General features: G+C 33.1%; 3 protein-coding genes across 3 annotated transcripts; 2 read left to right on the forward strand and 1 right to left on the reverse strand.

Annotated features, from left to right (window-relative positions):
• The first annotated feature begins 19,310 nt into the window (after positions 1-19,310).
• LOC124357179 (hexamerin-like) lies at positions 19,311-29,359 on the forward strand. Its single transcript, XM_046808700.1, has 9 exons — positions 19,311-19,426; positions 21,570-21,703; positions 23,705-23,860; positions 25,130-25,696; positions 25,891-26,049; positions 26,815-26,997; positions 27,635-28,079; positions 28,247-28,383; positions 28,881-29,359. Exons 1-9 carry the CDS (start codon positions 19,342-19,344, stop codon positions 29,157-29,159), a joined length of 2,145 nt encoding a protein of 714 aa, XP_046664656.1. The 5' UTR covers positions 19,311-19,341; the 3' UTR covers positions 29,160-29,359.
• Positions 29,360-29,748: 389 nt separating this feature from the next.
• On the reverse strand, positions 29,749-62,107 carry LOC124357181 (ATP-dependent RNA helicase HAS1-like). Its single transcript, XM_046808701.1, has 12 exons — positions 61,883-62,107; positions 58,191-58,304; positions 54,828-54,968; positions 49,595-49,846; positions 46,546-46,695; positions 44,942-45,106; positions 41,276-41,425; positions 38,073-38,233; positions 36,476-36,628; positions 34,820-34,993; positions 31,949-32,126; positions 29,749-29,927 (listed from the first exon to the last, which is right to left on the reverse strand). Exons 1-12 carry the CDS (start codon positions 61,980-61,982, stop codon positions 29,881-29,883), a joined length of 1,785 nt encoding a protein of 594 aa, XP_046664657.1. The 5' UTR covers positions 61,983-62,107; the 3' UTR covers positions 29,749-29,880.
• A 5,839-nt stretch (positions 62,108-67,946) lies between these two features.
• LOC124357182 (tetratricopeptide repeat protein 27) lies at positions 67,947-119,917 on the forward strand. Its single transcript, XM_046808702.1, has 17 exons — positions 67,947-68,315; positions 72,797-72,965; positions 74,221-74,310; positions 79,578-79,758; positions 80,896-81,157; positions 82,235-82,365; positions 86,199-86,311; positions 89,427-89,493; positions 90,435-90,548; positions 92,658-92,876; positions 100,224-100,397; positions 104,136-104,288; positions 105,432-105,593; positions 116,001-116,171; positions 117,697-117,886; positions 118,911-119,011; positions 119,767-119,917. Exons 1-17 carry the CDS (start codon positions 68,252-68,254, stop codon positions 119,884-119,886), a joined length of 2,481 nt encoding a protein of 826 aa, XP_046664658.1. The 5' UTR covers positions 67,947-68,251; the 3' UTR covers positions 119,887-119,917.
• The last annotated feature ends 24,262 nt before the right edge of the window (positions 119,918-144,179 follow it).

Here is a 144,179-nt window from a genome sequence, read left to right on the forward strand (position 1 = left end):
ACTCCTTTCAAGAATTAAATAATTGAAAACAAAAGACTACAGACAATATATGAGTCACAATGTATATTAATTATGCATATCGCTGTTAAGCACTCTATTTCAGATTATTAAAATCAATACTCAAGAAGGAAAGTTTTTTTTGAAATATGAATATCTGTTACACTAAAATTAATAATGGAATATGCAGCTTTTAGAGTTTATTAAATACAATCTTGCTAGGTAGGTTGCAATTAGAAAAAATATGGTAAAAATCGTGTGCACTTCTAATCCGATATATTATACCATACTTCATAAAACGTGTTATGACCGCAATGTTCAACCTAACGACGTATTGGAAACAAAGGTCGTTTGTTGTAAACGCCCAGAGCTTTATATAATCGTTTTCAGATTTGATCTACGACATGGAAGTCTATGAAGAAACTAAACCTTTTCAAAACTAAAAACCTTACGATCTTGAAACCTAAAGAACTATCAAAACTTCTTTAATAACAAAATGTTATATATGCATATTTTTAAATAGCATACTGTCCATCTAAGTAAAAATGTGTGGATAACATTTTTAAATATTTTTAACTTCTGAAATTATAAAAAATTACAAATTATTGAAACACTTTTTTAGGACTAGTCCTTAGTACATGATATTCTAACAGGCTGCTTTAAAATGCGTTTCCTTGTGTAAAGTCTGTTGACGTAAACTACTAAAGTCTGTTAAATTGGAGGGTTCATCAGGAGCGGGTACTTGATGAGTCAAGACAGTCCGAAGCTTCTAACACCCCTACAACACCCCTCCCACCACCCTCTGGCGTGGGAACTGCAGTGTTGCTGTACGGCCTCACCCTCGCGGTGTATATATTAGGTAATTAAGCGTCAACAATTTATCAACCGAAAACAAACCATGCAACTCACGACGAGCTCCAAAGGGTTAGGGGTGGGGATTTGTTATTGTATCTAATAATAATATTTATACCCATACCCTACTCACTCCAGTGATCTACTGGATCAATTCTTTAATCCGATTCTTCATTTTTCTTTGTTTTAGAACTTGGGCCTCCTGTTTCGTTTTATTTGTAATGTTTGTTCTTTTTCAATATAAAGAATTCCACCATTTATATTTCACTCTACATTGAATCATGTCGTGCAACCAATTTCTCATAAAATATTGCACATCACTTCACTGAGCATCGATCATATGTTTACTTAAAAATAGATAGCATAATATATTTTGGTTTTAGTTTGAAACTTTTAGTATTAAAAACTATGGTTGTTATTTTGATTCCAAGTTTTATAAACATGTCCATATTTACAAACCTTTTTACAAAGCCCATACAGATTAGAAAAAATGTTTTTTAATATGAAAAAAGTAAACTAAAATATTGTTTCTACTATGAAGCAAATATGTCAATCTGATAAACGTAGAAACGCGTGGATATGCTCATCCTTATGTGGTTCTGCTTCTTATTTTGTTTTAAAATGTTTTTTCTAGGCGTTTTGTTATAATTTGCGTCTCTCTTTCATAAACTTTTGACTTAAACCTTTTATAACTAGTGGGGTTTCTCATTTTTACTTAATGCCAATTTAACCAATAAGTTAAAATAATTTTTCGAAATTTTGAAAAGTGTTTTTGTTAATTTTGGATCAAAAAACAGGTGAAAGGCGATGAACAAACTCGAATTAAAAATTGTACATACATTTAATTACGCTTAGGTTTTTAACCTAGGTGGGCGTTCGCAAACTTCAACACAGCGAAAATGCTGCGAAATTCTAGAAAATTTTTAATTTGTGCGTTATTATATTACAACTTACTGTACGTTTTGTGGAAATGGCTGTTATTTTCTAAAGTGTGTAAAAATACATGTACGTACTAAAAAAACAAATAAAAGTTTTAGATTAATAAACTTGGCGGTTGAAACTATTACAAACCCAACACTACGAACTATGAATCTTTTCAACTTTTGCGTGTAGCGCAAAACATACGATTTTACGAAGAAATGCAAAATGCAAACTTAGGTATCTACATTACTTAAACCTTTTACAAACAAGTACATAAAGTCTTTCAAAATCAAACAAAATTTCACCAAATTTCTCATACAGATATTAACATTATAGTGGAGTTAGGAATTGAATTTCGAGAGGCCTCTAGAGCAAAGTAGGACGGTGTTTGAAGTGGCAGGCGAGATAGAGGTCGCTGATTTATCGAGTGGGCCATGGTCTAAAGCAGGGCGATTCGTTGTCATCGATTTTGTTTGCCCTCGTTGTGGATATTGTTTCGAGGGCCTTGCCTCTGTCGGCATTAAGAGCTGACTGAAGTTAAACTACTTTTATTTTCACCCTACAAGAACACTGATGATCCCCTAACACGTGTACGCAAACTTTCCTATATCTTATCGTAAATCCATCGGAAATGTACCGTTGTACTATTTATAGACCATCAACCAGCAGCTAGTGACGCTTTCAAGTTTCTATTTGAAAATACTGTATGTTCTTTGTAAATATTTGTATTTGGTAGAATATTTAGAGGTTTTCTTGTTCAATATACACAATATAAAAACTCGTGAGAATGCATATTACTGTGGAAGCTTAAAGAACCAATAAAATTATTACCAATAATTGAATTAGACAATAATTCGAATTATGCGAACATTTTTTTCAAGTGATCGGCAGAAAGTATCCAACCTTTTATAATTTAAAATATTTGAATTATATCAGTTTGGCTGTAATTGCACTGAAAATTATACACTTAGTCTATGACCAAGAATCTGCACATAAAAAAAACATGCTGGCCATAGGGTTAAATTACAGAACTAAAAGAAGAGGAGCTCTGGATAGAAGGACTTCCAGATTGCCATACCCCGTACAGCCTTGAAGTGAACTCTGTGTGACTTAGCTATTAATTTTAAAATATGGTATATTCAAAACTTAGGACTTTTCTATTATATAACGTATAATAACTTATTATTAAAATTTATTCATGTTTAAAAAGTAATAATTATAAATTATCCCCAAAAACGCATAAATAAACATTTTAAACTTACACAATATTTAAGATTTTTGTCAATGTTTGAATGACGATATTTGTTTAATTGTTCTGCACTTAAATTACAATAAGTTGATTTCTCTTTAAGAAAGTATATGATCTCTACTCGTAAAGTTATTCTGTATTATTTGTACAGTTATAGCACATAACGCAAATATCAAAAAAGTATCTACCATATTTTACAATATTTACTCTGTGGACTATTATGCGGTAACCCACGGAGATCGAAAACCTCTCCGTGTGTTAAACAATCTGCTCTATCCTAAACAAGCATAAAAGTTTACCAGCATTTGTAAGAAAAAAGTATGTGATTGACCGAATCAATACATTTGTGATTGGTTTATCCCAAATGCGTTGTGTTGTGAGAGCCGAAGGCCGAGTGGTGTAAGGCGTCGCATCTAAGGAGTCGGAGTTAGAAAACCCTGTCTGTGACAGTTGCACTTTTTATCAGTACTTTATTGACCTTGCTTTGTATCGAATCTTTTCCTTATTCTGTTTAATAACATCTTCGCAAAGGCTCTTGAGTTGGGCAGAGTAAAAGTAAAACAAAGATGTAATAAAAATAAATTAGGCCTACACATTTGTGTTATTCCGATTTATTTTGATTAATGAAAATAATTGTTTGTGTTTACATGTTGTATGTGTTTTAAATAATGTTTTTTTTCCAATTTTCTTTAAGTGCCTTCAATATTATTTGCACCTTACTCAACTTTTATCTTTTCACCTCACTACTCTAAACGCAAAGAAAATAATTTCATTTCTTTGCGCAGTCTGGGTCCTTTCAGCTTTTCAACTTAACCAAGTTTTCAACCACCACAGACATTTTCTAACCAATTACGTTAACCCCTCTTTGATGAAGTTAATAAGTTGCGGAAATCTCCAACTACCAGAGAACTCCGGGGGGAAATTAGGACTAACTTTTCAAAGGGGCGTAAACGTTATGGAAAGAGTTTTTAATGAGATAAGCCTTTCTTTTAATTTTTCCTTTCAACCTTCGTTAACGTCTTTGTTACAAAGCGTCGGATCTCACCCTTCAAGCACCATTCAGGCCAAACGCTTTCTGCTCCGTGCTTGACGAGTTTCCTTCGAAACAGGAATTACAAGATACGTACAGTTCTTTATGGAAGTGTCTTGTTTTGTGAATACAGTGACTGTACAATAAAGTTATTGTAGGTTTATAAAAACAACGAACAATGTAGGCTGGCAATAACAAGTGTTTGTAAAGTTATTATTTTAATATATAAATTACTGTAACAAACTACCTATTTATAGGATACAGCACAGTATTTTGAGTTTACTGGGTGTACAAAAAGACAATTTGTTTCTAAACTGTAATAGGTTTCTGGTAAATTATTACTAATTAAATGTATCATACATTTATCATAATATTGGAACAGTCTTTGACAATAACTTCCCTTGAAATATTTAAGATCAAAATTAGAAAATAAATCATTCTTTGGTAAAAATAAGCTACACTAAATAACTTTATTAGTAATTTTAAACGTAAGGGACTATACGTGTAAGAAGCATTAAATATTTGAAAATTAAGGTACAAAAGTATTTCTAATAAAACTGTATAGCCATTTTTTATTTACAAATTTGTAAAAAATGTGAATGGATTGATTTATTTAATTACGTTTATTGTTTCCAAATAAAAGGGGTTTAGAATACTAGTATGTCAAACAAGTAATTATTTTCACTTGTTCATATTTGTGATTCTTTAAATAATATCGTGTAAAATTATACCTAAGATATGGTGGTGGGATATGGTGGATAATATTTGGTAGTATTCCATTGGAATATCTTTGAAAAGTGGAACATAGTATGTTATTATTTTATAACCAGTATTTTAGAACGATTTCAACACGTATCAATCCTTATCTTAAAACTCTGAGGATCTAGAAAATTAATACTATAGAAACTCATAACAGATTGATGTAAAATAAGCAAAACTTAAACTACTAAGAAATAAATTTTAGCTCAACAATCATAGTACTCGTGCTACTTAATCAAGCTCTAAATATTTAAAGCATTGGAGGGAATCAAATAAACAAAACACAAAGCTTCTGTTCCAAACCCAGGACATTTGACTATAAATAATATATATAGTTATTTCTATTACAATAGTTGCATATACACGCACAATTATAATAAAATGGTAAAAACGGAATAGAGCATGGATTGAAAAGAAAACCGAATATAAAGCCGTTGTAAACGAAGGCTACAGAAAGGCGTTTTAATGAGATAAGCCTTTTCATTCGTCCTTTTACCTCTTTGAGATAACTTTCATTCACTATCTTTGATTATCAAGCGTCAGACCGCTCCTTTGAGCTTCATTCGGATCCATCATTTGCAGTATTTAAAGAGGCGCCTGTCCAATCAAAACGGAATTCTGGCATGACACAAAGCTTTATTGTTATTTTTTCCTTTATGTTATTGTTGCCTCCTCGCAGTTGGAAACACTGTAACTGCGTATTTCTAAACAAAGTTACATAGTAATGTATAGACTAGGAAGTTATACCAACAAGAAGTACGCCACATCACGTGTCACGTAACAGGCTTCACTGGGGTTGCATGCAAAATTTAAATTTCTCTATAGCTCATTTCACTATTGAGATGACCTGCAGACAAATAGACAAAAGAAATTTTTACATCCTCTTGGCAGATAAAAGAGAAATTGTCTCAGCCTACTGAGTGACATCAATGACACTCATCCTAGTGAGTGACCTCAATAGCACTCATCCTACTGAGGGACCTCCTCAATTGCACTCATCCTAGTGAGTGACCTAAATGGTACTCATCCTAGTGAGTGACCTAAATGGTACTCATCCTAGTGAGTGACCTATATGGTACTCATCCTAGTGAGTGACCTAAATGGTACTCATCCTACTGAGTGACCTCAATGGCACTCATCCTAGTGAGTGACCTAAATGAAACTCATCCTACTGAGTGACCTCAATAGCATTCATCCTACTGAGTGACTTCAATGGCACTCATCCTAGTGAGTGACCTAAATAGCACTCATCCTACTGAGTTACCTCAATGGCACTCATCCTAATTCCATGGCTGGACATACACCATCAATGAGATTCATTCTTGTCTATGTAGAAGAGAAGTGTCATGGACAATTTAAAATCTATAGATGAACAATTTCTTGACGTATTTTCACCGCATGATACATTCACAATGTTGTTCATTAAGTTGTGTTTCATAGCAATGTTTTAATAATAAACGTTTACAGATGAAGTCGTAAAAAGATTATGTGCATGCACTGGTTAAGATATGGTACATGTGTTAATATCTCACATGTTTAAATTTCGTAAGTTTGTAAACCTATTCATCTCTATTCATAAGAAAGTTAATAGGGGAGGGGGTGGGACTTTTGAGGCACGGTATAGAAATTCTATATGTCAGTACTTTTTTGAGATGTCGTGTAGACAGACAGACAAAAATGACTTTTTCAAGCTCCTCGATTGATATTCTGAGCGTTAGCGAATTATAATATAAATAAATTATAATACAGGATAATAATTCAAAGATTATCATGCTGGTCTCTCCTGTTTTTTATACGTGGATGAGTATTATTTACAAGGAAGTGTTATATGTGGAAAATTAATGGAGAAGTTTGCGATGTCTGGAAGAAAGTATTCAGGATTATGAAATTGGTTAAACCCACACAAACGTGAGCTAATAATTATTGTATTCAAATTTATATCTTACAAAAGTTTTCACTTGATATGAAATAATTACAATTCTGTAACTATGCATGTTATGTTAACTTTTTATGAAATTTAAACAAGTTGATAGTTGTAGATGCAATGTTGTAATAACCGCACATTTTATTAACTGTAAGTAATCAATTTCATAAGGTCAAGCTTTTATTTTGAAAACTAATGCTAAATATCTGTTATAACTGGTTGTTTTACTAATTAAATTTAATGTCAATAACACAAATATATACTAACGGCCGGCACATTCTAATCCTTTTTGGCTTGTTATTCACGGGAAACACTTCTCCGGATATTTTTATACTGTTTCTTTCCATTTTATGTTCGTATATTTTAACATAGATAAGTAATAAAATGTCTTCTGTGAGTGCCTTTTGGCCAAATATACGGATTTTATGTGTATTTTATTTGGTGCTTTGTTATATTGCTGAATAACGGTTTCTAGTTTTGCTATATACTTATGCTATTTAGATATATTGTAGAACCAACGTATCAAGTTACATACTATACTTCCATATATTTACCTGGACGAGGAAGAATTTACGAGCCTCGGGCGGAGCGAAGTTAATTTTGCCCAGTTATATGCAGGGCTTTATCGTTCTTATCTTTGATTCTGATCTTCCCTCTGCGGCCAGAGGATCCTGTGCTAGAATGTTTCCTCTGTCATCAAAAAGGTTTGTTTCAATCAATGTTTTGATTGATATACAATTGTTCTGCATTAGTGATTAATTGATCATGGAGTGAACACATGTTTCTCCAATTATTAATTGGCATAACCAGGCTGTAAATGTTTTATAGCTCAGAAACTGAAGAAGACCTATCAATTCTCGAACGAAACGTCAAGTGTGAATGTTCCGTCGTTAACTAACGATAGGGAATGCCCGTAAACGTACAACCGCCAGTAAACCAGTAACTGAGTGTTGGGTTGTTACTTAGTTTAAGGTTAAGACATCAAAATATTACGACCAAGAAAAGATCATACGTTTTACATCGAAAAGCTTTCAACCCTCAGTATAAGATAGGATCTGGGTTTTGTTTGTTACTACGGTTAGTTTCAGCGATAAAGTGGTGACTTTATATGGCGGTACGTTGAACATCACTCTGATAAACTGAATATATCATCTCAGTAAACATTTTAAAGTAGTTTATTTCCGAATTCCAAGTATAAAAATAGGTCTGTTTATTAGCCTCTTACATAACTATATGATTGTACCTTAATTTCTAATGTAGGCTAGGGTGTTGCTCTTTTTGTATTCTCTTTATACCGAATGTAAGAGCTTTACTGGTATCTCCTAAACATGGTGAAAGTATATTAAAAACTAGTTTAAAAAAATCAAAGTATATTTGATTTCAAAACATTTGTTTTCATTCATAAATAAGTAAAATATATAACAAAATCATTTCATAAAGATTAATAAAATTCTTTCATATACAACAATAAAATACTACAAATTGTTATAACCAATATAACAATCATCAATCGTGTCTGATCAAACTTGGATCAACTCTGATCAAACCTCCATGTTACACATTCAGTCCTGATCAATTGGTGTGATCAAACTTGCTCTACTATTTTATAACCCAAACTGAAAATACAACCCTTGGCCGATCCGGAAACGATCCTACTCCGTATAGATTTTTCAACCGTCTAGTGGAATAGTTGGAAAGTTTACGGATTTCGTGGTGTATTGAGTTAAGGTCAAGACTTCTAAAATATTTCACTGTCATGTCATTGTTAACGAGATTTGCTCAAAAGTCGTTTACTTATTCATCTGAACCATTTTTACAGTAGCCTCAGTTAACAGTTGAGCTAAGTTAACGAAGTAATTCCCACCCTTATTTTGAGTTTGTATCACTTTCATCTACCCGAGTTACATCTATCCTGTTAATTAGTATAAAGGCTATTTTTGTATCCAGAAATATCGATTAATTGTATTCGTGAGGTATTGGTATTATTTGTCTACCTTACTTAAAGATTCGCATTTGATAAAAAGTGATGGATTAGGACTAAATATAAATAATAAATAAAATCAGATAACGGTCTCTTTTGGATGTAATTTCAAGGTGAACCTAAGAATCTAGAACCTTATACCACGTCACTTCAGACTACGCTCAGATAACAATGCCTTAGTGCGTGTAAGTACGTTGACCAACCGAGATTCGAATCCGATACCAAGGATAATTAGTTGATGTGATTAAGTTCAGATGCTAACCATTTCCTGCCCTGAATAAATTAAATTTTTCAACATTATCTGGAATAATTATATGCATTGAACAATTTTGAAATCTGTTTTTGCTTCCAAATCCTACTGTAAATCTATCACTAAACGAATCATGTTAAGTGAAAGAAGTAACTTTAAAAAAGGATTTCTCAAATACATTAAAAACCTTTGATCTCATTTCGCAAATAAACATATTTATTGCATGAATTTAAACAGTTCAATAAAGTCTTTTTAATATTGAAAATACATTAAAATATTCAAATTATCTAAGAATATTAATGAAAGGTATGTTTTATTAACTCACATAAGCTATATTCATTTCTGTTTGTATAAATTTCTGTTTGCCTCCAATTTGGCTTTATCTTGACAGAAGTCAGAAGTTAATTTGTTTTATCGGAATCCATTTGTAATGCGGAAAATTTGTGAGGCTTCTCAGTCACTGAAACACAGTGTAGCTACGTGACTTTTGTTCTAGAATGATGGATAAGTTCAAACTAATCTTGCTGAAACTCATTTATTTGTAAAATAATTTAACAATTCTAGTTGTTTATACATATCGATAACATACTTCTGCGGTGGGCATGTTTAATTTAAATATGTAGATAGGTGTTGAGCTATGAGTGTATCAAGCTCGTAGTATAATAACATAATAGGCTTGTATGAGTGACTAAATTATTTATATTATATGAACCATCACAGTGGTTCCAAATGTTAAGGTTTGTCAAATTCTCACGTCCTGAATAAAAAAAACTTCAAAAGGAAACAGTATTTAACTTGTAAAATTCAATCTTTTTTTTAATTTGTGATGATTTAAACATATCCTTGTGCAAAGCGTATTAGAGCAGAAATTATTCAAAATTTAGTGAAATATTGTAGATTAATATTACAGATACCAAGTTTCTCTAAAACGATATTGTTAGATACGTGTATATCGTGTATATATATATATATATATATATATATATATATATATATATATATATATATATAATTTCAATAAACATTGAATCAGAAAAAGTACTTGCTCCGCCGGGACTCGAACCCGGATCTCTCACTTACCAGGTAAATGTGCTACCATTACATCACAGATTCCTTACTTTTACCTTACTTTTTACGATTCAATTATTTTGTATTTGGCTGTATTTGTCACATATGTGTTTAAATAACCAAACTAACATATGACCGAAAGTCTAAACATCTATCAAATGACTTTTATTTACATTAATTAAATTTGTATAAATGGCAATAGCCAAATTTAATTTCAATAAACATTGAATTACAAAAACTACTTGCTCTGCCGGGACTCGAACTATACAAATATATATAAGCTATGATGTAGTACTACTTTAAATGCTTGTACGACCACCAACACTTCTAGTAGTATCTACAAATATAACAGGTAAATTAGAAATACAGTTTAGAGTTTTATGATGGTTAATTAATTTAATTGTATAATGCATAAAATTTAAACTATACTCATCAACATAGAACATAAGTAACCACAATATTTATAATTCTTTATACCATCGATAGCATACTACTTATCAAAGATATGCCCTATTAGTAGCTCGCGAAAAATCTTCCTAATTGGAACATAAAATAATATAACTGCTCTTTCAAATGTTTTGGTAAACCACAATTAGGTTAAAAATTAAATTTCTAGAGGCCTTAATGTAAGTGTTATAGTTGTTGGATTCTAAATGGGCTCCGTATAATTTTAAACATACGTTTTTCTAATGAAAGGAATAAAAATTAATTTCGAATAATAGAGCTAAGGCATCGCATGCCAAAATTGTTTTTACATAAAAGTAACTTTAAAGTTAAAATAATCTTCGTGCCATTAACCTCTCACAAACTATTTAAAGCGCTTTAAGAGATGTATTGCTTATGATAAAGTGTAATAAAATTACTTTTTTAAATATTATTTAATACTCTGAAGATCATTTAGAGACTTGATAAAACCTTTGCAATAGATAGTTCTGAAGACCTTCATGAGATGTCTTTTGGAAAATATCATGAGATATTACCCTAGGAGATTTATGGTATGGGTATTATGGGTATGGGACGTTTCCCAAAGAGCTTCACGGGATTTTCCCAAAGTAGCTTCATCGGATGTCCTTTGAGATTTGTCACGGTATGCCTCCCTTACAAGCGTATTGGATATCCTCCGAATACCATCATGAGCTTCCCTTTAAGGGATGTCCGTCTGAGAATGGAATGTCATCCTGATGCGTTGAAAAGTTATCTTTGAATGGTTGAGCATTAGCTACTCAAATGGCTGTAAATACTTCATGCCTGCCTGTCTGTTCACATGATATCTCGAGAAAAAATGACCCATACACTCAAAATTATTGTACATACAGCTTCATTTATGTATATGATGAAAATATAATTCTATGACGATGCATATCACTTCATGAGATCTGGTTGAGCGTTACTGAACATTTTTACATTGGGCTTATGGGTAACCATGATGGCAAAGAGAAAATCAGAGAATGGACAGATTTGTAAACAAACTGAGTACAATGACCTGGCATTTAAATGTGTGACATAATAGCCCTTGTAGCCAGGGTCTTAATATGTTGCATGTAACGTCAGAAAATTAAATTCTGTTCGGGACACGTGGTGTGACGTACTCCTACCTCGTACTACAAAAAAATAGCATTTTATAATATGACTTTATTTGAATTATTTAAAAATATATATATATATATCTGTAGCAATTTTTATCAAGTATAATTCTACTCTTATCATAAATGTTAGTTGCAAAAGCTACGGCTACAAAGTTTAGTTCAATGCCCATTTATTCTTGGTATGAACTCACACCAAACGTTATCAATGGTTACAAAAAAGAGTATTTGATTGTGCTCTATCGCTTATTTGAGGTTATCCTTATCCAATATTATTATAGACTTCTAATTTATTCTATACAGATAAAACTTTTGTCATACTGTTATCTAAAACTATCATGACTCTCTTGTTCTTCAATACATGCTATAAATGTTTAGTTGACTATCTGTCCTGAAGATCTATCGCAAAGATTAAACACGTGACATTTGCTAAAGTTACTCAATTATATGACGAAATGAAATAAAATCTACAATTAAAATTAACACAAACCTATATTATATGAATAAATAATTTATCTTATGTGCCAAGTATAAGACAATTGGCGAAAAATTAACAAACTACAAAAACCTTTTACATATTTTGTACATAACATTATTAACATGACATTTATTATTTGTATCAACACATTACTTATTTCAATATTATAATTTTCTTATGCCGTAAAATAAAACATACATACATAAAAAACGGAGGCTATAATATCTTTCAGTGACTTTCACACATCTCAGGAGAGTTAAAAATGGCCACGATGTCCTTGTTTTAGAAGAAAATTCCGTGCAAAGCCGCGGGTAATTGCTAGTGTAATTACAATTGTATGGATGTTCTGTTGATAAAGTAATAAGTATAAGTATAAAGGATAACTATAATAAGTTTACTTACTTCAATAAGTTACCATGCTCTTGGTCGCCCTCTTCCTTATTCATATACATGTGCCTCCACATTTTAAATTATTTCACGTTAGCATGTTCAAGAGTACGAACGAAACCATTGTTGAATTATCCTGAGTATAAAAATCAAACATCAAGATTTTATATTACTGGCTTCAAAACTCTCAAGAATTCTGGAATTTATTTCATCTAAGTGTGTTTATTTGGATAGTCTCTCGTTTAGCTTTAGTATAAAATACTTTTAAAACCATTTGACTGAACTCCAAATCTTTTAATTTTTAAAACCGTACTTTTTATCCGCTGGAGAAACATTAAAATTATCTAGGTATCTCAAATATTCTCTACTCACATAAGGCAAAATATTAAGTGAGACATGACATCGTGATCTATATTTTCTTCTTTTTGTAGATTTTTTTAAATACAAAATCAGCCTATTACTTTCGCCCTCGAGAAGAATTTCTACATGACTTCATCGAACATGACCCCCAGAGCCCAAAACTACATCAGTTGAAAATGTTATACTATATAACGCGGCTTAAGGAAAGGATAACTGTCCCCAAAAAGTTCAAACTTGGTCCAAAAATTTATCTCATCATTCTGTCGGCTATGTTCGTTGGTCAGCTTCGTGCGCTATTTCGTTTCAATATGATAGACGTTTAAACTTTTAAAATGTCATAACTCCGTCATGTATGAGCCTAAAGAAAGAGAAAAAAGTTCTGAAATGCTTATAAGATTTACTAATACTTTTGTAATAAGCAGTTTGGTTGTATTTTGAACGGTTTTCGAGATATCCGTTACATGTAAATCTCATAAGAACTTTTCTATCACCAGGAACCAGTAATAAGAATGCTGAAACAAGTTCAAACTTCGTACAAACATTTACATTTTAAATACCTTGACTACGTTCGTTGGCCACCTTGGTATTCGTTTCAATATGGCGGTTGTTAAAACTGTTTACATGTACAAATCTATTATTTATGAACCTAATTAAAAATCCATAGCATTTCTGGAGTGCGTATAATATTTACTAAACATTTTATAATAAACAATATTTTGGCATTTTGAAATGTTTTCTAGAAGAAATTTATTAATCATAAGAAATTTGCTATCGATAAGAAATAGGAATGCTGAAATGAGTTCAAACTTGGTACAAAAATTGATATTTTAAGTATCTCGACTAATCGTTAACCAGCTTGGTAGGCTATTTCTTTCCGTTATAGCGGTCGTTAAAACTAGTAAGAACTCACAACTCTCTGAGAAAAATCTAAAACTGCTCTGTAATGTTCATAACATTTCCTAAGCTTTTTGTTATAAGCCTTTTTTGTGTATCTCGAGTGGTTTTGAGATACACAATGTAAATGTGAATCCCATGAGAATAAATTAATAATATTTCTGTTGTCACAAAGGCCACCTACTTCTTCCGACTAAGACTAAACGGGAAGGACTATTATATTATCTTATCTATCTTAGCATTATTTAATAATAATTACACAGCTTTCCCCCATTGAACTATAAAACCCAACATTATAAAACATTCTGAAAATTTCCATTGGTTAAGAGTATTTATTGTACCAGATCATATTGTTACGTTTTTTAATAACATACTATGCATTAATTCAACTTTAACATGCAATATGTCTACTCAATTATTAACATAAATTAGGTTATTTTATCAAGGTAAATAGTTAAAATAAGTTATTATCCTTAACTAACAAAGACAACGAAAACAAACTTATATTATTTTAAAGGATAAACTTACATAAAAAATATAATTTACATACAGTAGACAATACGACATATCTGCATAAATCAATTAAATGAGTACAATGACAGAAACCCAATGTTGAATACAGATGCAACTGTGATCTAGAGGATTAATTGGATCCACCGCCTCCTCTCCAGTTACCACTATCCGCCAGACGGTACACACACCTGACTGCTAAGCCTCTCACTGTGGGGATTACCTCGTGTCTATCATGGAGGGATTAATTTGTGATTTGGGACATTTTTAATGGATGTTGCCAAAATGTGACAAAATATCTGTAACTCCTACACATAGTGTGTCGTCACTATCACATTATTCAGAATTTTAGGATAAGATTATATTAAATTAATTTTACTATTTAACTATTGTACTATGCTAACGGACTAAAAATTGCCATAAATACCACAATAGCCTTTATCTAACAAAATCTGATCCATAATATAAGTCTGGATGATTTAGCCAATAATGACATAATATGGATTTGTTATAATAAGTCTAGAATTTATCTGATTCGCTTTTGTTACTATGGTTATATTGTTTGTTTTATATAAATAACAAAAAATAATAAAAACAACTGTAACATGCTTATAAAAATTCCATATTACATAATTATTGGCTAGACCACACAAAGAGTTTCACTATTATTAAGAAAAAAAGTTTTTTTTAGTAAAATCTTTTATGACATTAGAGCATTTTTACAATGTGTAGCCTGTTATTACAGTATATTTGCATAGTAATATTAATATAACATCTTAAATTATCATTGTTTTTATAGTTGGGTTAAATCAAAATCATTGTATTTTCGGTGTAAATCTCCTGTTTGACTTAAAAAAGTAATTCAATTTATTTCATTATTCACAAATTGGGCTTACATTAAAAATGTAATTACATCGAACCAATTTCTGGTGTACATCAATCACGATTTTAATTTAATTTTACTCCAGATAAAAATTAAATCTTTAATTCTTTTTCAATGATAATGTTTTGAAAGCTATTCTATGTGTCAAAATGTTAAACATCTAATAAAATAAAAATAGCAAAAATACAATTAAAGTCATTAGAGCCATTAAAAAATATTGCTATCAAACTTTTGGTATTCAACGTTGGTTGTATTATACGAGTAATTTTGAAATTATAAACAATTATTTAAAAATGTAATTATTCTAATCACAAATGTGAATTATTTGATCAAAAAATCTGGTTGAGATGAGAAGCTTTGATTTAATTAAAACCTTTATAACATATTCAACACACTGGCACAGCATTTTCAGATTTTTGGACCTGGGCCCCACACCAGAATTTTGAAGTAGCTGGTCTTTCTAGTAGTTTAAAAAATAATAATCAGTTATTGACATATAATTTTTTATCTTAATATTGAGGGAATTTATATAAATTAAACGTAACTTGGTTTTTAAATTTATAAATTACAAACTATCAAACACTATGAATCCTTTTGTAAAAGTTTAATTAACCTAACTATAAAAACCTTTGAATAAATTGGTAACTTGTCTGTTATATATAACAGATAAGTTACCAATTTATACAATGATCCAAATATTTTTATTGATTTAGACTGATTACAGCAGATTGATCAAATAAACCACATTGTGATAAAACTAATATTATGCAGAATGTGAAATAAGATTATTTAAACAACAATGAGATATTTTATATAGTTTATATACAAAGATTTTATGATACTCGTACAATAAAATTTATAGATTATTCTATGATTTACAAGTACGTTCAGCCACACTCAGTAATTCATTCATTCTGAGATATTGTTTTTTTAAGAATGATTTATTTTGGAAATTATTAAGGCAAGGTAGGAGTATGCCACACCCTGTTGTGTTGCATAACAGGCTTCACTTGAACATTTCAAATCTATAGCTACCCATAAGACCAATGTAAAAATATTAGCTAACGCTCAGCCAAATCCCATAGAGTGACATGCACCATCAATGAAATCAGTGTTGTCATTTAGGAATGAAGCTTCATGCACCTTCAAGTCTATAGGTCACTTTGTTTTGGAGATATTGTATGAATAGACAGACAGACATAAATGGAATTTTTCCAGCCTCCTAGGGTGATAGGCTTTGCTAAAGCTCAGCCTATCAGTTGCTATATACTTTTGAGTACAATTAAATACATATAAATCATGATGATGTACAGTTTTATCATTATAATTAGAATAAAAAGATTCCAGGGTGAGATATAATTATTTAAATGTGTCTGTATTAGTAGTTAGACAATCTAATAATAATTGAATTTTTTACAGTTAGTATTTTGAGGGTTCTGTTAAATTGGGGGAGATTTATTTCATCTGAAACAATAGAGCTAGAGTCATGCTGAACAAAGGGATTCAATTTCAATGGGATATTTTTAATGGTTGTATGGATAGTTTTATAAGAAGAGTTTGCCATCTTACCTCATTAAATTAGCATTAGTATCTTTGTGGGAAGATCAACTGGAACAAACCACCAATTGATTATAGCAGTGGCTGGTTCAACGACTGAATAACAAAATCCGATTACTAATACCTACCTTTACTTCCAAAAGGCGTTTAACAAGATTCCCTAACCTTTTTTTGGGAGGAGGAAGCTTCTATCTTTTGGATTTTCTCATGTTATTTTTCACTGGATCAGGCCCTATATTTCAGAAAGAACTGTAAGAGGAAATTGTAGTGAGGGTTATTCTGAGAGTTTCATTGTACACATATAGTAATGATAATAACATTTAGTATGTTTGGGAGAGAAGTTCTTCCCTGTTACACACACTAAAATGAGCTAAGACTGTCATGTGATCATTAAGGGAAATAGGAATCAAATTTTTCTTAAACGAGGACAAAATATAATGAGACTAAATCAATGAGTGGCCGTTTTAAAGGTCTCTACGTGCATTTCATAAGCCACTCTTTCAATTTGGTTCTTTGTCATTCTTTTAATATATCTTTTCAGAGGAACTATCTTGGAACCTTGAAAGAAGTCAAATTTATTCTGAATTGTATCATTATTCAAGACCTAAATCCTACTGAGGCAAAAACCAAAAAGCCAAATTTTGTGACACAAGGTGGGTGGAAGTTTAGATGAAATCATATTCTTTACGGATATGTCTGTCGTCATCATTAAGACCTTAAAACAAATTCCAAATCATCCTAATTCAGATTTTTACACTTCAGGCAACTTTTCTCTTTGTTATATTCTACTCTAAAATGCTGTTTTGTTATAGCAATTATACAAGATTTTAGGGCTTTCACACCATTTATCAATATTACTGAAATTAAACTATTGATCTTGTGTATTTTCTCAACCATGTTAACGATCTCAAAAGAAAATTTACATATACGAGGGCAACAAATGTTAAATTCATTGTGGAACTGTTGAGTGTTTTATTTGTCAAGCGGCTTTACTAATGTAAATGAGCTTAGTGAAGTTGTTAGAATCAGTGTTAATGGTCCAAGGGAAGTTTCAAAGCAGACTCATATGAATATATACTTGTCAGATGATCCAGCAACTACATATCGTTCTTCAGTTGTTATTCGCTTATTAGACTGCTATAAGTTGATAGAATCTTTTCAACCTCCACTCTTATTGAACATGAGATACAAGAAGTAAGTGTAACACTAGAACAGCTTTGGTTTGCTGATACATAAGCTTAAAGTACAAGTTTTTAATCTGAATTATCTTGTGTAGGATAAACTGGATAGTATGCAGGAACAGGCAACCAACATATTTTATTTCATGCCTAATAAATGTGACAAGTAGACTTTTTCAGTAAATGAATGAAATGTATATTTTCAAAATCTTTGAAAACACAATAGAAGAGATCCGCTTCTTGAGATTTACTTTAAACTAGTTTTTACATGTCATAAATTCATATTGATTACGTTTGCTCCAAATTAGCATCAGGTATTTATGTTTTAGAGGTCTCTAGCCACTTCAGAGAATTGGTCCTATTCAGATTCTAGTGACAACTTACTATGCTTTGATTTATCCTCATCTCATCTGCAGACTGTTCCTATGGAGGAATGTGCAAGCAACCGGTTCTTAAGAGCGATCTGAATCACTGCAAAATTAAAATTCAAAGAAGCGTGCAGGCTAGCTTTCTAAAGGTTGCAAACTAACCTTGGCTCTGCCACATTGTGTGTTTGAATGTACCTTGACCAACGGATGAGACATTCACTCGCATGATCAAGAGGTAGAGAAAACTACCAGACTGAGAGACGTCAAACTGTATCTCATGCAAGCTTGCCTTCACAGACTTGTGTTCACCTCATCAACACTTTGGCAAATAAAATTTCAATGCACATACCCTCAAAGTTTTTAAAACTACTGCCTTGTTTGAAGTTTGTTTTTAATGATGATAGGATTGTGAAGGAAACAGGATTTTTGTGGACATTTGCCATTGTTCTGTGATACAAAAAAAACAGTAACCCTACATTTTGTGATCTGCAATCTAATCTCTTCCTCAGGTGAATAACACGTAACTAGATTATAGTTATTATAGTTAACTCGCTTGAAACATTATTTAGTGTTAAATACATATTATAATGTGAACTAAATTATGGTATAAGAGCAGCACAATCAGAAGAATTACATTATGAAAGATGCATAATGAGTGTCAAAATTGATGTCTTAATGAGAGTTTAATGTGATATGTGTTTGTTAGAAACTTGACGTTTGCTATACAAAGGTATATCCGCAATAAATATTTCACAATAATTAACATTCATCTTGTAATTTTGCAACACAAAAGCTTCACTTTCGAGAGAGTTTGAACTGTAAAGGCTGGTATGATTTAGGATATTATATAGGGACAGTTAAATAGTACAATTTAAGTGCATCTATATGAATGCAAACGAAGGTTGCTTTGCCAACATTACTGATAATTAAAAACATACTGTACCTAAAAACAAAGGTGGCAAAACACTGCAAGACATCGCTAAGTTAATCCATAAAAATACAACGGTCAAAGTTACTTTGATAACACCGATTTGACAATAACACTTTTAGGAGTTTATCGAGGTTAAAAGAAGGTTATCGAGGCAGTGAACAATAAATACCGTAACAGACAGATGGTCAACACACACTTCACCATGAAGGCTGTGGCACTGCTTCTCTGTGGCCTGGCATTCGCTGCCGCCAAACCCTACAAGCAAGGTGAGTTGCCTCCCTTGTTAGAACTCTAGAAGAAATCTCTGTCACCTTCTTTTCATTTCAGTGTTATTATTTAGTTTCAATCCCAAATAACAAGAAACAATAGTAACAAATGTTAGTTCTGGATTAATTTCTTGATATTCTTGTTCAAGCACAAAAACTATTGTTTACATTTATTCAAAGGGTGTACATTAAGTTTTTACTTACAACCTTTTTATATCTTCTATTAACCCACACCAGTGTTTCCTTCATTTTGTAACTGATTGCTTCTATGTATACAATGTTTTTAAATTTTAGAATGTATATACATGTTTCCTTAAGTATAAATTAAATCAATACTAAAACACTACAAAGAAAAGAATCACATTTTGTAGTATATATCGTACTTCATCCTGTACGCATTTTGAGAAATTCAATTTTTTGTCTCTTGTAGAATAAATATTCTTTTTAATGTTTAATCGTGATATTCACATATTTTCTAAAGCTCAACAATTGTATGTAATATAAATGTCAATCTGTTATGTTTTGAGCTAAAATTTCCTTGAAGTACATATCATGACATCATATTCCATTATATTTCTTATAAAGTAATTATTTTCTTTAATTTTGCATAATCAATCAAACATATTCAATAACAATACAAATAAAAGAATACAATTTGTATAGTGTGGCGGTCTACTTCCGTGTTTGTATGAGGATAAACTAAATAACTGTTTTTTATTGTTTTTTTTTATTGTTTATTATACAAACTGAACATGACAGCATTACATAACTTACTGACAAGAAGCAAGCTTCTAAATCTATGTTTTCAGTACAAAGAAATGTAATTATGTACACCTGTAGTGCATTTCATCAAAGGTTTAGTGTACAAGTTTTAAAAGCGTAACTTTAAAACAGAATATAAATCTTACAACTAACATTTATACAGGATTTTTACAAACTCTCCTGCAACTGTTTGAGAATTAGTTCTACTGCCAAGACAAGCAAAATATGTAATATAAACAAGGGGCAGAAATGCTTAGTTTACCGTCTGTCTGTATTTATGTGGTTTTTAGTTTTTGTATTTTATATACTTCAGATTTCAGTAAAGATATAAAACTTAATTTTGGCACAATCATTTTTATTTCAGCATCAAACCAAGAAAAAGGATAAATTATACTATCATATTACGTTTCAAGATGGCATACTGTTGAAATTTTAAAGCTTAATACTATGAAAACTAATAACATTATGAAATGTTTAAAGAATAATAAAAGTTTCTAACTCTAATTACAAACATTTTACAACCTAAACCATAAAAACCGATTGGTAAATAATGTAGATGTAGGCTTTTAATTGTCGTTTGTGGTAATACATTGCAAAATTGTCATTGTTTACGTGTTTCTGGCATCATTAACAGTGCATTACAGCCGTTAAAAGCTTATATCTACATTATTTACTGCCCAACTTTTATGATCTTAACATTTTTCTACTGAATTTAACTTTTATTATTCTTGGAAACTTTTTATAATCTTATTAATTTTTACAGTATTAACCTTCAAAAAGTTTAAACTAACCATCTTGAAAATGTGATATGATAATGGTTTTATCAAATTTTGTGTTCAGTCTTCTTAGTTTAATTTGTGTTGATCTTGTATGCACAATTGAAGTTATAATCAAAGATTTCTGGCCTATAGTAATATCTAGACTTGGTGATCAGTCGGTACACAGTTGCTCTGGTAAGTTAGATGTGAATACATCTGGTCAAAAGAAGATGGTTTTCCTGAATTGGTGTTTAAATATAGTAACAACTCAGGCGTTAATACATATAGCTACTGGGGTCTGTTGGGACACAATGTGCTAACGCAATGCTCTTATTCAAATGGAAGCTACTCATTGACTCATCACCTACTTCATACAAAACTCAACAATACATAGCGTATTTAGGATAGATATCAGAGTTCAATATTGCCAGAGTTACTTACTTATATAATTCATTTTTCTATTTTAAATATAAAATCCCTTCATATAATGTAGTTATACGAGTTATGGAAAATGTTGAACCAATTTGAATGTTTCAACTTTTGTACTGACCAAAATATTTAGGCGAGACTACGCCAACTCAAGGTCTCTCCAAGTAACTGAGTTTGCTTCTCTATGTTGACAGCTGACAAGGAATTCCTGCAGAGGCAGCAGGACTTACTGAGGCTGCTTGTGAATATACAACCAAACACCTACAGCCAGGAGGAGCAGCAACAAGCCACCTCCTTCAACTTTGAACAACAACAGCAAAACTCTAACGTAAGCTTTCTCCGCAGTTTTAAGTGATTGTTTACCGCATTTTCAAACAAGAAATTGTAACATTCAGCAAATACTGGGGATGGGAAATATTTCAAAGTGACCTAATGAGAAATCACTTATATTGTTTTGTAGTTCATATTATTGTTAAAAAAAATTGATAAAGAAATCTAAAATATAATTTTTATACAGGAAAAATAAAGGGTGAGAAACTGCAAGATAATAGTAAAACTAACCTCATTTATTTTTAAATTTGTATTTTTTCATGTTTAGGATTATTATCTTTTAACTATTTGAGATTGTTCATATGTTTTATTGCAATTTTTAACAGATAATCACTTTGATCTAAGACCATATTCATCATAAATATATCTTAAAACTGTTCCAAACATTTTGTACCAAGTGCATATATGAATAACAGTGTTGTATTTTTCCAATTGATAATATATACACTTTTAATAAAAACAGAGGATAGATATCGATTTTTTTAATGTTAACCAAATTTTATTTGCTTTAAAACAATATAATCATAACTTCAAACAGTTCATATTTCTTAGAAAGGTCACCTATGTTTTTTTTAATTCTTTTTAATGATGGGTTACCAAAAAATCAAACTAGAGTGCTCCTACGACATTTCTATTTATCAAAAAATGTATTTTAAATTAGGATTTTATAAACTGATTCTCTTTCAAACCAAAATAGCAAAATTAAAAAAAAAAAAAAACACTTTTTTCTGCATTAATTTGATTGAGTGTTTCATTTTGCTAAGTGCTAATCTTGAGACCGGCTGGACCAATTTAACTAACTCTTTTTGTAAAATATTCATTAAAACCCTAGGAAGGTTTATAGGAAAGGAAAGATTGGAAAAGTTACCTGAAATATTTTGGAATCTGGAAAAACAGTAATATTTATGTTTCACAATCCAAATTTAACTGATACTAGACCGCTGTTAACACTGTCAACTGAAGTTTGACAAAGTGGCTGAAACATCTGTTTACTTTAAAATTTTATAAAATATTAAGTACATAATGCTTGATCAGTAGTTATTAAGATAGCAAAGACAAACTTAATATCCAACTTTGACTATTGTGCCAGTGACGAATTAAAATCATCTAATTCATTGTAAATAATATTTAAACACTGTTATAAAACCAACCTTTAGTGAACAAAGATATGAATGTTTTCACACAAGGTTTTCCACACTGTATGCGTACGTATATAGTTTTTTTTTTTTTGATCGGGGAAATAAGGCACCGACCAAAACTAAGTTTTTGTAGACTCTTTTAAAAAAATATAAACATCTGCAAATGTGTTAATCTTTGTGATTTTTTAATAAGAAATCATCAAAGTGTAAGTATATCTTTCTCAACTATTTATGTATATCCACTGTAGGTTTATCTTCTATATTGCCTATGAATAAGAATTAAACAGAATATTTACTGGAATTTTCTTGATTATTTTTATAGAATACATTCAAATGTCTCCATTAACTTTTATCACATTCAATCATATTCATTTCTCATTATTAGTTTTCTCTTAAAAACGTTTACTGCAGCATTTGAATTGCTGTAATGTTTTTCTACATTTATTTCTTTTAATATAACACTACAACTTTGTCTTTTGAAGTGTATGTTGCTGTATGCTTAAGTTTTATGTTGCTTGTGTTTATGTCGTTATGTTTAGAGTAAAATTAGAAAAATACATAATTTATTGTAATTTATTCTTGGATTGCCTCTTATTATCAAGATTCTTGTTTAACAATTTTTTTCTACTATTCAGATTATTGATTAGCGAGAATATGTAATTCAAATAGTGAATTATTAATACATTTTTTTTAATTCGAGAACTGATTAACACAAAATCCACTCTAAACATTTAATGTCATTATAAGCATTACACCTGGCTTGTGCGAAGTGTTCAGCTACTACAGTCCTAACCATTTACATCCATCTGTCCATCTGTTCAATCTCTATCCATGTCTAATACCACTTCAATGTCCCACAGAATCCAGATGCTGTGAAGCAGTTCCAGTACGCATACGAGCAGGGCTACCTGCCTCGTGGCGAAGTGTTCAACTACTACAATCCCACCCACTTACAGCTAGCTATCAAGCTGTTCGACCTCTTCTACTTTGCCAAGGACTATGCCACCTTCTACCAGGTAAGCATTCCAAAAGATATAAATCATTACAAGAGACACAAATAACTATGACAATGCTAACACTTCTAATCACATTTATGCTTCATAATATAAATGGTAATTGTAACTCATTGTATGTATAATATTTTTTGGTAAAACATTTCTTATGAAACTCTATTGTGATCTCCTAATATTTAAAATTTACTTCAAAACATTCAATAATTGCATTCATAATGGGAAAAAAATAATTAACTTACACCGTTCTTAATTTTTGAGCAATGAAAGTAAAATTAATATTATTTTAGGATGTTTATTACACTACTTGACATAAGTTTTTAAAGTAATTTGATTTTTACTCTTGTTCTTGTTGTCTGATATGAGACAACTCAGAATTTTTTTAATATCAAGCCAAAAAAGACAAAATAAAAAGTTATTAAATCAAACTGGCTGAAAATTATATCCAAAAGTTTTTGTTTTATTTTTCATTGGTCTGACACTTAATGTATAAAATAAATAGGTTATATGACTTTTGAATTGGTTTTCAGCGCTTCTTCGTCATTTTTGGAAAAAAATATGTAAAATAAAAAATGGTTCAAAACAAGTTCTTTGTTTAATTTCCATTATTTAAATGATGTCAGTGAAGGGAGACATTTAATTTACTTTCTGTGTTCTAGATATACCTAAAGAGAAACTCACTTTTGCGTATCTGTAAAACAGACAGATGGTTTCATTCATTGAAGTACCATGAAGTTTTAGCAAATATTTAGAAAAGAAAATATAATTGAGATATGAATAACATAAAATGAAATGAAAAATGATAAAAGTAAAGTATAATTGAGATATGAATAACATAAAATGAAATGAAAAATTATTTATTTCAACTGGCAATGGTAAGACCAGATGGCCCTTTCTTACAAAACCTGTATTTCAAAAATAAAGTAGCTATAATTCATTAAAACTAGCTACCAAAATTATTTTTAATTAAGAACTTAATTTGATTTATTTTACAAATGTATGTAATTTTAAATGGGAGGCATATTTATAGTGGTCCTATTATGAAAAAACATTTTCTTATAGTACTTACCAATTACCACTAGTAAATTACTTTAACAAAACAGTAATTTATATAATTATAGTTACAAAATCGTTTTGTTTGTATTTTTAGTGTAATTTAGTATTTACAAATTTAATCTTCCAAGTCTACATAATAATTTTACTTAAAATTTTACTCCTCAATCAAACTTTAGCGTATTAAATTACTAATTCACCATGCCTACTGTTTTGTTTCAGGCTGCCTGCTGGGCCCGCGCTCATGTCAATGAGAAGATGTCCGTGTACTCCACTATCGTGGCTATTATGAACAGGCCCGATACTAAAGGCATGGAAATCCCACCCTTAGCAGAAGTCCTCCCTTTCCTGTATGTCAACACTCGTGCCGTCCAGCAAGCCCAGAACTTGAAGCAGCAAGGTCAGAAGCAGGCGTACGTACAGTCCAACAACACCTACTACTACAATTACAACCCGGAACAACAACACCCAGAAGAGTACCCCTACACCAACCAGTACCAGCACTACGAGACAGAACAGTACGCTAACCAGTACCAACAACAGTACCGAGAGGGTCAAGTCAGCTACTACAACGAGGACGTCTATCTGAACCAGCAGTTCGCCTACGAGCTGATCAAGAACCCCGCTTGGTTCAACAGCCAGAAGTACCATCAGGAGAAGCAACAGTACCAGAACAATGGAGAGAACTTCTACTACTTCCTGCAGCAGCTTTTGGCTCGCTACAACCTGGAGAGGTACTCCAACAACATGCCCAGTGTGCAGCCCTTCCAGTTCAACCAGTACATCAAGGTGTGCCTATTACACATCTCATTACTAAATGTCTTGTGGAAAACTCAGACTTAACCTTTTTTTAACATATGCAATAGAGTGGATATACCTAGCTGTCTTACCTATATTTGTAACTGATTTTTATTTTATTTATTGTTTAAATTTTTATACAAATGATCATGGAAATATTTATTGTATAATTTGTTTTGTTCCAGTATGGCTACAACCCTCAACTGCAGTTTGCTAACGGAGAAGCTGTTCCTGCTCGCCCACACAACTACCACATCAACAACGCCAACTCTTATCTTCTGGAGGAACTGGAAATCCTGGACGGGCGCATTGCTGATGCTGTTGACAGCCATCAGGCTCAGGCTGTAAGTGGATCTTCAGACTTGTACTTTATCCAAACGAGTTGAAAACTTACACTTTTAAGATTGTAACTATATAAGTAACAATCTCTGACACAATTGAAGCACAAGTTTTCTCTTTACACATCATACAATGTTCAGCACAATAAAGGAATTAACTATATGTTAAAACTTCCATACATCACATATCACTACCGAAATGCCTCTTACAAGCTGTACAATACCTGTTATCAAGAAGGCTCTTACACTGTGCTTGAAATTGTAAAGATTAATGTTCAAGAAAAGCCTCAAAGTTACCTTTGGAGCAGAAAATTTATTTGTAAAATGTTGTTCATTTAATCTCAGGAATGCATGAGGAATAATTCAGTTGATTTCTCAATTTTAAAATGTGGATCTTCCAATTAGGATTGGAATTGAATACCTAACTGAGAACTAAGTTAATGACACTTTGTTGGTTCACTGTTTGCCTTAAGTTTACAGATAAATTTTTACGATACTCTGTGTAAAATTTAATTGACATGTTGCAAAACAGCTAAATGACAGAAAACCAAGCTGCAAGCTTACTATTAGTTATGAAAAACATGGTTGTGATTTAATGACTAACGACGAAAACAGAATGGGTAAATAGAAATTGTTCTAACATTTTAGACTTTCAGGAAGAACATTTATAAAAAGAATAAAAATTGTGCTTAGTACTGAACCCTAAGGTAAACCAATAATTATAATGAACAATAGTTTCTCAGATTTAATAGTCGATAAATGCAATTTTAGGTTGATGGAACCCACATTAAGTTTACCCCAGAGGACGGAGTGGCTGTGTTGGGTAACTTAGTCCAAAACAATGGGGATTCAGTCAACAATCAATACTACGCTGCCTACAATGGCACCTACGGTTATCTCGACCAATGCAGGAAAGTGATCAGCAGCACCGTCAACTCTAAATTTGACTACCATGTAAGTTCTGCCAGTTTTACTCTATTTTCTTTCATATTGTCTTTCTGTGACAGTTATAAAATTCAAATGTTAGAAATGGAAAATTTACTTTGGACATTTCCTTTTCCATTAATATATTTCTTAGTTTGTGTCTCCATATGTAACAATCACTAATAACAAAATAAATCGACTATTTAAAATCACACTTGGCATGCATAATCCTCCCTGGATGATGCACTTTTTATTATCCACATGATTTAGACTATCACCATGAATTTGGGATATATCGTACAATGAATCTTGTTCTAAAAGTCACAATTAATTGATGAACGACTTTATCTGAACTAATATATCCTAATCATTGTCAATAATGTGTATAGAAATAACAACTATCTTTGTGCTAGATATTATATAAAAAGTATTATATCTTAATTTAATGTAAATCTTCTTTCTTTATGAACATAGTTTCAAAATAAGTATTTAAAAGTAAGATAAAGTTGTCATAAAAATGAAGTAGGTATCAATAATATTTTATGATACATAGGACAGTAATCATTATTTTTACTTCAAACATAATATTTCATTTTCATAAATCATCGTGTTTCGCATGTCAAATTTGTAGTTGTATGCAAATACATACTATCAAACATTGCTGCAGAATGCACCTGCTGCCATTGAGGTCGACGAAGCCGCCAACAGAGACCCTGCCTTTTACCAATGCGTCTCCCGTATCGTCAACTACTTCCAGCAGTACAAGAACCAACAAAAGCCATACAACCAGGAGCAGCTCAACTTCCCAGGAGTGAAGGTCCAATCCGTGTCTGTCGATAAGCTCGTTACTTACTTCGACGACTCTGAGATCGACCTGTACAACGTCATCAATTACGGGCAAGGAGAGCAGCCACAGAACTACCAGTATGTGGCTCGCCAACCACAACTCAACCATAAGAGATTCAACATTGAGGCTAAAGTGGACAGTGACAAGGAAGCTGAAGCCATTGTACGAGTCTTCATTGGTCCCAAGTATAACTTGCAAGGCCAGCAGATCAGTCTAGAGTACGCCAGGCAATACTTTGTTGAGATAGACCGCTTTATCACCAAATGTGAGTAATGATTTGTATTCACTTTAATTTTGAAGGCATTACCGGTAATTAATATTGGTGATTAGCGAAACTTAGGGTCTATGACATAACTAGATATTTATATAATTTGATTCTTGTTTGACAAGAGCAACTTGAACTACATTGTCAAAAGTGGTATCTGTTTCCAGTGAAGAGTGGCCAGAACAATCTCGTTATCAACTCTATGCAGTCTAAATGGTTCGTTCCACAACAACCCACAACTCGTCAGATGTTCAAACGTGTAGAGGAAGCTCTGCAAGAAGGCAAACCTTACTATTACGATGAGGTCAGTATAGTACAAAAATATGTACAGGCAGTATTTGAACCACCGTAACACCTCTACAGTATATTTGTGACATCCTTTTTTTCAAAACTTATTAGTTTTGTAAAATTAGTTATGCTAATTAGACACATGGCAGGTTTATAAGTCTCATAATTAAAGCTATAATCTCACAGCAATATTAGTCTCAGTGCAACCATTCTGCTTGGACAATTATACTTCTCCTTTATTTATAGTTTTCCAAAGTAGTTCAACATGGCTAAATATTATTTTATTACATCTATTTTTATAATCATACTATTACATGCTCAATTTGTAATAAAAATCATTAGCAAATATAATATTGTTTAGAATTTAGTGGTTTTAATTTTTAATAACAACTCAAAATAAAAATATTTTCAAAGTCTTGCTTTAGGCTTTTGCATTGTATATTGCGATGCAGTATACTGTATTTACAGCAAGGAAAACTATTCAGTCTAAGGCATGTATGTCATAATTTCCAGACCCAGAGCAAGAAACCCGTTGTCTTCCCCCAGAACCTTGTTTTGCCCAAGGGCTCTAGGGCCGGCCAGGAGTATGTTCTTGCTGTATCTGTCCACCCCTACCAGGGCAGCCAGCCAGAACAGCAGGAAGAGAACAGACCCTATGACAACAGACCCCAGGGCTTCCCCTTCGACCGTGTCGTTCGTGACGTTAACTTCCAGCAAGCCCAGAACATCCACTTCCAGACCGTCAAGGTCTTCAACAAGGACCAGAATGAGATTAACAAAGTTGAACAATAGAGATCAAGTTTCTGACACTTCAAACCATCTCAAACAACAACATCTCATACTTTCTTTAATACTCTCTACTCAAAACCAATAGACAGTTCAGGGTTACACTAGAGCACTTAGTTGTACACCTTAGCTGTGGTCTTTACCTTGAACTGTCTGTTGACTTTGAGTTAAGTATTACGACAAAAATAAAAAGTACTGACTTGGAACTTTTACTGTTTTTATTTTCCTTAACTTTAACCTTTGAATTAACAAGGTACTTTGGTACTACACTGGTACTTTGCAAGGGAAAACTAGCTGGTATTCTCTATTGGCTTTAATATGTTATCTGAGTTTCTTAAATGAATACGTACAATCAAACATTGAAGCTATAATGAACATTTATCTACACTAGCTTAAAACTCTTTGTAATCATCACTTTCTTGATATTAAAACTGTACTTCCTACACATTACATAGCTATGGTGGGAAGAATTGATTCAATATGAATGTTGATTTGATACACGATTCAATATCTGAACTAAAACTGGAAACACACACACAATTCTCCTTATAACAAGATTTAAAGATTGGGAGTGATTCATTCACAAAAGGCACAGTAAAAATCAATACATATATTTTTAACATAGGTATTCAATGTACATATTAACAATTTAAAACAATTATATCATAAACTCACAGTATGATTGTTTAAATGAAATAACACTAAACTTATCTACTCTGGCAATCACTTAAAATCTTCTCTTGTATGGAACCATGTTCTGCTTCGGGTCCGTATCTGTAATATCTGTTAAGGAAAATTCTTATAAAACCAAAAAAATAGTTACCACCATACAGTATAGATGGTATGTCATTGTTAAAAAAGTGATTGCTTTACCAATTTCATTTTAGTTCAATGATTTATATTTATTTTTCCCTCGTTTTAGTAATTATAAAATAAACTAGGAAGCATCTTTAGAGTTCAGAATAGGAAACAGTTAGATAGAAAGTGTGAAACAATTTGGTGATGGTCATTATTGTTTGTTGACATAACGTAACCATTTTTGTTCACCAACTTTCGAAATTATATCCAGCTTTTGGGAATTTCACCAACTAAAATTTCCTGTAGATCCTACTACATGACACTATAATTTGAACAGATAGTTGCAAGTAAGTTAATTACAGCTTTTTATGAGAATAAAACAAATTTTTAAGATAGTTGTGGACAATGTTGAAACTGATTTAAACTAGCATAAACATTATAATATAAAGCATTGAAATATTAAAAGGTACAATTATTTGGTTACAGTACATCAATTACATAAACACACTTATTAGTTAATATGAATATTAATTCTTAATGAGTATTCTAGATGAACATTCAGATGTTACTGAGGTTATTTACTTACTATCACAAAATCTGCTGTAATACATTTCAATAGATTGTAGCTTAATAATTGTATCTTTTAATTAACATCGCCTTATATCATTATGGTAGATCAGTATCAGTTTTTTTTGGCCTACATCAACTAAAATAAACTTGTACCTCAATTGTAACTCAAATTATGTTCCATTTGTATCAATTTGTTGAGAATATGAAGTGGCCTTTCACTTGTGTGCAATAGCCAGCTCAGTTTATTTTATTCTGTTATTATACTAGGAATGGATCAGTGAATGGAATTCCCAAGGATTGAGTCGAAGTTCTTGAGCTGGCAATAACTATAGTATTAACAATTACGGATTGCGGCTGGGCCCAGGTAGGTTCACACTTACACACACCACAACTGAGTGTGGAGGTGCATGCATGTGAGATTACCTGCCTCTTCAACTGAAATATCTAATTACTAATACTGTATGAAACTATTTCCAACACTGTATAACTGTTAAAAACTGCCCCAAATATCTGGTTTTCAATCTCAGAAATTAGTCAAGCTCACTTCTTATCAGTGACACAAAAAATTCTAGGTTTACTGTATTTGAACCGACTTATCCATACAATGCATTTGCTTCTTTCTGGTAACATATGAGGGGATTAAAGGAATTTAACACCTTGAGAACAATTACTGTTAACTATTAATTAGTTATTATTGAAACTGACAAAATCATTGCTTACATTATTTTTTATAGGCATGCTTCATTTGAACACATCCTCTACTATGTATTGCTACTTTATCTTGTTGGCTAGTTATTAGAAAAAAATATTCTATTATATATGTTAACAAACTATTACTATCTTTTATATATATGACACTTGATTTTGCTGTGGGGGAATAAGAATGAAACATTTTGTGTGAGTGTATAAACATCAGTACAACATTAAGATGTACCCTTTCCAATTGTTTCAAGGTCTAATGTCAAATTATAATTTTAAAAGGTAATCCATTACTATTCCAATGACCACAACAACCAAGCTTCTTTAATTTAAGGTATTATAAAGCACCAGTTACAAAAATATTGGTCTGATTTTTCTGATAATTTTATTTATTATCAATACTTGCATTAATTCATAATCTCATGTCAGCAGAAAGTTAATAAAACTTACTTTTACCACTTTTACTTTTACTTTTTAAGACAAATTGTGTATGCTCACAAGGTCGGCATACTAAGAAGCCAATCTAAAATATAACAGAACAGAAAATGTTCGAATCTCGTAAATGTATGAACTTTAAGTAGGTCTATGGCATATTGTACAAGTCCTGGCTATTTATACATTAATACTAATTCAATACATTTTGTAACAACATTATTAAGTTTTATTTTTAAAATGAGACTTAAAAATCATACAAGGGTAATATATCACATTGGTTTACAAAAGGATACGCAGATCGACAGGGGGAGGCCTGATCAATCCGAAGGACTGGGCAACTTTTTTCAAATCCAGCTTATCAGCATCAAATACGTGCTTGAGACGGTGAGATCTGTAAGCTCGGACATAAGCTTGGAATGCTTCTTGCGCCAACTTTCTCAGATGAAAGTTTCTACCTATCAGCCACTCCATCTGCAATCAGAGCAAACAATTACTATAAATAAACTATTCTACACATTAAACAAGTGATAAACGCAAGAAGCTATTCCTCACACTCACCATGGATCAAATAGCAAGAGGGTAAAAGGACTCTGCAGTAGTCAAGCAAATTATCAGCAGAGTCTACAGATCTGTGGCTTATGAGAATAATAGTACCTGTTCACTGTATTTAACCGTTTTGTTGTTGTGTTTTTTTTTTTTTTTTTTTTTTTTTTTTTTTCTTATGACAAGAAGCTTAGGAATTGCACCTAGTCCTAAAAGGACCTTTGCACTGCTTCCGAAGTGGCAGGATATTCTGTATGGCTAAGATTGGAGGTAGGGGCCACCTCTTGTTGTAACCCATGAGGAAGGATTTTGAGCATTAATCTCAGTCATGTCTCCTTGAAAGAAGAGAAGGCCAGCTCTGTACCGTCTCTCCAGTAAAAGCAGGCAGGGGTGGCACTGCCTACCACCTCTGTCTGCTTTTACTGCTTATGTCTAGGTTAGCAACTGCCTTAGCACTTAGGGACACACCAACTCCAACAATCATCCCCCGCATTAGACTAGACAAATTCATCAACTCTTACCCCAATATCTAGACATTTCCAGTTAGTGATATGCCACTCCTGGATATCCATAGGGTTGCACAGATTTAAGTGACACATCAGTTTTTGCTGCACCCAGTGTACGTTCAACTGGAAGGTATAAACTAGCCAGCCCTTCTTGGACTTATTTAACCGTTTGTCTATTCTTAGTTTCATCATCTGCATTACTCAATCCTCCATCCAACATCATCTTGTCACCCATTTTTTTGCTAGGTTGTCACAAAATAAATAAGAAATTGATCAATAATGAAAAATTCATTTAAATGAAATTATGATGATGTATTTTGAATTTCAAGTACTCCTGGATTCACTATTTCTGGAACTAATGTTGAATGGCACTTTATTAAACACCTGCTATGAAAATATTAATCATTTATTGATATCATCAACTTTCCTTATAAATTCAGATTGCGCTATTCATGTGTTCAAAAATTTACTAGTAGTAGAATATTCATTCCATCTTCTTCTAATAATGGAAAAACTAAGAAGCATATATATATATATATATATATATATATATATATCAAATACTATATTCTGTATTACTTCCCAGGCAGTATTATTAAGTATTTGACAACAGTTGGCAGCAACGATCACCTCGCCAAGCAGAGAGAACAGAGAGAGGGCAAGCTGCTGGTGAAAAATGCAACAGTGAATCCCCACTGCTATTAATAATAATAAAAATTATTATTATTAGTAAATTTGACAAAATGTAAATGAGACTGACAATTCCAACATCCATATATAACGACAAAAAACATATCTGTATAAAATGCTAGTGTCAAATTAAATAGACATTTAGAAATTAATTCTTTCCAAATATAACAAAACTTACACTTATGTTGTGCAATACTAAATTTTTAAAATGCATCGTTCTTTCTAATAAAGATGTGCAATTAACTAAACTACAGTTTTCTGCTAATTATATGGAATGTAAGATTGGTGGCATTGCATCTTGCTATATAAATCAGCTGTACTTAACGACTAAATGCAGTTTATTATTGAATGAGTATTACCTTGTTACTAATAACTTGCAGTTGTTAGTCATTTTTGTACTATTCTTTACTTTTTTATACATATTTCACATAAGTTTTTTGTAAGTTAAACATTTATTTCGAATTTTACTAGTAATGCTGAATAAACTTATAAGTTTGAAAAACATCAATTTGTAACGAATCTCATATTTTTTATTTATTAAGTGAAATAAATTAATAGTGTTTAGTGTTGTGCTGTTTATTTTTAACTGCACTTTAATATAAAATAATTTGATAACAACTTACTAATATTTTTACACGTCTCTCATGAAAACAAAGTCAATCAGCTTTTGTAAAATTTTGTATACAAGTTATTCTTTGCCTTGTGTATAATTTATTTCACAAATTAGTATTTTTTACAATTATTATAATTTACTATATTTTATGAATAAACTAGATTTTTTTATAAGGAGGTGTCATCCCCTTTTAAACCTCATTCTTCTCATCCTCATGGGCCACTGATTGATGCAAGGATCTTATCAAACAGTTTAAGAGGGAGAGTCAATACAGTTCAAGATACTTATAAAAAGTGCTTCAGTCACAGACAGGTTTTGAACCTGCACTATCTCTTAATTCAGATCCAAAGTCCGACGCCTTAAGACTGCTTGGCCATTAGCTCTCCTAAAATATTTTTAATTGGTTGAACTATGATTAAAAGATAATTTTGAAAAAAATCTGATAAACAGGTGAAATAGTGCTGTTATTCTTAGCAAACACTTTACACGCCTTAAGACTGCTTGGCCATTGGCTCTTCTAAAATATTTTTAATTGGTTGAACTATGATTAAAAAGATAATTTTGAAAAAAATCTGATAAACAGGTGAAATAGTGCTGTTATTCTTAGCAAACACTTTACAATATATTGATGTGATTAGGTAGAATGTTTTTTAATAGTGGGGATCAAAAAGGTTAATTCTTGACAATAACATTGCATAGTCCATTGATGCAAACTCTGGATTTTGTTGTACTGCAGAGCAAAACTAGAAATGTGGAGATTAACTATTTCTGCCTGTTCCACACCAATAAAACTGTATACAAATCGTACTCACCGGTCCCTGATTGTCAACAACTGGTGTCTTAGGATTGATATCCAACTCGTTGAGAGAAATGCCAGCTTTCTTGAGATAACGCACATACTTGATCTCCTCCGGCCTCAGCATGAGGACAGCTCGACCAGTGCCACCAACTCCTCTCGCGGTTCTTCCCACTTTGTGGATATATTCCTAACCAGCAGGAGACAAGATCAACTAATTAATTAATTGTATTAATTAATACACTAAACTTTGTCTACTCCGTAAGCAGTGAGGTATCCACAAACTTGTAACTTATAATATCACTTAGTAAGTTCTGACCAGTTAGTTATACACTTCAACATATCTACAATATTGATGTCAATTACATTCAAGTTACTAATTATTAAAGAGCTTGATTCCAAAGATTGATAAGTCCAAACAGTAATGTTTTCAGGAAAACTAACTTTGTGACTTTCAATAAAACTTAAACATTTTGGTCAAGTAAATCTTTGAATATTTAAATAATGGATTGATTCATTAAGAGGGGGAAAAAATAGTATTCCACCAATTTAACTGACTTCTCTGAACAGATTTGCACTGAAATACGCCACTTTTCTTACAAACCAAGTGCTTTTCTTACAAACCAAGTGTTCACAAACAGACTAATTTGAATTTTGAGAAGATAAAAATAATTGTGCATCAAATATAAACAATGTTATATGGAATTTTTTGAGTATTACATTACAACAAATTATAACCATTTACTTGCTTATTAATGTTACAATACCACAAATAAAGTCATTAATAAAAGAGATTCATTGAAAAATTTATTGTATAGTTTGAAAAACTAAATTATTTTTCATATCAAACTAAATTTAGTTGAATTAAGTTGTGTTTGGTAAAACAGCAACATGATTTCCAAAATATTAACCATGTTAGTTGGAATAAAATAGGGTCACCCATATTTGATTTCTCTCAAATGTGTGTGTGTGTGTGTGTGTGTGTGTGTGTGTTTCGGTCCTATCAAGATCTAATATTTGACTATGAACACTATCGCCATATTTAAATTTTTCATGGACAGGCATCCTCCTTGAAGTACTAAAAATCACCAGTCGCTGTAAGCCACATTACAGACTTCAATAACTGTTTTAAATTCACAATATAAAATCATTACCAAAAGACTACAATTCCTCACAGTTAAGAAGATGGGAACTAGCATACTAATGGGTAACAAAATCAAGAAATGATCCCAAACCTATGCCTGAGATAAATCCCTCTGTCCACTCTCTTCAGCAAACTTACAGTTTCCGTAAATATATTATATAATACTCAATACATTATCAACAGTTATACAGTGATAACAGTTTCTAAAAAAGTGAATTGGTAAACCCTGCTTTCCACAACGACTCTGAAACCCAAAGTTAACAGACAACTAGAATGCTCTCTACTGGTTAAGAAAGATTACAGTGAAATCAAAGATGTCCATACATGTACATTAAATTTATGTCTTTTTCAAATCTGTGGACCCTAGAAGAAAGTTTTCAAGGTAAGCCTGCTAATTTCCCTATCAACTAGCAACAATCCTTGGCTTTCAGCTCCATTAATTCAAACCATTACTAAAAATCACAAATAGGTTTCAAAAATGAACTGTACTGAGCAGTTGTCTAGATAATGGACACTGTGTTGTATTACCGCGATATCATCCGGAGGGTCATACTGCAGGATCCAGCCGACGTCTGGGATATCGATTCCTCTTGCTGCCAAGGTAGTTGCCAGCAGGATTCCTTCAGTTGCGTTACTGAACTGGAAGAATGTTTTTGTTCGCTTTTCTTGCTTTTGCTTGCCCTAAAATAGACAACATGATTTGTCACTCTACACAATAACATACAGCATTTTACAGAATGAGATCTACAGTAACACGTTCCCTGCTGACTGCATATTATCAGGGCCTATTTCAAGTGCTTAACTTTTTTGTCAAATCCAAGTGAGCAAAACTTTACAAGCATGTTTGTTCTTACTGTGTACCATTTTTACATTCAAACAAATAACATTGGAACTGAGAAACAACAAGAAGCCAACCTCCAAAAAGTGACTGCCATACATTTAATCTTATGTTTTTAATCCAAAAAAAGTGCATTGTCATTAAACTATATTAAATTAAATACTAAAGCTTTGAAGAGAAATTTCTGCTATTCAAATAATAAGGACATAAGGAGTTTTTATTTATTCGGCAAGATATTTTTATCAAATGTTTTTGTGGAAAACAATCAATCAATAGTAAAAAAAACTGTTACTACAATGAATTTTTGTCATACTCCATGTATGAAAATATTAAGATATGGTCCAGGAGCTGAGAGCCAACTTTTATTGTGTAAGCACACAACCTGGCTTTTCTAGAAATAGACTGGAAATTGATTCATAGAAAAATCATCAATCATGAGCCATGCCAGTTTTGGTGGTGGTCAAAATTAGAGAATATCACCAAAAGTGTAAAAAATATGATGCAATAATTTGTTGTCTGATCATTTTTTCTCAATTTAACACACTCATAACCGATCATCAGACACATAAATAATAGTTATATCACCATCAGACTACTAGATAAAGAGACAAAGCAGTCACTTTTGGCCAATTAGTTGGTCTGTAAGTAGTTAGCCAATGCTGATTTATAATTTATTTATATAGCTGACATTTAGTTTTTAGTGCACCAATATAAGAAAGATATAGCAAAAAAATTAAGCTAAGAAAAATAAGATCGAAAAATGGTCTTTTCATACCTTTAACTCTTTGGATAGACTCCCATTTCCACCTACACCAAAACTAATGCAGATAACAATTAATTTATTTCTTTCTTTAAAGAAATTCCTCGATTGATTAAAAAACCAGGTAGTGTCTCTTACAATGCTCCTGTACCAATAACCAAATTAACTAAATACTGTTGTCTCATTTAAGCTCTTGTCACAATATTTATTATCAAAACTTTGATATATTAGTACTTAGATATGTTTTTATGTAGAAAAAGCTTCGCATTATAAGTAAATAATATGCATGAGCTGATACTTTTTACAGTTTTATTTTATCAACAGAAAAAAGTACTTAAAATGGGAAAATACCTCATTCATCCATCCTGCCGAGTTATACTAATGTATATGTGGCTCGCAATTCATTAGTTAAACACTTTCATCCAACTAAGGTGCATTATGTAAAGTGAAAACAATTATATACCATGATAAAACCATAAACGATCATAACAAATAATATCAGTTTGAATAAAATGAACTCTACTCACATGAATACACAAACACCTGACATCGATATAGTTGAGCAGGTCATGGTAGAACTGAACAGCCTGGCAGGAGTTAAAAAATACCATCACTTTGTTCTTCTTGTACTTCCTGAGGAAGGCAAGAAGCACATGGAATCTCCTCTCCGAGGGGACAACCAAGTATCCTGAAACAATAATTATGCATGAATTAATATCTTTGCAGTTTAATAATATGCCAAAAGAAGATACAGTACATCTACTACATGAAATAATAAAAATACTTAACAAACACCAGCCTTCTGCTGAAAAATTTTTCACTTTTTTCTATAAAAATATGGTTTATACACCGGTTTATATAGATAAAACTTAGTTTCAGGTATGTACGGTGTTTAGGCATTCAAAATAAATAACAGAGAACGTTTGATCACTTAACACCTTCACTTCGACACAAGTCAAGTACCAACTTTAAGAGAGCCGGAATGGTAGTAAGAGGTGTCCACCGCAGTCAATGTGTTAAATGAAATTTTAAGTCAATTTCCACAGAACATTTCTAAAGTAAAATATATTACATCTATGTGAATGATTAGTTTAGCTCCAGTCTACTTTCCTCTTAGTCCAATGTCTGAGATCTGATGCTTACACAGACTTTACTCCATGAATCTGGAGTCAAGTTCATCTGAAGAGATCTGCAACAACAAATCAGCGACAAAAAAGCTCAAAACAAACTCTTTTCAACATCAGAAATATGTTTTGACATCAGAACGATTATTCAACTGATGAGATAATGAGGATAATCTAGGAAAGAGGCACTCTCATTATCTCATCAGTTGAACAACCGTTGTGATGTCGAAACATGTTCTTTTTTCAAAACATGTTTCTGATGTTGAAAAGAGTTCGTTTTGAGCTTTTTTGTCGCCGATTTGTTGTTGTTGATCTCTTCAGATGAACATGACTCCAGATTCCAAGAGTCTAGTCTGTAACAGCGTCAGATTCCTGACGCTGCACAAGAGGAAGGTGAACTGAAGCTAAACTCAACATTCACATTGAATTAATCTTTCCCATCATAACTACATTGTATTACATCTAGTTCCAAGACTTGCATAAATCTTTTAAAGTAGTATAACAGATCAGTAATTTTGGAGGACAAAATTTGAATTAAAGGATTGCAGCTTTTTAAAGCTACATTGGTTTATTTTTTTAATTAAAACTTAAAGTAAATGAAAATTTTGGGAAAGAAATATTGGGATTCAATTTTAAATTAGATTGTGAGAAGTTAGGATAACAACGAATATATAATCCTTTGACAAGTTAGTGCTGGTCATTTTAAATTATTAGGAAGGCAGTTCACTGCCTTGAATTGATCAGAACTTGTCTTGTTGTGCAGTTACGTTAGATCTGAGAAGGCTATTGTTCTCCAGTTGAATACGGCTGGGCCAATGAGAGAACACTGCGAATGTCCATCAGAATTGGTGGGAAGGGGAAGTATAAAAACCGCCAGCTCATAATTTTCACCCTTCTTTTGGTTATTATCGTGAATTAAGTTTATTACAGTCCGCCGTGTTACTAAATTTGTTTCCGCGAGGGATTTTGAGGTAAGCATCAAATTTATCGTAAGTTATATTGAAATAGTCTTTCAGATCTGATATTAAATTAATTTTGTTGTCTTTTTTATAGGAAAAATTAAATTCATAGAAACTACAGAGCAATCTGAATAAATGATTCTCGATGAACAATAGAGCACAATAGAATCATACACGTTTACATTTGGTTCAAACTTGCAAGAAAGGTGAATTAAAATTTAACTTTCTTAATAACTTTAATTGAGATTTGGAAATTTAGTAATTTATTAATATTTAATTGGAACTGTTTTATTGTGAATTATTAATTGAACATTAATTATTGTTTGAGAGAGTTGTATCTGATTAGCAAAAACTTGAAAGTTAAGGTACAACTAATGGAAAGAGAAGTTTGATTTTGAATTTTGAGTGAACTAAGAAGTGAACATTTTTATTTTAGTTATTTCCAAGTGGTATTTGATTTTTATTTGAAAACTTTATTATTTTATTTCAGTAGAGAGCTCTGATTTTTTAATTTGATATATTTAATTAATATTTTTATTTCTTGCCAAAGGACCATTTACAATTACTAAACGGTTTGTCATTCTTTGCGGAAAATAGAGTGATGAAAATTCTGAAACATTGAACTTATTAATTTGCCAGTTTAAAATAAATCCATTGTTTTTTATTTAGAACTGTGATTTTTATTTAAGACAAACCAGATAATATTTAATAGTTAAAAATCTAGTAATAAAGTTTACTGAATATTCACTCGGAGCTTACTAATCAAAAAATATTTTATATCATCTTGGATGTCTGAATATTAATATCTACAATCCAAGTCGTTATAAGGATGTTCGTGGCAAATCATCTAGGTGGATCCAGAGCGCATCATGTGACCTAGTCTTATCCCCAAAAGCTAAAATAACTACCTAGTGAACATATTAAATTAAATTTAAAACTAACTAAAATTAAAAACAATTAATTAAAAGAAACTGAAGATATTAAATTAAAGCCATTATAACCTAAATTTGTATTATATAATGACATATATTTGATGTCTAATAGATTGACACAAGTGTTTGGGTACAGGGATGAAACAGCCATAGACATTCTCTTTGGTTTTAGACATGTGAGGAACATGTGTTTCCACTCGCATTATAATACGTGTTTTTGAAATTACAAGTGATTCATTGAAGTTTATTACTTATGATGTTTATTTACTGCAAATTTGATGATATATTGATTAATATACAGATGGAGTTTTCATTTAATGTGTAATAACAGATAGAACTTTAATTGCTAAACGTGTGTTTCTGAATGCATTTTAATCAACAGGTGTGATATGTGATATTTTATACATAAAATTTTAATGTGAGATAAGTATGTAAACAAAATCTGGATTATTATTCTTACTAATACAAATTCTACAACAATTAAAGGGTTAAGTGGTAGTTATATCTATATCAATAGTGAAATCATCTCAAGGACTATTTGAGCATAACACACATTTTGAGCAAGTGACCTACATATTTGACTTTAAAAATTTGGTATATATAACCTTGAGTCAATTATTTAAAATAAACAGACGTTCCACATATTGTGTTATCAAAATCTGCATATTGCACAACCACCTCTAATTGCAGCTTTGATAGAAAAAGATTGAAGTACCTTGGGTGACACCAGTAGCTGGCGTAGTTTCCGACTTGACATCAGCTCCCACACTGTGAGGCTGAAATCTCATGCCAGTTATCAGAGTGGTCAGTGCATGACACTTGAATGAAGCAGTAGCACTGAACATCACAGACTGCCGTTTCCTGTCTGAAAAAAACATCAATTCAATATTTTATTTGCTGAGCTTTAACGAAGCTCATAACTTGTTAGGTTGGGGAAAGTTCAATTCTATATGTCTGTCTGTCTGTCTGTCCACATAACTTGAAAACGGACTGACCTGTAGACTTGAAATTTTATATAAAGCTTAATTTATCCATGAGGGAACACTGAGGAGTTAAATGATGGTGCGCGTCCCTCCATGGGATGTGGCTGAGTATTAGCGAATATTTTTACATTGGTCTTATGGGTAACTGTGATGGAAACAAGAAATAACTGAATAAGTAAATTTGTAAACAAACTTTGTACAATCGTATGAGATTTTAACATGCAATTTTTATTCATAGAGTAAAGAAAAAATATAATAGACTGGAGACAATGTTGAATATTGGTGACAATATCTGACTTCAGCGCACTTTTAAGTTGTAGTCCTCCTCGCTAGCTTACCAGAACTTTAATTTAGACACTACTACTATAAAGCTTTACTTACTGAACAAATACGTAAATGTATCATAAGGGATGATATCTCGAGAAAGATTTTATTTATACTTTGAATTTTGCATGAAACTTCATTCTACATAGACAAGAATGAGTTCTATAGTGGCATATTTCCAACCATTGAATTTGGCTGAGCTTCATTGTTGCCTATCACTCAGCAGGCTAACACAATTTATCTTTCGTCTGCTGACAGGATGTCATTTCTTTTTTGTGTGATTATATATATGTATGTTTATATATATGTGTATATATATGTATATGTGTATATATATATATGTATATATGTATATATATATATATATAGATTTGAAATTTTGCATGCTACTTTAGCAAAGCCTGCTATGTGACACGTGGTGTGTGGCGTACTTTTATCTTGTTTATTTTACAAAACAAGAAAAAGTCTATAAAAATTTCTTAACATATTCAAAAATGTTGAACACCCTTAACATTGGCTAGAAACTAATCAAATACCAAAATTATCTTTACTATTTTTACATCTAAAAGGATGCACATAAATGATACATCACGCTAACCTTGTGATTTGTTTACTGTTATTTTTTAAGCGTGTTGCTTATTTCTTTATGATTTTACCATTAAAACTCATGGAGACTTTTAACATATTTTCATCAACTATAATCCATATTACTAAAACAGATATGGATATTACTTTTACGTCTGAAATGTTTTTGATTTGCATTGGAGATCTTACATTATAAATATTTTTTATAAACTACTTCAGGTATTCATGCTCCAAATATGTTACAAACCATTTGCGATTATTACAATTCCAAGAGATATTAGTTTTTCTTACATCCAACCTATTAGATTTTTTTTTGGAATTTTCGTATATTGTACCACAACAAACAGAAATCTAGATTAATTATTTTTAATTAAAAAGCAAAAAGGTTAAATTGAAGACAAACTAGACATCTTAGTAAAAGAACATTTTAAATCATTATGCATAATGACAATGTATAGCATGTAGATCTATGACTGAGTACGAACCTGTGTAACTCAACACGATAGTTTGTTATTTTTATGTTTTTTGTGTATTTATGTGTTTTGCATTAAACACATCTTAATGCAGTTTAAAATATGACACCAGGCATGATACATTCATTTATCTTGAGATATCAAAAAATTAACCCTCTCCCTCTCTCCCCTCTCCTCCCCCCTTCTCCCTATCCCCCCTCACTCCTCATCATTAACCCAAGAGTTATCACTGCATAGAAGTAAGAACACTAAACAACATGTCACTCGCACAAGGGTAAATAGAAGACTCATGAAAAATCAGTTTGGTCCATTATTGCATTATTTAGTTTTTTGCACATGTTTAAGTATGAAGGTTTTTTAGACACCTAAAGAAAAGGAAGGGGATAGATTTCAATCCTTGATACGAGGGCTGTTTTTTAAGTAAGGGCCGTTCTCCCGTACACGGTAGTAGTTCGCGTTCCTGCCGTAACGAGCGTGCGCCCCGCCTCCCAGCATTCCTAGCGAACAACTTCATGTCAGTTGCAGCTCTGTAGCTAACCTGTATGCATTACTGTGGATCTTTAAAATGTTTAAGATTATCGAATCACCCGCCGCGTGTGAAATTCGGTCAGTGATACGATTTTTGATTGCAAGAAACATGTCGGCTGCTGACATTCACCGTCAGCTTTGTGAGGTGTATGGTGCCAAGGCAATGAGTGAAGGAAATGGGTCCGAGAATTTAAAGATGGTCGCGAAAATGTCCACGATGAAGATCGCTCAGGCCGCCCATCTGTGATCACGGGAGATTTGGTTACTGCAGTTGACGCAAAAATTCATGAGGACCGATGGTTCACAATAACCACTCTCTCTATGGAATTTCCTCAAGTGTCCAGGTCAGTACTGTACAAAATTGTGTCAGAAAACCTAAACTTTAAAAAATTGTGCTCAAGATGGGTACCCAAACTCCTCACTGAGGATCACAAAAAAAAAGAGATTAAGCAGTTCTTTGACTTTCTTGACCCGCTACGACGAGGAAGGAGACGACATGTTGAGTCGAATTGTCACAGGAGATGAAACATGGGTATCCCATATCACTCCTGAATCAAAGCAACAGTCCATGGAATGGCGGCACACAACTTCTCCAGTCAAAGTCAAAGCCAAGCAAACGCTGTCGCGGCGCAAAGTTATGGTACTGTGTTCTGGGACAGGCGCGGTGTTTTGCTAGTGGACTTTATGCCGCGAGGAATGACGATTAACTCAGAAGCCTACTGCGCAACCCTGGCCAGTCTCCGACGTGCCATTCAGAACAAAAGACGTGGCATGCTGACAAAGGGAATTCTGCTCCTCCACAACAATGCAAGGCCTCACACCGCTGCTCGGACACAGGAAATGATCGAATCTTTTGGTTGGGAAATTTTAAATCATCCGCCGTACAGCCCCGACCTTGCTCCGAGCGATTTCCACCTTTTTCGGTACTTGAAAAATCATCTTGGCGGGAAGCGCTACAATGACGAGGAAGAAGTCAAGACGGTCGTGAACTCCTGGTTGTCAGAGCAGGCGACAAATTTCTTTGAAGAGGGATTTCAAAACTTAGTTTTAAGATATGATAAGTGCCTTAACAAACAAGGCAACTATGTAGAAAAATAAAAAAAGTATGTAGATTCTGAAAATAAATGTATTTTGAAAAAAAAAAATTGTTTATTTAAAAAAAAACGGCCCTTACTTAAAAAAACAGCCCTCGTACATTGTGTTATACTCTTTGTAACATACAACAATGGCAAATTAAATGTCCGAAATTGTATTATCCTTAGAAATGATCCATCATCAATAACAAACTTTAAACAAAGAAGTACAGAAAGGCAAATCAAACATTTTAATGTAGGTCCACTTGATTTTGTGAACTAGCTCTAAGCTAATAAATCTATATGATGTTTAATCATGAATTGATATTACATAAACAGAATTAATTAAAATGACAACAGATTAAATCACAAAAACCACACCCACACCTTACAGTAACTTACTAGTACAACATACCAGGTAGTAAACTGATGATTTTTCTGATGTCCTCCTCGAATCCGACCTGGAGTATCTCATCAACCTCATCAATAATAAGACTCCACAGGTTTTTGACCATAAAGCCTTCAGTGTTCTGGAGATGGTCCAACAGGCGACCAGGAGTTGCAACTATGATGTTCAATCCTGTTTGTAACACCAAAATAAGTTTTAAACCAAATAACTAGCACAAAACCTTTTTTACATCCTTATGTACTAACACAAAACATACATTTTGTGTATGGGATTTTTTACAGTCAAATATTCTCTCTGGATCAGAATCCATTACTATCAACCTTATACGATAAACCATCGATTTACCTGCTGAATTGACCAGCAGATGATCAAATGAGACACAGAATTTCACTATATACAAAATTCATAGTAGATTAAAAATAGCAAATGAACTTATTTTGGCCAACTGTTTATTCTTCTATTCTTTCTGATCACTTTTAAAGTTACAGTATTTATAAAACTTAACCAATTGCTCTAACACTTCCAAGGTATCTTTTAAAGTTTTGAAACTTACTTTAGTGTATTTTTAAATTTACAGTTATTTATCACAGATGTTAAGAATAAGAAAAAGCAGATAAAATGTCTGTAGGTAATCCAGAGCCTACCTTAGTCTATTGAATCTTCCTGAACTAACAGACAGTCATCTTTTATCAACATAAATACTTTTTTTAATTTTTCATGGATGTGTTTTTATAATAAGTGTAATACAGTTACATTTGACTGCATTATACATTAAACTTGCTTAGTTTCTAAACAAATAAAAATTGTGAAAAGTCAATTTAAACTACCCTGTTTATTCAAATAAAATAATGAAATATTTGATCCAATAGGCAACATAATAACAAAATAGTCGTTTTTATCACTAGTGGCAAAGGTGGTTGTTTTCTGTGTACAATCATGTTTTTGAGGCGAAGCCAAGGTCTGATATATGATTAAGGACCTACAGACTCTTTAGCCCTATGTGGTGAATAATAAGTGTTTTTTTTTTTTTTTTTCAAACAAGAAACAAAATTAAAATGTACATGTTTTATTTAATTTTTATTATACAATAACTCAACATAGTAATACTTTCAATTTTGCATATCAAAAACAGCTGTGTTCTTTTCATTTACTTCTATTGCAACAATACCAAAGTTTGAGGTTATCAAGAATATTTTATTATCATCCCACATAACAAATGTATTTACAAAAACGCTTATTAAAATATGCAGAAAGATACATACATTAAAACAAAAATATTAACAATGGCCTACAAGAAAATGGCTTATAAAATTATCTAGTACATAAGAAGCCACAGAAAACAGAGCACAAATTACATACTGTAAAAACTAGAATTGTGCGCTAGCTTATTTTTAGATCTTTTTTATAAGGCAACATAAAACAATCACTTTATGGACCAATTTTCTTATAAAAAAAAACCGCTGTTAATTATGCAGTCTGATACAAAAAAACTAGTTTAAGATCTCAAACATTCCTTAATTTCTTGCACCTCTCAAACTGTTGAGGTGCAGGGCTATTGTGCAGGGTCTATTGTGCATGCAGCAAGCGCTAATAATGTTTAATTGATGTACCCCAGTATAGCTTGTCCGCTTCTGTTGCTCTGTTCGCACCTCCCATGAGCATGCCAAATGTTAAAGCGTGATACTTCAGCAACTCCTTCAACACTCCATAAGTTTGTATACACAGCTCCCTGGTAGGGGTGATTATAATACATCCAGTCCCTGAAATATTGCAATATCAGATAAATTCAATTCAAAGAGAAATAATAATCACATTAAAAAACATTTAATTTCAGTATATAAACAAATGTTTGTGTACATGAACAAATAATAGGTTAACTCACACAAATTTTAAATATAATAGTTTCCGAAGACAAGAAAAAGTACTTTAAAAACCTCTAATTTAACTGTATACATTTTTAGATAATTCTGCATAGATTCTGCATCAAGCGAAGAAACCTTTATCTTATCATTGACAAGATACCTCATCACATAGTCCTTTACATAACACTGTGACAAGTGTACAACTCCACTGCTCAGATGCTAGACAACAATCCAGGTGAAGAGGTATTCTCATTGTCTGATCAGGTGCAAAATTCATTCCACTACGATGTTTCAGACACAATCTATCAGCATGGTTGAGCAACTGAGTTTTCTAATCAAATCAAATCAAATCTTTATTCACATATACATTGAGTACAGCGATTGTGTTATTTGAATTACAATTGTTAAGTTCGAATTAGGTAAAAAGTATGTACAGTAAGAGTTACAGAATTTGTCATTATTCATCTTCATTGCTGAGTTCTCCAAAACTCCTGGACTGTATATATTATTCATTCCAGCAGCCAGTCTATGAGTCTTCTCTTCAGATTCTTCTCAGGGATTCTCTTCATTTCTTCTGGCAGACAGTTGTAGAAGGCAGCTCCTCGATAAGATGGTTTCTTCTCGAATAGACAGAGATGATGAGTGTCGAGTGTGAAGTTGTGCCTATGCCTTGTGTTGTATGTGTGGTGGTCTCCTAATCTGGCTCGGCCTATTTTTACTGCATGCATTACTGTTTCAAGAATATAGAGTGCAGTGACTGTCAAGATCCTGAGCTCCTTGAAGGCTTCTCTACATGTCTCTTGCGGTCTTAGTCCTTTCAGTGTTCTTATGGCTCTTTTCTGAATTACCAATACTCTTTGGAGGTTTGAAGCGCTTGTCCCACCCCAGGCCACTAAACCATATCTTAGGTGGATTTCAAATAAAGAGTAGTAGGCTATGATGGCTGTTCTGTTATCACTGACCTGCTTTAGCCTTCGTATAGCATAGAGACCCATGTTCAGTTTTTTACAAAGTTGGGTCACATGAGGTGTCCATGAGAGATTGTTGTCAAGGACTATGCCTAGATGTTTATTCGAGTTTAGTGTTTTTAGTTCTGGAAGGCCTTGGTAGTCATTGGGAAGTGATGTGTATATCAGTTGATAGGTTTTACTTTCATTCAGGACCAGATCATTTTGAAGGCAGTACTGTTTTGCCATGTTGTATGCCACATAGGAGTTTATTTCAAGCTCTTGTCGATTTTTGGTGGCAACAAGTAGTGCTGTGTCATCAGCAAACATCACTGTCTCACAAAACTCTGAAAGGTAACTTGGAAAATCATTGGTGAGGAGTATATAATGTACAGGGCCAAGGACAGATCCTTGTGGCACTCATCTTTTCATTGGGAGGGTTTCAGATTTTACTGTGAGAAGGGTGTTGTTATCCTTGTAGCTGAACTCAACCAATTGTTTCCTATCGCTGAGATAACTTGTGAACCAGCTGGCTTCTTTTCCAATTATCCCAAGTGCCTTGAGCTTTCCAATTAATAGGTTGTGGTCCAGGCAGTCGAATGCCTTGCTGAAATCGAGCATGACACTTGTTGCAACACATCCCTGGTCTAGTTTATCAATAATGTATTCAATTAGTTGTACTACTGCAGTTGTTGTTGATCTGTTCTACACTTAGGTTACATTATATTTTCTAGTCCAGGTGTCTCTGATGTTGAAACCATGTAGAGTTCATTTTGAGCTTCTTCATCGCCAACTTCTTCTGAATCTTTTCAGATGAACATGACTCTAGAATCCAGAAGTCAAGTCTGTGACAGTGTCAGATTCCAGATGCTACACTAAGAGGAAGGTGGTGTGGAGCTCAACTTAACATTCAAATTGAATCAACCCTTCCCACCATAGCTACAATATTTATATCAAATTTATTTAATTTAAGAACCCAGACAGTTTAGAGGGTTGATAACAGCCATCACTATGGACTAAATAAACTGTAACTTCCAAATTATAATCTCCTACCTCTCCTCTGGTTACTGATAAACTATTTATAAATAACTTTAAAATTTTTGAGGAATAAAACTTGATATGACTTCTAATTTTATAAGTACAATGTTATTTTAACACTAAGTTATTTTTCTGCTATATTTATATAATTCTGTTTAGTTGAAAATTCATTAATCCGAAGATAGATCAGTTCCAATCAGATCAGTTCCAATCAGATCAGAATAATGATACTTTATTATACTTGTAAGCTGTGTTACTACCAGTACAGGCTTTGATGATTCAGTGTTTTGGATAATTTGTTTACTTGCTTATATACATAAGGTGTTCTAATACATTTGGCCTACAATAATCATACCGATACACTGGAAAATGTACTTAGCATTATACTCGTATATGTTATTTCTATATTAATAAAATATTGCATCTGGATACAAAATGACAAAATACATATAAGTTTTTCTGTTTCAGCTATATATAGATATAAGGAATATTTGAAATTCCAAATCCAGTTCACTGTAAAGGTTATTGACAGTGGGTGATATAGAGTGACGCACCTTTACCATTCAGACACTACACTATTTTGTACTGCTGGAGCAATCAAAGTAATTCAAAATTGGTTAACAAAGGATTATAAATCATGTAGGAATTGGTTGGATTATAATGGCTGATTGATTCAAAAGGAATCAACTGTCACCTCTCAGATCTGAAGACTGAGTAATCATTGACTAGAATGGCACAATAATGAGTCTGTAATATGAAATTTTTAAAAATGCATACCACAATTTTACTCTTTATTTTGTACATACACTTACCATTCCTCTGCTTGAATTTGAGCGTGTGCATGAGCTCAACAGCAGGTATGAGAAAAGCTAGAGTTTTCCCAGAACCGGCTTTAGCAGAAGCCACAACGTCGTACCCTGCCAGTTGTAGTGGTATCGTCTTAGCCTGAACGTCAGTCATGTTAGTAAAACCCATCTCCTCTATAGCTCTCAGTGTTTTCTTACATACATGACCATCTAAGGCTGAAAATGGTGCTCCTGTTTCTAATTTTATAGGAACGGGTCCTGAAAAAAATAATCAACTCTTTTCAAATCATGATATTATATATTACAATTTCTGAGATAAAATGTAGCCAATCTTTAAGTTAATAATATGTATGTCTTATGTTAGAATAACTAACGAAAAATCTTCTTATTTATTCATTACAGAACTAAATGTATTATATATTCAAATGTACACTAACAATTAAACATATATTAATTTAGCCATCTAATCATAAAAAAATTGAGGCTCAATAAATTTTTATCTTCTGTTGTTATTTTATGTCATTATTACTTATTATTTTATTTTCATTTGTCATTATTACTTTAAATCAATTGTAAACATTGGTACACAAACTATTGGTACACATCATCATGTAAACATGTTAAAATGTAATAAAACATGTTTAACCTTCGCAGTTCCCATTTCCCAAAGTCACATCCATAGCCTATCACAGCCCATACTAGTAAATTTACAAGTAAAATATTTAAGTATTTGGGGTACAAGATATTGTAGAAAAACTACCCAACAGTTTTATATATATATATATATATATATATATATATATATATATATATATTGCTGTTTTTCATTTACTTCATTTTATTTACTTAACAAGAAGACTACAACGCAAATTACTTTTGAAACAAAAATAAAAATTCTCAAAGAGGTATTTCAGTTAACAATTTTTGTGTAATTTAAATATAAAAGTTGTTTGAAATTTTTTTTAATATCTAATATATTTTCTGGATTTATTTGCAATACCATACGAAAAACCACAAAAGAGATACCAAATATCATACATTTAACAGTTTTCTAGATCAAAATAAAACATAATATGATAATGCGACCAAAAGTTAAATTGTACTCATAATAGAAGAGCTTGGAAAATACGAGGGTCGTCCAGAAAGTAAAGAACGATTGCGCATCACGGGCGGCGCAGTTCACCCACCACCGCGGTAGATAGCTTGTTCGTTAGCCACACCTTCTGCCTCAGTGTGAGCTGAGTAGCGGTACCGTGAGGTCACGTTTGCGTCTCCTGTGAAAGTTTAAAATGGCGGCGTTAATTGAAAATCCCGCCAAGTGTGAACTGCGTAGTGTGATACGGTTTCTGAATGCACAGAATGTTCGACCTATTGAAATTTATAGGCAAATTAAGGCAGTTTACGGTGACAAAGCTCCAGTCAATGGAATGGCATCACTCGAATTCACCAACAAAAAACAGGAAAGAAAAACCAAATTTGAACACCAGGAAATTGATGGCAACAGTTTTTTTGGGACCGAAAAGGCCTAATCCATGTGGAGTTCATGCCGAGAGGCGAAACAATCAACTCAGAGGCCTACATCGAGACCTTGCATCGGCTTCGCCGCGCTATTCAGAACAAACGACGCGGAATGCTGTCGTCGAAAGTGGTGCTGATCCACGACAATGCTCGGCCTCATTGCAGTGCACGAACCAAAGCAGAACTCAATTCTTTCAAATGGCAAATCTTCGGACACCCTTCTTATAGTCCAGATCTGGCTCCGAGTGACTATCACTTGTTTCCAAAGTTGAAAGTGTTTTTTAGGCGGAAAAAACTTTTTGGGTGACGAAGACCTCAAAGAAGGAGTAAAAACGTGGCTTCATTCCTTGGCGGCAGAACAGTATAACGTCGGTATAGAAAAACTGGTGCCACGCTACAACAAGTGCCTTGACAGTTCCGGCGATTTTGTAGAAAAATAGAGTAAGTTTATAAGTATTTATAAATAAATTTTCATGCTCTTATCTTTTGTTTTTATTGACTTATAACAAAACGTTCTTTACTTTCTGGACGACCCTCGTAGTTTACTATAAAATGATTATAAGATTATTTTGTATATTTTTCTTATCATTTTATTGAGTATACTTTGTAGAATAAAATACATACATTGATAATACAATTAGTGACCTGAAAATACAATATTAAATATTATCAAAATACAAACCGTTCTTATTAGTCAAAATTGGCGCTAACTATGCAACTCATTCAAGAATTGCTTAACCCTACAGGGGTCGCGTCACTGTCTTTTCCACCTTGACTTACGTTTTTTATCTGCAACTAATAAGCCTAGTATTGGTATGCGTCCTCCCCTTCTATACCTTCACATAGACTCGCCCGCTAGTGCCGCACGCCCTCCCCCCCACCACTGAGCCCCTCAGTCAGTCGCTGTGAATTGTTTACTCACCTACTGGTGTTTTCCACTGTGCGCGACTCCTGACGTTAGTTAAATTTCGATCTGCTTGTTTTGTGTTATTTTTTATTTCAAAATGGATAAACAAGAAGAGGAAAGACTCGAAAATCTTCTATGAAGTGTTGAACGTGAAGAAAGGCATGAAGAAGAAAGAATTGAAAATCCAGGAGCTATACGGAGACAATTATTTTTAGATGAACCGCCTGTTGTGCCAATTGGTGAATTAGACTCAGATGATGATGATGATGATCACCTATCTGTGCAGGAAGAAAACACTGATTCAGAGCAGTCTGGTGAAGAGGGGGAAGTTCCTGCGTTAGACTTGCAATTTCCAGAGTACAATGGTAAGGACCGTGTAACTAAATGGAAAGTTCATTGCCCGAGACTAAATGTGTGAACTCCTGCTGCCAATTTGGATCGGGGCTTACCTGGAGTAAGACAAAATTATTAAATCCAGTCAGCTATTTCTGCTTGGAAATTGTACTTCACAAATGAAATTATAGACAACATCGTTACTCATACTAATCAACGTATTAGTAAAGTTTGTCCAAATTACACTCGTGAACGAGACGCTTGTGATACAACTAGAGATGAAATGGAAGCTATTATCGGAGTTCTTTACATGGCAGATATACTGCGAGCCTCTCACCTGAATCTTTACGATTTATGGTCAAATGATGGTACAGATGTGGAATTTTTCCGAAACTGCAATAACTTACATAGGTTTAAGTTTCTCATAAGGGTTCTGAGATTTGAAGACGGAGGCACTAAGAGGCAGAGAAAAAGACTTGACAAGCTTGCACCAATTGAGAGGTGTTTGAGGCCTTGGTTGAAAAATGCAAAACGCTTTTTGCAGTGTCAGAATATTTGACTGTTGATGAGATGCTTGAATCTTTCCGAGGTCGGTGTGGATTTAAACAATTTATAAAAAGCAAGCCTGCCAATTATGGCATTAAAATTCATGCTTTGAGTTGTGCGAAAACGTTGTACACAATGAACATGGAAATTTATCCTGGGAAGCAGCCACCAGGGCCATTCACATTACACAATTCTGGACTTGCAGTAGTTTTAAGGCTTGTGCAACCTGTAAGTGGCACGAGAAGAAATATAACTACGGATAACTGGTACACTTCCATCCCCCTTGCAGAAGCCCTCAAGTGCGACCACATTTCCACTCTAGTGGACACTTTGCGTAAAAATAAAAGAGAGATCCCTCCTCAACTGGTCAACACTACAAATCGAAAAGAATTCAATACTATGTTCGCATTCAAAGAAGATAAAACTCTTCTATCCTACTGCCCAAAAAAGGGGAAATTAGTTTTACTACTTTCTACCATGCATCATAGTGATGAAATTGACCCAGAGTCTGGGAATGCTCAAAAACCTTTTATGTTGAAATTCTACAATTCTACAAAAGGAGGTGTAGACGTTGTAGATGAGTACAAGGCGCGGTACTCTGTAGCCAGAACTAGCAACTGGTGGCCACTCACTGTATTTTTTTAGTCTCCTTAACATTATTGGACTGAACAGTTGAATTATTTACAAGCATAAGAAAGGAGATTTCGACATTGTCAGGAGAGACTTTCTCAAAAATTTGGCCAGGGATCTATGCTATAACCATTTGATAGCTCGTCAAGCAGAAGATGGAATCCCGAGACAGTTGAAGAGGAATATACAACACATCAACACATGTTAGGAATCCAAGAGGGAAATCCAAAGCCAGCAGCAAACATAGAGGGTCGTTGTGGAATCTGGTGTTGGAAAAAGAATCGTAAAAGTAAGACCACATGTCACATTTGCAACAAATACATCTGCAGGGAACATACCGTCTTCTCTTGTTCCAGTGTATTGAAGACAGACATCAAACATCTTCAAGTAGCTAGTGACAGTGTTAGAGCTTATAGGTAGAGAGATGTTTTTATTACAGTAAGTTGTCTTTAGCATTTTTATTTTGTGTATTGTACATTTTTTGTTTACATACAATACACCAGATTATTTAAAAGTTTTATTTAAATAACGATTCTGGTAACAGTTTTACATACCATTCAATTCATTTATCATTATCACATAAATACACACATATCACATATTATACTAATAAAATGTACAGAAATGTATTTCCATGTTTAGAAATAGTTTTATTAAAATAAATACCTGATTTATATGTTTTTGTGTGCTTTTTTTTGAAATGAAATGAAATGATATATCTTTATTACATCTGCATTATATATATATATAATTATTCTTATAACAGATTTTATTATTTAAATAACGATTCTGATAACAGTTTTACATGACCATTCAATTCATTTATCATTATCACATAAATACACACATATCACATATTATACTAATAAAATGTACAAAAATGTTGTATTTCCATGTTTAGAAATAGTTTTATTAAAATAAATACCTGATTTATATGTTTTTGTGTGCTTTTCAATAACCTGGTGGAATACACGGTACGCGACCCATGACGTAACTTTTCCGACGCGACCTCTGCAGGGTTAAATCAAGTGATAAGTTTTATTAAAAATTCTAATACTATCTAAGATAGTTTAAAATGGGAACATATAGACTTCATTTCTGTCAGGGTTAAAGCCTCATTTGATAGTTAAATATGTTATAGAAGCGAAGACGGTACAGTGACTTGAAATTAGTTCTGGCCAGTAGGAGGATTAAAACATTGTTATAACAGTACAAAAAATTTATATCAGTCCAAATTTGGGCATAATTACTTTAAAACCTCTTAATTCAAACAAAATTTAAATAATGGACTTTTAACCAACTTACTATCACTATCAACAGCTTCAACTGGGTCTTTTATTTCATTACTTTCATTATTGTTTGTACTATTTGAAGTTCCACCGTCAGTATTCTCACTTGGTTCCGACTGTGATTTCTTCTTCTTTTTTGTCCTTTTCACGTCTAGACCTGAAACAAATTATTTATACAATCATATGTTACAGTAATCCAACAACAACATAAGACAATACTAATCCTTCTACTTACTTTTATCAGTTATTGTAGGGTTATTCATATTTCCCAGTATTATGTAAAGCCCATTTTCATAAAAAGAAAGAAATGACCCTCAAATTGCAAAAAGCCAGCCCCAGGGAACCTCACAGCTCTGGTTGTAATTTTATTCCATAATACCAAATTTGTAAGTGTAAAAGCAGATATTATAGGTTAGTACTGATTTGACATAACCCCATATCACCTCTCTCCCTTATATCACCAAAAAGAAAGTAAAATTAATCAGTTTTTTATTTACTACATATTTTTTTTACTTGCATTGACAGTCAGAAGTTGTTAATATTCTTCTGCAAAACTAATGGCTATTGCCTAGCTATAATTCTTAAAAATTATACAACAAAGTTGTAATTTTGACCAAAAATAATGTAACCCGAAATTAACATGATTCATGTCACATGATGCTTATTTCCCATAGCATTTTAATATAAAATAGATTTCTAGTGTGAGATAAGAGAAGTCCAATTTCTTCTAAATAAAATGTTATCAGGGAAAAGTACTAAACTTACAATACAAATAATTTATTACAAGCGTGGTAAATATTAGTTAAAACTGAATATACTGTAATAAAAAATTAATTCAATTTATTTATTCCGGATTGATAACAAGCGGGCAATAGAGAATTTTGTCATCATATGTGTGTAACAGCCGTCTATACCACGTGGGATTTACCGTAATATGTGTGGGAAGGGTTAATTAATGACAGTTAATATTAAATAAATGAGTTTCTTAATTGTTTGTATTCTTAGTATTAAATTTTAAATAACTTAGTAAAAGGTTAATGTAATGAATACTAAACAGATTAAACGTGGAAAGAACTTTTGGCCGGCAATGATGGTTTGAACAGACCAAGGAGGTTCAATCAAAGAACGACAATGTCTGATAGTTGAAGTTCAGACGAAGTCCAATTGATCTGCCAGAAAGAAAATATTAAAACATTTATTTGTCAACTTTTAAAGTTTGTTTGGACTGTTTTGGCCTTTTCTTTAAGATAATATAAGGCTGCCTGTAAACAAATTTCATGTTGGTAGTGCCGATTACATTACCCGAACAGTTTGTTTTTAATTAACAAAACTGTTCTGCAGAGGAGTGTGTACAGTGTACAGCCTTAGGTGGAAAAAGGAAAAGAAACAAGGTTTTTTTTAAATTGGAAGAAAATTCTCCCTATTTATGGATTTGTAAACATAGATAAATAAATACTAATATAGTATATTAGTATATTGTATATTATACACACATTTTATGAACAAAATATATGATTATATTTCTCCGTAACATTAAAAAAATTACTTATTGCATTTTCCTGCTTTTTTAAAGAAAAAACATAAATATAATTATTGGTAGTGAATAAACAGTCATATTTGTTATTGAACAATGATATACGAGCTATGTTCAAAAAATATAGCAATTTTTGTTTATTTTTTCAAAAATTATTTATTTTACTCATCAATCTCAATTTTGTCTCCTTGAAAGTAATCCCCATTAGATATTATACACTTGTGTAAACGTTTCTTCCAATCCTCAAAGCATTTCAAAAAGTTGTTTTTTGTGATCTTATTCAGCTCTTTCTTCAATGCCATCTTTATCTTGTCAATCGTAGCGTAGCGTAGTCATTTCTTGAATCTCTTCAGTTTTAGGAACAAGAAAAAGTCACAGGGAGCCAAATCTGGAGAATATGGTAGCTGCGGCATCATTAATATGTTTGTTTTGGCCAAAAAACTGTGCATAACTTGTAGATAATAGTCCTTATTGACAGTAATACCCTGTGGCAAGAACTCATGATGCACCACACCCCTGCATTCGAAAAAAAAAACTGTAGGCAAAACTTTCACATTCAACCTTTTTTGCTTGTGTGGCAGCTTCCATTGGGATGATTGAGCTTTGGTATTTATGTTATAACCATAAACCTATGATTCATCACCGGTTATGATCCTCTGGAGCAAATTTAGGTCATCGCGGACAGAGTCTAACAGCTTATTAGCAATGGTAATGCGCTGCTGTTTTTGGTCGAAATTGAGCAATTTTTCTATTAATTTCACGGTGACCCATAGATACACAAATTATTAATAAAAATCTATTGGCACGAGCAAATCGATATGTTCAGGCCCTCGGCACCAAAGACCTGACGGTGATTAGACGATTGGCCAATTCTATTTTCTTCACTTCATCAATGTTTTCATCCGTTCTTCACGTGTTCGGGCGTCCAGCATGCTGCTCGCCGTTCACATCTTCTCGGCCGTCTGAAAATGTTTTTTACCATCGATAAGCGTTGCTTCGATCCAAGGTACCTTCTTCATAAGCCACAGTCAATATTCGGAGTCATGCATCCACTCACTTAATTTCGTTTTTTAACACAATTTGATACAGATTCATTGATCTAATTCTTCAAAACCGAAGATGAGCCGTGACACGTAAAAGCAAATCAGCTGCCAACAATTACTGAACATTCAAAATAGCCGAACTTGTTGGCATACGTCCGACACATGTGTACCAACATAATGCCAAAAATTAAAGAAACGAATATATATAACCCGAGGAAATTAAAACGTCACAATATTTTTTTTAACAGACCTCATATACTATCACGTAATAGCATATCAGTATTAACACACATATGTGCTACGGAAAAAGTAGATTTTATTAAGACACTTTTCTAATGTCGTCCAAAAATATTGTCCAACTATTTTTCTAAACAGAGCTCTAAATATTGTGAAGAGTATTAAATGTATCAACAAATATCATATGTTTAAGGCATAAACAAATCTTTTAGTACGAATTTGTCATCTCATGTGAATTTTTATGTAAAAAGACTCTATTTGGTATTATAATGTAACAAAATTTAATGTTTTTCAATTTTACAATAAAATATTTTTAATAGTGCATACAAAACGTAATAAATTATAAAAAGTTTAAAATAGGCTTTTGCGGTAACAATTACTTCAGCTATTCAGGTGCTGGCAGTAACAGGTCTGGGTACCGGTGTCCAAAGAGTTTAAGTAACTGTTGTTCAACAAAAGTTTATTAAATTATTTTGTTAAATAGCCTACAAAATCCATTCTTTTAAATACAAGAAGTAAAGAATTATGTATGAAAGCTCTTTTTATCTCAAAGAAAATAACTTACATTTCTCATCCGTTTCTTCTGGTTTTTCTTTTCTTTTACTTCCATTGACATTACTAGATGTAATCTGTTTTGAACAGACACTAGGAGATTCAATGACACCAGGGTCTGAGGAATCTGAATGGACAAAAAAAGACAATACAAAATAAATGCAAATCTATTACATCTAATACACAGCCTACATTCAAACATACGTATCTTTAGATAATTTTTTTACATTCACATTTCTTTTAATTATTTTTCCTCTGTTTCAGCGAAAAATTGTTATGAGAACAATTCATTAAGCCCAGCTGTTACTGAAACAACAGTATCCCGGTAAAAGGTTATCATTGAATTAACTGTTACTGACACTAATACTGCAGATCTGTACTGGAAGCAGTATAAGTGGCCACCAACACAATCAAATCATGATTATTGCTTATAAATATCGATAGTATGGAATAACATGTTTGACCTATAGATATTCATAATTAATCATTACCAGCTGTTTTTATTTCATTTGCGTACAGAGTAGGCTAGTGACATCATTTCCAACTGTTTTTATTTAATTTATGTTCCAAGTAGACTATATAGACGTCATTGCCAACTGTTTTTATTTCATTTATGTACTAAGTAGGCTAAAGATGTCTTTGCTAGCTGTTTTTATTTCATCGCGATAAACATGCAGTTTATGTCTTAAAATGTATTTTTTAACATTGAACAATGTTTTAAATGGTTACAAGGTAAAGGACCTTGCTCCTTTCAATCCGGAATGTTCAGTTTGTAGTGAGGAGATGAAAACTAGAATAAAAGTTGGAACTCAAATAGTGGTACTTTGGGATTATACCAACCACACCACACATGAAGAACACAAAAATATAAATTTATAGAAACAAACATGATAGAACGAAAAAACAACTCTTTAATTACAAAATTACAAACTTACAACGATTATCAATTGTTAATGGGGTCAGATTCCGTTATATGCCCCCAACGATTAACCTTTTTTCAATGAACTTAGAATGTTATAAAACGATGTTGTTGAGTAATAGAACTAACATTCGATCAATCAACAAGCATTTCCAGGTATTGTGATCGGTATTGTTGTCGCTGTTATCTTATTTTTCTCGAGAATCCCATCACATGATTATTTCAGTTTTTTGCACAGTACATAATTGCCTTTCCATTACAATTCAATTTATATTTCTGATCAGCCCCTCTAGAATTTGATATTTTACTGATAGGTACTATCTCGAGGGATGTTTTTCTTTCGTTGGCATCAGCACGCGGGCTTCGGCAGCACCTGGGTGCTGCCCCGAGCTGATGGCCGGAGGCACTCGCATTTTGGGTGGCGGAGTGTGATCAAGAATAAAAACAAGTTTTTTGTGTTTTTTTCAATAATGAGTTTAGTTTTTGTTGAATTTTTGTGTTTGGAGAAATGTAGGGGTAAAACACAAAAGTACAACAAAGTGACACACCAGCTGAACGGGCGACGAGACTCTGCAATCACGTTATCTACTAGACCGCTCAACTTTGACCTCTGTCTGAGGATGGGGAGGGGTTTGCGATAAGACAATTCCTGTTTTATATTGACGAAATATTGTTCTACGCTAATCTAGTAATCAGTAGAAGCAAAATGTCAAATAACGATTCATGTCTGGGTGTGGTCGGTATAATCCCAAAGTACCCAAATAGTATTTCACTGCAAGAAAAGTTTAAAAAAAAACAAAGTATCAAAAAACAAACTTGAGAAGATTTTTTAACATTCTAAATTTGGTATTACGAATATATTGAAAAACGTGTCCTATTTTAGTTGGAACCAAACAAAATAAAACTTGGTACTTTGGGATTATACCGACCACACCAGTATGAAGAACACAAAAATAGAAATTTATAGAAACAAACATGATAGAACGAAAAAACAACTCTTCAATTACAAAATTACAAACTTACAAGCATTTCCAGGTATTGTGATCGGTATTGTTGTCGCTGTTATCTTATCTTTCTCGAGAATCCTGATTACGGCAGGCCGCGCGGCATCACGTGATTTGCACGGTACATCATTGCCTTTCCATTACAATTCAATTTATATTTCTGATTAGCCCCTCTAGAATTTGATATTTTACTGATAGGTACTATCTCGAGGGATGTTTTTCTTTCGTCGACATCAGCGCGGGCTTCGGCAGCACCGAAGGTGCTGCCGAAGCCCGCGCTGATGGCCGGAGGCACTCGCATTTTGGGTGGCGGAATGTGATCAAGAATAAAAACAAGTTTTGAGTGTTTTTTTAATAAAAAGTTTAGTTTGGTAAATGTTTGTTTTTTTTTAATTTTTGTGTTTGGAGAAATGTAGAGGTAAAACACGGAAGTACAACAAAGCGATGCACCAGCTGAACGGGCGGCGAGACTCTGCAATCACGTTATCTACTAGACGCTCGACTTTGACCTCTGTCTGAGGATGGGGAGGTGTTTGCGATAAGACAATTCCTGTTTTATATTGACGAAATATTGTTCTACGCTAATCTAGTAATCAGTAGAAACGAAATGTGAAATAACGATTCATGTCTGGGTGTGGTCGGTATAATCCCAAAGTACCTAAAACTTTGTAATAATTGAATATAGTTTTGAAGGCATTGGTACTTGCAGAAATACCATTTCATATTGGTTAAAGTAATCGTAAGTACTACACTGCTCAAACATAGCTTAAATCAAGTTTAGTTATTTTATATAATCTGAAACAAATACAATTCTTTTACATATAAAAGTATAGCTTCACTATAATACGATTTTAAAAGCATAGAACGTAATTCAGTTCATCATTATTGACCTAAAGTAATTCAAAGTAGGCTAAAATTGTATTTGACATGTGACTAATAATGGCAACAAGTAGGACGACAATGTAAGGGTGTCCTTGTTTCACAAGGAGTCGGGCACGTTTATCCTTGAAAATAGTAAAGGGTAGCCCTAAGTAAATTTTATTGTTTTGTTTGAAAAATTTATAAGTAGCCTAGATAGCATTGTTTGTTATTTATCGTTAATATTTTAATTTTTAAATTAAAACCAGCAGAACTATATTGTTATTTGAAATACCTATTATGTAATTTGGCCTGAAATTTTGTTTTCGGGATTTTTAAATGGTCATGAATATCGAAGATTCGATAATCGTGGTTTGATTGTGTTCGTAGCTGCTTATTATACTGCGGCCAGCAAATGCTGTATCAGTTATGCACACTGTAACGAGGATTCTTTACTCATGAATATTGATGATTCGATATTATTGATCACTCGAGTGTTAAATGCTTATTAGGCTATACTTCAGCCAATTCCATTTGAGTATTGGGCCATTATCATATAGGCCTACTCCTGCTCAAATAATAAATGACTTCAATCTTTAGAATGATTTATTCTGTTAAATGGTGTTTGTTTTGGAATCAAAACTCAACACAACCTATTAACGTCTACTTTCTACCATATATATGTAAAGATTAGTAAAGGAGCTCTCTGCTATGACAGTTGCTATAGGTTAAAAAGTACCATTTAATGTTTGAAAATGGCAAACGTTAAAGTGATTTAATTCAAATTTGGAGGGTTAATGCAAGTGCATTCAATGAGATTTCAGTATTATCCTAAATACTAAACACTTTCACCTTCTGACAAAACAAATTACTAGCCTATCCAAATGCGCTAGATATGGTAAACATAACCTTACTAATACTCACGTGCATCTTCAGCTAATTCCTGTTTTAACTTCAGTAGTTTCAATTTCTTCTTTTCTCTACTTCTGATTTTTCTCATTAAAATTCTTTCCTGGAGCAACATTGTTTTAAAACTACGATAACTTTCTTCTACCACAAACAATAGAATTTCCACTTATTAACCAACCTCAAATCAACTAACAACTAGAGGCCTACTTGAATTGAATTGATACTATCTTGCACTTGCAGACGAGTGGCGACTGACGAACCATAATGGGTTTTTTTTTCTTCTGGTTTTGCTCTAAAGTGCCTCGAAATAACATGCAGCTTCGTGTTCTCCGTATTGTGTTTCAATTAAAATTTTTACCTATTGCAAATGGAATAGATTTAAATTAATTCTTAATATTTGTTAATTTGATAAAAGGATTATGATGACCAAGGAAGTGAATATAAGGGCAAGGCTTCTGTTTATGGCCAGGTGTCCATCAGGTCAACTTTCTAATCCGAAAATATATGTACCTTGTTTTTTTTATTATATTGCAACACCTAGGAGAGGTAGAATTGTGTGCCAGTGTGAAAGGAATCATTTCTATGTTTAAATATCTTTTTTATTTAAAAAATAAATTATGCAAGTACCTTATACATGTTCAAACCATTGGTTTTAAGAACATAATTTATGTCATAGTTCGGATCTTTAAACTTACCTGATATTAGTTGAAAACATTCTTTTGTGGCATATTCTTAATTTGGGCATTGTATGACTACATGGTTAATTGTGTATTCTACATCCAAATTACAGTTAAACGTAATGGTATTTAAAAAAATGCATTGCATACAACTTACTGTTTATTATAATAGGCATGTTAATTTATTTATTTTGTTTGTGTGCACTCTTTTCAAGCGAGAAATTTTGATGATTTCTTTCCTTGACAGTTTACTATTTTTAAACCAAGGAACACGACTTACCTTTTTACAAACTGTTTGTATCCGTGCGCATCCTTAGTTGATTCAAATTACGTAATAATCTTCTATACCCTTTCTTTCATTTTTTTTATACTTTTAAGTCCTTAAAAGGAACAGTAATTTCTACAACTTTCACACCTGCCGTTATTGCTTCTTAAGCTTAGTAATAATAATAAAATGTATTTATATCTTAAAGAGGATTTACAACAAATACATATGATAAAGATATTTTACAATGTGTAACACATATTGCATTTAACAAAGAATATGAACGACTCATAGTTAACAGAACACTATCCTGTATTAAAAGGGACAAACAATGTAGGATTCCTCCAAGACAAGCCTATTCGGAGGATTCTTACATCATAATATAAGTAATTTTGAGCAGGAAAAGTAAATTTAGTTAAAACACATGGCAATTTTAATATAAAGTATACACGTGAAATGAAAATGTTGTAATAGTTTGATTAAGCTGCATCAAATGAATAGCTTATGGTATTTATAACATATAAACTTACTTACCAAAAAAAACAAAAAAGAAGAGTGGTTCAGAGTCTAATAGAAAAAAATCAAGAGGTCAAGAAATACCCTAAAATTCTTACCAGTAAGAATACAAACAAACAACGACAAACTAAAGACAGAAACTCCCAATACTGATACAGAACGCTAAGAGAATGTAAATATTATTTTTTTAAGTGAGTATATAGTATAAAGGACATAAATTATTACTGAGAACAATTTTTAAACCTTTATATTATTAACATTAAATCTTCAATATTATCGACCGCAAACAGCCATCTTTTTAAAGCTTTAGCGAATGAACTGTTGTGTAATTAGCTTTTAAATAACCAATGGAATACGGTTAAACACTCGTGGTCCTAGAAAAGTTATTGTTTTATTGAAATAAATGTTTACCGGTTTCGGAACAAAAATCACAACTGTAAGTCCTGTCTGCTACGTATGAATTACCTCGTACATAAAATGTTTTTAAAATTTTGTATACGTCATATATCTTAGAGGTGAACATCGAAGAAGGCAAAAATGAGATAAAAAGATTCATGTTTGTGTTATGTATGCCCCACCCCAACAAGTAATTCCATAATCAAGCCTGCTGTGCAAAAATAATAGATACAGCATCCACATTATTTTATTTCATTGTTGCACATTTTCCTTAAAAGAAATATAAAAAACAGTCTAAGAACGCGAAAAACTTTTTAGTTTTAGTTCAGATAAATGTATTCTTCAGGTTAAACCGTTAACTAGCATTGTAGAGTACCTAAATACATCATTGAATCTACAGTTTTAATTGCACTTTTCGAAGCAAGGCCTGTTATTATCAATGCAATTAAAACATTTATAAGTAAATAATGTTTGCAAACTTAATTTGCCCCTAAGATTAAATTTTATACATTTTGTTTTGCTTGAGTTCAATACCATATCATTTTAGCAAACCACATTTTGAGCATCTCCAAATCAGAATTAACCTGCAACGTTGTGCCATCTACTTCCTTAGCAATATAGCAAAATGCCATATCATCAGAAAAACTAGTTACATGCCCGTAAAATTTTCCATTGCAAAGATCATTAATACATATCAAGAAAAGCACCGCTCCCAGAACTGAGCCTTTTGTGGGAATCCATTTACTGTATCTCCACATTCCCCTACTACACCATTAACCTTTCCGCACTGACTTTTCCCAATCAAATACTGTAAGTACTGAACCAGTTATGAACGACACTCCTGATACCACATTTATATAATTGATTCAATTGAATTCCTTGGTTAAATGTGTCAAAAGCATTAGCAATATTAAATAAAAGCCCACTTACAGAACATCCGTTATTTATACCAGATGATGCCTTTTCCATAAAATGAAGTAAATTTGTCTGTGTGTTCAAACCCTCTCAGTTACCAAATTACTAAAAAAATAAAATGCTGTTTAAAAAAATTAATAGTTAGTGTCAAAATGACTTTCTAAAGTTTTTTGAAAATGACGACAAGAGTGAAATTGGTTTATAATTATTACACAGCGACTTTTGGTATTTCAAATACCGGAATTACAAGAGCTGATTTCATACTACCCGAAAAAACATCCTGAAAGCTAAAATTGATTAAATGCCAAAGAACGTTATTGATTTTAGGATAAATAAACTTTACTATTTTAGAACTAATTCCACTTTTACCAAGGGACATGTCATTTTTCAATGGCCCAACAGCCCAAGATAGCTCATTTTCTAATGCTGGTTGAAGAAACATGGAATTACACGTGGAATACTCAACAAGGCAATTATTACAATTTAAAATGTTGCTTGGCTTGGAACTGATGATTCAGAAAATATTTATTAAATTTTTTAGCAATCTGTAAGGGTTCATAAACAACTATTCTATCTATTTCTAGACTACCAGTATCAGTCTTATTTATTTTCTGTTCTGTTATTTCTTTTAAAATATCCCATGTTTTTAGGATTGTTTTGGTGTTCCTCAAATACTTTAGTATAATTATCATTCTTTAACTTTCGAGTGTCATAGTTTAGTTTGTCTCTATAATAACTAAAAACGATCTGAAAATAATATTATTTTGTTTTTTTTACTTCTCTAATGGACTATCTCTAATTGTATGCGCTTACAGTGATAGAATCGCTTATCCAAGGCTTCAGCTTAACAATTCGTTTTTCTAGCTGGTAATACTATTTTACAGTTAGTAATTATATTACTTAACAGTTTAAGAAATATATCAAAATCACTCGAAGCATCAGTCCGTAGAAAACTTCATCCCAATCTGTTATATCTAGAATCTCGTTAAGCCTGGTAAAGTTAATACGGTAGGGCTTATGATTAGCATCAACTTGACCTTACTAGATGACCCTCCCACAATCTTGACTGACAAAGCTGTAAATCAATGGTCGATGATGTCACAATCGATAATCGAAGCTTTTAAAAATAACACAATACGTATTTGTAATTTTAGCAAGAATGTGGTCAATACATGTTTGAGATGCCTCAGTCTTATGAATAGGAACATTAATTAAAGATTGTAATCCAAAGGAAGATAATAATAATTTGTCCTCGTCAATTAATTTATTATCTATCGTCTGATGGATTAATATTTATATCTCCTAGGATAAGCAGATTATCCACTTTTTAATTAAATTCCAGTGAAACATGTCCTGGAACTAAAACGAACACTATATTTTTACGATTTTCAACTCATAAACTTTGCTTATAATTAATTGCTTTTTACTTTTACCTCTGCTATAATTGGATATTGCTGTAACAGCAGCTTGAGAGTCCAAACATAAAACTATGTTATCATATGGAGTATTATTGGGAAATTGTACTGTTTTATATATTATTAATTCGGCACTACAACTAGACATATATTTAATGTAAGAGAATATAACGCAGTGGTATTGGGCTGAGGATTCAGAAAGGCAGCGCGACATCCATCTCAGTTTGAACCCCTTAGTATAAATATAACCTAAATAAGAGTGCGACATTTGTTCTAAGCACAATTGTTTAAGTTTCTTTAATCTTACTCTTTTTTTGTTACTTCTAAATTTGTTAATCTGGTATCGCCTTCTACCATATTTTCTTCAATAAATAAGGGTAATAAAAAATTCCAGGCAATTTAAAATCCTTTCATTTCCATGATGTTAGGCATCATTTCAATTACAACACTGTATGAACAATGGAACCGTAACACTTTCTCTTGCTAGTAAACACTATTTTGACTTAACATATTTAAGTAACACTTATGCTGGATTTTAAGTTAAATACTGGATGACTTATTTTCTAAGAGTATCTTATAAAATGAGTTATGTGTAAAAATACATGAGTAAAGTCGAGGGCGATGACGGTCGAGCATGGCCAGTAGCAAGACTATAATACGGTGCGGAATCCTGATACTATGACGCCACAAGACCCGTCAGACCGCCCACTTCATTCAATCGGAAAGAGCGTGCACTCGGCCTCATAACTGTTAATATTTTATAGTTTTATTGTCATTGCCTGTTATATTTTATCTTGGTTCCCACTCTTTGCTTCAGTTAAAATTTTAAGTTCACTTATATCAGTGCACACACTGTAAAGTCCAAGTAAGTACTATTCGAGGTCTGTGTTAAGAATTATAACCTAACATCAGAATATGAATATTTATTTTAAAAATTTATTTAACCTACTCGTACTTCTTACTTTTTGTCTTAGTTATTGAGAGTGAATTCACTTCACTTATTTGCATTTCTAAAAATTTTGGAAAAATGCTTACCTTTATTTTAAGGAAACTTTCTCTGCTTTTCATCCACTCAGTCGACAAGTCTAGCAAACCCAGTGGTAAACTCTTAATAATTAATTTTTCTTACCACTGTGGGAGCATACTTTCCGTAAGACATCCACTTTCATATTTATTTCAGACAACCGTATGCCTCTTGCACTTCTCATCTCAGTGGTGCATACGCGAAAGTTTCTTAGTTGTTCTTGCAAATTATACGATAAATATTTTACGAACACTCATATATAGTAGGCTAACCGCACACGCACAATCACGGACACGAACCACGAGGTGTCGTGCGGGACATACATAGAATAGTGTCTTGATTCTATATATGTTTCATTTATTGACTTGTATGTTTTGCTATCTGTTTTAACTTTTTTTTAAAGAGAAGCCGATCCCTTTTATGCCTTATTCTGCCCGTCTTCATGGACCACTGGCCTGTGCGAGGATCTTATAAAACAGAATAAGGGGGAGAGTCGATACAGTACAACGTAACGATGGTACTGATAAAAAGTGCAAGAGTCACAGACAGGATTCGAACCTGAGTTATCTCTAACTCAGACTCAAAGCCCAACGTCTTAGACCGTCCGTCTATCAACACTCCTATAAAACTTATCTGACTTCTGCGTTTTTATACACTTGATGATGGGACTTTCGTACCAACACATGTGGTGAGAAATTTACCAACTCGAATTTTTAAACTTCACGAGGTAAAGTACCATATTATAATTTTCTAGAAAATAATGGAGGGATGAGTCTTAAAAGACAATTGACGTCATTTAGTTTCTCCATTTGCTCCTGAAATGTCTTCCATGTGCACCACTCCGCATAGCAGAATATAATCTAGCAATATTGTTTACGTCTGTCGTCTGTCTTTCACCATTACTGAACTGTTTCCTCTAGGTTATAGTTTCTCGTCGTCAGTGGTTGTGTTTATTTGAATGTGTTTATTATCAACGCAAGGAAAAAGTTATATAAACTATCAAATAAAAAAAAATCATACGTAAGTTGTGATTTATCCAACAGTAATATATTGATGCTGTGGTTCTACTACAAACAACTTTAATTCAATTAATGTGGTAGAGTAGTATGAATAGTAGAGGTTAACCAACTTTGAAAAGCACATGATTTATCTGCATTATAGCTGAAATAGACTACCATGCAGTCTTGGCCAGAATTAGACATGTGTTTGATCACATATCCCTGCAATACAAACTTTGAAGGTAAATATTTTCTGTATTAGTTAACCTAATTGTCAATTTTAAGTTTCCTAAATTATTAAGGGAGACCTTAATAAGTGCCTGCACTCATTATTCGATTGTTATTATCAAACTTTTCGATATATTATACAAATCCAATATTATATATGAATTGTATGAAACAATTATTATAAATACATTAACAACAAGAATAATACATTACAATTTTTAATAATATAAATATAATAATAACATTACAAAACAGCAGATCCAACTATGGCCTACACCTACACATTAGAAATATGTTTCAATATTTATGGAATACGTGAATAGCAGTGAGCAACTGCTTTTGTGAAGGCAGTAGCCAAACCCACGTGTATATCTAGACATTTATCACATAATTTCCTCATATTTATTGTCGTTTTCAAATTCTCAACAAATTAGTTATGTCTTGCTGTGAATTGTTTACATGACAAATGACTGTAACTAATAAGTAGGAATCATATGTTTCGTTAACCCTTTTAACCCCGACGTCCGTACTATACGTAAAAATGGCGTCAACTCCCGACGTCCATATAGTGCGGACGTGCACTTTTTATTACTTTACTGGCCACCTATTTCACCAAATGCTTTGAAATTTCACAGACTTATGCACAAAGATATTTTGCATCGAAATATATTAGTTTGTAATGGTTTGACTTCGTATTTTGTCAGTCTGTGACTGAGCAATTACAGTTCGTCTCGACTGACTGCTCACGCTTGTTGCAGACAGCTGTATATCACGTGGTTGTGAATATTCCGTTTTCTTCACAGTTTTAGGTTAAAGCAGTGTAAAGTACGGCAGTTAAAGTTTAGTTTATTATTTGTTTGATTTCAAAATGAGTAAAAGACATGTTCAAAGTCTCCCGCAAGTGAAAATACACTAATTAGTAACCTAGTTGCAAATGCTGTGGATATGATTAATGACAACGATTTGAGTGATAGATATCTTGAAAACATATTGTTTTGTCTTGAAAATATTGTTTTAAAACTTTTTTTTAAATTTAGATTATGAACAGTTTTAGTTATTTTGTCAGAAATAACTTTGGTTTTATGTTTATTTTAAGTACTGTGAATTTCAAAGGTCTTGTTACATTGCCTTGCCCAGAAATGGCAAAAAGAAAAATTTACACGGCTTTACAAAAAATGATGTTACTCCACTTGTAAATAAGGTAGGCCTATAATTTTTGTTTCCTTTTATTAAGGATTAAATATACCATAAAGTAAATGGGTATTTTTGTGTCAAATATTTTTTTATCTATACTTATGGTTTCCATGATCAAACTTGAAATGTTTTCATTTTTATTTATTTTTATATATGTATATGTATGTAAAAAAAATTACTTTCAAAATAATAATTTTATTTGTATATTTCTGTTAGCTACATGTATAAAGAAGTAAAACAAAAAAATAATTACCTAAATATCTTAAAAAATAACTGAGTTATGAATTTTTTACAAAACCCTTACATTTTGTCTGAAAATGGCTTGGGATTTCTGGCACATCACTTGATTTAATGGCCGGGGTTAAAAGGGTTAAATAAAATGTAATATCAAATTATTCATTTGAATAAAAACAATCAAACCATTAGATGAAAACAACTGAACAACGAGTGTACTGTAGGTTGTTTATTAAAGTTTACCCGCCACATAGGCGTACATGAAGTTTGAAACAAACTTAAAATCCAAAACAATCATTGATGATTTACAAATTTGCATAAAAATAACACTGGAAAATAAAAATAACAAAACGAAAATAAAAATCGAGGCTAAACATGAATACATGAAAAACATGATATACACTACAAAAATTTAACAAATAAAAATTAGGCTGTTGAATACTAATAGCTCTCTGTTTAATTACAGGCTTTTTAAATCTGGATGAGTCGCATTATATGAAATTGATACAAACAGGACAATTAATGCAACAAATTTTAATTCATCATGAATAAAACCTTCTCCTCAGCTGTAATTTCTCTTGTCTGTCCTAGATGATGATTATGCATTTAAATTAGCACATGGGTTTTTTATGAGTTTTATCATAAATCACTTAAACACAATAAAGGCCTGTCGCATTGAACACCTACTCGAAAAGTAAAAATACCGATCCAAATGGTATGAGAAATATTTATGTTATTTAACAAATTAACTTACCATGGCGCCATCACTGAAGCTGTAAACCCAAGCGCTATTCTCGAAATGGTCTCCGACACAATGAGAACGGAGTTCGTATTCAATAAGCCATTCTCTGTTGACTTCTACTCCAGAGATGAGTGGAAATCGCAAGATAACATCCCAACAATAAGAAAGAGCTTTGTCTGGTACACGGATGGCTCGCTTATTAAGGGTAGAACTGGATATGGAGTGTTTAGTCAATCCCCTAGAACTGCCCTTAGCGGCAGTTTGAGTCGGAACTGCTCCATATTTCAAGCCGAAATCTATGGTATCCTAGCCTGTGCCAACCTAGGCCTCACCAGAAGGTACCAGGAAATGAACATCTGTATAATGTCAGACAGTCAGGCAGCTCTTAAAGCTCTTGACTCCAACAGCATTTCATCCAAGCTTGTGTGGGAGTGCTTTAACACTCTCTGCAAGCTTGGATCACGCAACTGTGTGCGTCTTGGTTGGGTACCGGGCCACACAGGCATAGGTGGCAACGAATGCGCCGACAGGCTTGCCAAAAGCGGAGCAAGCATGCCATACACCGGTCCAGAACCGAGTTGTGGTATAAGCAAGTCAGCCGCTTATCAAAGTATAAACAAATGGTCCAGGAAGACACACCGCTTGCGGTGGCAGAGTCACCAAGGACAAGCACTCGGCAAAAGACTGCTTGCCGATTCTAGCTCCGGATTCACCAGATGGCTGATGGGGCTGGGGAGGGATCGGGTTAAGCAAGTGATTGCCTTGATCACTGGACACGGCCACTTCAGGAAACACCTAAACACTCTAGGTTTACGAAATGAGGACTCGGAGTGTAGACTCTGCAATAAGTCTGAAGAGACTGCAAAACACATAATACTGGACTGTGAGAGACTGGGAGCAAGGAGAAGGGCTCTTTTCGGTGATAAACAACCAGGCGACGAACCAGATGCTAGTATCGGGGAAAAGCTTCTTAGCCTAATTAAGGGCACGAAGATAGGCTTACCCCTCTAACATCAAAGGGGCACACAATAAGCTCAGGTTGACGTGTGAGGATCTAGGAATCCACCCCAATATCCCAAAGGAAAAAAAAAAAAAAAAAAAAAAAAAAAAAAAAAAAAAATAATATCACAACTATCAAATAGCATTTTGCCCTCACAGTCCTAAGTTTTGTCAAAAACAAACAACTATCAAATACTTAATAATAATAAAATAAAAATGTAAAATATGCATTTACAGTATATCTTTGATGTTCCATTAAAAGATCTACTTAAATATTTAATTTTATATATCAAGATGGTTGGAGAAAAAATGAGCTTTCAGCGAGTAAATATGTTATATAACAATTTTAATAATTGGTATATAACATTTTAAATAAGTTAGCATTAGTTTTTGTGAAAAAAAGTTTTATTCCTAACATATACATTGATATATGACCAAACATGTGAGTCTTTAGTTGGGACAGTAAATTACTATTATTGGATCCTAATAAAAGTTGTGAAAAACAAATTTGGAAATGTGTATTGACAAGCACTTGAAAACAGGTGCCAGGGTACATAATAATAATAATAATAATAATAATAGATACTGTTTATGTAATGTTGTAAGGAGAACAAAATGCTTTTTATTTTTGAATACTTTTCTTTACTGGTCATATAATCTGTAGCAACTCATATTTGAAATAGCTCATAAGTGATTTGCGTTATTAACAAACCACAAAACAAAGACACTTAAAATTATACATAATTGTATGTTACTGTTAACAGGTTAACTGATGTGTTTTAAAAATACTTTATTCAACAGTCTAACTTTTATTTTAAGTTTTATTGCTTTAGTATAGTTTTTAACTAAAGTAACTCTCCCAACTTAAAATCTCTCTCTCTTTAAATTTGTTATTGTCTTACTGTCTTTGAGGACTATTCAATGAGTAATGGTTACTAAGACTTTTGAAAGATAGACCACCTAATAAATCTTGAGAAAACTTTTTGAATGATCAGGTTTTTAGTACCTGATACCACTGTAGATGGTGTATTAAATGATGATCTTTATCATGTACTATGACCTATATGAATGATGACATCACTCCAAGTTGCTTGAGAGATTTCTTTGTTGTCCAATGGTTTCAACTAGACCTATCTTTAAAAGTTCCAATGAAAATGAGATGTATTGGACAACTCTTCCTATATTTCAATGATTTATTCAAATGGAGATTAAATGTAAGAACTACTATCTTGAAGCCCCAACTTGGTTTTAAAAATAAGATAGCCATTATCATTTAATTATTATTGAAACTATGTATAATTCATGTGTCATATTTAACTTTTCCAGGCATTTCCAGTGAAATAATATCAAATTTGCTTCATGGAAACTTCATAGCAAACCTCAATGGATCTCTGTGTCAAGATATTTTGTCATCCACTAAACTGAAAAATTCTTTTGAAGAAGACCTAAAAGGAAATATTCAAGAATATCTCAATTCTCAAGGAGACAAGACTAAGTGAGTAAAACTATCTATTTCTTAATAGGAATTGTACTTCTTGCTGAATATATAAGAAACAAATTAAGTTTTTCATCAACTCTGTTGTCAATATGGTTATTCTTAACAATTTTGTAATAATATTGTTTTAAGAAGTCATGAAGATAAAACATAATTAGAAATCAATTATGTTTGCATAAGGAACAAGGAAATATTATATTGTTGTTTATGTAGTGAAGACTTAAATCTTTTCATTTACAATGTTTTTAGTACTAAAAATACATAGTGGTATTTAAAGACATGTAATAAAGTTATTAAGCATTAAATAGTTTGTATTTTTCACTGAAAGTTTAGTAAGATTTTAATACTATCATGTAATGTTGATTTTTATTTGATTTGTAATAAATTTTTCGATATTTAAAAACTTTAGTTGTTAAGGATGTCTGTTCAATTTCCTCATTTTCACGAACATCACCCTTATTGACAAAGTAATTGCTGAGGTAAAAGCCTCACTTCATCAAGCCTAGTTAGATGAAAACTGCTGTTATAATCATTGTTTGGAAAATGCTGGTGTTCCAAGCCACGATAATTCTTGAGACAACTTACACCAATAATGCAGAAAGGGGAGAAAGATCCCTGTCACCCATAACTAATACAGTTACAGCAGAAGTAGACTAATTCTAGTTCATGACAAGTATTTGTAACTTGTAGTTTGGTCTGTGGATTATTGAATTTATAGTATTGAATAGTAGATTTTGCGACCTTCTCCTATGACTACATATAGTTCTTTGATTATGGTTATTAATTAAGAAGCATACTTCTAAACGGACATATTATCATTTTATTCGTTAAAAGAAAACCAACGGAATAATGAGAAAACAGTAGTAATGAAAAAATATAGAATCTTATTTTCTAGTAAGACCAAAAGCTTAATAAAATAGTTCCGATTTCCACCAATAGATGACATCTATACAAAAATGTGGCCTTTATTTAAAAAAACTGCCAGCGTAATGAGTTTGCTGACCGAGACAATCACCAAAAATAAAGGGCTAAAGCAACTTTCATTAAATCATTCCTTTATATCACTTAAAGTATCATAGTTATTAATATTTATACATTTTTGGTTTATTTGTACTTATAGATTTTTTATTTAAGACGTTAATCACAGAAGAAAATTACTGAACTACATTATACCTCTAATCCTAGACATGGTGATACATTTAAAGTAAAATTGTAAGTGGTTAGTTTGAAAATAAATGTTTTAAATTTGTTACAGACATTACGAAGTGCTTTGTCTTGGAGTTTCAAGTTTACAGTTATTTGTGCAAGTGAATTGGACGGGCCCTCCAGATTGTATAAAATACAAGTGAGTATGTTTAGTTAGTTCTCATTTTTGTCCTTGTACAGCAGAGAGAACTAGGGGAAACAGATACTCAACTAAGAGGATCTAATGACTGGTTTACCTATTAGCCAGGTAGGTAACATGTTTCTGTAATCTATTTACAGTTACATTTAGTTTGCACATGAAATACAGGTAAGTTTTGAGTGAAACGATTAACCATCATCGCCAGGACCGATTGTGACAGCTGGATGAATAGATTGATTAGTAATAATCATTGTAGTACTTTTACAACATTAACCTTAACTTTTTAGTTTGAAGATAGATTTTACACTCAATTTGGGAAAAATAAATTAAACTTGTGTACTTATTCTTCTTGAATTTGATATCTGTAGTAATGGGCATTGGTTATTCGAGACGGTTTTTGATTATGCCCTTGTCCATGGGATGTTCACAGTAAACAGTTCAAATATGTTTATTTAGTAACAGTTTTTTTATTTGATACATGATCCCATGTACCTGACACAGGACGTGTGGGATTCTGAAAAAACAAGCATCTTTAATACACTTTTTTTCATACGGCTACTATACAGTGCAATACTCCCAGGAAAAGTCTACTCTAGAATGAAATTACTTTTTATAACTAATAATCATAGGCGTAGCGTGAACCTAATAATTTGGGGGGGGGCACGGGGTCTCCGGGGGGGGGGGGGTGGGTCCCGTGGAAACTTTTTTGAAAACTACCACTTAAGAACTAAAGTAAAGTATATGTGTATTTTTGTTAAACATTGGTTTTTAAATCAATTTTTACTATATTGATGGATTGTAAAAAGACTCAATTTCAAATTATACAAGTTTATTCTATTCAAGACATAACTGCTGCAAGGACATTTATAACACAAAAACAAATTTGTGTACAAGACAAAGTTTTAAGGTGAACAGAACTACAGTAAATGGTTTTCAACGAACCAATTTTCGTTACTTCTAATGAAGCATTAGCCTCCTATCGGCTAGATTTGAAAATCTGTCAACTAACAGATCTAGTTTTTTATCTTTCATGTATTCAGATGTCAATTCTTGCTCAATAGACATCAGGGCAAGCCCACTTAAGCGGTCTTCTGTCATGGTGCTTCGAAGAAATGTCTTTAGCCTTCGTAGTGTAGAAAACGATCTTTCTGCGCTTGCTGTTGTGATAGGCCACGAAAGTGATATTTCTAGTAGCTGCCAAACATCTGGTGCACTGGCTTGAAGATCATTCTCAATAAAAAAATCAGCCAACTCTTGGAACGTTTATTCTTGTGGTTGCTTTGTCTGTTTTGACAAAATTGTATAACAGTGAAAAAACTTAAGATGTACAGAGAAACTTAAAGACAAGTTATAAAAACTTTTGGATTGCCATAACAGCGTTGTTGTCAATTTCGGTCCAATTAAATAGTAAACTGGGCAATGCAGTTGATTTTATCATAATCGTTCTTGGAAAAACGAGATTGCAGGTTTACAATTACTGTGTCTAAAGCAGCAAAGTAAATGCCAGTCTTGAACATCTGTTCAGGTTCAGGTTCAGGTGATTGATGAAATGCAGCATCTGAAGAGCTAACTACTAGCTTCAAGTTTTTTCGGAATCTTCCGTTTGCGTGGTAGTGAAGGCCTTTCAACTGACAAACCTTTCATAACCATATTTGTTACACTGTTCTTCTGACTCATTCCACATCTGAATAAAGCCATCATCATTTCTGTCCAGTTTTAAACAGTCAATGACTGATTTCAACTTTTGCAAAAACCTTAGAAATGTCAAGAGATTTCACTCTGCAGTTCTTTGGAGAGTATATCAGTCTGACTCAAAACGCTGTGCAATAGTTTTAAACTGAATACAAATTCAAATGTGCTGATTTGTTTGGCTAGACCATCAGCTTCGGCTGCAATTTTACGATTTGATACATCGTTTGCAATAACTTCCAAAGTTTCGTACACTTCAGGGAGCTGCTCTAGAATTACATGGATTGCTTTGTGTCGAACTGTCCATCTAGTTCGAGACAAGCTCACCAGTCTTTTCATTTTTGTTTCTCCGCTTTGCTTACATATTGATTCAAATATTGAAAAACCTGTTAGCTGATGCATTAATTAAGTTATACAGGTGATTTACTATGGATAAGCAATTCCGAAGCTGTCTTATTTCTTCACAAAATCTCTGAACAGCCAGATCAAGCAAGTGGGCATGGCAGTGTGTGTACAAAGCTTTAGGCTCTTCTTCTTGGAACCTTGAGGCAACACCTTTGAATTTGCCGCTCATGTTACTAGCTCCATCATATGCCTGGCCGTGCATTTTATTTAAGCTTATACCCAACTGCTGCAGATACTGTTTAATAGTGTGATGTAAATTTTCACCAGTAGTGTCTGACACATCAACGAAGCCCAAAAACCTTTCATTGATTTTAATGTGTCCATCTATTTTAGTAATGTATCGAATGCAAATGCTAAGCTGTTCACGGGTTGAAATATCCGTAGTTTCATCACAAATAATTGAGTAGGCCAAAGCCTCACTCACCTCTTGGACAATTTGTTGAAGCATTTCACTTTTTATGCAATCTATTATCTCATTTTTGTACCTGGGCACTTTTGTATGAATGGACTGGGGATTTCATTAATGTTTTGGATTCCTTCCTCCATTTGAGTAGATCTCAGTTGTAGCAGTTCTATAAAGTTCCCCCTGTTAAATGAAGCAGTACTCTCATCATGTCCTCTTAAGGCAAGATTCTGTTTTCCAAGGATAGGATGTTTATGAATTTTAAATACCCTCCTATTCATCTCAACCATTTTAGTATGTGCCCGAGGACAACGAATCTGCTACCGTGCTTCCTGCTTTTCTATACTCATTGAGAAACTGTTTAGATTTTTGATGCATTTCACTATTCTCATGGTTTCCTGAATTTTTCCAAAGCTTTCTTCCAATTGTTCAATGCCCAGTTTAGTGAATGACTCCTCCCCGCGACCAGACTTATGTTGACAAAATAGTCGGCATGGGTAACAAAATGCAGCGTCTTTAATGGGGCTATATTCGACCCAATTAAATTCACTGTACCAGGATTCTTTGAACTGCCTCGATTTGGATTGAATCTTGCTTACCTTAAAACAATCAACAGGCTGAAATGCTCCTTTTGCAATATCTGCACTTTGTACTCCCAATGAAGGATCTCTACTTTCGCCCTGGAATGTAGCATCACGATCTGGGCGTAAACAAGATGGCGATTCATCACCAACGCTACCTCCAGTGCTACTTCCCGCTAAATGTCTATCTTCATTTACACTTTCACTTGAATTTCCCAAGTTTTTTAAAGAATGTTAGTACAGAGGACTGTTTCTTAGACATGATAACAAACGAACATCCGCAAAAATTACACAAACAATAGCAGCTCAGCTAGTAACAATAAGCTTATTGAACGAATAAAACGTGGCGACCACCTACACAACACAACACACACGCGCACTGAGCTGGTATGATATCCCTCCGCCAGGCGTCGTCAATGCTCGGAGGCCCTCGGCCGGCGTCGGCTGGGCTCGGGTGCATTCGATCGGCTGCTCCAGCTCGGGCGGCAACCGGCCAGAGTTGGGCTCACCGGCACTTGTAAATTTAGTTGTAACACGCGCATACTTTACACACACAGAATCAAATTTAGATGCATACAGAAAAATAGACTAACGGGGGATCTATATTTAGTTTATTCATTCGTAACTTTTAGTGTATACATATAACGTAATTTAAAGATAATTTATATTATTTTTTTCTTTTTTTGCATAATGTTGGGGGGGGGGCACGTGCCTCCCCGTGCCCCCCCGGCCCGACGCCACTGCTAATAATGATAACTAATAATGAGTGTACACCCGTATGTTTAAGTTATTGCTTAATAAATAAAATAAATAAATAAATAACAACAAACAATAACCATCAAAAAACATCTAAATGCATAACAACAATGAAGATCAATAATAATAATGACAATGAACAACAACAATAACTAACAGTAAACATCTAAATTCATAACAGCAATAAATATCAACAATAATAACAAATAATAAACTTCTAAATTCAATAACAGGATTATAAAACTTTAAACAAAAAAATTCAGTAACAGAACTCAATAAATATAATTAAATGTATAAAATTGTTCAACTGCAGAACAGTGATATATAAATGGAGTTATGTTTTCTTGAAGAAAGAGGCAATGTCACTTTTGAGTTCACAAATAGGGTGTATTGGGGAATTGTCTATAAGCAATTGTGCTTTCTGTAGTAACCCTTTTTCAACCCAATGTGCTCTAACATGAGGCACAAATTAATTGTAAAACCAGTAAGAAATTTTTATCTATTTAGGTTTTGTACAGAGATAGCATTCAAGTTTAAATTTGTAAATAATCATATCTCCTATCACAAGCAGGGATACGCTGGTGGTATTTACTCAAATCACTGAGCTGAGTAATCTTTTGGACTTTGAAGCCTGAGGCTGTTTTTTCAGAAAGGTCCTGAGTGGTAAAGTTTTCAAGTTCACTAAGTTTTAATCTTCATGTCATCTGTGTCTGTAAAAATATAAATTTTAGTCTGTATGCATTGAGACAGATGTCAAAAATGTGTAGTAAAATAACCTTGAGAATTATTTATTTCTACTTAATTCACTCACATATAACTTAAGGACTTGTTGTCTATGGTGCCACATCGCACAGTTTGTTAAATGAAATACTTGTTTTATAAAAAAACTAATCACAATAATTATACTCAATTTACATTGATTATATTCTGTAAAGGGCCATTTTTCAGAATTGGAGATCCTAACTGTTTTTGGTCAATGTATATATGAAATAGTGCTTTATATAAAACAAATCAGCAGCCAACTATCTACTCTTGGCTCAACCCATCATTGTAACACTAGAAGCCGTGATAAACATGCATTTCCCTGTCACAGGTTAGAGCTGTTTGTAGGGAAGCCATTATGAAGGTGTATGAACATGCAACTGATGGTTACTGCACATTCTGCCAGTGTTATTGAATAAGAATGTTATCTATACTTGTGATTGTTTATGTTTAATATTTTATTATGTATTTATTGGATTAAGTGACAATTCTATACAAACATGATGTAGTGTCTACAGGTAGCAATCACACAGAATAAAATATAAAATGCTAATTCGAACAAAAATATGTACCTATTGGTAGTTTATTTCACACTATTCTATTCAATTTTTAATCACAGGATTTACTCATATAATTCAACTAATGTAATCTTTATGTCATATTTTTTTCAGTCCTCCCCTTCAATTCTTGAGGAAGTCTCTAGTCAATGGAGATGATTGTTCAGAGAGTGAATGGATGGACAAACTATCTACAGAACTTGTGTTAGATGGAGAGGCCATTTCACCAAACATCCAGAACTTGGAACTGTTACTTGTGGCTCGAGCTGTCTTAAATGCTTCCTTTGAGGAAATTGTAAGTTTTGATATGATTGCTTTATAAAATATAATTATTACTGTAATGTGATTTACCTAAAAGGATAACAGGATTTGAACATTTGCATTGTTATACATTACAGGAATAGAACACTGTGATTAAAGGTTTGGATCTATCCTCTTCTTTAGGAGTAAAAAACAAAATATATCATTTATAAGCACAAATCAATATATTGTGGTTGACTAATCAAAGTCAAAATATTTTGACAACAGAACAAATTGTGCACCAAAGAAATTCAAGCATGTAACTGAGATTCATAGCTGTGAAAAGTAACACAAACAATAAGTTTTCACAACAACTACATGCACACTACACCAACATGCTATATACACAGTTATTGACGTGCTTTGATGTATATAGCACATTTAGTGTAGTGCACCTATATTGTGAAGCCTTATCATTTGTTTTACATGTTTTGTTAAGACCACATTATGACTGACAATGATTGACAATTTTGCATATTAAGATGTTCTGTAGAATCATGAAAAAAGCTTGTAAGACAATCATTACATAATTTAAGATTGTGAAGAAAACGTGCCCTTTATATTTGAAATGGTGATTTATTAATTAAGCTGGTTGTTTAATTGAATAAATACTTTCTAAACTCTATTTAAAAAAATTAATATATTTTATTGATGGCAATCTGGGTATTTAACACTCAGGCAATGATGCATAACGGAATGTTTGTGTCCAACTTAGGGGAGTGGTAGCATCCATGAAGTGCATTCCGTGATAAAAAGTCTTATTTTAACTACTTTCAGACCAGAGGCCCAATAATAGAGGTAGACCAGTCCATATGGGAAAAGTGTGCTGACTTAGTGTCAGCCAAGTTATTATAGTGTTGATAGCCCAGTCTATATTGTGGTCCGCTGTGCCGTCCCCTGTACCCTGTACTTCCTTGTCCCCACCTTCCCCCACACCACTTTGCTTTTTCCAACCCATCTTCACTCCGCAGCTTGTTTACAGAATAGATCCGTTAGAGTAAATAATTGTTGGACTGTTCTCGCTGGTCTCAAATTTTAACATACAATTATCAGTCTATTATTGGTCTCTGTTTTGAACACTCCATTTAATATGAGAAGACCTCCAGTATTATAAAGTTGAATGTGTGTGTAGGTGAGTGCAAAATGGTGGCGTCTGCGATGTTTGATGATACACCAGCAGGTGTTGGAGGAACGGTCTCCCATCATCTACAGCCAGTTAAAGGACTTGCTACAACAGCTGAGTGAGTGTGAGAGCGTGGTCACATCGTCTGCCCTCTCAGCCCAGTTACAACTGGAAGCAGCCAGTCTTTGGTTCCACTACAGTCATGTCAGCAACGCAGGCGAAGCAGTAAAGGCAGCTCACAAGCAACTCGGATTGAGTGTTAGTCTTGTTGGTGAGTACATTGTAGTCACTGGAGATCCCAAATGTAGAAAAAACAAAACACAATTCACAGTTTAAAATACACAACATAAACCAATCTTACTTGTTTACGTTTGCGGTAACCACTCAACATTATTCTTTGTAAAATTGTATGGAAAGCTCATATGTTTGAACTGACAGGCTATAACATCTGGACTTTCTATGTGTTCTGGCAAAGCGTACTATTAGATTAATTATATCTACAGGATCAACACTAAAGCCTTCTTAACACTTTAGTAGTGAAACTAAATATACTCATTTATATTTCAACACACAAGATAGGTATGGTAAGCAGGGTTAATTCAATCCAGCTCAGTCCAGTGTCTGAAATCTGACACTTTCACAGTCTCGACTGCTGGAATCCTGGAGCATTGCTACAAAAATAGCATTGTGTTTTTAGAAATTTTATTTAGATTTAATGAAAATAGTTTTTGTGTGTTATTGATTTGATCTTTACGCTTAGAAGAAACATCAATCTTTCTTATGGCCAATGTGTTCATAAAAATTGTTACAATAAACTACCATTGTTTCTATTAAGATTGGTTCCTTAAAATTGGAATTTTCAGAATCAAGGCATGCGGGATACGTTATAAAGATTTTAATAAGCATTGTAACATTCACTGATTATACTTATTAATATCATATAATGTAAAAGATTGGTGAGAGTTGAAAACTGGGAATGTTTGGGTAGGAGGTGGTTTTAATTACAACAAAATCATATGTCATGTTGTTTGCGGTATTGTTGGAAGTACTGTATGTAGTTTGTGGTTTGGTTGGTCTTTCAGTTACAATCTGAATTGTCAGGTATGTATGGTATCATTGGAAAGATCTCTATCACCATTGTAATTTTCACTGTTTAGTTTCCTTTGGATAACACAAATGGTTCAAGACATGCAAGGCTTGATAATTGAGAAGGGATTAAAAAATGAAATGATAATGCACTAATATTATTAGGCAGGTAATTGATAAAATTAGTAAATATCAAATCAACAATAAATCAAATTCTACATAAGATAAAGTTTTATATAGTGGTTTTGTATTTGGTGATTAGGTGCTCTGGGAAAGAGAACAAAGTTCCAGGAGAAAGAAGTTGCTCAGCTGACACTTTGTGTGGACGTAGATAGAGACAGCAATGGTGCTGCAGACACAGCTTTACCTCCAGATGCTTCTTGTCTTCCAAAGGTATTTTATTTTAGATGCAAATAAATAATAGTATAAACAAATTTTGTTGTTGTTTTCTACCAATCTTTATAAGCCATTGGTTTAGAAAAGAGTCAGATTAAATCAAAGCGTAGGGAAGAGGAATGTGTAGGCCAGGTAACAACTCACTGGGGAGGTACAACAGAAAAAGTACATCCCCTTGCTCATTTTTTGGACTAATCTCAGCTTTTCTCTGCTGTAACACTAAAAACTATAAAGGTCATTACATAAACGCTGGTAGATATGATTGTTTTGAAATGGTACATTTCAGGTATTGAGACTTCTCAGTCTGGCTGTCATCCGAGCAGTAAAGAGGTTTCACTTATTACTCTGTGTGCCCAGCACTCTGCACGACTGTGCGTGCTTTACTGTTGAGCATGTGTATGACTTTTTACTTTGTAAAGTAAAGATTACAAAAGCTAAATGATTTCAAATCAAAAGATTTTGTTTTAAAAAAGTCACACTTAATTTTATAAAAAATGTCAAAATCATATAAAAATGAACTAGCTAATTTCTATGATTTAGTCGTTACTGGGCGATCCTTTTCATTTTTACATGCAAATATTATAAGTATGAGGACAAACTTTAATAATTTTATTGCTGATACTTAGTAAAATCTGCATTAACGGAGATGAGTTACGTTTATACATGAAATGAAATGAAATGAAATGAAATATGCCTTTATTCAAGAGGCGGAGTTAGGGCTATTTAGTCCTCTCTACCACTCAACCTCACATAATATACAGATATATATATACATATTTACATTTAATGACCTTAAAACTATAACAAATTCCATTTTAAATTAAAATTTAACCAAATATATACTACTATGTAATAATTAAAAATCAAATTTATCAGCTGAATATGTAGAAAATTTTCAAACAAAGATAAATTAAAACTTAAATTAACAATTTACTTTTTAAATACATGCTACCTGGCTATCGTATATTTGCTAACTTTAGTAATAACTGTAGGGCTCTTGGTGTCTCATGCTATGTTAGAGAAAATTTAAATGTATCTCAAATTCAATCAGAAATTGGAACAGCTGATACTTTATTGTTAAACATTAAATTTGATCGCATTTATTTTTAAATTTTTTTGTATTTACAGATTGCACAGTTACTCTGAGACTAGTTTTATAACAGAACTTGAAGCTCAATTACAACATATAAAAAATCACATTCTATTGATAGGAGATATAAATATTAATCTCAGTGCATATAAAATTTGTCAAGTGTTCAAAATTATGTTAGTGTATTAAATAATAATGGGCTGATTTCTCTAGATAGTTTGGGCTGACGACCCTTTGAGAATCACACAAACTTCCTAATAAAATGTGGATCATACTTTTGTTAGGCATAGTAAATTAAGTTTATTTAAAAGTGCAACTTTTCATATAGGGGCTTGCTGATCACTGCTTACAATACAATTAGGCTTACAATATGATTTCAAATCTAAGTACAATAATGTTAGAAATGCAGTTTGTAAAATATTGCCGAATAGAATTACTTTTGATCTTAATTTTTATTGCACACTAAGCTCAAGGATGCTGATTGGAATGTATGTTTAGGATCAAGTAATGTTAATTTTTGTTATACAGTTCCATGACTTACTTTTAGCGAATATCAATAGTTGTAAGTTTGCCTCCAGGCAACAAATTACTTAGTAAAGCCAAGTTAACTTAATTAGTCCTTTGAAAAACCCAAATATTGCAGAAGAGTTCAAACACGGAAATAATTGTAAACATTATTTAAGAAATGTCCTTATGACACAGCTTTCAAACGTTATTGTGACTTATTTTGTAGTAAATAAAATAGTGACATTGATGAAGCAAAACTAATAGCTTTTTTTGCTATTAATATAAGGAATTGTAACAGTGGTGATTCAAAGCGATCAGGATTAGGTTCCAGGATCAACAAAACCATTGAAAAAACTGAACTACATAGCTTGAGATTATCAGTGAATAATCAAGTAGTGAAGACAATTAACTCCTATCTTATCTTGGTTCAAGGTCCAATTAGTCCAAACTCTGTCACACTGCTGTATCTACCTATTGCATAAGGACAGCAAGGACCTCAGTCTTTATTTATTACTTCCACTTATATAAATGAAGTTTTATGTACAATTAAAAACTTAAAAAATAAAAAATCTAGTGGTTTCGATAACATATCTATTGACTTAGTTAAAAAAGTAGCTGAAATAATTTCTCCTGTGTTGGTTCATATAATAAATCTTAGTTATCAAAATGGGGGTTTTCCTCAAAAATTAAAAATAATGTAGTTCCAATTTAAAAAAAATCCTCAATAAAAATTGATAATAATGTAAGACGGATTAGTTTTTGTCTATTTTTTCTAAAATTTTTGAGAAACTAATGTGTAATAGGCTAGTATATTTTTTGAACAGTATAAGTTTTTCAGTAAAAATCAGTTTGGTTTTAGAAAGGGTCTGAGTACTGTTGATGCTTTAATAGCAGTGACTGAAAGTGTATTCACAATAGTTTCTACACTAAGAAGTCAACAGGGCTCTTTATTCATTTTAAAACCGATTTTGACTTGGTTGACCATAAAATTGTACTATCAAAATTAGAAACAGTGGGGGTTAAGGGCACTGCTTTGAAATGGTTTGATAGCTTTTTAAGAAATATATCCCAAAAATTAAGGATTTGTGATTATTTAATTCCATTTCTTTGTGTAAAAGCAGGAGTACCTCAAGGCTCTGTATTATTAGCAACATTATTTTTAATTTTTATAAATGATTACTTGCACTGCCATTTGATAGTTAGTCAAGCACCTTTGCTGATAATATAGCATTTTTCTTTTACTCAGAATAAAATGTACTTAATATGTGGGATTACATTAACAATGGCATACAGATTCTAAGTGATTGGTGTTTTTCAAACAGAATGAAAGTAAAGGTTAGTAAAACCAAATTAATCAGTTTTAGTTTAGTAAACAGATTTAATTTTCCTGCTGATTTGATTTATGACATCCTATTATGTTCAAGGTTACATTGTAAGTGTGAAAAAATAGATACAGGTGACAATTTTAGATATCTATGAATCAGTTTGGATCAAAATTTAAATTGGAGTATTCATTTCAATGTTGCACAAAAATCTTAAATTTTCAATTAAAACTTTAACTTTTTAAGGAACTTTAATGATCACTATTAACAGAAACACTTTATTTTACTCTAATTGATTCTAGATTGCAGTATGACATTAGCGGCTGGGGTGGAGCATATAAAACTTATATTACAAAACTAAGAGTTTCTAAAAAAACATTCTATTGGATTATTCCTTAATAGATAGAAAACTGAAAGTTCTTTCCCGTTATTTTGCCATCTTGGAATTCTACCTGTACAACATTTATTCGTATATAAATTTTGAATTTATTTTATATTAGGAGTGGATATACTGCTATAAAAGACCTATTTTACAAAACTAGAACTTGTTATCATAGAGTATTTAGAATACCTAAAGTGAATAATTACAGATTTATAAACAGTCATATCAATACACGGGGCTAAGTTTTTTCAATTTACTACTATACAACATAAGAATATGTTATAATTTAAATGTATTTTTAAAGAATTTAACAATTTGGTTGCGCTCTGTGCCAAATCTTTCTTTGGAAGTCATGGCCTAGTCATGGAATAATTAAAACTATTTTATTTTGAGTAAATTTATATTTGTAAGTGGAAGATGAAGTGGAGCTGAACTCAACGTTCTCAAGACATTTAAATTAAAATAACAAACAAAGAAATTATTTAAATCTGAACCTTTAATTATGTTAAAGTGTTTCCATTTTGTGTAGGATGTCAGACTCGAAGATGATGTAAGGCTGAATCAGATTGCCTTCTCGGACTCGGACATCAGCAATTTTCCTATGTTAACACCTGCAGAGCAAGCTGCCATCTTAGCCGCATGGTATGTATAATTTGAGACTATCTAAATGTAGTAAACTTATCTTAAAACTCTTATCAATTGTTTGTTAAGGTATTTATTTTTCCAATAATTGAAGTTAGTATGTTAAATTTATTTACACTTTTAGCAGTATATTAACTGTAAGGTAACATATGTTTTAGAAATAAACTACAAAATGCAATTACATTTTAACCTTTGCTACTAACATTTTTTTACGTGTCTGTTCCCTTACTTCGTATTTATTTTGGCATATTTATAGTGAGTAACAGCTGTCTAGGAAATAATTAGTTATGTGCATAATTACATTTATATTTAATGTTTACATTACATTTTTAATACCTATTTATTCTTCCAAGATATACTCACACTAAAAAGTTTATTTTACCATGGTATGATATCTCTCTAAACGTTCTGTTGGATGGTTACCAGGATTTTTGAGCATGTTTTGCAGTAGTACAAGGTTTCCCTTCTTCCTCCTTGTACCTTCCTATTGTTACAAACAGTGCGGTCTTTATTTTTCTTTGTAGGATGAGCTGCAAGGAAATGAGGTTGTTTGTTTAGTCTTTTTCTTTTTCAACTGTGATGAAGGACTCCGCTTCAAACTCATGGTGTTGCAGACATTCCCAACAAGTTCAGTGATTAGAACCTCTCTAAATTTTAAGTGTTGGATTGTTTTCTGCCCATGGTTTTGTATGTTCGTGTTGAACAAAAGAAAACTGTTAACCACTGCCACTAGCCAAAAAATAGTTTTCTCTACCATTTTAGAGATTTGAAGGAGAACTTATATGAAACTTTATAATAGTTGGCTAAGTCTACGCCACCCATATATTTGTTGTACCTGACAAATTACCGATGGCTTTTGTATATAATGTACTTGATTATCTTTCTCCCTTGAAGTAACTTCAGTCTCACTGTTGTAGCGATTACTCAACATTACAACATCATGCTTATCTCGCCAAACCAAAACCAAAGTTTTATTTTCGTGGCGATAAGCCTTAGTTTCATGCTTTTTTAATTTTAGTTTGCTATATTTTATGCTTTCAAGCAAGCCTATTCTGTTATTCTTACAGTTCCAGTTAAATGAATATTCATCTTTTTCAATTCATCTGCAATTTGTAGACTGGTATAGTAACGGTTTGTGAGTATGTGGAAGCCAGAACCTACATTATCGCATGATATTAATTTATTAGCCAAATGCAACGCAATTCTTGAAGCGAATGGTAGATCTGGATGGCACTAAAGATTCGGTTATAGATTAACCGGTTCAAAACTTTGTACATAACCTGTTCTTGGATACCTGTTGTTGTGATTACTTAGGCCAAACACTTTCAGACACCATTTCATATGTTTTTGTGGATTGTAACATTTCAATTTCATTCTACCTTTGAAGGCAACAGTGCTTTCAACCACATTGCATTAATAAAGTGGAATAAAATATTCTGCAAAGCGAGCTTGGAAATATGCTACAATGTTTTTAGTTTGTCTCCCCTGAATTTAGTATCCATTAGTATTTGGTTTTGGAGGTGATATATGAAAGTAACAAAAGATTTGTAAAAATCTGTCTTGCGAAGATACATTTACAAAAAATGGTGGGTGAAATACCCATTCAGGCAAAAAGAAATCTTGTATATATGGCTTTGAATTCGGTTCCATGTTTAGAATAACATTAAGAAAGTTTTATTTGCTCTAAGGAAACATTTTTTCAAGTTTACCAGATAGATCCAGGCCTTAGTGGCATCTATGCTTGTTTATTTTCTCTTCTTCATAAAGATTAGTTTCTGCAACAATTCAATTTAGTATTGAATCAGTAAAAATGAAATGAAGTTTGATATACTCACAGGTTTATTTCAATCAAGTTATTTATACCCACCTACTAAAGTATGTGGAAAATGTGGAAAAACATGTCCTTCATAAACAGTCCAACAGTTGTTAAATCCATCAGTACTATCATTATTTGAGAGTAGGCTTAGGCCTTCTTCACTCTCACTACCTGACAAATTTTCCAATGTTGGAAGGACGATTTCACCATAAATATGTTCATTTTCTTCATTACTCGATTCTTCATCGTTCTCCAACTCGGCAGTAACCAGGGATTCAGAAAGAAACAAAGTACCCGGTAACAACATTTTCAGATGACAAAAACACCAAATGAGGTTAATATATTGACTAATAAAAACAAAAACAACAGCAGATGACAACTGTTGTTCATCTGTTAGTATTAGTTCCTAAGATTGCTTTGCAATCCCAGCACCAACCAATTAGAGACATCGCAGACTGGCTGATATAGAAGAAAATTGATGTCAAGGCAATATCAGATGATGTCCGACATACGAGTGGAACAGCAAAATTACAATGTCGGGTGAGGTCCCTTATGAGTTGTAAGGGTTAAATTAAATTTTTAATTGTACATGACAGTCATAAAGTTTGTACATAAATAACCACAAAGGAATGCATCATCTTATAAAAACATAAAGATTATTAAATAGTTATCTAAAACACATATATTACTTTACGTATAATACATATCCTGATGTATTGGATACATTTCAGCAGTACTACAATGGCTTAGCTCAGGAATACATTTTTAATAATTTTATAAAGATGTTCAGTAATGTATGGATGAGTATTGTAATGAAGGAAGCAATTACTATGTTTCAACACCATTCACTTTTGTTTGACCTTCATTGAATTGATTCATCCTACTTTCTAAACTGTTCCATTACTTACTTATCACATCAACCTAAATTTCACATATTGGATAATCTGATCTCATGTCTCTTACTTTCTAAAACCTGGCCTCTTATCTCATTTCATTGTTCAAAGATCAGCTAGTGAAAGAAACAATAAATGCAACCTGCTGGCACTGTGCCTTTAATTGTGTCACTGAAAAGCCAAAGAAACAAGTAATGCAGTATGCACACACCTGGTGTAAATTATCAAGCAAACGTGACACTGCAGCAAAATAGTACTTCATCCCATTTATTTCTAAAATTATTATTTTTTAATTATGACTAAAATTATTTTTACAATCCCTTGTAGTACAATATTGTGGATGAGGTAGTTTGTTACTTATTTTGTACATACAATAATGATTTAATAAATTTGTGGTGTGTTTCAGTATGCACAAGCAGAAAAGTCAACCTAAAGACAACCTTCATTTAGAGGAGATTTATCCGTACTTGACAGTAGGTATCTTTTCTCGTATTACCAGTTTATGTTTTAAATTAAAGAAATAGTTAATTATTGTAAATTGTTCTGATTTTAAGAGAGCCATAATAGTGTCATTGCAAGAGTAAATCATTCCTTGATATACATAAAACTTATCTCACAATGTCAGTAATGGAGTTCAGGGGATCACTTGATTTAATCCTGTAGAGATAAAAAAATGGAAGTACAGAAAATACAATTCTATACTGGCTTTGGGCAAGATGCAGCAAGTTATGCAGCCACTCCTCTTGCAGTCTCCTTGAAATTTCTGGGATCACCTTTGTGTGTACAGAAAATCCTTCATAAGAGATGGATGTCAATGTTTGGGATGTCTCATGACATGCTGGGGTTGTTGCAAATGGAAGGGTGGTTGATTGTAGAGTGGCCTAGTCTTTGATATTTTAGAATTATATATATATAGCATATTTATTTTCTGGTACCTCAGTTCGGCCTACAAATGTGGGAATACAGTCCGGAGAGTGTCAGTAAACTACATACACCTACACACCTTTAAAGTGTGGAACATATAAATAAATGAGTGTTAATTTTTATATTACAATTATTAAAACAATAATTTTTGAGAATCTGAGCAAATAATGCAGCATATTGCTTTGTATGTCCACTGTAGAATCACCACAAGAGTATTTACTCATATTGTTTGGTCAAATACGTCAACAATTAAAAAGAAAGATTCTAACTCTTTGAACTAGGTTTTCCTGATTCTCTCTGTCGTCAATGTATAATTATATCAGATCTAATTATACCTACTAATTATTTTTTAGGTTTGTCTAATTCTGTCTGGAAAACAATTAAAAATTATGTAAGATCTAGATTGTTAAAGAAAAATGTATTTTTAAACTAGATTGATTGAATCCTATGTGTTAATGCACTGTTACCATTTAGATGTTGATTGTTTCAGTGTCTTACAGCCCAGCCCAGAGTGTGGGCCATACAGATGTCAGCTCTGTTGCAACGCTCCAAGCTGGACTCGGAACACAGGAGGACTGTGGAGCGGGGGCTGATGCAGTTTCAGGTTAGTGTTGTGCCTTTCATTGGTATTAGGTTTGTATTAAAATAAATTGCCATGTAACTGAGAGTCATGAAAGAAATTTAAGGATGTTTTTTATAACATCTAGTTAGTTTTATTGTTTAACACCTTTATTACTGGTCTATACTGAGTGAGATAGATTATTTCACTGTGATTGTGTGCTGTAAGGTGTCTGTCGCAGTCAGGTTGACATTTTCTCATAAACTCAAGGTTGGGTCAGTAGTGTGCGAATAACCAACATTTCATATTGAATTTGTATAGTGGACTGCTAAAAAAACAAGGAGTGAATTAAATTTAAATTTAAAATCATTACATGGTAGAGTTATAAGTAAAGGCAAATATATTTCTATGCAAAACTGTATCCAATTCAAAGTGGATCTATTAATTATAAAGAACATTAAGACAATAAATACCTTACTTAAGTTTTTGGAAAATTCTGAAAGGAAATTGGTAAGACTAACCTTGTGAATCACTGGAGGATATACACATAACTAGTTACAATATATACTGATATACCACACACAATGATATATCTACACTGATGGTTTCTGTAATAGAAAGTCAATACAAGATAATAAAGTTTTGGATAATTACCATTCTCATAGCTTATACATATAAAGGAACATGTTTGAAGGATTGGAATCTATACTCTTCTTCAGGTTGCAAAACCCTTAAGTTATCAGTCTTTAACATTCTCTAGTGTATGCAAAATGTGTTGTGCAGTGATATTAATTTTTTTGCTTCTTCTGACCGCTCTCAACTTTCAGGAATGTGCTTGATATTTGTTTGTAGAACTTGTTCTGTTGTTAAGTTTAACTTTAGTTAGTTCACCACCATATTTTGATCTGTTTTCAATTTTATGTGCATCTTTAATCTTATGATTTTAGGGTTTTTGATAACTGAATAAGGTACATTTCATTTCCCCAACATGTAGTATTCTACTGTTATACCATACAGTACAACCTTATTATCTCAATGTTATCTAGTAACCAAAAACGAGCATTACCGATAAATTAACAAAACCTGCTCTGTTTCATTTGTGTTAAAAATTAAACGTTTTAAACAATGGATTACAAAATTACACGCCCAAGTCAGTAACTCTTAGCTCGCTAACTTGACCAGTGTCAAATTGTGTGAACTACCCGGTTAAGAATTGGAGATAATATTATAATTTAATAACAACTTGATTTTCATACTAATTCTAAATTTAAATATTCAATTAAAGTACACTTGTATCTATCTCGTATAAAGATTTGGTTTTAATCGGATTAGAAGCTTCTGAATTTTATATTTTCAAGGTTGCAGTTTGGTTGATAAGCCTCAAAACGGATGTTTTTGCTTTATCAATATAAAACTGGAATTTACTTTTAGTAAACAGTTTTATATGTAGAAACGCAGAAAGAACTAAATTTTGATATAACTTCGCTATAGTAGCCTATCAGGTAGTTTGTGGTACTTTCAAACATGGATATCTATACTTTTTGATCTGAGAGTAGACCAAAATTTAGCTCTTTTCTTGATGTGTGATTTAAACATAATTATTTTATAATGTTATAATTAAATTTAGTTTATTTATATATATACTTCATATAAACTGTATTTGTTTCAGAATATTTTAATTATCCCTGTATAAAAATCCTGCTAATTGGTGATAGAGTGGTTTTACTGTAAAATATACGCTCTGACCTGATCCTTGATCTCCTTTTATTAGTTCCGAAGTACTACAAAATAACGATTCTGGAACCCAATATTTAAAAATTTTCTCGGGGGAACCCAAACCTCCCTTATGATATCGGGCTTTCCATGTTCCCGACTCCCCGGTATTCCGGACACCCCCCAGAAAAGGTTTCTGGGTGCACCACTGATAGCGATAATGGTAAAATGGTTTAGTCAAAGTCCTTCACAGTGCTAACAGTGCTAACAGCGAGATGGTTTGATCAAAGTAGAGCAATGGGTTAAACAACATTTTCTAACCACTTTGCTTTGCTGCTGACTCACAGAATTAAATTTTGATCCTTAAAGTTTAATGGTCTTAGCATATGTACAAAACAGTTTAATTCTTCATTTGTTTGAAAGTTAAACTTGTGTTTTAAGAGCCTGTCGGAGAGTGTAAGACAGCAAGAGCCATATACAGTGTCACGTCTGGCCTGGGTGTATTGCTCCTACTTGCCCCCTGCGTGGAGACTGGAAGCTCTGCTGGCACACACCTACGTGTCTCTGGGGATGGTACAGACTGCCCTTGACATCTTCCTCAGGCTGCAGCTCTGGGAGGAGGTCATAGCATGCTACAACTTCCTCAAACTGAGACACAAGGTAAAAATCAGCATTGTTTCAATTCTACTTCTATATGTCTCTGGACATAATACAGACAAATATATTGTGAGACTTCTTCAGCCGTTGACATCCTCCTCAAGTTACAGCTCTGGGAGGAGGTCATAGCGTGCTACAACTTCCTCAAACTGAGACACAAGGTAAAGTCAGCATTGTTTCCTTCTACTTCTACATGTCTCTGGGCATGGTACAGACAGCCCTAGACATCTTCCTTGGGTTGTAGCTCTGGGAGCAAGTAATAGCATGCTACAGCTTCCTCAAACTGAGACACAAGGATTACCTATCCTATTAAGCAGCATTGATGCATTCTACTTCTGTATGTCTTTGGACATGATACAGACAAATCTATATGCAGAGATATCTTCAGCCCTCGACATCCTCCTCAAGTTACAGCTCTGAGAGGAGATCATAACGTGCTACAAATTCCTCAAACTGAAAAACAAGGTGACTGCAACTGACAAGGTAGGTGGACAAACAACTGGAATGCTCTCTACTGACTGAGAAAGATTGCAGTGCAATCAGAAATTTGTAAATATATCTACTTTTATTTGTTTTTATGTGTTTATTTAAAGTCAATGGACCATAGAAGGAAGTTTTGATGGTAAGCCTGCTGATTTTCCTGTCCATTAGTAACAATCCTTGGCTTCAGCCATATTAATTCAAAACTAAAGTACTAGGCCTAATATTAAAAGTTCAGAACTCTTAATTTTAATTTCTTTCACTTTTGAATCAGCTACTTTGAACATTTTTAGTGCTGAATAAAAGTTCTAATAACACACACATATATAAGAAATTAAAGTTTTTGATTTTTAAGACATTGTAGCTAATGTTCCGTGTTTGGAAACAAATATAACATTTTGTTTTATACTTATTATTTTTAATATAAAATATTATTACTTGTTTACTTTGATATAGTTTGTAAATATAATAGATATTTGTAATAAATATTGTGTATAAATATAGTAGAGTGTCGATAAAATGAATTAATTGTAACTAGAACCTTACCAAATTATCAAACTATTTGGATATTCTAAATATGAACCTATAGTAGATTGGTAGATGTTATTCTTATATAAAAACCTCGCTAAAATTAGGCATAATTTACTCTACCAGTTAATGGGAAATAAAGAATGTGAATTAAACAATTATTGTAGCTTATTTTAACTTTTTTTATTATAGAAACATAATATTTTATGGCACAATATTCTATTACTACAACAAAATACATCTAAGAGAAGCAGTAAAAATGCTGGTTATGTTTGAATAAAAAAAAGGTAAACATTGAACATTGAACTGGTGTACGGTAGTAATTTATATTTATGCAGCTAAACCCATTCATCTAAGAACAAGCCAGGTTTTGTGTGCTCTCACTCTGTTTTTCATGCTATGACATCAGCGTTTCTGTTGCCGTAAATACTTCAGAAGTGTATTCATGAGTCTCAGTTACATTCTTATCCTCATCCAATTCTAAGTAACCAAACATTAAGTAAAAAAAATTGAAGCATTTTTACATTTTATAATCTTTTTATTTTTAGGACAGTAAAAAAAATACAAATAAAAGTAATTTCTTTGTAATTTTACAACATTATTCTGAACGATTATATATATATATATAATTGTTATATATTGTTGTATAATTGTTCTATATATATATATATATATATATATATATATATATATATATATAATTGTTATATATTGTTGTATAATTGTTCTATACATATATATATATATATATATATATATATATATTTATATATATATAAACCATTTATCACCTATTGATATATTTGTTTACAAAATATATAATTATAAAATATACGCAACATAAGTATACATTGTAGATACTTTTTCTTATTGGCATTCTTAATTAATTTTAAAACAAACTCTCTAATATATAATTGTTATATATTGTTGTATAATTGTTCTATATATATATATATATATATATATATATATATATATATATATAAACCATTTATCACCTATTGATATATTTGTTTACAAAATATATAATTATAAAATATACGCAACATAAGTATACATTGTAGATACTTTTTCTTATTGGCAAAAAATAAAAATTGTATTATTGGAGTGTTTGTTTTTAAATTAACATAAGTATATTTTAAATGGATCTGGTAGTGCATACACTGTGATAAAGTTCAAGAAGTTAATACATTGCAGTAGTATTGCAGTATTAACACAAACTGAAACAAAAATTAGTTGAACGAGTGATAGGATGCGTATTGACAGCCTACAATACTAATTCTCTCCATTCATTTTATTTCACCTGCTACAGTTCCTTAGATTACTTGAAGGGACCTTAGTATTAATTCCTCAAAGTAGTGGGCACAAGAACTCCATACTCTGAGACGATTAGATTGTGATCATCATGTGATCATGTACAGAGAGAAGATGATGATATTACTGGCTGTGACATTGTGCAGTTTTAAAATCTGGCTTTTTCTGCACTTGGCCACTTTTACAGTATGCACAATTCTCAATAGAGGATCTTTACTCAAGTGACAAAGTAACAACGTTTATAGTGAATTCTATGAAAATACTCCAGTAATTGTGTAGTAAAAATGGAAAAGGTTGTAAGTGCCAGAAACTAAAATTTTTCAGTATTCAATAAAATATGTCTAAAACATTGAATATTTACTAATAAAATATTTTTTATATTTATAAAAATATAAAATCAATAGGAATAACATATAATACCAATTTCTGCTATAAATATATAAGCGGAAACCAAAAAAATATGGAAAAAGATATAAGAGCAATCGGTTTTTTTGTGGAAAAAGGATGTATGTGCCTTTCTTTATTTAATAAATGATGTAAGTGAAGGGTTAGTTTAAAAAAAAAGGATGTAAGTCCAGTATTGTTTAGAAGCGTTTAATGTACACCATAACATCAAAATATGTTACAAGGATACATGATAATACGTACAAAAGATAAAACACTTTTAGTCATAGTCTTGACTTTCTGAAAAAAGTTACATAATATACGTAATATTATTAATATTATTAACTCTAGGACTTTGTACATTAAAATACCTTACTTTTAATACAACTAGTAGTCCATGTCTTCAATGTCTGCATCCACCTCCATGACACCATCAGGAACGGTGTCTGCTGCCAGAAGATCTCTATAAAACTGCTTGTCTTCTGCCTTTTCTATGTAGTCTATCATTCCTATCAGATCGTTCTTCTTTTCTTGTGAGATTTTTTGATTTAAACTGGATTTTTGGCAAGTCCTTTAAGTCGGGAAGATTGCCAAGGTCGGCCTTTTTCTTTAAGACGTCAACTTTGTTCCATGTTACCATAAACCATCATCTTGAAGTGCCAAAACTGACGCTACCTTCACTGTGCTTGGATTCTTATGAGAAACTCTCGGAAGTGGGAAATTTTGCTGATAGCTAGATCTTTTGTGTTAATGAACTGATTTGCAAGACCTTTAAAATCTATAAAGTCTTCTGTCTTCATAGAAACAACTGTGAAGGGGGATTTAAATTTTTGCACTTGCAACTACATCTTCCAGGTCTTTAGGAACCATTGCTTTTGCATTTTTGCGGCGTTTTTCAATAATGCCAAAGTCTCTGTCACAGTTCATAGAACTGTGCCCACTTACAAGATACTTCAAGTTAATAGAGCGATAAAAACCCTTTGTGAACTAGGTAAATAATTGCCATTAAGAGCATCCTGTTTTTTTATTTTGAGCACCACAGTTGTCGCACCATATTACAAGTCTTCTCCGAGAAAAATGGCCTTGAACAGTAGCAACTTTAAACAGACAAGAAGCTATTTCATTGGCTCCCCGACCTCCGATGCCCTCATGCCACATACACATAAACGCTGAGTCATTATCCCCCCACATGTATTCCTAGATTATAGCAAGAAAGTTGTCTGCAGTAAAACATGGTGCTATGGGTAAGCAATGGGCACGAACAATCACATGTTGCAAGTCCATACATAATGTTGTAGCGGTACCAGTTGGAAGTTGGGACAAAGTAATATCCTCTTTCATGCAGGACATGGGCCTTTTCAGCTTTTCGATGGTGAATTTCTTGTTTAGTTTTAACTTCCAGTTTTGCCCTTTCATTGGTCGTTGATGAAATCTGCACTTTAAAAAGATCACATTTTTTGCAAGTATCAGCTGCAAGAGCCTTGAACTTGAGTTTTGGGAAATCTTTTTTTAATACTTCTGTATAAAAAACTATAGTTGACTGGACTTGTAGGGTATTGGGTTTTAAATGCCATAAACATTCTGTGTTTGTTCAGGTCTGGGGACAAAAACTCATTGCTTGATACTTTTCGGCAATAATGGCTTTCGTATCTTGGGAAAGAATTTATATAACACCTAACCAGATTACGGTCATTTTCTGTATACTTCACCTTGTGTTCATTTGATCCAGGGGTTTTCCCCTCTTTTGTCTTCGAAAATCAAGCATCCTGTTTTTTTTTTTTAGTTTGTAAACCAATCAACTTCCTTTCAGAAATAGCAAAAATTTCTTTAAAGTTTTTTTTGCAAATTTGTATGTTTTTTGCCAGAACCATCAGGAATGTTGTATGCAAACGAGCAGGTGCGTCTACTCTCACTGGGATCATCGTAATTCCCGTGTCTTCTACGGGCAATAGGTAGCATCTGCATGTGGTTGAGTAAATATGTTCCCTGGCTTTTTTCGTCAACTTTGTAGAATTCCATAAACAATATCAGTTTTTTGTTCGTTACTCAAGTTTTTGCATTGGTACTTACATGAACAGCTTCGTTCAGGAGGTGGGGGGATTTTTTGCGGGGATAGTCTTTCCTTTTACAAGTAACATAACTGTCTCCTTTTTTCCCGAGCCCTTCGTCTTCTCTCCACTAGAACTTTCTTACGAACAGGAGGTGCTTCCATTTTTTAGTAAGATAGAAACACTGCACTAATAAATACTTCAACGCCTGTTACACGCAACACACTAAAATAAAATAATCACTACGTAAAACAACACAAAACGTAAAAGCGGCGAGCATGCGTAGCGTCACTGCCCGCCCGGCAACAGCAAATAACTACGGAATAGACAAGGGAACATACATCATGGCGGGTGGACTTACATCGTTCTCCACTTCAACCCCCCCGCACGGCTCTTACACGGTGCTGACATCTTCCGACTGCTCTACAAACTAGGGGCAATTTTTCTGGCACTTACTACCTTGTCTATCTTATTACGCTTGGCTTTTACTTCGCTTTTCACCGAAAAAGTCATTTTTTTTTATTTTTGGCACTTACAACCTTTTCCATTTTTACTACACAATTCTTGTTGGTTTCATATAAATTCTTTTGGACTTTCTGACACAGAGCCCTTATTAACCCTTTGATGGCCACGGGGCGATATACTGGCTCTAGAATTACATTCCTAAAACTGCCGTGAGGAGAAATTTCAGCACCGCAAAATCAGTTCCAAAACGGCATCGCATCGATATATCGGCATATGTAATTTGTTTATGTTATTCCCTTACTTCTTTATTTTTTTTATTTTGTAATGTAATATCAAATGAAACATCATAAATGTCTTCAACTGATCCTTAGTCAACTTGAGCAACTTGGGGTAAGGGACAGGCAAAAGCATGGTTTAAAAGCTACCTTGAAGGAAGAAGCCAAGTCGTTGAGATTCGACACACACTCAAAAGGGCATAACAAAAGAAACAAGATCAAAGCCTCTTCCAATAAACAGAGGAGTACCTCAGGGCTCAGTACTGGGACCTGTTCATTCTCCTGACGAATGACATGCCAAAATACCCAGGAACACACTGCTTCCCACTGATGTACGCTGACGTTACAACACTACTCGTGTCCGAATTTTCTTCCAACAATCTTAACTATCAACTCCTACATAGCCTTGCACACAGCTTACCAGTACTGTCATGAAAACGGTCTGGTAGTGAACACTAGTAAAACCAAACAACTGGCTTTTGGAAGAAGAAAAGACGAAGTCCCAGCATTGCCAGATGTAAAACTGGAAAGACACCAAATTCCTTGGCATGACAATTGACGACAGCTTACAATGGAATGACCATATCGAATCTCTCTCCAGTAAACTGAACTCTTGCCAGTATGTCTTAAAAAGAATTAAACACATCAGTGATAAACCCACAACAAAAATTGCCTACCATGTACTGTTCGAATCTTACATGAGATACGGCCTCATAGTTTGGGGAGGTACAACAGCAGGAAACCTAAACCGAATCCTGCTGCTTCAGAAAAGAGCTGTCAGGATAATCTCAGATTTTGGTCCCCGAGAAAACTGCAGAGATTATTTTCGAAGCCAAAAAATCCTAACAGTAATCTGCTTATACATTAAAGAAGTAATCATGCATGTTGACAAGGAACTTCTGCAACAAGGACAAGATATCCATCACTATAACACCCGTCACACATCAAACTTCCACCTGCCTCTACACCACGCCAGGCAATTTGAAAAGAAACCGTCTTACATGGGCAGAAAGTTATTCAACCTTCCACCAGACGACATGAAGACACTTCAAGGAAAGAAGCTGAAGACATCCCTGACCATATGGCTCATCGACAGACCATACTACTCCCTAGAAGAGTTCCTGAACTGAAGAAGAGAAGCCAACACAACTTGACTCACCAGACAATTTTTAATAAATCGAAACCTATATTTTATTGATGCATGCACATTTCTCCATGAATAATTGTAAATAAAGACTATTGACTATTGACTATTCTTCAGATTGTTACAATTATTTGAGTTTTTTACACTTTTTTTTGGTCAGTAGAAAGACGCAATTCGGAAGGCAATGACATATAAAACGAATACATTTTTAGAAAACAAATTTCCAAAATTTTTATTTCTGAACATATTTACATGGTTTTTCTGTATTTACATGAAAATATCTATACTTTCTTACAATGGTAATGGTTTTCTTGAAATATTTTGTTATCCTTGTTTTAAATAATCTAATATAAAACAAGAAAAAATAAGCTTCATTAAGTAAAAAAAATATGAATAACAAATATTATTTGATGATCTGCTATTTATAGATGAGTTACACCAGTTTTTGCAAGAGTATAACAAAGTACCATTTTGAGGCCAGTTTTTGTTGCAAGTAAACTGGATATAATGGCTGGGAAGTTTGGAAGTAAAACGGAATTTATGGCCAGGCCTGTGGTAGACCTTGAATATTAGACAGAATGTGAATATGTGGTATGCTAAATAGAATGAGACATATATTCATAACATTTTTTATTTGTTCGCTATTACTTTCTGCTGTAATCACAAGATAGATGTTGAACAATGAATACATTGGTCGGCAATTTGTTGACAGGCCGCAGAAATCATTCGTCAAGAGTTGGAGAAGAAGCAGACTGTAAACCTGCTGTGTTTGCTTGGCGATGCCACCGACGATGTCGACTGTTACAAGCAGGGTTGGGAGCTGTCAGGAGAGAGGAGTGGACGAGCACAACGCCACTGGGCCATGTACTACTTCAGCCGCAAACAGGTCAGTTCTCTTGTCATCATTAACTGATTATAAGCTATAAAAAGTTATCCTAATAATATTATTAATGTGAAAGTGCCTTTGTTTGTTTTCAGCGTAAACTATTCAACTGATTGTACTGAAATTTTATATGCACATTCTTATGGTACCTGGGATATATATATATATATATATATATATATATATATATATATATATATATATATATATATTCTTACTTCAAGAATCCCTCCAGGCTATGCCCCACTGGTCTTTAAAGTAGCAAAAAACTGTGTTTGAACTAACGTACCATTTTCAGCTCTAAAAGTGATAAAATATATGTCATTGTTAATGTACTTTTGACTACATTTAAAAAAATCAAATATTAAGTATTAGATTTAAAAGACAATGTTACTATCTAATACTATAAATTTAAAGATTTATATTAAGCCCATCTGAGTTCTTTTTGACAGAAATAGGCTTCTCTAATCTGTGATGTTTATATTTTCTTGATCTGAAAACAAGGAAAAAGCAACTACGGAACATAAAATACTAGGATTTTTGCTAGTTGATAGGAAAATTAGCAGGCTTATCTTATCAGAATAATTTAATTAAAAATACTTGAAAACTATCTTCTGATTTGAAAGAACAAATAAAAGTACATATATTTTATACATATTTAAACATTTTCTATTGCACTGCAACCCAAAATAGACAGACAACTAGAATGCTCTCTACTGGTTTAGAAAAATTGAGTGCAATCTAAAATATCTAAACTTTTGTAAAATAAGTGTTCTTTCAAATCAATGGACCCCAGAAGGTAGTTTTCAAGTATTTTAATTAAATTATTCTGAATAAAATGTGAAATGGTAAACCAATTAAAATGTTTTTATTTAGTATTTTGTTTTACTTTTATTTTAGTTGGGCACCAGACTATTGGTTGTTGCTTTAAGCATTTTTCTTATTTATCTGATTAAATCTTCAATAATTAATAACATCAATATTGATGCTAAATTGCAACACTATAATCGAATTAACATTTAGTTATGAAATATATATAGAAGCAAACTGATAAGGAGTTGTTAGACATGATGTAAAACTAATTAGATTCATCCATTGTTTATAAACTTTTGATTTATTGCTTGGAATTTATTCATTGAAAATCCATTTCCTGTAATATGTTTATTGTAATAAGGTCTTAAGTGATAAAACTAAGAGAATACGTTATGATTTTAAATTAATACGGTACATTATTATAGCTTAGTTTATTTATGAACAATATATGTGTTACAAGAATTAAAGCTCTTAAAATAAGGTACAGCAAATATTAAAAACTAATATATTTCTAACGTGGCTAGATTTTATAAATTGTTTATAAAATCACAATATATAAAATAACTGTGGTGAGATCTTGTTGATCTAAAGTTATTTTTAAATTGTATTATAAGAAATATTTTTAGCAAAGCAGTTTAATTTTAGCTGTACAAATCTTTATTTGAATTCATAGTAACAATAAGGAAGTGTGATAAACAACAAATTACAGTGGGAATAACAAATGAATTTATAGGACTATAAGGGTTATATTCCTAATACATCAAGTTGTATAAAATCAAAATGTGCTTTTAAGAGATTTTTGTCAATAAATAAAAATCTTTAAAAACAATTATGTAGTAGATTAAAAACAAGTATACTTTTTGTTCAGATATTAACATTTTTCATGCACTAACTGACTGATGTAGGTAATAGTTATCAGAAAAATCATAAAAAGTGAAATAATAATAAATGATATTATTAAATGAAATTCATAGTCCTTAAACGTTTTCACTAAGCACGTTTTAGGTGTTTGGAATGTTTGATTTGTCCGTGTGACATCGGTAGGAATTGCTGTACTTGCAGGACTGTAACTGTTCGCTAACAAACTCGATTTGTCGACATCCTGAGGATCACAATTGTAGGATAAACAGTTGAAACTGAGCTTCATGTTTTAGTGTGTCACGGGCTAATCACATGTATCCATACAAACAAGGAACAGGCACTGACTATCGTACAATCACAATTGGCAGGGAGCCAACTCTATAATTATTCAATAGCTAGGGATAACCTTGCCTGCAGCTTGTAGAGTTGTCTCGTTCATTCACAGGCCTCTACTGAGTTTTGTTACACCGTCCTTCATGCTGTATCTAATTTCCTCTCAGGTCTCAGTGCCTGCACTGTCTTTAGTGTGGGACATGCTTATCTTTATGATTTGCTAATAGGTTTATTCAAACCAGTAGCTACACAAAGTAAAATGTTTCACTTGTAGACTTGTCTTTCCTGCGCTCACTACCTCAATGCCAGTTTAATTATTTCTAATAAAATGAGAATGAACTTATTAAGTATTGCAGCATGTTTTGGGTATGTCACTGATAGAAATTTCAAGCATGAAAAATATGCTAAAATCCTTGTTGTAAAATTGTTAAAAAAAAATATTTGAAGCATTGTTCAGTTGATAGAAGTTGTTCGAGTTATAGAAATTTATCTCTATGTAAATTTGTGGAAGATGGGGTTTTCTGATATGATGTATGGGATGTGACCAATTTTTTGTTTTTCATTTGGGGTAGGGGGATGAGAAATGCTTTCTTCACTAGAGTTTTGGAATATTCATAAGCGTTTTAGAGTCAACTAATTTTCTATTTCTTAATTTTCAAATTTTAGTAATATAAACAATTGTGGTTTGCTTTCATAAAAAAAAATGCTTTTGATTTTGAACCATTTAGAGGTTTTTATTTGATATTTTGTGTACAATTGAATAGATCTTTTCAATTTTGACTAACATTAATGAAAGCTGTGTCATCTGCAAATAAAAACAGTTTTACTGTTACCCTCTGATAAAGTTCACTTATTACAATTAAAAACAAGGGAGTATGAAATTTTGTTGTTAGATAAACATTTGAATTATAGTTAGCTGAGCTTCAACAAAGCACAGCTAAAAAAAAAACTCACTCATGAGGCTAAAAAAATTCTGTCTATCTTTCACATGATATCTGGAAAACGAATTGACCTTCCTTTAGACTTGAAATTGTGCATAAACCTTCATTTGCATATGAGGAACACTGAGTTCGATGATGGTGCATGTTACTCCATGGGATTTGGGTGAGCATTAGTGAATATTTGTACATTGGTCTTATAGATAACCATGATGGCAACAAGAAAATAGCATAATAAATAAATTTGTAAACAAACTCAATACACCCATAATAAATTCAAACATGTAACATATTAACACATGTAGCCTAACTATCCCAACATATACATCATTTTACAGTAACTTGGTGAGTAGACTTTTTTATTCAAACACTTATAAGAAAACCAATTTAATAAACAAACATGGAATGTATCATGTAGCAAGATATGTTAAGAATGATTTCATATGTAGACTTTAAATATTGCATAAAACTTCATTTCTAAAAGAATGAGTTCTATGATGCGTAATTGTTTTGTGTCAACTACATTTTTTGTACGGTTGTCTGTCTGTCTATCTGTCCGCAGGACATCTCGAGAATGAAACAAGCTATAGATTTTAAATTTTGATACAATCTTAGTAAAACTTGTTAAGACATGTGGTGTGACATACTCTTACCTTGTATTTATGTAAAACGTTAGTGGCCAAAATGCATTGTACTTTAAGAAAGACATACACATTTAAAATGTGTAAATGTTTATTTTTTTAATGTGGACAGGAAGTTTAATGTTTGTAAGTATAAGAGTCTTTGTTGTCAACAGTACGCAGAAAGTATCCCTCACTTGGAGAAGTCACTCAGTATCAACAGTCTGCAGGAGTCACTGTGGTTCCGACTGGGCTACGCAGCTCTGGACCAGGAGAACTGGAAACTGTGTGCCACAGCGTACCGCAGATACTGTGCACTGGAGCCAGATGTGAGTACATACATATTAGCATGAAACCTTCTACCTTCTTAATTATTGTTATTTACATTATAGATTGGGAACTGATGGAAGAGACTGTTTGCCAAGTTTAATTTTAATACTTATGATTTGATCCAATAGGCTTTTTAGGTCAATAAACTTATATGACTTAGGCTATGGAAATTATTTCTACACTACTTAACAGGCTTCGGAAACCATCAAAAAGCTCCAAGGAGCATATTAATGTAATTGGGAATGTTAGTTAGCGCCTCTAAGGTTCTGTTTTTGAGGCTGCATTATAAATAGGGACTTGGTTGTAATCCATAATTTAGAAACTTAGATTTTAGTGTCTCAAGGTAATTAATTACTGAAACTTATTATCTGTTATTCTACTATTCAAATAATTATCTGGTCGTCAATTGCAAACCATTGAAATTGTTTGAGTTTGTTGGTGTGCAAAAGGCACTAGATCTGGTCTTAAATTGATGAGTGTTATATCGTCAGGATATAAAACATATTTAAAGACAACAATATAAACGATTCTCATCAACAGTAAGACATTGTTAAAATAAAAAATCGTAGACATGTTATTATTTGTGTGCCTTGATTGCAAAAATCAAATATGTCATGCAATTTATTGTTCATCCTAAAACTTACTGACCCAATCAAGTACTTAGATTTAAAAACCAATTGTATTAAACAATTTTTCCTCAATTTATGTTGATTTAACACATTATTTAAAATATTTTTTCTAATATGACAAGGCAATACTGTGGAGAGAACAGAGAAAAATAACCTGTGAGTGAATTCAGCTACCTAAACAAATTAACTTTTAATCCCCACCCCTACCATTCTGCAAATGTTAGAGGGTGTAAAGAGGTCAATTTCATTTATATTTCACCCACCATAGCTATTGTGCAGATTGAGACCTAAAATGAGGTAGTAAGAGTGTCTAGTCTGTGTTATTAAATATAATTATTACTGTTTGTGAATAAAAAGTAATGCTATGGCTCATGGCAATGGTGGTAGAAATTATTAGGATTGTGCCTAGTTGGTGAAAGCTATCTCAGAAGCAATCACTAAATATAATTGTCTGCTGCTTGTCTAGCAATTAGTCAATACCATCTGAAATTAAAATATTTGACATGATTTTAGTGCTTTGAAGCATGGAACAACCTGGCAAAGGCATACGTGAAGACTGGCCAGAAGGATCGAGCTTACCGGGCGCTGCAGGAGGCTGTTAAATGTAACTATGAGAACTGGCAGGTGTGGGATAACATGATGGCTGTCAGCACTGACTGTGGCTTGTACGATGAGGTTTGTGCTAGAGTTATATACTGTTGAAAGTATTATCTGCTAATAAAGTGCTATTTTCCCTTAATCTACATTTTCTCTGTTTTGCATCAGGTCTACAGAATTAGCATATGAGTAATGCCAGATGCTCTTAACTTATTGCAGGGCTTATGCAAGGCAGTTTCAACTGCTTCTTTATTTATATTAGGCTAGTAAAAAAAATCACGTGTGTCCCCCTGTTCCCCGACATTAATATTTTTATGTTAAAGTTATATCATATTTTTGTACCATTTTTGTACCTTTTTTGTAATACCAATAAATAATTTTGTACCACAATAGTTTATAAATAAAGTACTATATATAAACCGGGGAACAGGTGGACACTTGCACTTGCACCCGACATCAATATTTTTATGTTAAAGTTATAATCATAATTTTTGTACCATTTTTGTACCTTTTTGTAATACCAATAAATAATTTTGTACCACAATAGTTTATTAATAAAATACAATATATAACTGGGGGAATATGTAAACACTTGCACTCGAAATTAACCCCCGGGAACTCTCGCTATTAGGTGTAAATGGGTAGTATATATTATTTATGTACTTTATTATTATTATACTTTAAGAAAGTATAAGTAACTGATATTACACAGTTTGAATTGATTATTAACCCCTTTATTTCTATGATACGTCAGGAATGTCGTAGTCATTTAGTGTTTGGGAATCTTCTTTCCTTGAAATAGCATGTAGATTTCAAAAATTATAAAAATATTAACCTAAATATCAATGATGGAAAATATCAGTTTCTGCAGCCTATGTGAGTCATCAGCACAGTGATGACATGTAGGCCGGCTGCACGTGTGAGGGTGGGCAAGGGCCGCCTTTTCAGGTGCCGAAGTTTGTTTTATTATCTCGGGGGCTTTTGAAGGCAGCGGAAAAACCACAGCGCCTAGTAAAAGCATTGTATCCAATTCAAATAGGAACTGAGCTATAACAAGATCACTTGCCGGCCGCGTTAAAACTTTATAAGCAAAAATAAAGCTTCGAAAGCCAATTATACTTGTAAGTAGTTTGCCAATTGACTTACGCAGTTTTAACTTTGTACATCAATGTGATAGATAGTCAAGTTTTACAAAATTAGTAAGCTAAACAATTAGTAAATTATATACTAGGCCTATTGTACAAGGATAGTTCCAATAAATTTATTAATAATTGTTGACTTAAACGATGTTTAAAAATAACACATTTTTAACATTTTTAATTTTTTTTTAAGAAATAACAACTTGTATACTACGAGTAGATAGTACCAAGAAAAGTTTAAAAATTTTCTTTTTAATCAGTAGGTTTTATGTATAGCCATTAGGAAAATTTATGTGAGGGCAACTAAATAGAATAGAATAGAATTTATTTATTTATTTTCCTAGTGTTTTACAATCCACCACAAGTACAATAGCCTGATACAAATTTAACAAAAACAGAGGTCAAAACAATAATTTAATATTAGTGTTAAACTTAATACTGGAATGAAACAGTAAAATATAAAAAACTATCATAAATAAAAACAGAAAAAACTACATGCAAGTGTAAATGCAATACACTAATTCTAGTATAAATGCATATACGTATAATACGTATCCGATATAGATTTACTTAAAAAAAACATAGGGCCTCAAAGTCAATGCCTGCGTTGAGAGGTTCCTTCTGCAATATTGAACATTTTTTGTTGTAAACCAGCATATAATGGCGTTCAAGTCTGAATTCATGACTTGCTCTATTTCAATCCACCTATTTTTACGTAACAAAAAGCTGTCGCGTCCGCAGAAGAATGATAATTTTCCATTTCAATTTGAATTACAAAGATCATTCATGTAAATTAAAAAAAGAATTGCTCCTAAAACTGACCCTTGGTGTACTCCACTATTCATGTAAACAACTTCACTGAACATGTTACCCGCGGTTTCGCACTCAATTTCCTGTCGAATAATAGAGATGCCATGAGCATATAAGCTACTATTAAACGCGTAATCAACACTCCTGTGATGGTTACTGGAAAATATTCTATTTTGATCCAAGAGGTGGGTGAAAACAGCTTTAATTTCACCGTCTAGAAAATATCTAAAACTAATATTTTATTATATTTCAATGTAAACCAACGTTTCAGCCTAATTGTAGAACTTCATATGAAAATGATAATAGCTGTTAATTTTTAATTCACTTAAGATTACGTTTCGTAAATATTTTAACTATTTTCATCAATTCTTCAATATTTTGGGGCAATTTTTTTTAGCTTCTCTTTTGTTCTAAAAATCCATTCTCGGACTGCAGCGAATATTATAAAAACATAATTAGTCAAATGGGTCCAGCCGATCTCGTGATTAACGCTTACCTGCACATTTAGCTATCCATTTTATATATAGTAGATATATCCCTAGTAAAATATAAAAAGTGACATAGAACTTGCTCTATACTTCACAAAAAGGAGGTAATGGAGATATGTAGGCTAATATATCGATATCCACATACTTCAACACAACTATGTGAATATTTCAAGGCCAAATCCAACCAAGGCCCAAGACCGCTGACGTGACGTGACTCTGGACAAAGGCACCCATTACGAAAATAACGGCAAAATATAATAATCAATATTAATTTAAGTTTAAAGACATTAATTTATCCAAACTAACATTGGATGTAGTGCATGTTATTGTGAGTAAAAAAATCTTAATAATTAGTGAAAATAAGGAGTAGGAGGGGCAAAAAAAGACTTAACAGCCTATTTAGTTAATATTTAGCCTATAAGTTACAAATTATAGTTAGGGATATTAATCTATAAGTTTCAAACTATATTTATAACTATTTCATTAAAACATAATTATAGTATTTGTTATATATTATTATATTATAATAATATATAAATTTTGGATACATATTATACATCTTATCGTCCCTCGAAGGTGAGTAGGCAAGGTTTCAATGGATCCTCGTCTTGTCATGTGTGGTTTTTATATAGATCTTTTTGCTAATTCAGACAAAAATACCCTTCGCAGTTTGAGCTCACCTGTAATTAGTCCTTATATATTATTTGTGAATTTATTGTCCCAACATTGTGTAGTCCACCAAACACAGTTAATAGCCATCTATTGCTAAATCTCTAGCAAGTTAAACTATACTCGCTTTTTAGTCTGTCAACCCACATCCACCCCACCTTTAGTCATTTTATAATGGTGGGTTTTGCAGCATCTTCAGTGTCTCATCATCGTTATGCATTGTCGATTCAAGAAGAACATTCATCTTGGTTTTCTTAATTTGGTAAGTAGGATACAATGGTACATCTATTTGGTGGTTTTCCAAACGCAAACATTGAGCTGCACCTTTGCCTGTCCCTTTATGGCCAAGAGTTCTTGAGGAAGTTCCGGGTTATTCTTTCGAATAGTAACAACGACAGTAATTCTGTGATTAGTGTAAAAGGTCATTCAATAATGGACACTCGTGAAATAGTTTTCGATAGTTTACGTTTATCCCACTGTTATCAATGGGTTTTATCATCCTTAGAACCACACTTGTAGCATCGTTAGATGTAGCAAAGGGACCTGGGGGTTGCTTTCCACCATAGAGTTCCATGTTAGAAGTAAAAAATGTTTTTGCATCTACAAGTGCGTAGATTTTGAGGCCATATCTCGCCGCCTTATTCGGTATATATACTGCCGAAATTTTACACCGGCCTCGAAAACCTTCCAACATTTCATCTAGAGTTACTAATTCCCCACGTTATAACTTAGTTTACACAAACTTTATAAACCGTTTGAAAGACCTCACATATTGGAGCAGCATTGTCAAATTTCTTTCTTTGAGATCGTGTAAGTTTGTCGTCAAATCTAATAGCCCGTAATAACCGTCTCTTGGATATAGTTGCTGCATAGATCTCAGGTCCCGTTCCATCATTGGACCAAAGTTCACAAGTGTTCAAGTGGTTAGCTTTTTTCACTCCTATAAGATATAAGAGCCCAATAAATGCTTGAAATTCTACTAAATCAGTGTCGTTGCAGCCTAGCGCTCTTGTGTAATTGGACGCATTTCTTGTAACTGCTGGTTGTATAACGTGCAATGTCTGATATCATGTCGTTAGGGAAAAATATCTTCCAACAATTAACTGGGTGGTTTCAATTCTCTAAATAACCGATTAACAGAAGGGGTTTTTCTTTAAAATATTTTGTCTTGCCCTTTTCGTTATTTGTAGCTTGTGAACATTCCTGTTAGTAACTCCGTCTTTAGATGTGTAAAGTGCAGAAACCGCTCAATGGGCTGTTTAGAACCTTTTCGTGTAGAAGGCCCTGGTTTGCACAGTGTTTACATCTACATAAATTGATTGTATAATATTTATTTGTTCATTCAACGGTGTCATAACAAGGGCTAATCGTCATCAGACTGTTCTGTGTGCACGTCATCCAATGTCATGTTCACTCTCATTATCGGTATCTGATAAATGTCCTTGAAAAGACATATCACCCTCACTTACATCATGTTCGTTGTCATTTGTTGTCTCCATCACTAAACATATGAGAAATGGAACTTACGAGTGAAAATCCACTAACAAAAACCGCAACACAACCCAAACACTAAAACCGCAGTCAATAATAAAACTAGAATGGAATGTGCCGTGATCACCTATCCGCGCCGTTAGGGTCGACTTAACACAGACACTGACGGGGTCGCTTGCATAGTTAGGGCCAAACTAACAAAGGCGTGGGCTCAGACATTCCTCACACCTGCCACTCCCCTCCCTCATTACAGATTCTTGAAAAAAAGGGAAAGCTGCCGAATATACTCTAGATAGCTTATTTATAACCTGAGGCCCATACAACGAACATTAAAATATGTCTTTAACAACAACTAACAATGTTTAGGTTCAAAATAATAGCGAGAGTTCCCGCGGGTTAATGTCGGGTGCAAGTGTTTACCTATTCCCCGTTATATATTGTATTTTATTAATAAACTATTGTGGGTACATAATTATTATTTGGTGTTACAAAACGGTACAAAAATGGTACAAAAATATGATGTAACTTTAACAAAAAAATGTTGATGTCGGGTGCAAGTGTCCACCTGTTCCCCGGTTTATACATAGTACTTTATTAATAAACTATTGTGGTACAAAATTATTTATTGGTATTACAAAAAGGTACAAAAATGTTACAAAAATATAATATAACTTTAACATAAAAATGTTTATGTCGGGTTCAAGTGTCCACCTGTTCCCCGGTTTATACATAGTACTTTATTAATAAACTATTGTGGTACAAAATTATTTATTGGTATTACAAAAAGGTACAAAAATGGTACAAAAATATGATATAACTTTAACATAAAAATGTTTATGTCGGGTTCAAGTGTCCACCTGTTCCCCGGTTTATACATAGTACTTTTATTTATAAACTATTGTGGTACAAAATTATTTATTGGTATTACAAAAAGGTACAAAAATATGATATAACTTTAACATAAAAATATTATTGTCGGGGAACAGGGGGACACACGTAAAAAAATCTCCATGAGTACAATCCATAGATACAGACAGATAACAGGAAAGGCTAAAAAAGTGTTATGCTTTTAAACGTTCTTTTACTATAAATAGATTTAATGTACAAATAGTATGATGTTAGTTTTAAGTAATACATTTTTATAGCCATTACTTAAGACCATTATTTTTACTATGAAGTAATTTATTCAAAAAGGCTATGTAAACAATTAAAAACATCATGAAACTGTTTTTATTATATATGAAACTGATTGTAGCTTAATTTTTGAATTCTTGTGTTGTAAATATGTATACAACTTTACTACTTCATAATTCTTTGATGTGTTACTTATTATCTCCTATAAACCTGTTAATTTTACTGTCTCTAATATTATTTGTTCCAGCTGTAACTGTAGAACAACATAAAATAACTACTTTTAGCCTAAACAAGATAAACAATAAACAAACAAACAGGAATGGCTGTTACTGATAACTAACTACGGACATGGTTCACAAAACACTCTCATATTTCTGCATTACAAATCAACAACTAATCACCACATAATAATTACTTTTTTAATAACCTGAAGATGTTCGAAACAAATTAAAATCAACACAAAGATGATGTTTTAGTAAACATGACCATCACAATTCAATAACCGACCAATTGATTTGCAACCAATGACGTGGACAACTCCCAGCTGGAATGCTGGATCATGGCAAATCCTGATAAAATATATCGTATATATATATATATATATATATATATATATATATATATAAATTTTACTTCATCACTATTGTTTCAGTGCTAAAAATCATGTATTTGTTAAATTATTTACAATGTAGTAAATGATTCAAATGATTAAAACCAGACATTACTTAGAATATGTGCTAGTTTCCATCAAGTTTTAAGAGGCATACCGAGTTAGTCAAAACTTACACAAAGCGGTATGTGGCAAGTTTACTTGGTATGTAAAACCCATCAAAAGTTTAAATTAAATTTAACATAATGTCCTTTAACATATACTAATTTCTAAGCAAGAACATATGAGATAACATTAGAATACTGATAGATTATAGCTACAATATTTTGTTGTCCTCAAATTCTATAATATATCTAGTTACTACATTTTGTTATATACGAGGTGGTGTCAGGAAGTTGCCGGACTGTACTTGCCATTTGTTTTGGACGTGACTTTACAAGCCGGCGTGCCAGTAGCCTCTGCCATAATAGTCGCTGAGTCATTGTGCTAAGTTTTATTATTGTGAGTAGTTAGGTTATGTCTACAAGTTGTGCTTTGTTGTTGTGTACCCTACGTAACGATTTTTATGATGGCTGATAAATTTGAGCAATTTTCATGCATCAAATTTTGCTTTAAACTTAAGAAATCACCAATGGAAACTTTTGCAGTGCTTCAAGAAGCTTTTTAAGAACATTCACATTCCACATCCTGCCTATTCGCCAGATTTAGCCCCTTATGACTTTTATCTCTTCTCAAAAATGAAAATGCATATGAAATTTCACGTTTTGATAGTCTTGAAGACGTAAGGAAAAAAACGTAGGATGCTCCTGACAGTTTTCCGGAAAAGCTGATTTTTAACACTTTCCAGCTGTGGAAAAAAGCTGAGTTTATTGTATCAATTCAAATGGAGCTTATTTTGAAGGGGATAACAGCCAATAATAGCCCAGGTAAGAAAAAAAAAAACTAGCAGACCTAATCCGGGAACTTTCTGATACAACCTCGTATAATCCGTTGAATTTCAAGTTTGTTTCTGTAGTTATGCGACGAAAGTTAGAACACTGAATTTGGAAAGACTGGGTCCTAAATATTAAACGAGGTCGTGAAACGTTGATTGGAAGGTAGGCATACATACGATATTAACACCAAAACACCGTGCCGGTTCGTCGAGGGAGCGGGCAGCCAGCTTTGATTTTGTAACTCCGACCACAGAAAACTCCAAGATGTCCTCGCGCCCTACGGAAGTCAGAAGAGAAGAGAGCAAGAAACCTAATTCCAGATATCTAGAAAACCTGAAAAACCTAGAACCAATCAAAAAGGCAGAAATCCACAGAAACATCTAGAAAGAGATCAACCATCTGGTAAAACAGATGGCTCGACCAGCTGTAAGGAAACAGCTCCCGGCCCGTCCAACGGCCAACAAAATAAAAGTGGCAAACGCCACATCCTCCCCTCACTCCCCGGGAGTGAAAAGAAAAAAAAACTCAAAAGGAAAAGGTAGGAAGACAAGGACGGAAAGAGTAGAGACTAAAACTGGTAACGCTGTAGTTAGCAAACTGCTAGACATTGCTCTAGTATGGACATCCTGCACGCTCGCGAGGTGCTCCAAAAGCGTAACGGCTAGAATCCATTCCGACTGACCACACTACTCAAGAATAAATCTTTAAATTTAAAGAGGCTTGAGGAAAAGCCTTGTAGTAGTAAAAAAAAACTCGAACAATATTAAGTACTTTCTGTGGTAGCTACCAATAAATAAAGGTCTGAAGTGTTGACACAAGGATGGGTTTATTCGTTTGTTTCTATATCACTAATACGCTTGGTGGTCAAAAGGCTACAAGAGGGTGTTCCAGTAAGGTTGGGAAGGAAATTAAATAAGTGTACACTTATTAGCCAAAGCTTATTAGCCAAAGCACTTCCTAAAGTCTCCACCATCCGGGTATCTCCACCCCGGAACCCAAGGGCCCACTTAAGCACACCGAATGGAAACCCCCGAACGGCTGGCGGAACTCCTTGGACCACCGGGGAGAGTATTACTCCAGATATACGGTCTGTATATTTTTTTTTTTTTTTTCAAAGATGGGAGGATCAGAAGGGAATGAAGAGACCATTCCAAGCGAAAATTAAAAAATATGAGAAAATTACACCCATCATAATATCAACAGACCTAAGTTTCGTGTTGTAAAGGCTAATTAGTAAAAACCCTGGTACTGCAAAATTTAGCAAAAGTGGGCCAGTACTCTCCTCCCCCTACCGGGACGGCTGAGAAAAAAAATTTGGTGGCCAGTGGGAAAAGACAAAAAATAAAGCTTTATTTTTCCATACTAGTTTTTAAATTTAGAAGACTTGGAGCAAATAAATTCAGGCTCTTAAAAGGCGTGAAAGAAAAACTGTAGAGCTACGGGAAGAGCTTAAACGGAGTAAGGAAATCATTTGGAACTAAGGGTTGGTGTGGAGAGGATTAATATTTTAATTAAATCAGATGTAGAGATGACATATCAGAAGGAAAGCAATTTATATAAAAAAAAAAAACAAGAACACTTTTAATTATAAGCCAACCCAAAGTAATTAATCTGGTGAAAACTGATTGGGGGATTCAAATATTAACCAGAAAGCTAAGAACTTTAAAAAACAAAAGGTAGGCAATACATAGGCGGCAGTACAATAAGTGGCGCACCAACTGCACCTGCGATTTTCTACGACTTTACTTGCACAGATCTGAGCCAAAGTTTAAATTTATATACTAAAAGGTGCTAATTAAAGTTTAAAAAAGCACAAGTAATTAAGTACCAGGTATGTTTAAAGCAACAGGCCACACTGTAGGTCGTATTAAGATAGGTTAAGAGTTAACTTGGTGAGAGAAAAAAAAAATTATTAAATTGGTTTAAAGTAAATTTTAAGCTAGAAAAAAAATCAACCAAAAAATTACCCTATGCCTAAATAATTAGTGAGAATAAGTTACTAAATTTTAAGAAAAAACTGCAACTCACATTTTCAAATTATTATAGAACTAGGCTTAGGTAGCAGTGGTTGCAAGAACTGCTTGGCTCAGACCTGCACATTAGAAACATGCTACTTCGAAAAAAGTTTTACATTTTGAGAAAAAAAGACAGTTTAAGGAAAATTTTTAGAAAACTAAAAAAAATTTGGAAAACGTCTACCCCCTTAAAAAAAACTTAAAACTAGTACTTAGCTCTCATAGCTGTGTAGAATTCTTCCGCTCCCACCGGCAAGCCTAGCCTTCCATTTCAAACCACGCTCTGCTACCAATTTGCGACGAAAGTCTTACACTGGAATTTGGAAAGACTGGGTCCTAAATATTAAACGAGGTCGTGAAACGTTGATTGGAAGGTAGGCATACGATATTAACACCAAAAACACCGCGCCGGTTCGTCGAGGGGAGCGGGCAGCCAGCTTTGATTTTGTAACTCCGACCACAGAAAACTCCAAGATGTCCTCGCCCTACGGAAGCCAGAAGAGAAGAGAGCAAGAAACCTAATTCCAGATATCTAGAAAACCTGAAAAAAACCTAGAACCAATCAAAAAGGCAGAAATCCACAGAAACAATCTAGAAAGAGATCAACCATCTGGTAAAACAGATGGCTCGACAGCTGTATGGAAACAGCTCCCGGCCCGTCCAACGGCCAACAAAATAAAGTGGCAAACGCCACAGTTATATTTCATATAAAATATGATGGTGAAAAAAGCATAAGTGTTTTAAAAAGTTCACTATTAAAAACAATTTTTCTCACTAAAAAAGCATTTAGAAAGTTATTTTTTTCACATTGTCAATCAATTCATCATAATCAATTCAAGTCCACTTACAATCTATACGATGGAATCCTAGAAGTTTAACAGAGATGTCATATGAGTTATTTAGACTGAAGGCGTATTTTTATTCATATCTCTTTTTGTAACAATTTGTAATTTTCAAGCCCTTTAATTTTTAGTTTGTTTCTCTGGCTACATCTTTATCTATGGTTGATAACAGCTTGGTGCCATGAGCTCATAAAACACTGCTCTCTAAGAAACTACGGAGTGTCCAAAATGTCTATTCTGTTAAGTAGGAATAAGAAAATAATTGTTTTACTAATTAACAATTATGTGCTGTGCAATGTGTGATTTATTATTTTAATAAAACATTATTTAAACACTTCTATTCCAATTATAGGTTATTCGCAGTTACCATCGTATTTTGGACCTGAAGGAAAAACATCTTGACTTAGAGGTGCTGAAGATTTTAAAAACTGTAGCTGTGAGAGAAAACTCAAACGTTGGGAATCTGGAAATAAAAATGTTAAGAAAACAAGTTTTAAAACTGTTTGGCCGTCTTACCTCTCAGGTAAATTTAATATATTTTGTATGAAGTAAACTTATAATTATATATTTTTTTAAGTTAAGAAAATATTTTAAAGTAAACCAAAGTACCGTTTTCAGACCATAGAAAGTTTGGGATAACTGCCTGTCTCATACCAGTTCAGTTTCAAAGAGTATTGCAATTGAGTTCATTTGTTTGAAGTTTGTTTTTAACAATGTAAGTATTGTAAGGAAATAGGATTTTTTTCTGACATTTGCCAGAATCAGAATTAATTGCTAGTTTAGTGATGCAACAAATCAGTAATACCATGTTTCACGATCTGCAGTCTGATCTCTGCATCAGGTGAATAACTAACCTAAAACATAACTACAATCTAGGTTAAAATAAACAAATCATACCAAATCATTGCTGACCAACCAAGACTGACCAGAGGCCAATAGTAGATGGCAACCGTCACGGCAGATAGCAGCAAAAAAGGATGGCATGGAAGTAGGCCCTTTTTTATGATTAGTGAACTATAGATGAACTTCTTTTAAACAAATCTCTAATCTGTTTGATGCTTTAAGATTGCTTGTTAATTTATTTTTCAGAATTGGCAACCAAAGCGGCCTAATTTCAACTGATGCTTGACTGATCGGTTGGTCTGCAAATTTGGTTAATGAAGTCTCAATTAAATTCATTTTAAAGAGTTGGCTTCATATTATGTTGGCTTCATCCCAATTTATACGATGGTCTTTAGACCATAAATGATGTGCAATTTTTTACTTTTCTATTAGACCCTTTCTCACATTTTCTTTGTATTCTTTCATCCTTACGTTTAATTGTGTTTTTATCTTGCCCATTTATTCCCTATTGAAACTTCATTTTAGACTGTAAACAGTTTTTTAATCCTGTGTGCCATTTATTGGGGTTTTTACAAGACTTTGTCTAAGAGTATTGTTTGTTTTACTACGGTTCTAATGCTGTGCTTTCTACCTACTCTTCTAATTTTCTTTGATAATCCCAGCACATAAGGGATTGACACAAATTCATAGAGCTGTCTGATCTATTGATCTAGGAATGATTCTTCTTGTTCATTTGCACTTGTTTATTACTGATTGAGGGTATCCATTGCATCTGAGATCCGATTCAACCTTCTTAAATTCCTCTTTTAATCCATCTTTATCTGAGCATAAGCTCTTTGTTCTATCAAATAATGTGTAGGCTACTCCTTTTTAGTTAGATTAATGATGGTTTGATTGATTGTTTAAAAATATTTAAACAAAACCAAACAAACCACACATAACAAAACAAATCACCAGAGTTGATGCTGGTGCATATTTTCTTATGTGGGAAAATATTCCTGGGTATGTTATATAAATTCATTAGTGTTGAAAGGAATGTGGTTTGATTCACTACTGAAAGAGATGGTTAATATTATTTGTTTCTTAAAATTTATTCTTCATAAATTAAATTTAATACACAATTATTTTAACCCATAAATAAATATATTGCTTATTTTTTATAATTATCTGGAACATATTCAGAATTACTAGTAATGTGTCTGCAGGTAATGAACAACTCAACACTATGGAGGCTGTATGCAGAAGTGGCTGCTACTGAAGAACCTACTCCTGAAAACAGGACAAAGATAGCTCAGTATCTGCAACATGCGTACAGAGCTGGCACTCAGGGCTCCTGGGAAAGGGATACTGACACCTGTCTACAGGTCATGGATCTCTGCATGGATTTGGCTGAAGGTAAGTGTCTGCAGCATGCGTACAGAGATGCTATTTACAGCTTTTAGGGAAGAGGTGCTAGGAATAATCAATACTTCTGCATAGGGTCTGTACGACAATACAAGCAGATACTACTCAATACATGATATATGCAGAATTGCCACTTAGACAACGTGAGGGAGATGGTTACACCTGTCTACAGGTTATGGATCTCAAAATAGATTTGACTAAAATTAAGTGCCTAAGGAATGCATACAAAGTTTTGAGCTCTTAGGACAAAGATGTTAACACTTATCTGAGACTGAGGTATGGATCTCTCTATGGATTTAGCTTAAGATTTATCTAATATGTAACATTTATGTGTGTTACATATTTAGATATGAAGCTCTTGATATAGGGTCACAAATCAATTTGAATATAGTTGGTTAAGAGTATGTAACTTGCATGTAGAGTTTTTAGATCATTGAAAGAGATGCTGAGAATTTGAATCTCTAGGTCATGATTCTTTGCATGGTTTTCACAGAAGATAAAGTATCTTTAACACATATATCTAGAGAGTATTGAGAGTTAGACGGTGAAGTTACTTCATGTCAGTGGTCTCTGAGAGAATTTAGGTAATGTAAAGTGCATCTACCATGTTTACATACCTATAGAGCACTTGGAAGAGATATGCAGAGAACTCTCTCTGTCCCAAGGATCACAGGATTTGGCTGAAGATACGTGTCTACAGAGTTATGATTTAGAATCTTGATAGAGAGATGCCATTCTGGTTCCTTTTGCCCGAGATGCTGATACATATTTTTCGGTAATGAATTTCCTTATGAGTAAGAGAATTAGGCACAACACCGATAGATAGTTCAGGAATTTTCTAAGAGAAGTAATATCTCATGAATAATCTCTGTTTCATTATATCACAAATAATTCCAAACGTGTTTGAATACAGTCTGATTATAAGCTAAAATAACTAATATTATCTTCATATTTCATACATATCTTATCTTTTTTAATTAGCTTTTCATCTTTTAACTGTTGTATTAATTTTCAGCTTATATTCAGTGCAGTATGCGGCATTGCCATTCAAATGAGAAGGTTCAAATGCTGTCATCAGCAAAACTTCCTTTAAAAAGCGTTCTCACAAAGATAGAGGTAAGTTCATTTGATTAAAGAAAGAAATTTTATACATATATGCAAGCTTTATATTTTTCATTGAAGCGAGCTGGGTTTTTTGATATGTTTAATTCTTTTTATGCTAAATGTAATTTCTAAAAAATTATAGGTAGCACATAGTTCTTAAAAAAACAAAGGATTTCTCTAAGGTAAATTTCACTTTTAATTAATAAAAATTATGAAGCAAAAATGTTTTGAAGCTATAAACAATTGCAGTTCAGTGCAGGAGACTAAGAATAATCTTCTCTAGCTGATTAGAGAGTTGCATCTAATGGGACTCGTTCCACTTGCTGCTAGTCACAAAAATGCAATAACAGTGTCCATGAAAAATTCCCCTACATTCTTATCTTAGTTTTACATTTATCTACATATAAAAACTATAATATCCTTACACACATAATTTGTAATTTATTGGAACATTTATTACAATTGAGCTATTTGATAGTAGAGTAATAGGGATAAAGTTAATATAATCCAATATAGCCTATAACCAATTGGAAATTTCATATGTCTGTAATGAGGTAATAAACAATATTAAATAGTTGCAAAAATCTTGAGTTTTTGCGAAACGTGTGGACCAACAGTTCAACATACTTTTAATCTAACACACTGAAATATTCGTTAACACAAATATTTCCAATCATTATAACATAGTTTGTGAGTGTTTTGAGCACAGAAAGTTTTAGAATTTAAAGTAAGTATCTCTGTGACCTAATTACTTTTACCTTTTCCAGAAAGAACAGACAGACTTGGTTACCGGAGAGCTCCCAGAAAGCTTAGCTTCTAAACACAAGTCATTATTATCTTGGTATGAAAAAATTGTTGATGAAATCCAGAGACTGCAGGCCAGTTGAAAGATGTTTTATTAAAATGTTCTTTATAAAAGCTGCTCCTATTATTTCCATCCAATTATTCCCACTTTCACTTTTGTTTTGGAATTGTCTTAAAACATTATATATGATCTTAATTGTGCACATGATGAGACAATGAGAACACCTCTTCATCTCGATTACACTGGATTTTATGGGACACTGGGTAAATCAGTCCAAACTTTTGTGTAGCCTGGGTGTTCCTGATGTCAAAATGATACAACAAGAAAACAACTGAGAACCCATTGTGTTACTGAGATTACGTTTTGAACACTGAAATCATGGCAAGTATGAAGTAGTATTGCTACTGTACTCTACTGTGTTGGTCTTGGTGCATCTCTTCTGATGGACGTGGACTCCGGATTCCAGTAGTCAAGTCTGTGACAGTGTTGTATCTCAGACACTGCACTAAGAAGGTGAAATGGAGCTAAACATTCGTAGTATGGTTTTAATTATAATACCTAAACAGGAAGTCTCAAAGTTAGATAAGTGAATATGTCATAATAATAAAGAATGCAAGTAGGATCGCAATAAACACTAAACAATTCTGTTGCATAAAATATATAAAAATATAATGTAGCCTTATTTTAAGAAGTAGCCTATCCACAAGTACTAAACCCATTGTGGAAGACATATACGCTGGTTACATGCTGATCGGTCCCAGGCTAAATACTGAGCCAAGTACTGGTTACTTAACCGCTCTCTATTGTTACAGGCTGTTCTGGTTCTGAAAATACCCGACAGATATCGTTGCCGTAGTCTTAACTGGTTCTTTTACTAAGAAATTATATATTTCATTGTGAGCGTGTATTTGAACCATGTATTGACCATGTATTTGTAGGAACGTTTCATAATTGTTTTCACTGTTAGCTACTATACAGGTATGCTAGGGTAGGTGTGTTTGTTTTTGTTTAGTTGTAAGATTGATCACAACGGGTGTGTAAAACTCCAGGATTCTGTTGTCGCTTTTTATTAGACAGTGATTACGACTGCAATTCTGATATCAGTGATAGTGATGGATATGTTGAAGATGTAATTATTTCCCATGCTCAAAAACTGTTTACCGATTCACGGTTTATGCTAGGACAAAGAACTTAAATGTCAAGATGAAGGTTATTTGGATTATTTTCTATGGGGGCTATCCAGACAGTAGACTGCGATTCATTCTGTAGCCGCTAGAGGCGGGATTTTTATATATATATTTGTATCGTGACAATTTTTATGTCAGGACGTTTCTCCGTTCAGTGGCTATTATCCAGTTGTGCTAGTTAGAGGTTACTGTCGCTTCTTGTTGTTTTACAATAGCAGTTTAAAATGTGGGTGCAATTGAAAATCCTGCTAGTTGTGAAGTGCGTTCGTTAATACAGTTTTTGTTAGCTAAGCACAATAAACCGATTGAGATCACCAACTCTGTGAAGTTTATAGGAACGATGTGATACTGAAGGTGGAGTGCGTCAGTGGTGCATTAGGTTATGGACAGCCAAGCATTTTGACTGATGAAATTGTCTCTAAGAGTCGATGAGAAGATTAACTGAAGATGACAACTGAAAGTGTTAATAGAAACTCATAAAAATCTGTGTATGGCTGCTTCAAGAGCATTTTTGGACACTTACGAAAAAGTTGGTGACTTGCTGCTCGATTGAATCATTACAGCAGATGAGACTTGAGTAAAATACATGAATTGCAAAACCAATTTCATCATTCTGTTTGAAGTTACCAAACAGTTACCAGTCTATTGAGAGGGGGAACACACACTCCCTCAAAAAACCAAGGAAATATAAGCAAACATTGTCGGCACAAAAGATTATGACAACTGTTTTGGGACAAGAAGGAGTTAGTTCTCTTGTTGATTTCTTAGAAGGTGGCACAACCATAAATTTTGTGAGGAGTTGTGAAACCTTGCAAAAGTTAAGAAGAGCAATATAAAACAAGCGCAAAGGAAAGTTAAGTTCAAAAAGTTTGCTTTTGCATATCAACACCTGACCACGTACGGCAAATCGGACTCGAGAAGTCCCGGGATGCTTTTAAATAGGAGGGAACTTTCCACATCTGCCTTACAGTTCGGACCTTTCAGCCAGCAACTACCACCTGTTTCCAGCAATGAAGACAGCCTGTGGTGTAGCACTTTGATGACGACATGGAACTACAGGAGGGAGACCTTGTTGAAGTTGTAGAATTTTATAATGCTTGAATTTCAAAACTAGTTTTTTCGCTATGATAAGTGCCTAAATTTGTATGGTGACTATGTTGAAAAATAGTATTTTAGTGTCACTTTCAAATGTATATAGTAAAATTATTTTCTTGTACTTTGTTTTTTGTTTGTATTAAAACTTAATCTACTTTCTGAACAAAAATCGTAATTGTATAGTATGTTTAATTGTAAAGTAATTCCAATAAAAAAATACCTAGTAATTCCTTTATTTTTTTAGCAAATTCTTTGTGATATACGGATGACGGTTTTTATTTATGTATGAAACATTCTCATATCTTAGTTAAAGTGTGTTAAAGTTAGTTAGAAAGTAACTAAAAGATCATAAAATGTTTGTTAAAAAGAATTTAATACATACACACACACACACACACACACACACACACACACACACACACGCGCACACACACGCACACACACTTACATTAATCCCGAGTGGTTTATTATTTTAGCAATCCCACAAAAAACTAATAACCAAATCAGGTCTTCCTGAGGAAATTTACTTACCCTTGTCCAACAGGCCTAAGATTGCCAAGTGAGTCTTACAGGGCAGTCAAAAAACAAGTGTTCAGTGGTTTTGTCTTGCACATTGCTTAGGTTACCAAATGGATTATATTTAAAAAGTACTCATTATATGAAGGCGTTTTTCAAATATCAAATAGCAGCCTGGGATTTGACCCGCTTCTTAGAGGTCTACAAATCTACTCCTAACAAAATATATCGTCCATTATGCATTTTCTCTTTTTGGTTTAGTGTGTATCGAGTTGAATTGGCTAAAGACCACACATGTAAGGATTTCATAGAGATCTTCATGTTTAATGTTGAACCCACTATTACCAAAGCATCAGACTTTATTACCTACTATCCCCTCATGGTCTAGAATGAAATAAATAAATATTCTTAAGTTATCTACATTCGCTACTATCCTACACACCAAGTGCATGGCAACACAATTTATTAAATAATATTTGATGTTATATTTGGAAATTCTACAAAAATAACACAAATATCTACACACAAAGACACAAAGATATCTTATATCTTTTATTTAATATATATATATATATATGTGTACATATGTTATTGTGTTATATGGAGAAGTATGTTCGGGGGAAATAAATAAATTCTATGTTTATGTAAGTACATGCATAGGGGCATGTCTACTCGAGAACAATAGCTGATTGAAAGTAAGCACAGTGCTGCTAGACTCATTTATTGTCATACTTTGTGTATAAAAACATAAATAGATAACCAAATTAATAAATTATTGTGGTTTTTAAAACAATATTTAACTTATAATTTGTATTATCCATATTTGTGCTCACGCATCTACTGCACCTAAGCACGAACGTCAGCTGCTTCAAACAAAAATTTTGCTAAATTAATTAAGTTAACGTAGAGCTTTATAGCAAAAACCTTGCTGATTTTTGTTATTTAAAATGTTTTTAAATAAGTAATATATATTATTTAATAATTATATAATTATATATATGTTTAAATATCTTTATTTCATTTTCTGTACAGTTACAGGTGAATAGTATCAACAATTCTCACAAAGTGGAAACTTAAATAGTAACTTACTAAGTAGGATCAAATTAATTGAACTTTGATCCTAATATAGCTCTTACTCTTCTTCAGGTAGTTCATAGTTGCCTATTAACAGGATTCTTCTCTCATCAAAATAAATTTTACTGGCTGATATATTATCCTTAGCAAATAAATAGTTGACCTATATTGCCATCACTCCCTTTTTATTACAGCTGTTCTCAATTTCTCCTTGTATACAACTCCCAATCTTTGTTGTTTGGATTTCTGTATGCAAGTAGCACTGTTTTAACTTCCATTCCCCAGTTGTGAAGCAAATGTGGGATTAATAAGGAAGGGGTGGCTTATCAGATACGCATCAGTCATGTATTCTGATGATTATATCAATAATATATATCAGTCTTTGCAATAGACCTAGTTATAAATGTGTGGTACCGATCATTTCCTAAACAGACATCTTCTGAGTATGGAAAACCCCTTGTTGTATCTGAAAGTATTAGGGGCCATTTAGTGTCATTCCCAAAGAGCTTCATATGAAGTTGTTAGACAACTGGCCTGTACAAAGCTCATTGAATTTTGTGGAATTTAATAATTAATAAATAATTGAATAACATAATATGATAAAACATAGAGGAAATCCTTCAAAACGTAGAGATTCTTCCAGAAGCCTCAAGATTATGAAACTCCTACACCCAATAGAAGAAACAGAAATGAAACAATTAACTGCTGTTGGAAACCGACGTCTTCAAGTAACTATACTTGAGAGAGAAATATGTGCCCAATTCATTGGCAGGGGCCCGTGCTGGGTACGTCGAAAGGGCGGGGGACAGGGGTGGTGAGGGCGCCAACCAACTGGGACAGGGGGGGGTCTGGGTTGGCGGGGATCCGGGGGTCCCCCCCGGGAATTTTTTGAAAAAATAAACATCTAAAAACGTGTTTTTTGAGCTACATCAAAGCACATTTTTTTCAAGCAGTAACGAAGAAAATTTACACTTTAGCAAAGACCTGTTCATTGTAAAAATATTACAAATATAATGCACACAAATCAAAGATACAAAAAAAATTTAATAAACTACTTAAATCTGCGTTTTTTTACCTTATTTGACACTTACAAATTGTAATGAACGAACATTGCTTATTTTTGTGCATTATCAATTTAAAAAATAAAGAATGAAATCAATAAATTTGAACGTAAATACCTCGAAAAAGGAAAAGAAATAAATGGTAGTTAGTTCCAAACACTTTGAACTAATTAAGTTGTTTGTGTTTTTCAAGCATCTCCTCTTTCCTACCCTCCCCCATGACTGTGTTATAGAATCGCACGCCCACTGCCACTGCGCAAATGTGTAGACCCGCTCAGTCAGCAATTCGGCAAGGCTTACATGATACATTTTAAAACAACATTTTAACTCATTTTTTACTCAAACGAGTTTCCATAGTTTGTATTATAGTGTCTACAACACAGTTATAGACAGTTATCCTGAAAGAAGTATCTTCAGGAGAAGAGGCAACACTTTCATCACTACATTTTTTCACCGGCCATTTTTTTTACTATCCTTGACCTTGACTTTTTGAATGTAGTTTCCATCATCAAATCTTTCAGATCCTCAAATTCTGAGAACGCCTCGATCTTCTCATTGAATTTCCTAACGAATGTGTGTGCTGCTTTCTAGAGTTTCATAAAACCTATTTTGCAGGTCTTTCAGTCTTTCAGTTGCTGACTCTATTAGCCTCCAGGCTTGAGCAAAGTCAAGATTCTTCGTTTGGAGGTAGTCTGATAACGGTGTAGTAACTTTAAATATTTGCAGGAAGGTCATTGCAATAACTGTTGTTTCAAACTCTAGAAACTTACTAAGCAGTCCTGTTGCACTACTCCTGACTGTAGTGTTAAATTCAGGGGACAAGGAAATCTTTTGTAACGCTACGGGTCAGAATTTCATGGAATACATGTTTGGCTTGATGTGAAGGGTCAAGTGGGGGTGCTTGTCCAATTATCAATCCTGCCAAATATCTTAGTGGTAGCATCACTCTTACTTCCGCCAACGTGTAGCACCAATAGCGCAGAGTTTAAAAACAGGATTTTCTGCTGAATAAAAACTGTTGTCTATTTAATGATTCCTTTAAAAATACTTGTGCCTCTTGGAGCAAACCAAAAAATGTGATCGTTGAAGGAAGTATTTGTGCTGTATCAGTAAGAACTAGGTTTAAAACATGAGCGTAAGCACCAAGTGTGTATATGTTTCGGAATTCTCTCTGACAATTTCTTTCGCAGTTAAAGCCTGCATAGGCTCCACTCATATTTGACGCCCCATCAAAAGCATTAGCTATACAATTTTCCACTGGGATTCCGACATTTTTCAATGTATTTTCTAAAGAATCCATCAGAGCATCGGCTTTAGTTGATGATACACATTGTAAAGCTATCAGTCTTTCCTGCACTTGGCCTCCGTTGACGAACCGAAAAAACGTGTATGAACATTGATCATTTCCTGATATGTCTTATTGTAGTGTCCATTAAAATGGAGAAGTTTACCGCTTCCTTCACTTGAGCTGATATATTACTTACAATTTCATCACAAAGAATTTTAACAATTTTAATCAATGTTGTATTGCTGAGAAATGTCACGTGGCTACCTCTTCCGACTACCTTTTTCTTCTCTCCTGTTTCCTTTTCCTTTTTAGCTCTTTTCTCGAATGATTTTTGGCTTTTTTGTCTAGTTTCAAGAGGGCGCCGGTTTACCTTTAAGGCGAGGGCGCAGGGGGACACGTCCCCCTGTCCCCCCGGGCCAGCACGGGCCTGTTCATATTGGTCAACGCGGGGAAGGAGTTTGGGCCAGAAGACAAATTATGAAGACATTTCACAAAATAATGGAATTAAAATGAACCATCAGTTTCTTAAAAATTTCAGACAGATTTGTTCCTAGCATTCATACAAAGAAGGCTTATTAGTATTAATCAACTTTTGTGATTTAAATCATATTTTATTAAGGGCCTATAGAAATTTAAAGTCAAAAGAAGATAATCAGCAGTGTAAATTAGAAAAAGGGTCATCCGAGATCTTCCTGCAAAAATTATATGGGCTGAGAACTCTTTAAACAATCAATAGGTCTGACTGTATATGGGATTGCTGAGGTGTGAGTGTTGAGTTTTATCTCCAGTTCACCTTCCTTAAAGTGTGGGATGTGGAATCTGACACTGTCACAGGTGACACTGGAGATAAACACAACATTCACATTGACTATCATTCCCACCATAGCTACGTTATGGTTGAGGTGCTTGGCCACTCATTATTACATATCAGTCGGCATTCTCATTTAAAATGAAATTGCACAGTAATTTAACTGGATAATTTAGTTTGAAGTGGAGAATAATACAAGTAAACTAGTGGACGAGTACGAAATGGACCCTTATGAGAAATAAGTGAAATTATAAATTAGAACATATTCATATTTAAGGACAATAAGAAATTAGACATAATGCTGTGGCCAATAAGTATTTTCAAGGTTACAAATCTAGGATGTCACCAAATGCTGTAGAAGCAGGCAAAATGCAATCAGATATGATCTGGCTAGAGCTTTATCCAGATTATGAAGGTATAAAGAGAATCAAGGAGATATACTAACTGACAAGACTGGGGACAGATGCCTTTTGAAAGGTCTAGCTCTTAGAACCTTAAGTTCTTTTCTTAGTGACAAAAAGAGAGTTGTGTAGATGTTAGAAAGTTAAGATACCACCTCACTGTGGCAGAAATTAAATTACAATGAATTGGTCCTTAAGAAACCAGTGCATTGTTTTTGGACCTACCAAAAATAGAAATAGATCAAATGCAAATGTAGGCCATAGAAGAGCTTGAAAATATTTCAGGAAAATTACACAGATGTTTGAATATTTGGCAGTCGAAAATGTCTGTATTCAATACCATCAGCTGAAAAAAGAGAAACACTTTAGCCCTAAAGTGTATTCAATCTTGTCATGAAAATTATAAACAGGTGCAGGCTAAGGAGGGAGCCGTAGCACACAAGATATTTAGATAACGGTTTTTAATAATGTGCCTGACAGGTTTACTCTCAATTCGTGGTAATTTAGAGATAATTATTTATCCATCTCAGAAGGAATCCAGAAAACCATTGGCGTAGAGCTCAGAGACAAGAGCAGAGTGGTCAACCTTGTCAAATTCTTTTATGATGTCTATAAGAAAGCGGAATCAACATGTTTATATCGTGTAAATGCGGCCATCATTCATTGAAAACTAATAAGTCAAAATGTTTGACTTGCCTATGGTCTGGCCATAATCAGTGTATATAAAAGTCTAGGTCATCAATCACTCATTCACAATTGATTCTCCAACTTCCTGATACTTTAGCAAGTTGAAATTTGGCAAATGTATTCCTCATACCTTCTCCCCAAAAGCCTGAAATAATACTTAAACCTGTTTGAGTTAGTTACTCTTCGTAAAATTTGGTCAAAGTGATCATTTACTAAGACTATTATTACTTTAGCCAAATCCCGTTAGCTATTGTATAATAACTGGTTAGAGTCAATAATAATTTTTACGTTGAATAGCTAATTTGATCATTGTGATTAATCAGCGATTAAGTATATTTTATTTTTTTAGCGTAATCATTAGAACACAATGCTCTATTTTTTAAAATATTTTATTGACTGAGTTGCTTATGTTTGAATAAGTATGTCATTACATTGTCATAAGCACTTAAAGAATATAGTTGTTATCATGTATTTTTACGCTTGTGATCGTCCACGTGTCCTGAATGATGTTGAGTTTTACGGCATCGTTGTCGTTAAGGTTAAGCTTCAATAAATCAAGGTGTATCCTCGACCTTCAAGTACAGGCGGATGTATATTATTGGCTGTGTGTTTTACACTCTTCAGCCAGGAAAAATACTCTAAAATTTTAACCGTGTTTAATATTTTCAACCCGGGGCGACGTGAACCGGAAAACACATTGTAGTTATGATCAGGGACGTATTTAGGGGTTAGCGAAAGAGGCGCTCGACAAGGGCGCAAGAGTGAGGGGGCGCAAAATTAGCGGAAGAAAAACTTTTCGAAAATTTTATAAATTAATTTTATAAATTAAGCATTTTTCATTCTTTCGATGTTAAAATATGATGCATATAAAATATAAATCCGGGCCTGGTTATACTAATGAATCACAACTTTTATAAAGTAAACTTTATTATTATGAGTGCTTGACACTTGTTTGCTTGATTTTATTATATTTAAAGTTAATACTCATAGAATAGTTATCATAAAAAAACTTATGTCTGAACAAAGCTAAAGCTGTATTGTTTGAGGTTAAAAAGTACACGTAGTGCGCTTGGATACGCTCACAGTGCATTAAAATGCTGCCAATCCAACACATCTTATCCTTATTCTCACTTTGAAATTATTGAAATTGCAGTGTGTTCTATGAGTACATTTTAAAATTCAAGACATCTTAATATTAGAAAATCCAAATACCACTGTCTGGCTCACTCATTCACTCATCGTTATATCTCGAAAATGGCAAAGCCTAGAAAGCTAAAATCTGTCACAAATAAGATTTTTTCAGATTGTTCAGATGGGCAATAAGAGACAATTTTTCTAGATAGTATTTTAGTATTAAGTTATTTCTCACCTGGTATCTAAAATTAAGTAGTTCAGCTTCTTGGGAATAAAGTTCGCTCATATATCTTGTTGAAAATTACATCAGCAAAATATTTTTCTATCATATTTAACTTTACTTCAGACGTTTCGCATTCCAAACAAATGATTCAAGTCATAAGATACATTGATTTCTCTAGTGGCCAGGCTCAAATGGTCGAGAATTTTGTTGATTTTATTGCTGGCCACAAGAAAACTGGTGAAGGAATCTTAGATGAAACTAACAAAATTTTAAGAAGATGAATTGGACGTAAATGATTGTCGTGGCCAAGGCTTCGATAACGGATCGAATATGTCAGGAATGTATAACAGTGTACCAGCTCACATTGGCAACATCAATGACTTAGCTAGATTTGTGCCATATGCCGCGCACAGCGTGGTGTGCATGCAGCGTAAGTATCCCCAATGATGATTGCTTTTTTGTTATTATACAAGGTATATTCTGTTTTACCAGTGGTTCAATGTTCAAGGTGTTTGAACAGTGGGGCTGAGAGTCCCACTTAGAAATGTTGCTGGTAATTCATAAGTACCAACTAAGAGATGCTTATCCAAATATTAAAATTGCTTACATAATTTATCTTACAATGCCGGGGTAACATTGCATCGTATGAAAGGACATTTAGTAAACTTAAACTTATTAAGAACTATTTACGTTCAAGAACTGGCCAAACACGCCTGATCAATTTGGCAATCTTATCAATTAAATACGAAACAGCTTCTAAACTTAACTTTGATGAGTCATAAATGAATTTGCACCAATTAAAGAACGCAAAGTGAACTCTTAACAATATAAAAGATACCTGGTTAATTTAACCAAATCAAACTGACTGAAAATTTAAATTTAAAGTCAAGACTTCATCAATTGTTGTAGGCTATTATTTTTTATTATATATTAATATGTTTTCTCTTAACGTAATGTAATATGAGTGCATAGTTTATATAAGTAAGTAAATTTTGTACTCAGCAGGGATCACTTCTGGCTGGTTTATACCTTCAAGTTGAACCCACCACTGGGCATCGCAAAAACCGATATGTCACTTAAATCTGGGCAACTTTATGGCACATCGCTAACCGCAAATGCCGAGATTCTGGGGTTCATGGGCAATTCGATAGGTCTAGTCTACTTTGGGAGATGACTGTTGGAGTTCGTGGGGGTTGTTCCATAACCTCAGAGGTTCTTGCTAGCCTCAACAAGGTTTTGCCACCCCCTGCCTACTTTGACTGGAAAGGCTGGTTCAGAGGTGGCCTCCCCTTCTTCCGGGGAGACACGACTTTGAGATATAGTGCCCTAATTCTTCCTGATGGATCTCGATAGGAGGCGGCCCCTACTCTCTAACCTTACCCATCCTGAATATCCTGTCACTTGAAGCAGCGCAAAGGTTCTTACAGGACTAAGTGTAATTTATAAACTTGTTGTCCTAAGAGAACAAAAAAAAGTAAATTTTGTCATGAATGTAAAATATTATTGTTATTGTTTTTTGAAACCCAGGCATAATACAATTTAAAACAATAATACTGTAGTACTAATTTGACTACAACTATTTAAAAAGTGTTACATTACAGTCCCACTGCATAGTGAATGTGAATTGTGGTTGCAATTAATGGGAGTATCATTTTTTGTGGGAAGGGGGGCATGGGAGCATTGAATTTCGCCAAGGGCGCAGGAATGACAAGATACGACCTGGTTATGCCTCCGGACACTAAGATGATCATTATTAATTTGACTCTGAAACGTAACACACAATACTGTATGTACTTGCTATGCTGCCCATGTAGGCTTCCTTCTAATATAGCTTTTGTCAATAATATTAATTTGTATTACCTATAGTATTACGTTTTCCTGTCTTATTTTAAATATCTGCTCTTATGTCTTTTATTGTGTTCTTTATGATGCACCGTAATGCTAAATGAAGAAATAAATTTGATTTGATATGCACTGGAAAATTGAAACCCCTGAGAATTAACGTTGATATTCTGTAATAAAACCTAACCTAATCACAACAACATGGTTATAAATTTCACTTGTTTGTAATATTAAAAAGCAAAAATATTAATGGCTATATTGCACTACACAAATAGTCAAATTACATTATAAATAATTATCTTAGTAATACAATAAAATCAAATTATACAAAAAAAAAAAAAAAAAAATATGGTTGCCTGTAAAGTCGGTTTTTACGGGCGAAGATCTTACGTGACAACGTCTTTTTCTCGGTAGAATATTTATTGATATGAATATTATTAAATTGCACAATAGGAACAAGGAATTGAATGAAAATAAGAATTGCACAAATTTTAACTATAGAAATATATTTTGTTTACTAAAACATTGTACATAATTTGAAATTAATTAAAATTTGTTTTTGTAAATGGTAAAGTTGAATAAAACATTTACTAAAATTGGAATTTGAAATTCTTGCTAAACACAGTTAAATTCTAACTCCGCGCGTGGTGATTGGTCGGTTTAGTTCGTTTGTTTGGTCGCACTGTTATGACAGGTTAGAGGTTATAATTTGTTATTTTAAATGTTTGACTAGCAATACGCGCTGTTTCTTCTCAATCGACTGAATTACGATTGATTGCAGAGTGATTTAAACTAATAATTTACTTAACACTATCAACATTTGTCAATAGTATGACATAACCTATAAACTCAGTTTCTCAACTTTTGTGTCAATCTAACAATTAATCAATCATTCATAGTTTATGATAATGAAATATCAGTGTACAATTATTTACCTTTATTGTTGTAGTTGTTGTAAATGACGAATCTAAGCACTCCACATTTTCACGAATAAACATAGTTATCTGCTTTATCCCGTGCGGATCCCGTGCGGCGGACCCACTGGACGGGCATCGTAACGTTACCGGGCGTTACACTTTTTCATGAGTGACTCCGAGCCGCAACCTAATTTAAGACGTTGTCACGTCAATAAAACTATAGTACGAGACATGTAATGGTTATTTGTATAATAGTATATTACAGTTATACATATGTAATTAAGATATCAATAGACTGATAAAGGTACGTGTCCCCACTCACAGATCATATTATAGTCTTTGAAGGGACCTTTATATATTTGTCAGCTGTTTGTAACATATAAATATGAGAATAAATTCAATTGAATACTATTGCAAGAAAATAGGATTTTCTTGACATTTTACAGTGATACATTATTACTGATATCAGTGATAATAGGAATCACATATTGTATGTTTCAAGATCTGCAATCTGATCTCTTCTTCAGGTAAATAACTAACCTAACACACAATTACAAACTAGGTTAAAATAAGTACCAGTACAGTACATACCAGAGCGTTGTGACACGCTTCGCCTCTGGGCCAGTCGTAGGTGATTGGTCGGCGAATGCAGACCTGTAATGTGTAGTTTAGTTTTAATGATTAGTGTTGTGTTTAGTTCTTTATTAAGTGCATGTTTTAGAATTAGTGAAGTTGATACACAGCATGGTGGTTGTGATTCCTGACTTACGCGTGTCACAACGCTCTGATATGATTTGCTTATTTTTAACCTAGTTTGTAATTCTGTCTTGGGTTACTTATTTACCTGAAGAATATATCAGATTGCAGATCTAAAAACGTAGTGTTACTGATTTCTTGTATCACCAAACGATAGCAAATTTCCCGACAAATCCTGTTTTCTTCAAAATCACAATCACAATCCAAATTCCATATAGTAGGATTAAATTAATCTTGTGGAAATGTTGATGCTGTACATTGCCTAAAATTCATGTGTTACGAAAATTAAAAAAAATATCTAGCTTTTACAAGATGCTTTATTCATTTAATTTTCAATTTCATTTCATGCTTCCTTGATTTCATTACAAAACTAATTACTGCTCCTCCTCCGTTGGCCGATGGGGCTACTTCTGTTTCCAGAAGTTCTTTTAAATTATTTTGACGTTTTTGTCTTAATTTAAGACAATATGCTGTATTAGCACATGGGTGAAGACCGTGCCGGTGTTATAAACTTTAAGGTCGTCTAAAGCAATTTCTGTCCTCTCTCTCCCTTGATTGGGTGGCGAGGTTATATATCAATACTTATTAGGCCTGAAGAGTTGTTTTAAAATGTTCACTGACATCTAAAATAAAAATGTATGGAAGGAAACAGTAAATAATTTTTATTGTCCACTTCAAATTCTTAAGCACAAAATAAGATTTAATATTGTCTTAATATGGACTAAACCCTATACAGGTATGTTTAGAAAACGTAAACACTACACTTTCGGCAAAACATTAAAACATCTAGCGTATATGTGGTTGTATTGGTGAATGTTGTTCGGCTTAGGCTTAAACAAATTATTGAGCAGTTGAAAGTGCAGTGTGCGCCGCGCCGCGACGCACTGGTTTGGAGGGGTGCTGGGAGGGGGGAGACATGCCCCTGCCGACCTGTTGCTACTGACACAGTACCCGGCTGTACTGCGGGTAGTATCACCATCGTGCGCGGCGCGGCCAGTGTCTTTTACCACATCCTTTGTGTTATTGAATCCTCTCTTCCCACATTGCTGACTGGCACTCACTTACTTAGTAAGTTTCGTTCTAAAAAATATATTAACTGTAAATACAAAACCAATCCAAAGCAAAACTAGGCTAGCTAGAAATTTTGTTATGCGATTTTAGCCTACTTTAAAACGGATTGTTATGAGAAAACAAAAGTGCTACTCAATAATTTTAAATTCCGTTTGTACATATTGTTATCATTTGATTGATCTCTGCCTCAATTCACATCATATATAACCTCGTTAACAACTTTCTTTATTTAGAAGTTAAGTATGATAGACATGGGCTTAAATAATTTTTAAGCTAAAGCACGTGGACATATATTTTACTGTAAGAGAAATAAACGAAGGGAGCAATTGGAGGTTTGCGTTCCAAGTAACAGTATCGTACGATTCTAACACAGTTATATATTTGCTAGAACATGGGTTCGAAAAATTGTTATCATAATTTTATTGTAGGCAGTTTTTACCTGCATAACTGGAGCTGTGTAGATTAGTGAACATATTTTTTTATTTTGAGAAAAAAAGTTAGGCCTACGATGTATTCTGTATTTAAACCATTAGCTTCAATGTTTCATTCCCTTATCTTAAACTAGTGTAGTACCCTTTTCACCCGACTTTCCTAATGTCCACGCACTGAAGCGTGGAAAATATTCCGCAAAATATAGCAGCCTCAGCTTGTGTGGAATGTTGCATGTCTGAATACATTATTTAAAATTCACCAATACTAATATTTCATATCACTCGGTACGTTGTGAAACGTAATGTTTTGTCACCGTGTTGTTCATTCATTCGCATGATAAACAGTTGTTTTGCTAAGCTAGCCCTCCCCTCCCACACTTCACAACCCGTACAATTGGAGGATCTTGGTGCTGGACCCAGAGATCGGGCGATCTGTAAAGATACAGTCAGTTTCTGACGCGTGGACTGCCTATTAACCGAGGTTATACCTATTAAAAAAATAAAGATTAAAATTGTGAAATATTCATGTTAAAAAAATTATTTAATTTGTATCAAAATATATTTTTGTTTATTGAGAAGGCAAATTTGAGCATTTATGACTTTCACAACAATTTTGTCTTGATTGCGTTAGAAGTATTAATAGCTAGTTTGTTTCCAGGGAGGTGTTCAAAAGTTGTTATTTAAACACTTTCCAAAATTTTCTGGAAAGCGAAGACCACGTCCTTTTGCGATACATTCCTTACACTCAATGTTACCGGTGGATGCAGTAAACATATATTATTTGGATTTATTTATAGGCTTTCTGTGAAGTTTAACATTGTAATTATGCTGAATGGAAGTACTCAGTGATTAGCACTTAACGGAGGACATTTCGCTGCAACAGAAATAACAGATTTTAACTCGTGACTCGTCAGTTGTAGGCATTGTGTTGTTGAACATCTTCTGTCTGCTAATGCAATCTGCACTGTAAGCTGCTATCGAAAAAACTACTAGCTTACTTGTAGGGAGATGTTTTCATGAACCATGTAGTACAACATGGTTTATCTCTGACCTGATCTATACTAATCCAGCTTGACGCCTGTCCTATCTGCCTGAAGCTGAGGCGATAACGCTATTTCCTACCCTACTTTGGAGACTTGGTTATCAGGATGTGCTGGATCCAAAGTAATATTCTTTCTACAATCTAATATCCAACGTTGACACATTTTATACCACAAAACCACTGATTTTATACTCCGTAGAAGATAAATCGTATTTTGTAGAAACATCCAAAAACTTTAATTTCAGTTCGGTACCTGTGTGAGCATGATACACTAAAATTTTAGATATAGTTGATAATACAGTACAGTAAATGGATGAATACGATTTTTGTAGTATTAAATGTGTGATAGCAAATGTGATGCTGCTGAACACACAAGGGTTTGTCACACAATGAAACAGGATTACGTACGTACATGTCCCATCACTTTGAGTTACAAAAAATACGACGTTTCCAAAAGTCGTATCGATTCACTTCTACAGGCATTAAAATTCTGAACCCGGAGTTAATCATCCACGCAAGTTAATGTATGTGCTGAAATCAAACAACCCGGCAGACACGTTGAAAGTAAATAAAGCAATATCCCATTACAGTTTGTTTCATTATTCTCAAGTTGTCAAAAAGTATAGTTAAATTCCGATGATGAAACGTTCGCGGAGAATCTTAGGATTTATTTATTTTTTATATATGTAGCAACATGTTTTTGCAAAAGCATTTAACAATATCGTAAGCTAATCGGCCGTGGAGACGTTTTACTATTAATTTTGCAATGGGTACATATCTTTTGGTATGTAAAGTAACGCACTTATTTTAGTAATGCTTTACTAGTTGTCTAGTATTTTCTAGTCGTTATATTTGATTTTGTTGAGTAATCAAATCTAAATAATTTTTAGAATTATATTATCTTTACGACTTAATCGGGTGCCTATACACATGATGATTAATGGACAATGAACTCTAGCAGACTCTCCGTTCCTGTTGAAGATCTAACCAGTTGAATAGAAAAAGAATCAGGAGATAATATGAAACTTCTAGTCTTCTTATTGATCTTCCACTTGGATACCATTCAATTGTTAATTATTGAGAACTCTGATGACCTACCTTAACCTTAACGAGTTGAAAAAGTATATATTTTGTAGCAGCATAATAATACTTCACTATTTTAAAGAACGGATTGTAAGATTCAGTGCTGCAATAATGGCTGCTGTAAAACCAGGGTAATAACAACTATTTACAACCTTGGCTACAAGGTATCCCAGGTAATAACACATAGACTGATAAAATAAATCTAAAACTGGGGTAGGACTAGGTGAAAGAAACACAGTTAAAATAATCTATACATGCAACAATGGATTGTTAAAACGATACTAACATAAATAAAATTACTTTAAAATCTCACAGAAATAACTTAAGGTATACTAATAGTTACAGTAAAATTATACCAAGTTACACGATTAATAAACAAGAACATACCAAGTTTAAATGGACTATTTATATACAAGTATATTATATGTAAGTTAATTTGAAAGTAAACACTAACTTGTGAAAAATAAAATAAATCTATTTATGTGCAGTTCACACGTTTGTACACATGCCTGGCCATGCCATGCCAGCGAACAAAACGGAAGGCATTTAAATATGAAAAGCTTCCATCACAGTGGAGGGGATGTTTTGATGAAAGTCGTTTCCGGGTCGGGCTGCCTGAGGCGGATCAATCTATGGATATACTACAGCCGGGCGGCTTCTCGAATTGTAAACAAACATTGGCACCAGCTACTGTTGTGTACAGCTGTGGCTGATTGTTGAGACATACTCCTCTCGTCAGCTGATAGCGATATTCTCACAATAACAATGTGACGACTGTGTAAGCCCATCAGTCCACCATGTCTGCTGTTGTATTGTACAGGAGACTGTCTGGGACGTATTAGCCTATGGCCCAAATACAGCTTGGCGGCTTCCGGAATTGTAAAATAAAGATAGTATAATTTGGGTTCACCTAAATGTCGTTTCCTGCATATAATTTTGTGGCAACAGGAGGCTAAATGTATTTATGATAGGAGTCATCGCCCTTTTTGATCCTTCAGACGTTCCAGGAGTCTAGTCTATGAGAGCGTCAGGTTCCAGAAGCCACACTAAGATGAAGGTGAACTGCAGCTGAACTCTAAATTCACAAGAGGCTAAATATTCAATTGAAGTTTCTTCAGCTAGGTTGTATTGAAAACACAGCCCCTTGAAAATCCTTGGAACAAGATTACTAATAAGATTAACGGTTTAATATCTGCCAGCATCGATAGGGTGGTACTGTATGCCGGTACCAACGTTATTGATATGCAAATATTGAGTTTAGCCCCTCATTCGCATTTCTTGGATTATGCAGCATCTGAAATTTGATACTCTCATAGACTTGAATCATGGAATCTGGAGTCAATGTCCGTTTGAAGAGATCCAAAATATCGCCGAAAAAGACGTTAACAGAGAACTCCTATTGCATCGTTTTCAACATCAGAAACGCTTAGACTACAAAATAGGTCTGTCTGGTTTATCCAGCAGACATACAGTGTAATCCAGATGACTCATGATCAGCTCCTACCACCATAGCTACTTTTGTAAGTACCACACTTTGAAATGTAAGTAATTACACTTTTCCTTGTATTGCTTGATCATTATACTCATTTAATATACCGAATTTTAACAGTATATTAATACAATAATTGATAGAGTATAGAGCAGCTGGCGTCAGTGCGGTCTAAAATCTAACCTCACTACCGTATCTCCAGACACATACATCTGTTCCTAGAAGAACTTAGGTAATTGAAAACTCCTTGTTTATTTGGTTCCGAAAAGTGGCATGTAATGTTTTTAAACTACAATTATTAATAGGAAAAATTCCATTTCCATATTTTATTTAATAGACCCAACTAAGAAAACAATTTGGTAACTGACGTTATTTTGGTTTGCATAATTAAAATGAATATTTTTGAAACATTATTCGTAATAATCGGCTAATACGCACAAGAGTTCAAATAAATATTCCAATAAGTCAACGAAATGTGGGCAATTATACATGTAGACGACGTAGGTAATGTTTCTAGCTACACACGCAAAAGCTCCCATTTATTGTTACACCACAGCGCAAGTAGTGCATACAAGTGTAACACAGCTTTAGTAATAAATTAGCTAAAAGTTGAAGGAGATGCTCAGTAGTACAAAATAGTAAGCTAATTACTGAGTCTGTACTCTGGAGTTTAATATCAATGTAATTATAATTGCAATGCTAAAGGCGAGAAGATTTCTACCAACATGTGCCTTTTATTATAGTACTTTTCATTGTAAATTATTTTATCATAATACTTTTCAGGATGACACTTTTTTCATAATACATTCAAGTATAATATTTGTTATTATAATACTTTCAAGCATGTCATTTATAATCACGATACGTTTTTAGCATGATACTTATCACGTTACTTTCCAGCATAATAATTTTACTCACAATTCTTTCCAGCATGATACTTCTTATCATAATACTGTCTAGCATCGTGCAGGCAATATAATGAAGTGCCTATTGAGAATCCAGTCTTCCTACCACCGTTGCTAAAGTATATCGAGTTTTGACTTACACCAGTGAATACCGCAGTACATAATTACTCAGAACTGTTTATATCCAATCGCTGCGAGATGGTATGGTGGGGGGTTGGGGGGTTGGAGGGGGTCGATACCGGCAAGAGGTCAACTGCCACTTGTGAATGCGGCGGTACGTTGATTGCTCTACGCTTCTGATTTTATAGTGTACGTTTATTATTAGTGTGCAGGTGTGTAAAGTACACCTGATGTAAATGACCCAAAGTAGGGATAAAAAATTACCGATACTACTATAAATATGCTCTTCAATTAGTAATACAACTTTGCAGATGAAATTGAACACCTACTTAGGCACCAAATATTAAAAAATGTCCAAATATTTTTGAAAGACTTAAAATTTGTTTTAAAGTATAGAGATTTACTATTTTCTCTATTCATGAATTCTACTAATTTCAGAATATTGTTTTAATATTAATTTAAATAGAAATATAATAATTGGCTAAGCTTTAGTGAGGCCTATAACACGTGGGGCTGGAAAAAATGTCATTTGTGTCTGTCTGTCTGTCTATTGGCAAAAAATCTCGAAAGCGAACTTACCTATATACTTGAAATTGTTCATGAATCTTCTTTCTATATGAGGAACACTTAGTTCGATGTTGGTACATGTCACTCCATGGGATATGGCTGAGCGTTAGCAAATGTTTTTACATTAGTCTTATAAACAACCATGATGGCAATAGTAGATTGAATAAATTTGTAAACAAACTCAATACATCCTTAAGATATTCCAGTATGTGACATATTAATACCTGTAACCTAACTATCCCAATACATAAATTATTTTATAGCGACTTGTTGTGTCGAATTATATTATTTATATAAATACTGATGTGAAACCCAATTTAATGAACAAATATCTAGATTTACCATTTGGCAAGATGTGCCGAGAGAGATTTAATAAGTACACTTTAGATTTACCCAAGAATGAGTTCTATGATGCGTCGTTTTCTTGCCAACTTCTTTTTTGTATGATTTTCTGTCTGTCTGTCTGCAGGGATCTTGAGAATGGAATTAGCTATAGATTTGAAATTTTGCATGCAACCTCAGCAAACCTTTTACGACACGAGTTATCAATGTTTAATGTATCATACTAAATTTATATCCTTGGTTGTTGCTGGCGATTGGCTCCATATTAACGATATTTTCCCAAAATGTTGGATAGTAAAAAGTATTAATTAATAGGATTCTAAAATTACTAAGCAATACCATTTCTTTTTTTGAAAATAGTCAGGAAGATGGCCTTTATGAATCTGGAAATGCCTTTAGTTTTGAAAATAAAAATGTTTAGTTATCAGGGTTCCAAAATGCAGAAAATCGTTTACTACTTTCTACGAAATCTTTATCAATTATTTATCTGAATCTTATGTCGTTGGGTGTTTAAAGCCTTACAAATTATGGTGATCGTAGCCAAGAATAGAAAACGGGATGTCAAATTAAATATCTTCTTTTTCCCGAATCACAAAAATTACGCAACCTTCCATATATGTTATATGTTTTGATTTCCAGGATTTGAAACTTTAGAAATATACCAAATACTAAAATACGTCATAATGTAAAAATATAAAAAGTGTTTTCTATATAAAAAATAAAAAAAAATATATGAAATGCCCAAAGGTGTTTAAAAGGTAAAATTTTGTGTTAATCAGAACCTACAAATGCCACATGTAAAATATAAAAAGAAGTATATGAGTAACGTTTTAGCAATATATTAACATAATTATTGCAAACCGTTCAGTTCGTATAGTATAAATTGTCATAGGGTCAACATTATAATGATTCGATTTGCCAAAACAATCGTGTAGTTAAGTCATATGCACAGATGTTCGGATAGAAACCGAAATATATCAATAAAAAAACAATCAATTTTTAAATTCCAAACACATGTCTAACACTACTGCACAGGAGTCTTCGTGCGGACACAATATAAACGCAGGGCCGGCCTTTGTTTGTGCGGGGCCCGGTGCAAACTTGTATCGCGCGATTCCCAATTTGGCGTCCACCTTGCACCCCCTTTCCACCCACTATGATTTTGACTGTATATCACGAAACATTATTTTGGGTGGTTTTAAAACACATTATAAAATATTTTGTTTCTCATTAAGATGGATAAATAGCCACTTACAACTAACTCCGTATATGCTAGTATACAACCGCTTATAGACTGCTGATATAGACTGCTTGCTGTTATAGTGGCCGTTGTGATTATAAAAACTCTCTTTATTAATTCTAATTAATATTATAAGTGCGAAATTATCTTTGTTTGTTTGTTTCGTTTTCACGTTACTACTCAACCGAATGTACTGAAATTTTACATGGACATTCTTACGATTTCTGGGGTGAATATATGCCTATTTGTATTTCAAAAATCCTCCCGGACTACGCCCCACTGGTCTTTAAAGTAGCAAAAACATTTTCTTGGTCTCTAAAGTTGTGTAATATTAATTGAATGGGCCTGTCAAATGTAATCAACTGTTCTGTGTAAACATTGTTTACTATTTAGAATTTGTTTACATTTGTAGCGACTAAGTTGTCTAAAGAATAACCATAATTGGTCACACCATTTTAGATTTCAGAGATTACGTAAGTACTAATCTACCTTAAACACGTCCTAAAATAAAGATGGTCAGAATTGTACTTTTATTTTGACGGAAGTAGGGTTCTCTGATCTGTGATATATATTTTCTTGATCAGGAAACAAAAACAAAATCAACTACGGAAAAGAACATATTACGAAGAAAGTAAATTAAAAAGGCCATAATCATAAATTATTTGACGTATTTTCTTGATCATGGCAACAAGGCAATCTCAACATTGGCGAAATATAATTGACTAGAACCAGCAGTGGTCATAAACGCGCAACATCTACTAAATTTCACGTAAAGTAGCGGGTAACTGCTAGCACTTAGGATATAGGCGACATAGTCTAACTTTTGCTATACATTTAAAGATTAATCTAAGCTGTATATTGACAAAAGTAGGCTTCTCAGAGCTGTGTATATTAATTATAAATAGTGTATATATATATATATATATTCATTAAAATTGTATAAATGGCAATAGCCGAATTTAATTTATTTCAATAAACATTGAATCGCAAAAAGTACTTGCTCCGCCGGGACTCGAACCCGGATCTCTCACTTGCCGGGTGAATGTGCTACCATTACATCACAGAGCCTCACTTTTTACGATTCAATTATTTTGTATTTGGCCGTTTCTTTCACATATGTGTTTAAATAACCAAACTAACATATGATCGGAAGACCAAATACCTGTCAAATGACTTCTATTTACATTCATTAAATTTGTATAAATGGCAATAGCCGAATTTAATTTATTTCAATAAACATTGAATCGCAAAAAGTACTTGCTCCGCCGGGACTCGAACCCGGATCTCTCACTTAACGGGTGAATGTGCTACCTTTTGCGATTCAATATTTATTGAAATAAATTATATATATATATATATATATATATATATATATATATATATATATACAGGGTGTATATTATGTCTGGAAACACCCAAATATATCCTTTAATAATTTAAATATAAATTTGAAACCTCTTACAATCGTGATAGAGATTGGGCATCTACTTTTTGGAACAATGTTTTGTTATGTCACACCAACGGGGGACGTCCTGCCGAGGGTATCGTGAATATTCTTAATGGAAGCCTATACCTTGTGATACATAATTTTAAAGGTAATAGCTTACTGAATTGAATGCCACAAACCGCATCTCAAAGGAATTATTCTATCAGAATATAGAGCATTTTTAGTATTGAAAATTTACTGATGTTCAACAATGTAATTTTAACATGGTTCTTGCCACAAAATGTGTTACACTAATTTTTTAGCATTTTTTAAATGTTCAATTAAAATAAAATAAATAATTTATTTTTAAGCTGGTTTTATTAGTACAAATTTACCAGTTTTTATTACAATGAATAAAACTTATGAGTCACTTTCTCTGATTACTTATGAATCTGTACTTGGTGTTTTCCAGTCAGCAGGAAGGTTTAAAGAGACAAAGGTCACTAGCCTATGAGAAACATTATTGTGTTATTAATCATCTGGTCTACAGGTTTCAGTTTGTTGAGCATGGAGGTTTCACTAGACAGGTCTAAGCTTGGGAATTACAAATGGACAAAGGTCATATCATTCCTGTCGAGTTAATCAGTGTCTCTGAAGCATTGCTGTCAACAAGTTATCTAATTACAGTAGTTCAGTTTTTATTTGGCATTTTAATGGAATTGTCTGAAAGAGAACGAATTACTCTGTTGATGATGCGAGGATATGGCGATCGTCAAAGATCTTATCGGGAAGTTTGTAATTTGTTTAATGACACTTTCCCAGAAAGGAATCCCATAAGTGTTTCAACAATATCAAAAACTATTGAGCGTTTTGAAATGACAGGGAGTGTACGTAATCGGCCAAAGTCGGGTAGGATACAATCTGCAACAGATGAAGAACATGCACTAGATGTTTTGCAAACATTTATTGAAGACCCACATACATCGCTCAGAAAAGCTGCACAGCAACATGATATGCACCCTATGTCTGTGAGTAAGATTTTGAAACTTAATAAATACAAACCATTTAAAGTTCATTTAGTAGTCCAACAGTTAAGTGAGGATGATTACGACAGAAGAGTTGAGTTTTGTGAACTTGTGATGCGCAAATGTGATGACAATAGAGATTTTCTGACCAACATACTATTTTCTGATGAGGCAACTTTTTTCCTAAATGGCAATGTTAACAGGCACAATTGCCGTTACTGGGCTAGTGAAAACCCACATTGGATTACTGAGTCCCATTCACAGCAACCACAAAAAACTGAACGTATGGTGTGGAATTTTAGGTAACAAAATTGTTGGACCCTTTTTCATCAATGGAAATTTAAATGCCGATCTTTACTACAATATGCTCCAAAATGAAATAATCCCAGCTATTCAAATTGCATCAGGAGAATACTTTGATAATGTATGGTTTCAGCAGGATGGTGCTCCACCCCATTATGGGAGACAGGTAAGAGAGTATTTGGATTTAAGGTTTCCTCATAAATGGATTGGCCGAAGAGGAGAAATCGAATGGCCTCCAAGATCTCCGGATTTGTCACCAATCGATTATTTCCTATGGGGTCATTTAAAATCCAATGTTTATAGAAGAAAGCCTCATAATTTGGAAGACCTAAGAAACAGGAT

This window comes from Homalodisca vitripennis, chromosome 3, assembly GCF_021130785.1.
Source record: "Homalodisca vitripennis isolate AUS2020 chromosome 3, UT_GWSS_2.1, whole genome shotgun sequence".
NCBI classification, from domain to species: Eukaryota; Metazoa; Arthropoda; class Insecta; order Hemiptera; family Cicadellidae; genus Homalodisca; species Homalodisca vitripennis.

What these genes read in the sequence shown, in the direction of transcription:
- LOC124357179 (XM_046808700.1), top strand. Translation starts at nt 19,342, where the DNA reads ATGGTCAACACACACTTCACCATGAAGGCTGTGGCACTGCTTCTCTGT. An exon ending in CGCCAAACCCTACAAGCAAG is followed by an intron (nt 19,427 to 21,569) that starts GTGAGTTGCCTC and finishes CTATGTTGACAG; the next exon opens with CTGACAAGGAATTCCTGCAG. An exon ending in ACAGCCATCAGGCTCAGGCT is followed by an intron (nt 26,050 to 26,814) that starts GTAAGTGGATCT and finishes ATGCAATTTTAG; the next exon opens with GTTGATGGAACCCACATTAA.
- LOC124357181 (XM_046808701.1), bottom strand. Translation starts at nt 61,982, where the DNA reads ATGTTGCTCCAGGAAAGAATTTTAATGAGAAAAATCAGAAGTAGAGAA. An exon ending in AGCGGACAAGCTATACTGGG is followed by an intron (nt 45,107 to 46,545) that starts GTACATCAATTA and finishes TGTTACAAACAG; the next exon opens with GATTGAACATCATAGTTGCA. An exon ending in TTGTTGACAATCAGGGACCG is followed by an intron (nt 32,127 to 34,819) that starts GTGAGTACGATT and finishes CTCTGATTGCAG; the next exon opens with ATGGAGTGGCTGATAGGTAG.
- LOC124357182 (XM_046808702.1), top strand. Translation starts at nt 68,252, where the DNA reads ATGCAGTCTTGGCCAGAATTAGACATGTGTTTGATCACATATCCCTGC. An exon ending in ATGCTTCCTTTGAGGAAATT is followed by an intron (nt 79,759 to 80,895) that starts GTAAGTTTTGAT and finishes ATGTGTGTGTAG; the next exon opens with GTGAGTGCAAAATGGTGGCG. An exon ending in GGGGGCTGATGCAGTTTCAG is followed by an intron (nt 90,549 to 92,657) that starts GTTAGTGTTGTG and finishes TTGTGTTTTAAG; the next exon opens with AGCCTGTCGGAGAGTGTAAG.